Source organism: Rhipicephalus microplus, chromosome 6 (genome assembly GCF_043290135.1).
Source record: "Rhipicephalus microplus isolate Deutch F79 chromosome 6, USDA_Rmic, whole genome shotgun sequence".
Taxonomy (NCBI): domain Eukaryota; kingdom Metazoa; phylum Arthropoda; class Arachnida; order Ixodida; family Ixodidae; genus Rhipicephalus; species Rhipicephalus microplus.
Window position 1 is genome coordinate 15432187 of NC_134705.1, and position 144179 is coordinate 15576365.

Sequence of the window (144179 nt, forward strand, 5' to 3'; positions counted from 1 at the left end):
TTTGAGCAGCACACCGGTTTCTTCGCTAGGCCCCTCACACGGAGTGAGTAGGGCTGTCTCATGGAATGCCGTTTTTCAAAGACAGCAAGGCTTGACAAGACATTAATTGTGGAATGTGATGGGTGATCCTTGTCTGCGTTTACATTAAAATAATATTTAAATACGTAACATCCCTTTAGGTGGAGCGACCATTCGTTCGATTCCACGTACAGGCTCTCTATGGGGCTAGTGCGAAAAGCACCCGTAGAGAGGCTGATGCCCAGATGCTGAACAGGGTCAAGCATTTTAAGGGCCCCAGATGTCGCAGACTGATATACTCTTGCCGCATAGTCTTTGCGGGTACGTATGAGGCTTTTATATAAATTCAATAAACACGTCTTGTCGCTTCCCAATGTAGTGCGTGACAATTCTTTTAAGACAGTTATGGCTTTTAAACACTTGTTTTTAAAATACTTGATGTGTGGTATGAAGCTTAGTGTCTAATATTAGACCAAGAATCTATGTTCATTATTAAAAGCAAGACGTTGCCCATGCAGTTGAAGATCAGGTTCGGTCTTAAGGCCTCTCTTCCTGGAAAACAAGACACACGTGCTTTTCTGTGCATTCAACCGGAACCCGTTTTCTTCAGCCCACTTGGGGACTTTGTTCAATTCAAGCATAATCTGGCGCTCACACAAGGCCAGATTGCAAGATCTAAAACAAAGCTGGACGTCATCGACATATGTAGAATAAAACATATTGCCAGGGATGGACAAGCGCAAAGAATTCAATTTGATGAGAAAAAGTGTGCAACGAAGTACACCATCTTGCGGCACACCTGTTTCTTGGACAAATGTTTGGGAAATATTGCTGCCTACTCGAACTCGGAATGTCCGATTTCACAAGTAACTTTTGATTATATCAATCATTCTTCCGCACACACCAAGATAGGCAGGTCTCTTATTATTCCAAAGCGCCATGTTGTATCATAAGCCTTTTCAATATCGAGGAACACAGAAAGAACGTATTGCTTATGAACAAAAGCGTTTCTGATCTGTGCGTCGATACGAGCAAGGTGGTCGTTGATGGATCTACCTTCTCGAAACCCGCACTGAAATGGGTCGAGCAAATTGTTTGTTTTAAGGAAATGTCTAAGTCGGCAGTTTATCTTTTTTACGAACAGTTTGCACAGGCAGCTTCTAAGCGCAATTGGCCTATCACTCCACACTGAAGAAGGGTCCTTGCCCTATTTCGTAATGAGAATACCAATAGTTTTTTTTTCAAAGAAGTAGGAGTAGCACAAGAAAACCAGATAGCAATATACAAGCAAAGGAAGGTTTTTTGTGTTTACAATGGTAGGTTTAATACATTTTGTAAACCACACTGTCAGAACCTGGAGCGGAGTCACTGCAAGATTTCAGTGATGTGTGGAGATCAGGTAAGCTGAAAGCTTGGCTGTACGCCTCGTATCTTCTACATTTGTGTTTGAGTTTTTGCTTTTCTATCTTTGCTCTGTAATTTTGGAAAGTGTTGGTATAGTGCGATGAGCTGCACACCCGATCGAAGTGTGCATGGAGGAAGTTCACCTGATCTTCCAAGGTGTCAACCTGTGTGTTTACGAGTGGGAGTGTGTGTACTTGTCTTCCAGCTACCCTACCAACCATGTTCCAAACTTTAGCCTCCTGTTATAAGAATTGATCTTTGATAAAAACGTTTGCCAGCTTTCTCTTCTGGCCTGCTGACGCGTTCGCCTAGCCTCAGACTTCATTTTCTTAAGAATTTGTACACTTGCAGTTGTACACTTGTGTTTACACTTTGTAGTTTTACACCAGTGTTTACACGTAGTTTGTAGACTTGTGTTCTAGTTTCTGCTTTTCTATCCTTGCTTTATTTATTTGAAAAGCTTCAGTATAGTGTGATGAGCTTGACACCTGCTCGTAATGGGCACTGAGGAAGTTCGCCTGATCTTCCAGGCTGTCACCCTGCGTGTTAACGAGTGGGAGTGAATGCACTTGTCTTCCAGCTACCCTACAAACCATGTTCCAGACTTTAGCCTCTTGTGTATATGAATTGATCCCTAATAAGAACTTGTGCCAGCTTCTTCTCTTCTGGCCTGCCTGAGTGTCCTCCTGCCTTGAGCATGTATTGTTTGAAAGCTGTCAACATTTTCGACAAACGGTGATTTCCGAAGCAACCTCCATGCTTTGTTCTGCTCCTTTCGCGCATTACGACACTCGGTGTTCCACCATAAGATGCGTCGCTTGCCAGACATTCCATATGTTTAAGGGATGCACTTGGCTGCTGCGTCAATAAGGAAAGCTGTGAAGTACTCCACAGCTTCTTCCATGCTCATCCCACACATGTCTGTCGAACTAAATGAGTAGTGTTATAAAACTGTTCCTAGTCGGCTTTGTATGTCAGTCATTCTGGAACTCGTAAAGGACATTCGTATGATGTTGGTGTACTCAAAATGACAGAAAAGGGGTCACTTTCAAAAAAAAATAAGTATAATTTTCATTGGAGTAGTGGTAGAAGTGAAGGAAATGTAATACTGAGATCTATAGAGGAGTAAGTTTTTTTTCAAGGTTATATGCTGCCTCTTTCCTGTTCAACAGACAAGCACCTGATGAAAAGATAAACTGTTTGATAAGACGACCTCGTGCATCACATCAACAGTCACCCCACAAATAGCTGTGCGCATTCAGGTCCCCTAGAACCAGATACGGTTCTGGTAACTCATCTACTAAAGACTGGAATTCATGTTTTCCAGGCGTAGTTGCGGCGGCATGTATAGAGAGCAGGTGGTGACGAGCTTATTCAACAGAACTGCTCGAACAGCCACTGCCTCTAGGGATGTTAGTTGTGTTACATGAGTGCATGCTACTCCTCGATTACAATAATGGCTACACCACCAGATGACGCCACAGCATCATCTCTGTCCCTTCGGAAGACAACATATTCACGCAAAAAGTTTGTATTCTTGGATTTTAGGTGTGTTTCCTGCACACACAGCACTTTTGGAGAATGATTGTGTAGAAGTTCTTGAATATCGTCGAGGTTTCCAAGTAGTCCTCTGAAGTTCCATTGTATCATTTGTGTCTCCAATATGGGAGTCAAGAAGTGCTGTGTGTACGAAATGAGTGTGGCTGGTGTCTAAAGAGAAAAGTGACTTATCATACAGAGTCTTTCGAAGGCCCTGTAATTACCGTTTTGTCTTATTTAGAGTGGTCGAGGGAACCTCGTCGTTCCTTTGGCGCAGTTTGCGCCTGTCAAGTGGATTTGTTCATCGCCTCAGGAGAGACGACAGACAATGTTGTTTTCGTTGTAGGCTTCATCGTGACAGATGGAGGCTTCGACACAACTGGGCTGGATGTCGAGAGGACCTCTTTAGTTTGTGTGGTGCCCTGGCTGCTGCAAGGGTTCACGGAGCCCTCAGTGGGGCTGTATTAAAGGAGTGTGGGGCACCCGAGGCAGCTCCCCCTGTGGGGGCTTGGGGCGTTTGCCTCGGTAAGCTAGGCGTGGTCCAAGGCATTGCCGAAACCCGAAGTGGTTCTGACCCCCCTCGCACCACTACGGCATACGAGATGTTTCCAGCAAAATGCGCGGAATGGCGGCGCCGCGCTTCACGGAAGCTAATGTTCGATTTAAACTTTGTGGTTTTTCATTGCTTTTTCTCTTTTGCTGGCCACGCATGACCTGGAATATGCGGGATGGTCAACCTCACAGTTTGCACAGTGGACCTGTAACTTACAGCCATCGTCAGCGGTATGGCCTCTGGTGCCACATTTCGCGCAGGTAAGCTGTCCTCGGCAGCTCTGGGAGCTGTGTCTGAACCTCTAATATTTAAAACACGCCGCGGGATGGGTATGTATGCTCTGACTGCCAATTTAAGATATCTTGTTGCTATTTCAGTGAGGAGAGTGCTAGATGCGAAAGTGAGTATATTGTGTTTCGTTGGCGATTCTTTCTTTTCTCTTTTTATTTTGATTTGCTGCACCCAGATGACAATTTAGTCTTTCCAGCCTGTGAGAAGTTCCTCATCAGAGAGGTCCGTCAGGTCTCCATCTGATACAACACCGTTCACGTTGTTCATGGTTTGATGCGGTGTGATTGTGATAGGCTGTTCACCAAATAATGTAAGGTGATGTAGTCTCTGGCATTGTGCCTAGTCTTTTATTTCGAGTAGCAGGACTCCACTGGCAGTCTTTGTGGCTTTGTAGGCCGCCCCTAGCGTTTCAATAAGGCATTTTGACACAAGAAAAGATGAAAAGGTTCTAGCTTTCTTTTCAGTACTTTCACAGTGGATCATGTGGTATTTTGGGAAGTAATTTTATTTGTTTGGTAAAAATTCAAAAACTGCATCGGTGCGCCATTTCTTGGAGGGGTGATTTGTTGTGAGAGGGCTAGGAGTTCCCATGTATTAGGTAGCTTACTCAGCGGCCATGCCAGCCACCCACCACGGAGACCAAAAAGGGGACACTGCGAGACGCAAAGGAGACGCAAGCGCCAGCCGGACATGGCCGCTATAACCTAATATATCTACCCAAGGTTGGATATCTATACCAGGTTCACCATTGCCACCGAAACTTGTGGAAGTAAATAGAAGTAAGGAGAAGACAAGAAAGATCAAAAGTGATAGAAAAGGCGAAGATTAAGAGGCAGAGAAAAAGACAGGAAGAGACGACTGCCAATTTCTCATGGGTGGGTCAGTCCAGGGGCGCCGTCTACGTGAAGCCGGGGCAAAAGGGGTGTGTTACCTCTGCCGGGGGGCCTTAAACGTCGAGTCACCCGGCGTCGGCTCAACCCACAGAATCCCCTTTTCCCCGGATACGACAAAACTACGCATGGCTAGGCGTGGGAGAGAGTCCAACCCCCCCTCCCGCCCCGGTTATCTCGGGTCCGTGGCGTCGCTACACACCAAACGCCTGCTTACTCAGACGCCCCTGCGGGGCTACAGGAGCCAATAAACTGTGTTCCAGTGACACACCAGTTTTCTCCGCTAGACTTGTGCAGCGAACTTAGTAGGGTGGCCTCATCGAAGGCCTGTTTTATAACAGTATGGAGCTCAACAAATCATTATAGGTGGAATATGAAGGGTGCTTCTTACCTGCTTTCACCTTAAGAAAACATACAAAGAACATGCAAGTTCTCTGCAAGTGAAGTGACCACTCATTTGAATCAACGTAAAAGCTTTCTACGGGGCTGGTGCAAAAAGCACTCGAAGAAAGGCGGATGCCCAAATGGTGCTTAGGGTCCAGCATCTTCAAAGCACTTTGAGTCGCAGACTGATAAATAACGGCCCCATATTCTAAGCGGGTGCGAATGACGCTTCCATACAGACTCCGGCGACATTGCCTGTCACTACCCCACGTAGTACGTGACAACACTTTTGAAACATTCATGGCTTTTAACCTATTTGTTTTTAAATACTTGATGTGTCGTATGAATATTAGCTTGTGCTTTAAGATTAGGTCTAAAAGTTTATGCTCGGCATTAACAGACAGACGTTGTTCATTCAATTGAATATCAGGTTCTGAGTGCATGCCTCTCTTTCGGGAGAACAAGATACATGTGCTTTTTTGTGGGATCAGTCGGAATCCGTTTTTGTCTACCCATTTAGAGACCTTGTTTAAACCTAACTGAACCTGCTGCTCACACATTGCCAGGTTGCATAACTTACTGCCAAGCTGGACGTAATCGACATATGTTCAATAGAACATATTGCGTGAGATGGAGAGGTGCAAGGAATTCATTTTGATAATAAAAAGTGTACAACTAAGTACACCAACTCGCGGTACTCCCGTTTTTCGGACAACTGATTGGGAGAGAACACTGCCCACACGGACACAGAATGTCCGATTGGACAAGTAATCCTCGATTATGAAAAACATTCTACCGCACACACCCAGTTGAGACAAGTCTCCTAATATGCCAAAATGTCATGTTGTCTCGTATGCCTTCTCATTATCGAGAAACACAGAGAGGAATAATTGTTTGTGGACGAAAACATCTCGAATATCTGCCTCACTGCGCACCAGATGGTCGGTGGTGGATCTACCCTCTCTAAGCCCAAACTATAATTCGTAGACCAGAAGGTATGTTGGCTGCCAAACCTATTCAACAGACACGCACGCGAAGAAAAGAAGAACTGTTTGATTAGGCGACCTCGTGCATCGCCGCCCCACCACGGTGGTCTAGTGGCTAAGGTACTCGGCTGCTGGCCCGCAGGTCGCGGGTTCGAATCCCGGCTGCGGCGGCTGCATTTCCGATGAAGGCGGTAATGTTGTAGGCCCGTGTGCTCAGATTTGGGTGCACGTTAAAGAACCCCAGGTGGTCGAAATTTCCGGAGCCCTCCACTATGGCGTCTTTCATAATCATATGGTGGTTTTGGGACGTTCAACCCCACAAATACACTCTTACACTATCGCCCCATAGTCTAGACGCGTGCGGATAAGGATTTTGTAGAGGCTCATAAGACATTTTTTTCGCTGCCCGAACTTGTGCGGGACCGCACCTTTAGGATGTTCATTGTTTTCATGCATTTCTCCTTAAGGTACTTATTGTGTGTTAAAAACGTGAGCTTCGTGTCTAGAATTTTCGCCTAAAAATTTTTGTTCACTCCTGACAGCTACGCGCTAATACTGCAACTCTATATGGGGATCAGGGTAGAGGCCTCTCTTCCTAGAAAACAGAACATGGGAGCTCTTTAGTGGATTCAGACTGAAACCGTTCTCATCTGCCCATTTACAGACCTTGTTAACACTGAGCTGAACCTTTCGCTCGCAAGCCGAGAGATTAGAGGATATAAAACCTATCTGTCCATCATCAACGATGCCGAATAAAAGAAGTGACGCGGGATGCACAATCGCAGGAAATTTATTTTGACTACAAAGAGAGTACTACTGAAAACACCGCCCTGGTGTACTCCCGTTTCTTGCACGAATGGACGTGACAACGCATTGCCCATTCAAACACGAAATGTACGACTGGACAGATAACTTTGTAATGCATTTAGGATATTTCCTCGTATACCTAAATGTGTGGGTCTCTCAATATTCCAAAATGCCACGTTGTATCGTATGCCTTGTCCATGTCAAGGAAGAGAGGTAGAAAAATCTGCTTATGAATGAAAGCTTCGCGTATTTGCGCCTGTATGCGGATGAGATGGTCTGTGGTGGACTGACCCTCTCTAAATCCGCACTGATATTGGTCGAGGAGTTTGTTTGATTCCAAAAACTGTAATAATCCGCACTTTTTCATCTTTTCGAATAGTTTGCAGATGCAACTAGTCAGAGCATCAGGTCTGTAACTCGATAAGGAAGATGGATCCTTGCCCTTCTTAAGAATAGGTAATACTATGCCCTCTTTCCACGCAGAGGGAATCTCGCCAGAAGCCCATATGGAGTTATACAGACAGAGGAGAGCTTCATGTGTTTCATGAGGTAAGTATTTAAGCACCTGGTATATAACACGGTCCGAGCTTGGGGCTGATTTTTTGCAGCAGTTTAGCGTTGCCTGCAACTCAGCCAAGCGGAAAGGTCTGTTGTATGGCTCAATTGTTTCCCATTTGCGTTCACGTTTTTGCCTTTCCACTCTCCCTTTGTATCCTTTGAATGTATCGGAATAATGCGATGAGCTGGACACGTGTTCAAAGTATATCCCAGGGAGTCTGCTTCATCCTCAAGGCTATTACTCTCTGTGTCTACTAGAGGGAGTGAGTGTGCCTAACAGCCTCTTATCCTATTCACTCTGCTCCAGACCTGAACTTCAGTAGTATAGGAATTATTGCCTGACAAAAACTTCTGCAAGCTTTCTCTCCTAGCCTGTCGGCGCGTCGTTTGCCCTTAAGAATTTACTTGTTTGAAGTTGATCAGATTCTCTGCCATTGGGTAGTCACGCAAGAGACCCCACACTTTGTTCTGCTTTTTGTGAGCAATCTTGCAGTCATCGTTCCACCACGGGACACGACGTCTGCAGGTACCACAACTTGTCTGGCGATGCACTTTGAAGCAGCGTCAATAAGAAAAGCAGTGAAATACATAGCGGCAGAGTCGATTCCTAGAGAGGAAATCTCGGCCCACAATACAGTACTAGGACTGGTAGTTCTCCCAATCTGCTCTGTCTACCTTCCAAGATGGAGCCTGAGGTAGAAATTCATTTTTGGCGTCTTCCGTAATATGGGAAACTGATCACTCCCATAGGGGTTTTTATTAACCTACCAAATAAAATCAGGTAAAAGTGTAGGAGAACCAATGCTAAGATCAATGCACGAATATGTTTTGTTTGCCAGGCTAAAAACTGTTGGCTCTTTCTTATTAAAAATGTATGCATCTGAGGAAAGAATAAAGTTCTCAATCTAGCAGCCTCGCGCATCACTCCTCGACAACTCCACAAAAGGCTGTGGGCATCAAAATGCCAAGGACCATATATGCTTCAGGTAGTTGATCCATAAAAGACTTAAATTCTTGTTTCTGCAGCTGATAATGAGAAGAAAGGTACCCTGAGCAATTGGTACCAAGTTTCCCTAAGACAACTGTACGAATGGCCACTGCTTCGAGGGCCTTTTGTATCTGCAAATCTTGACACGCTATGCATTTGTTTAATATAAAGGCAAAGCCACCTGGTGATGCGATTGCATCATCTCGATCTTTGCGGAACATGATGTGGTCCCTAAGGAAATTCGTATGTTTTGGTTTCAAGTGTGTTTCTTGTACACACACCACTTTTGGTGAGTGTTTGTGTAAAATTTCTTAGACACCGTCAAGGTTTCTAAGCAGTCCTCTGACGTTCCATTGTATAATTTGTGTTTTCATATTGGGTGTAAAGTAGTGCTCTGCATACGGATTGGGAGAAATTGGTGTGTTTTTTTGGAGCGGTCAAGGGGCTCTCGCCACTCCTTCGGCGCAGTCTGCACCAGTGGGTCAGTGGTGTCCATCGCCTCTGGAGAGGCACCAGGCAGTCGTGTACGTGGGGTAGGTTTTGTCTTGGCGGACAAAGCCTTCGCCCCCACCAAGGTCAAGGGGACCTCTTTAGTGTGTGTGTTGCCCTGGCTGCTGCCAGGGTTCACAGGGGCCTTTGGTAAGGCCGTGTTCGAAGAAGGCGGAGCAGCCAGGGCTGCTTCTCCAGTGGGGTCTGCTGGTGGTTGCCTCGGCACGCCAGGCATCTTCCGGGGCTTCCCTGAAAACCGTAGTGGTGCTGACACCCTTGCACCACTTCGGCGACTGACTTCTGCAGAATAGTGTGCGATGCGCGCTGTCGGGCTTCCCTGAAACAGACATTTTCATGGAATTTATTTGTGAGAATTTCTTTACTCTTTTCCAGGCTGGGCATGAGCGAGAATAAGCGCAATGGTCACGATCACAGTTCGCGCAATGGGCCTCAGCCTCAGACTTACAATCAGCAGAGTGCCCCGGGGTGGCGCAGCTTGCGCACATGAGCTGCCCTTGACAGCTCTGGGAAGCGTGGCCAAATCATTGGCACTTGAAGCAGCGTCTCGGGTTTGGCATATATGGTCGAACACGGAGCATGAGATAGCCTGTACCGTCTGTTTCTGTGAGTGTGTTTGCTCCAAACGTCAGTACATTGTGTTTTATGGGGCGTTCTGCAGTATTTTGCCTTTTTTAATGCGCTGCACATGTATGACATTCTCGTCTTTCGAGCCGTGCAAAAGTGCTTCGTCCGTAAGGCCTACAAGAGCTTCATCTGATACAACACCTTTCACTGTGCCCCGCCGCGGTGGTATAGTGGATAAGGTACTCGGCTGCTGACCCGCAGGTCGCGGGTTCAAATCCCGGCTGTGGCGGCTGCATTTCCGATGGAGGCGGAAATGTCGAGGCCCGTGTGCTCAGACTTGGGTGCACGTTAAAGAACCCCAGGTGGTCAAAATTTCCGGAGCCCTCCACTACGGCGTCTCTCAAAATCATATGATGGTTTTGGGAAGTTAAACCCTACAAATCAACCTTTCACTTTGTTCAATGTCCGGTGAGCGGTAACGGTGAGAGGTTTGGCCCCAAACGCAACAAGGTTACTGAGTTTCTCATACTACGAAACCTTTGGAGTGGGCACGGCGAAACGGCAGGGAACATGCCGATAACCAAGCAATTCTTCATCACTGTCCAGGCTTCCCTGCTAGTCATCAAAGCCAGCACGTGTCAAGCGTTTCCTGAGCACCACGCAAGATACGGCCCCGTATTCTGGCAGAATTGGTCACCAACGGTTCTACATCTCATTGGACCTCGTGACCTACTCTCGACCGGGACAACACCACTGCTGGCTGTAAAGAACGGCCCACAGCATTTCTTCTTCAGTGGGTACGGCGAAGAGGCAGGGAACATGCCGATAACCAAGCAATTCTTCTTCACTATCCAGGTTAGTTCAACCTATTCCAAAGTACGCAATGATCGTACACTCCTTGTTCTGCCATGCCTACGGACATGTGTTCTCATTGCGTACAGTTGTTTTCATGCCTGTAATCTCGCCGACTACGGTGACGTAGAAGAAAGTCCTGGCCCAACAGTCGAATAAATGTTTGAGCAACTATTGAAGGGTCAGTCATCAGTTATAACAGAGCTTTCTGATATTCGAAGTAGGCTGACACCGAAAAGGCTGTCACTTTGTTAAATAACCGTTGGACCGAACTGGATAAGGTATTACACAATGTACGTGAAAAATCTTCGCAATTTCAGACACTACAGGATAAAGTACTTTCCCTTGAGAATGTGATTGAGCAACAGATAAGCAAAATAACTGACCTTGAAGACTGCAGTCGACGGTGCAATCTTGTTGGTTATAGTATTGAGAACCAGGCTGATGAAAGTGATCAAGTATTGCGTGCGCAATTCATCAATAATATGCTCACAAAAATACTCAAACAACCCAGCACATTCGCTGCAAGAATTCACCGTCTCGGGAAACGAGATGTAAATAGACCAGTGACCATATATTTTCAAGATTTTCAAGTGCCAGCAAACTCAAAGGCACTAATATATTCATTCAAAACGATTTTAGTCAATCCACACTACGCAAGCGCAAACTGTTTTGACGATTCGCGAAAACAGACAAGGCAAACGGCAAAAGTGTCTCGCTTATCTATGATAAGCTGAAGATTGATGGCGTAATTTATACCTGGGATGACACTTGGCAACAATGCATCGCCTTGAGCACTCGTGTAACTCGTGTTAAACCCTTTCCGGGTTATGCGCATATGGGATCTACAAACATTCACACCTGCCGAGCCTTGACGGGAAGCTTGCGGAGCACCAAAAGAGCTAAGGATCCTAAATGTGAATGCCCGAAACATAGCAAATAAAGCTGCCGAGTTAGAAAGTTTCTTGTACAAATGTGATCGCCATCTGATGGTCATAAGTGAAATATGGTTGCATGGTGGTGTCAGCGATGACTGTATTGTACCTGACTCGCACCAAATATTCCGTCGCGACTGCCCTTCTCTGGGTGGAGGAGTTGCTGTCATATTAAAAAAATTGTTTTCAGTCACTCTGCTTCCACAGATTCGTTCTCATGAAAGCCTCTTTTTGAAGGTAACTTTCTGGGGTCATGTGTTTAGAGTTAGCACGGTATACAGGCCACCGTCTTCCGTACCCGAGTTTCTAACGATGCTTTTGTATTATATTACAGCAACAAATCTGGGCAAGAATAATATGGCAGGTGATTTTAACATGCCATCTACCAACTGGACAACTGACCATCTTTCTCAAACAGAGAATAACCCACTTCTTGACATAATGATGACATGTGACTTGGACCAAGTGATAAAAGGAGGTCACCCGTCTGTCGGGTGATGGTGGCACAATTTTGGATCTCGTTTTTATCAGCAAAGCTACGTTACAGCATAATGTTTGCATATGAGAGGGTCTATCGAACCATAAGCTTGTTTTTTTAGTTGTTACGCTGAAAACTGTGATAAAAACGCCAAGTCCAAGGCAAAAGTTATTTGTAACTTTGCCCTTGCTGACAACTAGGCAATCATAGACCAGCTTTGGGGGTTTTTTGACAGCGTATCAAATGAAAATCCCCCTTACTATGGCTTGAATTTAACAGGATGGTCCTCGATTGTATTCGTGCCTATGTCCCTCGTAAAAAAATCAAAACAAACCGAGCCAGTTTCTGGGTAGATAGGACTATCGTTCATTTAAAGCGCAAACTGAAACAGGCCAAGAAAACAAACTAACTTGAGCCAACTCATTCAGAGTCTTAAAACACAGATTTCCGCAAGTTTATCTAGAGCCGGAAACATTTTTGACCACGTTGCCAAATTTTATAAAAACACAACCACAAAAGCTCTGGCACTATCTGGGCGGCAGTAAAAAGCACTTTGAACAAATTGGACAAACCAACGTCCTTATAACTCTACCGAAGACCATTGCTAATACAATGAACGAGTATTTCCATTCAGTCTTCCCTCCCCAGACTGAAATGAAGAGGCTGTTCACGAATGTGACAGAGAGCGCCCCGCCGCGGTGGTCTAGTGGCTAAGGTACTCGGCTGCTGACCCGCAGGTCGCGGGTTCAAATCCCGGCTGCGGCGGCTGCATTTCCGATGGAGGCGGAAATGTCGAGGCCCGTGTGCTCAGATTTGGGTGCACGTTAAAGAACCCCAGGTGGTCGAAATTTCCGGAGCCCTCCACTACGGCGTCTCTCATAATCATATGGTGGTTTTGGGACGTTAAACCCCAGAAATCAATCAATCAATCAATCAACGAATGTGACAGATATTGATCGTGAATTTATATTTTGCGAAGGCGTTCTGTCACTTCTACTGGTAATAAATGAGAAGTCGTCAGAAGGGCCAGACCTAATTCTAAATGCTTTTTGCGCCGTTATGCCGAGCCGATATCGCACATTTTGACCGCCATCTTTCGTTTATGCTTGCGCCACTCAGCCTTGCATAATGATTGGCGCCTAGCTCGCGTTGTGGCTGTCCTTAAAAAAGGAACTAGCTTGAAAACGGAAAATTATCGACCCATCTCTCTACTGCTGCAAAATTTTGGAACACATAATCGGCTCCCTTATTAACGAAATTCTGGAAACAAACTGCATCCTTTCCGAGTTTCAACATGGGTTCCGCAAAGGCCTTTCTACCACTACTCAACTTGTTACAACCACTCATGAAATTGCACAAGCTTTAGATTCATCCAGCCAAATGGATTTAGTCTTTCTGGACTTCAATAAAGCCTTTGATCGCGTACCTCAAGATAAACTACTCACTAAGCTTTCTGCTTTGGGCCTTACCGCGTTTAAAATTAGCTGAATCAAATCATATTTAACAAACAGAACACTGTTTGTGGATGACGAAGGGTGCGCATTTGAAAGACTGGGTGTAACATCGGCGTTCCACAGGGCAGTGTTTTGGGACCGTTTTTTTAATTTACATCAATGACATAACATCTGCTATTTACCCGAGAGTTTCCATAAAATTATTTGCAGACGAATGTCTTGTTTTCAAGAAAATCACGGGCACCGATGACCAAGTCTTGTTAAATAACAGTTTGACGGGAATCGGTCAGTAGTGCACTACTTTGGGTTTGAGCTTGAACGCTGACAAAATACTTCTACTTCGTGTAACAAAGAAAAAACAACCCTTTAAAATTTCTTATTCAATAAATGGTGCACCAATGCTAGAAAAAATCCAGTACGAATACCTCGGGATAACGTTCACCAATACTCTGTCGTGGTCGAAGCACCTAGAACTCTGCGCATCTGCCACACGCAAGTTAGGCTTTTTACGGCTTAAACTCAAAGTGTCACCAACTGTTGTCAAATTACTGGCCTTCAAAATGATAATACTTCCTAAACTGCAATAAGCTTCGGTCGTATGGGTTCTCTGCCTTGAAAAAGATAAATACCGGCTTGAAATGGTAAAAAGACGCGCTACACGCTTCATTTTCAACAAACATAGGACCACTGACTCACCAACTTCTCTAATGCTGGTGAATAGCATTTCAACTCTGGAAGGAAGACGAAAAATTGATAGGCTGAATCTGCTGTTTGCTCTTTATACTGGTTCCACAAAGGGAAATACATCGGTATACATTCAGTCATTTCAATCGCGCCCCACGAAACATCGGCCCACGCACAATTTGCTTTCGTATTGAGCCTACACAAGCATGTTCAAGAATTCGTTTTTTCTATGTACAGTATCGGAATGGAATTCACTGCCTGAAGTGGTCTCCACATCTCATTCTATTTGCCATGTTGAGCGTGCCTTATTGTCTGTACTGTAGTCTGTACTCGATTTTCTTTACCGGTTATCGCAATTTTCAATGTATAATAGGGAGATAGACACATCTCCGTTGTTCTGAAGGTCGTATTATTCTGTGTTTAAGCTCATCTATATATCTCTGTAAAATGTACATATCTTCTTGCATTTCGTGCACATCATTCAGCTATCACGCTTACATGTGTTTTCCACTTAATTTTTGTGCTTCTGTTGCTTGGTCTTTTCAAGACCGCAGTATGTTGTAAATAAATAAATGACTGGATTTTGTCTTTGACTTCTATTAGCAGCTCGCTACTGGCGATCTTGGTGGCTTTGTAGCCAGTTCCGATGGAATCAGTGAGGCATCTGGAAACTAGAAACGGTGATATGTTTGTTGCGTTTTTTTTCTGTGGTTTCTCAATGTATGACATGATATTTTGGGAACAAATCTTGATTCTTCAATACGCACTGTGATGATGATGATGAGCGGTGTCTTGAAGCGCAAGGACCAAATGAAATGTGGGGATGCCTCGGTGCGCCCCCTTTTCTGGGGGCGATAACTTAGGAAGGGGTTTGGTGATCCCATGAAAGAAAGTGTTTGTTCGGCAACGGCGCCTACCACCCACCACGGAGACCTACTAGGAACGTGGCAGAGCATGTGAACACGTCTGCGCAACGCCAGCAGTACGCCATCACTATAACCTATTATCGTTTATCCTAGGTTGGATAAGCCCACAAGGTTACCCCTTGCTGCGTGGAAATTTGGACGTACATGGAAGAGAGAAGATGACAGGACCGATCAAAAAGTGGGAGACAGAAACGAAGACGTAGGAAGAGAGAGATAGGAAAGGCGACTGCCGATTTCTCATCGGTGGGTCACCCCAGGAGTGCTGTCTACGTGAAGCTGGGGCCAAAGGGGTGTCTTAACTCTGCCGGGGGGCCTTAAGGCTCCAATCACCCAGCGTCAGCTCAACCTCAGGATTCCCTTTTCCTCAGTCACGGCAAAGCCACGCACGGCTGGCCGTAGGAGAAAGTCGACCCCCCCCGCCCGTGAGCTCGGGTCTATGGTGCCGCTACACACCAAACACCTGCTTGCGCAGACACCCCTGCGGGGAGCGTTTTCTGTTTTTTTATATTGTGCAGAGCTGTTACCACACTGAGGGAGTCCGTATAAATGGCTGTATTTGTATTTGTAATTGTTTGATGTGTTTAGCTGCCACAATTATTGCGTAAGCTTCCACTGTGAAAATAATTGTGCATGAATGCAGAGCGCCAGCATCCGAAAAGGATGGGCCAACAGCAGCGTAGGGCACAGAGGAGTTAGACTTAGAGGCATCTGTGGAGAACACAAGACGTGTGTATTTGTGTTGAAGTTTGAGGAAGTATGTTCAGATATGGGCAATGGGCGCATGTTTTCTAACTTATAGGAAAGACACATCCCCGTTTATAGTCTGCCACTGCCACAGTGGCGGGTATGCTACAGGAACCAATAAACTGTGTTCAAGGGACACTTCAGTTTCTTCAGCTAGACCCTATACGCGAACTGAGAAAGACTGCCTCATCGAAGGCCTGTATTGAAACAGAATGGAGCTCAACAAATCGTTATAGGTAGAGTACGAGGGGTGCTTCTCATCTGCTTTTACCTTAAGGAAATATACAAAGGACATGTAAGTTCTTCGCAGATGAAGCGACCACTCATTTGACTCAACGTAAAGCTTTATACACGGCTGGTGCGAAAAGCACCCGTAGAAAGGCGGATGCCCAAACGGTGCACGGGATCCAGCATCTTCAAAGGGCTTTGAGTCGCAGTCTGATAAACACTTGCCCCATAATCTAGTGGTGTGCGAATGAGGCTTCTATACAAATTTATGAGACATTGCCTGTCGCTACCCTACGTAGTATGTGACAACACTTTCAGAACACTCTTGACTAGAAACTCCGCAACTAGAAACTCCGCAACTAGAAACTCCACAACTAGAGACTCCATAACAAGATACTCCACAACTAGAAACTCCTCAACTACAGACTCCACTACTACAGACTCAACAACTAGAGTCTCCACAACTAGAAAACTTCGCAGCTAGAAACTCCACGACTAGATACTCCACAACTACAAACTCCACAACTAGAAACTCCACAACTAGAAACTCCGCTACTAGAAACCCGAAACCTAGAAACTCCACAACTAGAAACTTCACACCTATAAATTCCACAACTTGAAACTTCACAACTGGAAGCTCCACAACTAGAAACTCCACAACTAGAAACTCCGCAACTAGAAACTTCACAGCTAGAAAGTCCGCAACTAGAAACTCTGCAACTAGAAACTCTGCAACTAGAAACTCCACAGCTAGAAACTCCAGAACTAGAAACTCCACAACTAGAAACTCCACAACTACAGACTCCGCAACTAGAAAACTCCGCAACTAGAAACTCCACAACTAGGAACTCCACAACTAGACACTCCGCAACTAGGAACTCTACAACTTCAAAATCCACAACGAGAAACTTCAAAACTTGAAAATCCACAACTAGATACTCCACAACTATAAACTCCACAACTAGAAACTTCACAAGTAGAAACTCCACACTTTAAAACTCCGCAACTAGAAACTCCGCAACTAGAAACTCCGCAACTAGAAAACTCCGCAACTAGGAACTCCGCAACTAGAAACTCCGCAACTAGAAACTCCACAGCTAGAAACTCCACCACTAGAAACTCCTAAACTAGAGACTCCACAACTAGAAACTCCACAACTTGAGACTTTGCAACTAGAAACTCGCCAACTAGAAACCCAACAACTAGAAACTCCACAACTAGAAACTCCAAAACTAGAAACTCCACAACTAGAAACTCCACAACTAGAAACTCCACAACTTGGAACACCACAACTAGGTACTCCACAACTACAAATTACACAACTTGAAACTCCACAGCTAGAAACTCTGCCACTAGAAACTCCACAACTAGAAACTCCACAACTAGAAACTCCACAACCAGAAACTCCGCAACTAGAAACAACAAGCCTAGAAACTCCGCAACTAAAAACTCTGCAACCAGAAACTCCACAACTAGAACCTCTACAGCTAGAAAGTCTGCAGCTACATAATCCACAACTACTCATTCCACAACTAGAAACTCCACAACTAGAAACTCTGCAACTAGAAACTCCACACCTAGAGACTCCATAACTAGAAACTCCACAACTAGAAGCTCCAGAACTACAGACTCCACAACTACAGACTCCACAACTTGAAACTCCACAACTAGAAACTCCACAACCAGAAACTCCGCAACTAGAAACTCCACAACTAGAAACTCCGCAACTAAAAACTCCACAACTAGAAACTCCACAACTTGAAACTCCACCACTTGAAATTCTGCAACTCTGCCCCACTGCGGTGGTCTAGTGGCTAAGGTACTCGGCTGCTGACCCGCTGGGCGCGGGTTTGAATTCCGGCTGCGGCGGCTGCATTTCCGATGGAGGCGGTAATGTTGTAGGCCCGTGTACTCAGATTTGGGTGCACGTTAAAGAACCCCAGGTGGTCTAAATTTCCAAGGCCCTTCACTACGGCGTCTCTCATAATCATATAGTGATTTTGGGACATTAAACCCCACATATCAATCAATCAAACTCTGCAACTCGAAATTCTGCAACTAGAAACTCCACAACTAAAAACTCAAGTAGAAACTCCCCAACTAGAAACTACAAAACTAGAAACTCTGCAACTAGAAACTCCCCAACTTGAAAATCCGCAACTAGAAACTCCACAATAAGAAACTCCACAACTAGAAGCTCCACAACTAGAGACTGCACAGCTGGAGACTGCAAAACTGGAGACTTCACATTTAGAAACTCCTCAGATAGAAACTCCACAACTAGAAACTCCACGACTAGAGTGTCCATAAGTAGAAACTCCACAGCTAGAATTTCAACAACTAGAAACCTCACAACTAAAAACTCGGCAACTAGGAACTCCGCAACTAGAAAATCTACAACTAGAAACTCAAAAACTAAAAACTCCAACTAGAAACTCCAACTAAAAACTCCACAACTAGAAACTCCACAACTAGACACTTCGCAACTAGAAATTCCACAACTAGAGTCTCCACAACTAGAAAACTTCGCAACTAGAAACTCCACAACTATAAACTCAAGTACAAACTCTCCAACTAGAAACTACACAACTAGAAAATCCTCAACTATAAACTCCGCAACTAGAAAATCCACAACTAGAAACTTCCCAACCAGAGACTCCGCCACTAGAAACTCATCAATAAGAAACTCCACAACTAGAAACTCCACAACTAGAAACTCCACTACTAGAAACTCCACAACTAGAGACTGCACAACTGGAGACTTCGCAGTTAAAAACTCTTCAGATAGAAACTACACAACTAGAAACTCCGCAACTAGGAACTCCGCAACTAGAAACTCGAAAACTAAAAACTCCAACTAGAAACTCCACAACTAGAAACTCCACAACTAGAAACTCCACAACAAGAGACTGCACAACTGGAGACTTCACATTTCGAAACTCCTCAGATAGAAACAACACAACTATAAACTCCACGACTAGAGAGTCCATAAGTAGAAACTCCACAGCTAGAATTTCTACAACTAGAAACTGCACAACTAGAAACTCCGCAACTAGAAACAACAAGCCTAGAAACTCCGCAACTAAAAACTCTGCAACCAGAAACTCCACAACTAGAACCTCTACAGCTAGAAAGTCCGCAGCTACATAATCCACAACTACTCATTCCACAACTAGAAACTCCACAACTAGAAACTCTGCAACTAGAAACTCCACACCTAGAGACTCCATAACTAGAAACTCCACAACTAGAAGCTCCAGAACTACAGACTCCACAACTACAGACTCCACAACTTGAAACTCCACAACTAGAAACTCCACAACCAGAAACTCCGCAACTAGAATCTCCACAACTAGAAACTCCGCAACTAAAAACTCCACAACTAGAAACTCCACAACTTGAAACTCCACCACTTGAAATTCTGCAACTCTGCCCCACTGCGGTGGTCTAGTGGCTAAGGTACTCGGCTGCTGACCCGCTGGGCGCGGGTTTGAATTCCGGCTGCGGCGGCTGCATTTCCGATGGAGGCGGTAATGTTGTAGGCCCGTGTACTCAGATTTGGGTGCACGTTAAAGAACCCCAGGTGGTCTAAATTTCCGAGGCCCTTCACTACGGCGTCTCTCATAATCATATAGTGATTTTGGGACATTAAACCCCACATATCAATCAATCAAACTCTGCAACTCGAAATTCTGCAACTAGAAACTCCACAACTAAAAACTCAAGTAGAAACTCCCCAACTAGAAACTACAAAACTAGAAACTCTGCAACTAGAAACTCCGCAACTTGAAAATCCGCAACTAGAAACTCCACAATAAGAAACTCCACAACTAGAAGCTCCACAACTAGAGACTGCACAGCTGGAGACTGCAAAACTGGAGACTTCACATTTAGAAACTCCTCAGATAGAAACTCCACAACTAGAAACTCCACGACTAGAGTGTCCATAAGTAGAAACTCCACAGCTAGAATTTCAACAACTAGAAACCTCACAACTAAAAACTCGGCAACTAGGAACTCCGCAACTAGAAAATCTACAACTAGAAACTCAAAAACTAAAAACTCCAACTAGAAACTCCAACTAAAAACTCCACAACTAGAAACTCCACAACTAGACACTTCGCAACTAGAAATTCCACAACTAGAGTCTCCACAACTAGAAAACTTCGCAACTAGAAACTCCACAACTATAAACTCAAGTACAAACTCTCCAACTAGAAACTACACAACTAGAAAATCCTCAACTATAAACTCCGCAACTAGAAAATCCACAACTAGAAACTTCCCAACCAGAGACTCCGCCACTAGAAACTCATCACTAAGAAACTCCACAACTAGAAACTCCACTACTAGAAACTCCACAACTAGAGACTGCACAACTGGAGACTTCGCAGTTAAAAACTCTTCAGATAGAAACTACACAACTAGAAACTCCGCAACTAGGAACTCCGCAACTAGAAACTCGAAAACTAAAAACTCCAACTAGAAACTCCACAACTAGAAACTCCACAACTAGAAACTCCACAACAAGAGACTGCACAACTGGAGACTTCACATTTCGAAACTCCTCAGATAGAAACAACACAACTATAAACTCCACGACTAGAGAGTCCATAAGTAGAAACTCCACAGCTAGAATTTCTACAACTAGAAACTGCACAACTAGAAACTCCGCAACTAGAAACTCCGCAACTAGAAAACTCCGCAACTAGAAACTCCGCAACTAGAAACTCCGCAACTAGAAACTCCACAGCTAGAAACTCTACAACTAGAAACTCCACGACTAGAGACTCCACAACTAGAAACTCCTTGACGAGAAACTCCACAAATAAAAACTCCACAACAACAAACTCCACTACTTGAGACTTTGCAACTAGAGACTCCATAACTAGAAACTCCACAACTAGAAACTCCCCAACTACAGACTCCACAACTACAGACTCTACAACTAGAAACTCCACAACTTGAAACACCACAACTAGATACTCCACAACTACAAATTCCACAACTAGAAGCTCCACAACTAGAAACTCTGCAACTGGAAACTCCGCAACTAGAAACTTCGCAACTAGAATCTTCACAGCTAGAAACTCCACAACTTGAGACTTCGCAATTAGAAACTCGGCAACTAGGAACTCAACAACTGGAAACTCCACAGCTAGAAACTCCACAACTAGAAACTCCACAACTTGAGACTTCCCAACTAGATACTCGGCAACTAGAAACTCAAGAACTGGAAACTCCATAGCTAGAAACTCCACAACTTGAAACTCCACAACTTGAAACACCACAACTAGATACTCAACACCTACCAATTCCACAATTAGAAACTCTACAACTAGAAACTCCGCAACTACAGACTTCACAACTAGAAACTCCACAACTAGAAACTCCACAACCAGAAACTCCGCAACTAGAAACTCCGCTACTAGAAACTTCGCAACTAGAAACTGCGCAACTAAAAACTCCGCAACTAGAAATTCCACAGCTAGAGACTCCACAACTAGAGAGTCCACAACTAAAAACGCCAGAACTAGAAGCTCCACAACTAGAAACTCCACAACTAGAAACTCCGCAACTAGAAACCCGACAACTAGAAACTCCACAACTAGAAACTCCACACCTATAAATTCCACAACTTGAAAATTCACAACTGGAAGCTCCACAACTAGAAACCTCGCAACTAGAAACTCCACAGCTAGGAAGTCCGCAACTACAAACTCTGCAACTAGAAACTCTGCAACTAGAAACTCCACAGCTAGAAACTCCACAACTAGAAACTCCACAACTAAAAACTCCACAACTACAGACTCCGCAACTAGAAACTCCGCAACTAGAAACTCCACAACTAGGAGCTCCACATTTAGACACTCCGCAACTAGGAACTCTACAACTTCAAAATCCACAACGAAAAACTTCACAACTTGAAACTTCACAAGTAGATACTCCACAACTATAAACTCCACAACTAGAAACTCTGCAACTAGAAACTCCGCAACTAGAAACTTCGCAACTAGAAACTTCACAGCTAGAAACTCCACAACTTGAGACTTCGCAACTAGAAACTCTGCAACTAGAAACTCAAGAACTGGAAACTCCACAGCTAGAAACTCCACAACTAGAAACTCCACAACTAGAAACTCTACAGCTAGAAATTCCGCAACTAGATACTCCACAACGACAAATTCCGCAACTAGAAACTCCACAACTAGAAACTCTGCAACTAGAAACTCCGCAAATAGAGACTCCAAAACTAGAGACTCCATAACTAGAAACTCCACAACTAGAAACTCCACAACTACAGACTCCACAACTACAGATTCCACAACTAGAAACTCCACAACTAGAAACTCCACAACCAGAAACTCCGCAACTAGAAACTCCGTAACTAGAATTTCCGCAACTAAAAACTCCACAACTAGAAACTCCACAACATGAAACACCACAACTAGATACCCCATAACTACAAATTCAACAACTAGAAACTCCACAACTAGAAACTCTGACTAGAAACTCCGCAACTTGAAAATCCACGACTAGAAACTCCATAACTAGAAACTCCACAACAAGAAACTCCACAACTAGAAACTCCACAACTAGAAACTCCACAACTAGAGACTGCACAACTGGAGACTTCACATTTCGAAACTCCTCAGATAGAAACAACCCAACTATAAACTCCACGACTAGAGAGTCCATAAGTAGAAACTCCACAGCTAGAATTTCAACAACTACAAACCGCACAACTAGAAACTCCGCAACTAGAAACTCCGCAACTAGAAAACTCCGCATTTAGAAACTCCGCAACTAGAAACTCTGCAACTAGAAACTCCACAGTTAGAAACTCTACAACTAGAAACTCCACAACTAGAGACTCCACAACTAGAAACTCCTTGACGAGAAACTCCACAAATAAAAACTCCACAACGAGAAACTCCACAACTTGAGACTTTGCAACTAGAACTTGACAACTAGCAACTCAACAACTAGAAACTCCACAACTAGAAACTCCACAACTAGAAACTCCACAACTACAGACTCCACAACTACAGACTCTACAACTAGAAACTCCACAACTTGAAACACCACAACTAGATACTCCACAACTACAAATTCCACAACTAGAAACTCCACAACTAGAAACTCTGCAACTAGAAACTCCGCAACTAGAAACTCCACAACTAGAGACTCCATAACTAGAAACTCCACAACTAGAAACTCCACAACTACAGACTCCGAACTACAGACTCCACAACTAGAAACTCCACAACTAGAAACTCCACAACCAGAAACTCTGCAACTAGAAACTCCACAACTAGAAACTCCGCAACTAAAAATTCTTAACAAGAAACTCCACAACTTGAAACACCACAACTAGATACTCCACAACTACAAATTCCACAACTGGAAACTCCACAACTAGAAACTCTGCCACTAGAAACTTCGCAACTAGAAACTAACAGCTAGAAACTCCACAACTACAGACTCCACAACTAGAAACTCCACAACTAGAAACTCCACAACCAGAAACTCCGCAACTAGAAACTCCGTAACTAGAATTTCCGCAACTAAAAACTCCACAACTAGAAACTCCACAACATGAAACACCACAACTAGATACCCCATAACTACAAATTTAACAACTAGAAACTCCACAACTAGAAACTCTGACTAGAAACTCCGCAACTTGAAAATCCACGACTAGAAACTCCATAACTAGAAACTCCACAACAAGAAACTCCACAACTAGAAACTCCACAACTAGAAACTCCACAACTAGAGACTGCACAACTGGAGACTTCACATTTCGAAACTCCTCAGATAGAAACAACACAACTATAAACTCCACGACTAGAGAGTCCATAAGTAGAAACTCCACAGCTAGAATTTCAACAACTACAAACCGCACAACTAGAAACTCCGCAACTAGAAACTCCGCAACTAGAAAACTCCGCATTTAGAAACTCCGCAACTAGAAACTCTGCAACTAGAAACTCCACAGTTAGAAACTCTACAACTAGAAACTCCACAACTAGAGACTCCACAACTAGAAACTCCTTGACGAGAAACTCCACAAATAAAAACTCCACAACGAGAAACTCCACAACTTGAGACTTTGCAACTAGAACTTGACAACTAGCAACTCAACAACTAGAAACTCCACAACTAGAAACTCCACAACTAGAAACTCCACAACTACAGACTCCACAACTACAGACTCTACAACTAGAAACTCCACAACTTGAAACACCACAACTAGATACTCCACAACTACAAATTCCACAACTAGAAACTCCACAACTAGAAACTCTGCAACTAGAAACTCCGCAACTAGGAACTCCACAACTAGAGACTCCATAACTAGAAACTCCACAACTAGAAACTCCACAACTACAGACTCCGAACTACAGACTCCACAACTAGAAACTCCACAACTAGAAACTCCACAACCAGAAACTCTGCAACTAGAAACTCCACAACTAGAAACTCCGCAACTAAAAATTCTTAACAAGAAACTCCACAACTTGAAACACCACAACTAGATACTCCACAACTACAAATTCCACAACTGGAAACTCCACAACTAGAAACTCTGCCACTAGAAACTTCGCAACTAGAAACTTCACAGCTAGAAACTCCACAACTTGAGACTTCGCAACTAGAAACTCTGCAACTAGAAACTCAAGAACTGGAAACTCCACAGCTAGAAACTCCACAACTAGAAACTCCACAACTAGAAACTCTACAGCTAGAAATTCCGCAACTAGATACTCCACAACGACAAATTCCGCAACTAGAAACTCCACAACTAGAAACTCTGCAACTAGAAACTCCGCAAATAGAGACTCCAAAACTAGAGACTCCATAACTAGAAACTCCACAACTAGAAACTCCACAACTACACACTCCACAACTACAGACTCCACAACTAGAAACTCCACAACTAGAAACTCCACAACCAGAAACTCCGCAACTAGAAACTCCGTAACTAGAATTTCCGCAACTAAAAACTCCACAACTAGAAACTCCACAACATGAAACACCACAACTAGATACCCCATAACTACAAATTCAACAACTAGAAACTCCACAACTAGAAACTCTGACTAGAAACTCCGCAACTTGAAAATCCACGACTAGAAACTCCATAACTAGAAACTCCACAACAAGAAACTCCACAACTAGAAACTCCACAACTAGAAACTCCACAACTAGAGACTGCACAACTGGAGACTTCACATTTCGAAACTCCTCAGATAGAAACAACACAACTATAAACTCCACGACTAGAGAGTCCATAAGTAGAAACTCCACAGCTAGAATTTCAACAACTACAAACCGCACAACTAGAAACTCTGCAACTAGAAACTCCCCAACTTGAAAATCCGCAACTAGAAACTCCACAATAAGAAACTCCACAACTAGAAGCTCCACAACTAGAGACTGCACAGCTGGAGACTGCAAAACTGGAGACTTCACATTTAGAAACTCCTCAGATAGAAACTCCACAACTAGAAACTCCACGACTAGAGTGTCCATAAGTAGAAACTCCACAGCTAGAATTTCAACAACTAGAAACCTCACAACTAAAAACTCGGCAACTAGGAACTCCGCAACTAGAAAATCTACAACTAGAAACTCAAAAACTAAAAACTCCAACTAGAAACTCCAACTAAAAACTCCACAACTAGAAACTCCACAACTAGACACTTCGCAACTAGAAATTCCACAACTAGTGTCTCCACAACTAGAAAACTTCGCAACTAGAAACTCCACAACTATAAACTCAAGTACAAACTCTCCAACTAGAAACTACACAACTAGAAAATCCTCAACTATAAACTCCGCAACTAGAAAATCCACAACTAGAAACTTCCCAACCAGAGACTCCGCCACTAGAAACTCATCAATAAGAAACTCCACAACTAGAAACTCCACAACTAGAAACTCCACTACTAGAAACTCCACAACTAGAGACTGCACAACTGGAGACTTCGCAGTTAAAAACTCTTCAGATAGAAACTACACAACTAGAAACTCCGCAACTAGGAACTCCGCAACTAGAAACTCGAAAACTAAAAACTCCAACTAGAAACTCCACAACTAGAAACTCCACAACTAGAAACTCCACAACAAGAGACTGCACAACTGGAGACTTCACATTTCGAAACTCCTCAGATAGAAACAACACAACTATAAACTCCACGACTAGAGAGTCCATAAGTAGAAACTCCACAGCTAGAATTTCTACAACTAGAAACTGCACAACTAGAAACTCCGCAACTAGAAACAACAAGCCTAGAAACTCCGCAACTAAAAACTCTGCAACCAGAAACTCCACAACTAGAACCTCTACAGCTAGAAAGTCCGCAGCTACATAATCCACAACTACTCATTCCACAACTAGAAACTCCACAACTAGAAACTCTGCAACTAGAAACTCCACACCTAGAGACTCCATAACTAGAAACTCCACAACTAGAAGCTCCAGAACTACAGACTCCACAACTACAGACTCCACAACTTGAAACTCCACAACTAGAAACTCCACAACCAGAAACTCCGCAACTAGAAACTCCACAACTAGAAACTCCGCAACTAAAAACTCCACAACTAGAAACTCCACAACTTGAAACTCCACCACTTGAAATTCTGCAACTCTGCCCCACTGCGGTGGTCTAGTGGCTAAGGTACTCGGCTGCTGACCCGCTGGGCGCGGGTTTGAATTCCGGCTGCGGCGGCTGCATTTCCGATGGAGGCGGTAATGTTGTAGGCCCGTGTACTCAGATTTGGGTGCACGTTAAAGAACCCCAGGTGGTCTAAATTTCCAAGGCCCTTCACTACGGCGTCTCTCATAATCATATAGTGATTTTGGGACATTAAACCCCACATATCAATCAATCAAACTCTGCAACTCGAAATTCTGCAACTAGAAACTCCACAACTAAAAACTCAAGTAGAAACTCCCCAACTAGAAACTACAAAACTAGAAACTCTGCAACTAGAAACTCCGCAACTTGAAAATCCGCAACTAGAAACTCCACAATAAGAAACTCCACAACTAGAAGCTCCACAACTAGAGACTGCACAGCTGGAGACTGCAAAACTGGAGACTTCACATTTAGAAACTCCTCAGATAGAAACTCCACAACTAGAAACTCCACGACTAGAGTGTCCATAAGTAGAAACTCCACAGCTAGAATTTCAACAACTAGAAACCTCACAACTAAAAACTCGGCAACTAGGAACTCCGCAACTAGAAAATCTACAACTAGAAACTCAAAAACTAAAAACTCCAACTAGAAACTCCAACTAAAAACTCCACAACTTGAAACTCCACAACTAGACACTTCGCAACTAGAAATTCCACAACTAGAGTCTCCACAACTAGAAAACTTCGCAACTAGAAACTCCACAACTATAAACTCAAGTACAAACTCTCCAACTAGAAACTACACAACTAGAAAATCCTCAACTATAAACTCCGCAACTAGAAAATCCACAACTAGAAACTTCCCAACCAGAGACTCCGCCACTAGAAACTCATCAATAAGAAACTCCACAACTAGAAACTCCACAACTAGAAACTCCACTACTAGAAACTCCACAACTAGAGACTGCACAACTGGAGACTTCGCAGTTAAAAACTCTTCAGATAGAAACTACACAACTAGAAACTCCGCAACTAGGAACTCCGCAACTAGAAACTCGAAAACTAAAAACTCCAACTAGAAACTCCACAACTAGAAACTCCACAACTAGAAACTCCACAACAAGAGACTGCACAACTGGAGACTTCACATTTCGAAACTCCTCAGATAGAAACAACACAACTATAAACTCCACGACTAGAGAGTCCATAAGTAGAAACTCCACAGCTAGAATTTCTACAACTAGAAACTGCACAACTAGAAACTCCGCAACTAGAAACTCCGCAACTAGAAAACTCCGCATTTAGAAACTCCGCAACTAGAAACTCTGCAACTAGAAACTCCACAGTTAGAAACTCTACAACTAGAAACTCCACAACTAGAGACTCCACAACTAGAAACTCCTTGACGAGAAACTCCACAAATAAAAACTCCACAACGAGAAACTCCACAACTTGAGACTTTGCAACTAGAACTTGACAACTAGCAACTCAACAACTAGAAACTCCACAACTAGAAACTCCACAACTAGAAACTCCACAACTACAGACTCCACAACTACAGACTCTACAACTAGAAACTCCACAACTTGAAACACCACAACTAGATACTCCACAACTACAAATTCCACAACTAGAAACTCTGCAACTAGAAACTCCGCAACTAGAAACTCCACAACTAGAGACTCCATAACTAGAAACTCCACAACTAGAAACTCCACAACTACAGACTCCGAACTACAGACTCCACAACTAGAAACTCCACAACTAGAAACTCCACAACCAGAAACTCTGCAACTAGAAACTCCACAACTAGAAACTCCGCAACTAAAAATTCTTAACAAGAAACTCCACAACTTGAAACACCACAACTAGATACTCCACAACTACAAATTCCACAACTGGAAACTCCACAACTAGAAACTCTGCCACTAGAAACTTCGCAACTAGAAACTAACAGCTAGAAACTCCACAACTACAGACTCCACAACTAGAAACTCCACAACTAGAAACTCCACAACCAGAAACTCCGCAACTAGAAACTCCGTAACTAGAATTTCCGCAACTAAAAACTCCACAACTAGAAACTCCACAACATGAAACACCACAACTAGATACCCCATAACTACAAATTCAACAACTAGAAACTCCACAACTAGAAACTCTGACTAGAAACTCCGCAACTTGAAAATCCACGACTAGAAACTCCATAACTAGAAACTCCACAACAAGAAACTCCACAACTAGAAACTCCACAACTAGAAACTCCACAACTAGAGACTGCACAACTGGAGACTTCACATTTCGAAACTCCTCAGATAGAAACAACACAACTATAAACTCCACGACTAGAGAGTCCATAAGTAGAAACTCCACAGCTAGAATTTCAACAACTACAAACCGCACAACTAGAAACTCCGCAACTAGAAACTCCGCAACTAGAAAACTCCGCATTTAGAAACTCCGCAACTAGAAACTCTGCAACTAGAAACTCCACAGTTAGAAACTCTACAACTAGAAACTCCACAACTAGAGACTCCACAACTAGAAACTCCTTGACGAGAAACTCCACAAATAAAAACTCCACAACGAGAAACTCCACAACTTGAGACTTTGCAACTAGAACTTGACAACTAGCAACTCAACAACTAGAAACTCCACAACTAGAAACTCCACAACTAGAAACTCCACAACTACAGACTCCACAACTACAGACTCTACAACTAGAAACTCCACAACTTGAAACACCACAACTAGATACTCCACAACTACAAATTCCACAACTAGAAACTCCACAACTAGAAACTCTGCAACTAGAAACTCCGCAACTAGGAACTCCACAACTAGAGACTCCATAACTAGAAACTCCACAACTAGAAACTCCACAACTACAGACTCCGAACTACAGACTCCACAACTAGAAACTCCACAACTAGAAACTCCACAACCAGAAACTCTGCAACTAGAAACTCCACAACTAGAAACTCCGCAACTAAAAATTCTTAACAAGAAACTCCACAACTTGAAACACCACAACTAGATACTCCACAACTACAAATTCCACAACTGGAAACTCCACAACTAGAAACTCTGCCACTAGAAACTTCGCAACTAGAAACTTCACAGCTAGAAACTCCACAACTTGAGACTTCGCAACTAGAAACTCTGCAACTAGAAACTCAAGAACTGGAAACTCCACAGCTAGAAACTCCACAACTAGAAACTCCACAACTAGAAACTCTACAGCTAGAAATTCCGCAACTAGATACTCCACAACGACAAATTCCGCAACTAGAAACTCCACAACTAGAAACTCTGCAACTAGAAACTCCGCAAATAGAGACTCCAAAACTAGAGACTCCATAACTAGAAACTCCACAACTAGAAACTCCACAACTACACACTCCACAACTACAGACTCCACAACTAGAAACTCCACAACTAGAAACTCCACAACCAGAAACTCCGCAACTAGAAACTCCGTAACTAGAATTTCCGCAACTAAAAACTCCACAACTAGAAACTCCACAACATGAAACACCACAACTAGATACCCCATAACTACAAATTCAACAACTAGAAACTCCACAACTAGAAACTCTGACTAGAAACTCCGCAACTTGAAAATCCACGACTAGAAACTCCATAACTAGAAACTCCACAACAAGAAACTCCACAACTAGAAACTCCACAACTAGAAACTCCACAACTAGAGACTGCACAACTGGAGACTTCACATTTCGAAACTCCTCAGATAGAAACAACACAACTATAAACTCCACGACTAGAGAGTCCATAAGTAGAAACTCCACAGCTAGAATTTCAACAACTACAAACCGCACAACTAGAAACTCTGCAACTAGAAACTCCCCAACTTGAAAATCCGCAACTAGAAACTCCACAATAAGAAACTCCACAACTAGAAGCTCCACAACTAGAGACTGCACAGCTGGAGACTGCAAAACTGGAGACTTCACATTTAGAAACTCCTCAGATAGAAACTCCACAACTAGAAACTCCACGACTAGAGTGTCCATAAGTAGAAACTCCACAGCTAGAATTTCAACAACTAGAAACCTCACAACTAAAAACTCGGCAACTAGGAACTCCGCAACTAGAAAATCTACAACTAGAAACTCAAAAACTAAAAACTCCAACTAGAAACTCCAACTAAAAACTCCACAACTAGAAACTCCACAACTAGACACTTCGCAACTAGAAATTCCACAACTAGTGTCTCCACAACTAGAAAACTTCGCAACTAGAAACTCCACAACTATAAACTCAAGTACAAACTCTCCAACTAGAAACTACACAACTAGAAAATCCTCAACTATAAACTCCGCAACTAGAAAATCCACAACTAGAAACTTCCCAACCAGAGACTCCGCCACTAGAAACTCATCAATAAGAAACTCCACAACTAGAAACTCCACAACTAGAAACTCCACTACTAGAAACTCCACAACTAGAGACTGCACAACTGGAGACTTCGCAGTTAAAAACTCTTCAGATAGAAACTACACAACTAGAAACTCCGCAACTAGGAACTCCGCAACTAGAAACTCGAAAACTAAAAACTCCAACTAGAAACTCCACAACTAGAAACTCCACAACTAGAAACTCCACAACAAGAGACTGCACAACTGGAGACTTCACATTTCGAAACTCCTCAGATAGAAACAACACAACTATAAACTCCACGACTAGAGAGTCCATAAGTAGAAACTCCACAGCTAGAATTTCTACAACTAGAAACTGCACAACTAGAAACTCCGCAACTAGAAACAACAAGCCTAGAAACTCCGCAACTAAAAACTCTGCAACCAGAAACTCCACAACTAGAACCTCTACAGCTAGAAAGTCCGCAGCTACATAATCCACAACTACTCATTCCACAACTAGAAACTCCACAACTAGAAACTCTGCAACTAGAAACTCCACACCTAGAGACTCCATAACTAGAAACTCCACAACTAGAAGCTCCAGAACTACAGACTCCACAACTACAGACTCCACAACTTGAAACTCCACAACTAGAAACTCCACAACCAGAAACTCCGCAACTAGAAACTCCACAACTAGAAACTCCGCAACTAAAAACTCCACAACTAGAAACTCCACAACTTGAAACTCCACCACTTGAAATTCTGCAACTCTGCCCCACTGCGGTGGTCTAGTGGCTAAGGTACTCGGCTGCTGACCCGCTGGGCGCGGGTTTGAATTCCGGCTGCGGCGGCTGCATTTCCGATGGAGGCGGTAATGTTGTAGGCCCGTGTACTCAGATTTGGGTGCACGTTAAAGAACCCCAGGTGGTCTAAATTTCCAAGGCCCTTCACTACGGCGTCTCTCATAATCATATAGTGATTTTGGGACATTAAACCCCACATATCAATCAATCAAACTCTGCAACTCGAAATTCTGCAACTAGAAACTCCACAACTAAAAACTCAAGTAGAAACTCCCCAACTAGAAACTACAAAACTAGAAACTCTGCAACTAGAAACTCCGCAACTTGAAAATCCGCAACTAGAAACTCCACAATAAGAAACTCCACAACTAGAAGCTCCACAACTAGAGACTGCACAGCTGGAGACTGCAAAACTGGAGACTTCACATTTAGAAACTCCTCAGATAGAAACTCCACAACTAGAAACTCCACGACTAGAGTGTCCATAAGTAGAAACTCCACAGCTAGAATTTCAACAACTAGAAACCTCACAACTAAAAACTCGGCAACTAGGAACTCCGCAACTAGAAAATCTACAACTAGAAACTCAAAAACTAAAAACTCCAACTAGAAACTCCAACTAAAAACTCCACAACTTGAAACTCCACAACTAGACACTTCGCAACTAGAAATTCCACAACTAGAGTCTCCACAACTAGAAAACTTCGCAACTAGAAACTCCACAACTATAAACTCAAGTACAAACTCTCCAACTAGAAACTACACAACTAGAAAATCCTCAACTATAAACTCCGCAACTAGAAAATCCACAACTAGAAACTTCCCAACCAGAGACTCCGCCACTAGAAACTCATCAATAAGAAACTCCACAACTAGAAACTCCACAACTAGAAACTCCACTACTAGAAACTCCACAACTAGAGACTGCACAACTGGAGACTTCGCAGTTAAAAACTCTTCAGATAGAAACTACACAACTAGAAACTCCGCAACTAGGAACTCCGCAACTAGAAACTCGAAAACTAAAAACTCCAACTAGAAACTCCACAACTAGAAACTCCACAACTAGAAACTCCACAACAAGAGACTGCACAACTGGAGACTTCACATTTCGAAACTCCTCAGATAGAAACAACACAACTATAAACTCCACGACTAGAGAGTCCATAAGTAGAAACTCCACAGCTAGAATTTCTACAACTAGAAACTGCACAACTAGAAACTCCGCAACTAGAAACAACAAGCCTAGAAACTCCGCAACTAAAAACTCTGCAACCAGAAACTCCACAACTAGAACCTCTACAGCTAGAAAGTCCGCAGCTACATAATCCACAACTACTCATTCCACAACTAGAAACTCCACAACTAGAAACTCTGCAACTAGAAACTCCACACCTAGAGACTCCATAACTAGAAACTCCACAACTAGAAGCTCCAGAACTACAGACTCCACAACTACAGACTCCACAACTTGAAACTCCACAACTAGAAACTCCACAACCAGAAACTCCGCAACTAGAATCTCCACAACTAGAAACTCCGCAACTAAAAACTCCACAACTAGAAACTCCACAACTTGAAACTCCACCACTTGAAATTCTGCAACTCTGCCCCACTGCGGTGGTCTAGTGGCTAAGGTACTCGGCTGCTGACCCGCTGGGCGCGGGTTTGAATTCCGGCTGCGGCGGCTGCATTTCCGATGGAGGCGGTAATGTTGTAGGCCCGTGTACTCAGATTTGGGTGCACGTTAAAGAACCCCAGGTGGTCTAAATTTCCGAGGCCCTTCACTACGGCGTCTCTCATAATCATATAGTGATTTTGGGACATTAAACCCCACATATCAATCAATCAAACTCTGCAACTCGAAATTCTGCAACTAGAAACTCCACAACTAAAAACTCAAGTAGAAACTCCCCAACTAGAAACTACAAAACTAGAAACTCTGCAACTAGAAACTCCGCAACTTGAAAATCCGCAACTAGAAACTCCACAATAAGAAACTCCACAACTAGAAGCTCCACAACTAGAGACTGCACAGCTGGAGACTGCAAAACTGGAGACTTCACATTTAGAAACTCCTCAGATAGAAACTCCACAACTAGAAACTCCACGACTAGAGTGTCCATAAGTAGAAACTCCACAGCTAGAATTTCAACAACTAGAAACCTCACAACTAAAAACTCGGCAACTAGGAACTCCGCAACTAGAAAATCTACAACTAGAAACTCAAAAACTAAAAACTCCAACTAGAAACTCCAACTAAAAACTCCACAACTAGAAACTCCACAACTAGACACTTCGCAACTAGAAATTCCACAACTAGAGTCTCCACAACTAGAAAACTTCGCAACTAGAAACTCCACAACTATAAACTCAAGTACAAACTCTCCAACTAGAAACTACACAACTAGAAAATCCTCAACTATAAACTCCGCAACTAGAAAATCCACAACTAGAAACTTCCCAACCAGAGACTCCGCCACTAGAAACTCATCACTAAGAAACTCCACAACTAGAAACTCCACAACTAGAAACTTCACTACTAGAAACTCCACAACTAGAGACTGCACAACTGGAGACTTCGCAGTTAAAAACTCTTCAGATAGAAACTACACAACTAGAAACTCCGCAACTAGGAACTCCGCAACTAGAAACTCGAAAACTAAAAACTCCAACTAGAAACTCCACAACTAGAAACTCCACAACTAGAAACTCCACAACAAGAGACTGCACAACTGGAGACTTCACATTTCGAAACTCCTCAGATAGAAACAACACAACTATAAACTCCACGACTAGAGAGTCCATAAGTAGAAACTCCACAGCTAGAATTTCTACAACTAGAAACTGCACAACTAGAAACTCCGCAACTAGAAACTCCGCAACTAGAAAACTCCGCAACTAGAAACTCCGCAACTAGAAACTCCGCAACTAGAAACTCCACAGCTAGAAACTCTACAACTAGAAACTCCACGACTAGAGACTCCACAACTAGAAACTCCTTGACGAGAAACTCCACAAATAAAAACTCCACAACAACAAACTCCACTACTTGAGACTTTGCAACTAGAGACTCCATAACTAGAAACTCCACAACTAGAAACTCCCCAACTACAGACTCCACAACTACAGACTCTACAACTAGAAACTCCACAACTTGAAACACCACAACTAGATACTCCACAACTACAAATTCCACAACTAGAAGCTCCACAACTAGAAACTCTGCAACTGGAAACTCCGCAACTAGAAACTTCGCAACTAGAATCTTCACAGCTAGAAACTCCACAACTTGAGACTTCGCAATTAGAAACTCGGCAACTAGGAACTCAACAACTGGAAACTCCACAGCTAGAAACTCCACAACTAGAAACTCCACAACTTGAGACTTCCCAACTAGATACTCGGCAACTAGAAACTCAAGAACTGGAAACTCCATAGCTAGAAACTCCACAACTTGAAACTCCACAACTTGAAACACCACAACTAGATACTCAACACCTACCAATTCCACAATTAGAAACTCTACAACTAGAAACTCCGCAACTACAGACTTCACAACTAGAAACTCCACAACTAGAAACTCCACAACCAGAAACTCCGCAACTAGAAACTCCGCTACTAGAAACTTCGCAACTAGAAACTGCGCAACTAAAAACTCCGCAACTAGAAATTCCACAGCTAGAGACTCCACAACTAGAGAGTCCACAACTAAAAACGCCAGAACTAGAAGCTCCACAACTAGAAACTCCACAACTAGAAACTCCGCAACTAGAAACCCGACAACTAGAAACTCCACAACTAGAAACTCCACACCTATAAATTCCACAACTTGAAAATTCACAACTGGAAGCTCCACAACTAGAAACCTCGCAACTAGAAACTCCACAGCTAGGAAGTCCGCAACTACAAACTCTGCAACTAGAAACTCTGCAACTAGAAACTCCACAGCTAGAAACTCCACAACTAGAAACTCCACAACTAAAAACTCCACAACTACAGACTCCGCAACTAGAAACTCCGCAACTAGAAACTCCACAACTAGGAGCTCCACATTTAGACACTCCGCAACTAGGAACTCTACAACTTCAAAATCCACAACGAAAAACTTCACAACTTGAAACTTCACAAGTAGATACTCCACAACTATAAACTCCACAACTAGAAACTCTGCAACTAGAAACTCCGCAACTAGAAACTTCGCAACTAGAAACTTCACAGCTAGAAACTCCACAACTTGAGACTTCGCAACTAGAAACTCTGCAACTAGAAACTCAAGAACTGGAAACTCCACAGCTAGAAACTCCACAACTAGAAACTCCACAACTAGAAACTCTACAGCTAGAAATTCCGCAACTAGATACTCCACAACGACAAATTCCGCAACTAGAAACTCCACAACTAGAAACTCTGCAACTAGAAACTCCGCAAATAGAGACTCCAAAACTAGAGACTCCATAACTAGAAACTCCACAACTAGAAACTCCACAACTACAGACTCCACAACTACAGATTCCACAACTAGAAACTCCACAACTAGAAACTCCACAACCAGAAACTCCGCAACTAGAAACTCCGTAACTAGAATTTCCGCAACTAAAAACTCCACAACTAGAAACTCCACAACATGAAACACCACAACTAGATACCCCATAACTACAAATTCAACAACTAGAAACTCCACAACTAGAAACTCTGACTAGAAACTCCGCAACTTGAAAATCCACGACTAGAAACTCCATAACTAGAAACTCCACAACAAGAAACTCCACAACTAGAAACTCCACAACTAGAAACTCCACAACTAGAGACTGCACAACTGGAGACTTCACATTTCGAAACTCCTCAGATAGAAACAACACAACTATAAACTCCACGACTAGAGAGTCCATAAGTAGAAACTCCACAGCTAGAATTTCAACAACTACAAACCGCACAACTAGAAACTCCGCAACTAGAAACTCCGCAACTAGAAAACTCCGCATTTAGAAACTCCGCAACTAGAAACTCTGCAACTAGAAACTCCACAGTTAGAAACTCTACAACTAGAAACTCCACAACTAGAGACTCCACAACTAGAAACTCCTTGACGAGAAACTCCACAAATAAAAACTCCACAACGAGAAACTCCACAACTTGAGACTTTGCAACTAGAACTTGACAACTAGCAACTCAACAACTAGAAACTCCACAACTAGAAACTCCACAACTAGAAACTCCACAACTACAGACTCCACAACTACAGACTCTACAACTAGAAACTCCACAACTTGAAACACCACAACTAGATACTCCACAACTACAAATTCCACAACTAGAAACTCCACAACTAGAAACTCTGCAACTAGAAACTCCGCAACTAGAAACTCCACAACTAGAGACTCCATAACTAGAAACTCCACAACTAGAAACTCCACAACTACAGACTCCGAACTACAGACTCCACAACTAGAAACTCCACAACTAGAAACTCCACAACCAGAAACTCTGCAACTAGAAACTCCACAACTAGAAACTCCGCAACTAAAAATTCTTAACAAGAAACTCCACAACTTGAAACACCACAACTAGATACTCCACAACTACAAATTCCACAACTGGAAACTCCACAACTAGAAACTCTGCCACTAGAAACTTCGCAACTAGAAACTAACAGCTAGAAACTCCACAACTACAGACTCCACAACTAGAAACTCCACAACTAGAAACTCCACAACCAGAAACTCCGCAACTAGAAACTCCGTAACTAGAATTTCCGCAACTAAAAACTCCACAACTAGAAACTCCACAACATGAAACACCACAACTAGATACCCCATAACTACAAATTCAACAACTAGAAACTCCACAACTAGAAACTCTGACTAGAAACTCCGCAACTTGAAAATCCACGACTAGAAACTCCATAACTAGAAACTCCACAACAAGAAACTCCACAACTAGAAACTCCACAACTAGAAACTCCACAACTAGAGACTGCACAACTGGAGACTTCACATTTCGAAACTCCTCAGATAGAAACAACACAACTATAAACTCCACGACTAGAGAGTCCATAAGTAGAAACTCCACAGCTAGAATTTCAACAACTACAAACCGCACAACTAGAAACTCCGCAACTAGAAACTCCGCAACTAGAAAACTCCGCATTTAGAAACTCCGCAACTAGAAACTCTGCAACTAGAAACTCCACAGTTAGAAACTCTACAACTAGAAACTCCACAACTAGAGACTCCACAACTAGAAACTCCTTGACGAGAAACTCCACAAATAAAAACTCCACAACGAGAAACTCCACAACTTGAGACTTTGCAACTAGAACTTGACAACTAGCAACTCAACAACTAGAAACTCCACAACTAGAAACTCCACAACTAGAAACTCCACAACTACAGACTCCACAACTACAGACTCTACAACTAGAAACTCCACAACTTGAAACACCACAACTAGATACTCCACAACTACAAATTCCACAACTAGAAACTCCACAACTAGAAACTCTGCAACTAGAAACTCCGCAACTAGGAACTCCACAACTAGAGACTCCATAACTAGAAACTCCACAACTAGAAACTCCACAACTACAGACTCCGAACTACAGACTCCACAACTAGAAACTCCACAACTAGAAACTCCACAACCAGAAACTCTGCAACTAGAAACTCCACAACTAGAAACTCCGCAACTAAAAATTCTTAACAAGAAACTCCACAACTTGAAACACCACAACTAGATACTCCACAACTACAAATTCCACAACTGGAAACTCCACAACTAGAAACTCTGCCACTAGAAACTTCGCAACTAGAAACTTCACAGCTAGAAACTCCACAACTTGAGACTTCGCAACTAGAAACTCTGCAACTAGAAACTCAAGAACTGGAAACTCCACAGCTAGAAACTCCACAACTAGAAACTCCACAACTAGAAACTCTACAGCTAGAAATTCCGCAACTAGATACTCCACAACGACAAATTCCGCAACTAGAAACTCCACAACTAGAAACTCTGCAACTAGAAACTCCGCAAATAGAGACTCCAAAACTAGAGACTCCATAACTAGAAACTCCACAACTAGAAACTCCACAACTACACACTCCACAACTACAGACTCCACAACTAGAAACTCCACAACTAGAAACTCCACAACCAGAAACTCCGCAACTAGAAACTCCGTAACTAGAATTTCCGCAACTAAAAACTCCACAACTAGAAACTCCACAACATGAAACACCACAACTAGATACCCCATAACTACAAATTCAACAACTAGAAACTCCACAACTAGAAACTCTGACTAGAAACTCCGCAACTTGAAAATCCACGACTAGAAACTCCATAACTAGAAACTCCACAACAAGAAACTCCACAACTAGAAACTCCACAACTAGAAACTCCACAACTAGAGACTGCACAACTGGAGACTTCACATTTCGAAACTCCTCAGATAGAAACAACACAACTATAAACTCCACGACTAGAGAGTCCATAAGTAGAAACTCCACAGCTAGAATTTCAACAACTACAAACCGCACAACTAGAAACTCCGCAACTAGAAACTCCGCAACTAGAAAACTCCGCATTTAGAAACTCCGCAACTAGAAACTCTGCAACTAGAAACTCCACAGTTAGAAACTCTACAACTAGAAACTCCACAACTAGAGACTCCACAACTAGAAACTCCTTGACGAGAAACTCCACAAATAAAAACTCCACAACGAGAAACTCCACAACTTGAGACTTTGCAACTAGAACTTGACAACTAGCAACTCAACAACTAGAAACTCCACAACTAGAAACTCCACAACTACAGACTCCACAACTACAGACTCTACAACTAGAAACTCCACAACTTGAAACACCACAACTAGATACTCCACAACTACAAATTCCACAACTAGAAACTCCACAACTAGAAACTCTGCAACTAGAAACTCCGCAACTAGAAACTCCACAACTAGAGACTCCATAACTAGAAACTCCACAACTAGAAACTCCACAACTACAGACTCCGAACTACAGACTCCACAACTAGAAACTCCACAACTAGAAACTCCACAACCAGAAACTCTGCAACTAGAAACTCCACAACTAGAAACTCCGCAACTAAAAATTCTTAACAAGAAACTCCACAACTTGAAACACCACAACTAGATACTCCACAACTACAAATTCCACAACTGGAAACTCCACAACTAGAAACTCTGCCACTAGAAACTTCGCAACTAGAAACTAACAGCTAGAAACTCAACAACTTGAGACTTCGCAAGTAGAAACTCGGCAACTAGAAACTCAAGAACTTGAAAGTCCACAGCTAGAAACTCCGCAACTAGAAACTCCACAACTAGAGACTCCGCAACTAGAAACTCCACAACTTGAAACTCTGCAACTCGAAACTCTGCAACTAGAAACTCCGCAACTAGAAAATCAACAACTAGAAACTTCACAACTAGAAACTCCGCAGCTAGAAACTCCACAATAAGAAATTCCACAACTAGAAACTCCACTACTAGAAACTCTACAACTAGAGACTGCACAAGTGGAGACTTCGCATTTAGAAACTCCTTAGATAAAAACTACGCAACTAAAAACTTCACGACTAGAGAGTCCATAAGTAGAAACTCCACAGCTAGAATTTCAACAACTAGAAACCCCACAACTAAAAACTCGGCAACTAGGAACTCCGCAACTAGAAAATCTACAACTAGAAACTCGAAAACTAAAAACTCCAACTAGATACTCCAACTAAAATCTCCACAACTAGAAACTCCACAACTAGACACTTCGCAACTAGAAATTCCACAACTAGAGTCTCCACAACTAAAAAACTTCGCAACTAGAAACTCCACAACTATAAACTCAAGTACAAACTCTCCGACTAGAAACTACACAACTAGAAAATCCGCAACTAGAAACTCCGCAACTAGACGATCCACAACTAGAAACTTCCCTAATAGAGACGCCGCAACTAGAAACTCCACAATAAGAAACTCCACAACTAGAAACTCCACAACTAGAAACTCCACTACTAGAAACTCCACAACTAGAGACTGCACAACTGGAGACTTCGCAGTTAAAAACTCTTCAGATAGAAACGACACAACTAGAAACTCCGCAACTAGGAACTCCGCAACTAGAAAATAACAACTAGAAACTCGAAAACTAAAAACTCCAACTAGAAACTCTACAACTAGAAACTCCACAACAAGAGACTGCACAACTGGAGACGTCACATTTCGAAACTCCTCAGATAGAAACAACACAACTATAAACTCCACGACTAGAGAGTCCATAAGTAGAAACTCCACAGCTGGAATTTCAACAACTAGAAACCACACAACTAGAAACTCCGCAACTAGAAACTCCGCAACTAGAAAACTCCGCAACTAGAAACTCCGCAACTAGAAACTCCGCAACTAGAAACTCCACAGCTAGAAACTCTACAACAAGAAACTCCACAACTAGAGACTCCACAACTAGAAACTCCTTGACGAGAAACTCCACAAATATAAACTCCACAAGAAGAAACTCCACATCTTGAGACTTTGCAACTAGAGACTCCATAACTAGAAACTCCACAACTAGAAACTCCACAACTACAGACTCCACAACTACAGACTCTACAACTAGAAACTCAACAACTTGAAACACCACAACTAGATACTCCACAACTACAAATTCCACAACTAGAAACTCCACAACTAGAAACTCTGCAACTAGAAACTCCGCAACTAGAAACTTCGCAACTAGAATATTCACAGCTAGAAACTCCACAACTTGAGACTTCGCAATTAGAAACTCGGCAACTAGGAACTCAACAACTGGAAACTCCACAGCTAGAAACTCCACAACTAGAATCTCCACAACTTGAGACTTCAGAACTAGATACTCGGCAACTAGAAACTCAAGAACTGGAAACTCCATAGCTAGAAACTCTACAACTAGAAACTCCACAACTTGAAACACCACAACTAGATACTCAACACCTACCAATTCCACAACTAGAAACTCCACAACTAGAAACTCCGCAACTACAGACTTCACAACTAGAAACTCCACAACTAGAAACTCCACAACCAGAAACTCCGCAACTAGAAACTCCGCTACTAGAAACTCCGCAACTAGAAACTCCGCAACTAAAAACTCCGTAACTAGAAATTCCACAGCTAGAGACTCCACAACTAGAGAGTCCACAACTAAAAACGCCAGAACTAGAAGCTCCACAACTAGAAACTCCACAACTAGAAACTCCGCAACTAGGAACTCCACATTTAGACACTCCGCAACTAAGAACTCTACAACTTCAAAATCCACAACGAAAAACTTCACAACTTGAAACTTCACAAGTAGATACTCCACAACTATAAGCTCCACAACTAGAAACTCTGCAACTAGAAACTCCGCAACTAGAAACTTCGCAACTAGAAACTTCACAGCTAGAAACTCCACAACTTGAGACTTCGCAACTAGAAACTCGGCAACTAGAAACTCAAGAACTGGAAACTCCACAGCTAGAAACTCCACAACTAGAAACTCCACAACTAGAAACTCTACAGCTAGAAACTCAACAACTTGAGACTTCGCAAGTAGAAACTCGGCAACTAGAAACTCAAGAACTTGAAAGTCCACAGCTAGAAACTCCGCAACTAGAAACTCCACAAGTAGAGACTCCGCAACTAGAAACTCCACAACTTGAAACTCTGCAACTCGAAACTCTGCAACTAGAAACTCCGCAACTAGAAAATCAACAACTAGAAACTTCACAACTAGAGACTCCGCAACTAGAAACTCCACAATAAGAAATTCCACAACTAGAAACTCCACTACTAGAAACTCTACAACTAGAGACTGCAGAAGTGGAGACTTCGCATTTAGAAACTCCTTAGATAAAAACTACGCAACTAAAAACTTCACGACTAGAGAGTCCATAAGTAGAAACTCCACAGCTAGAATTTCAACTAGAAACCCCACAACTAAAAACTCGGCAACTAGGAACTCCGCAACTAGAAAATCTACAACTAGAAACTCGAAAACTAAAAACTCCAACTAGATACTCCAACTAAAATCTCCACAACTAGAAACTCCACAACTAGACACTTCGCAACTAGAAATTCCACAACTAGAGTCTCCACAACTAGAAAACTTCGCAACTAGAAACTCCACAACTATAAACTCAAGTACAAACTCTCCGACTAGAAACTACACAACTAGAAAATCCGCAACTAGAAACTCCGCAACTAGAAAATCCACAACTAGAAACTTCCCAAATAGAGACGCCGCAACTAGAAACTCCACAATAAGAAACTCCACAACTAGAAACTCCACAACTAGAAACTCCACTACTAGAAACTCCACAACTAGAGACTGCACAACTGGAGACTTCGCAGTGTAAAACTCTTCAGATAGACACGACACAACTAGAAACTCCGCAACTACGAACTCCGCAACTAGAAAATAACAACTAGAAACTCGAAAACTAAAACCTCCAACTAGAAACTCCACAACTAGAAACTCCACAACTAGAAACTCCACAACAAGAGACTGCACAACTGGAGACCACATTTCGAAACTACTCAGATAGAAACAACACAACTATAAACTCCACGACTAGAGAGTCCATAAGTAGAAACTCCACAGCTAGAATTTCAACAACTAGAAACCACATAGCTAGAAACTCCACAACTAGAAACTCCACAACTAGAAACTCTACAGCTAGAAATTCCGCAACTAGATACTCCACAATGACAAATTCCGCAACTAGAAACTCCACAACTAGAAACACTGCAACTAGAAACTCCGCAAATAGAGACTCCACAACTAGAGACTTCATAACTAGAAACTCCACAACTAGAAACTCCACAACTACAGACTCCACAACTAGAAACTCCACAACTAGAAACTCCACAACCAGAAACTCCGCAACTAGAAACTCCGTAACTAGAATTTCCGCAACTAAAAACTCCACAACTAGAAACTCCACAACATGAAACACCACAACTAGATACCCCATAACTACAAATTCAACAACTAGAAACTCCACAACTAGAAACTCTGACTAGAAACTCCGCAACTTGAAAATCCACGACTAGAAACTTCACAACTAGAGATTCCGCAACTAGAAACTCCACAATAAGAAACTCCACAACTAGAAGCTCCACAACTAGAGACTGCACAACTGGAGACTTCACATTTAGAAACTCCTCAGATAGAAACTACACAACTAGAAACTCCACGACTAGAGTGTCCATAGGTAGAAACTCCACAGCTAGAATTTCAACAACTAGAAACCCCACAACTAAAAACTCGGCAACTAGGAACTCCGCAACTAGAAAATATACAACTAAAAACTCGAAAACTAAAAATTCCAACTATAAACTCCAACTAAACACTCCACAACTAGAAACTCCACAACTAGACACTTCGCAACTAGAAATTCCACAACTAGAGTCTCCACAACTAGAAAACTTCGCAACTAGAAACTCCACAACTATAAACTCAAGTACAAACTCTCCAACTAGAAACTACACAACTAGAAAATCCGCAACTAGAAGCTTCCCAACTAGAGACTCCGCAACTAGAAACTCCCCTACTAGAAACTCCACAACTAGAGACTGCACAACTGGAGACTTCGCCGTTAAAAACTCTTCAGATAGAAACTACACAACTAGAAACTCCGCAACTAGGAACTCCGCAACTAGAAAATCTACAACTAGAAACTCGAAAAATAAAAACTCCAACTAGAAACTCCATAACTAGAAACTCCACAACAAGAAACTCCACAACTAGAAACTCCACAACTAGAGACTGCACAACTGGAGACTTCACATTTCGAAACTCCTCAGATAGAAACAACACAACTATAAACTCCACGACTAGAGAGTCCATAAGTAGAAACTCCACAGCTAGAATTTCAACAACTAGAAACCGCACAACTAGAAACTCCGCAACTAGAAACTCCGCAACTAGAAAACTCCGCAACTAGAAACTCCGCAACTAGAAACTCCGCAACTAGAAACTCCACAGCTAGAAACTCTACAACTAGAAACTCCACAACTAGAGACTCCACAACTAGAAACTCCTTGACGAGAAACTCCACAAATAAAAACTCCACAACGAGAAACTCCACAACTTGAGACTTTGCAACTAGAACTCGACAACTAGCAACTCAACAACTAGAAACTCCACAACTAGAAACTCCACAACTAGAAACTCCACAACTAGCAACTCCACAACTTGGAACACCACAACTAGATACTCCACAACTACAAATTACACAACTAGAAACTCCACAACTAGAAACTCTACAACTAAAAACTCCACAACTAGAAACTCTACAGCTAGAAAGTCCGCAACTAGATACTCCACAACTACAAATTCCACAATTAGAAACTCCACAACTGGAAACTCCGCAACTAGAAACTCCGCAACTAGAAACTCCACAACTAGAGACTACATAACTAGAAACTCCACAACTAGAAACTCCACAACTACAGACTCCACAACTACAGACTCTACAACTAGAAACTCCACAACTTGAAACACCACAACTAGATACTCCACAACTACAAATTCCGCAACTAGAAACTCCACAACTAGAAACTCTGCAACTAGAAACTCCGCAACTAGAAACTTCGCCACTAGAATCTTCACAGCTAGAAACTCCACAACTTGAGACTTCGCAACTAGAAACTCAGCAACTAGGAACTCAAGAACTGGAAACTCCACAGCTAGAAACTCCACAACTAGAAACTCCACAACTTGAGACTTCACAACTAGATTCTCGGCAACTAGAAACTCAAGAACTGGAAACTCCATAGCTAGAAACTCCACAACTAGAAACTCCACAACTTGAAACACCACAACTAGATACTCAACATTTACCAATTCCACAACTAGAAACTCCACAACTAGAAACTCCGCAACTACAGACTTCACAACTAGAAACTCCACAACTAGAAACTCCACAACCAGAAACTCCGCAACTAGAAACTCCGCTACTAGAAACTCCGCAACTAGAAACTCCGCAACTAAAAACTCCGCAACTAAAAATTCCACAGCTAGAGACTCCACAACTAGAGAGTCCACAACTAAAAACGCCAGAACTAGAAGCTCCACAACTAGTAACTCCAAAACTAGAAACTCCGCAACTAGAAACCCGACAACTAGAAACTCTGCAACTAGAAACTCTGCAACTAGAAACTCTGCAACTGGAAACTCCACAGCTAGAAACTCCACAACTAGAAACTCCACAACTAGGAACTCTACAACTTCAAAATCCACAACGAAAAACTTCACAACTTGAAACTTCACAAGTAGATACTCCACAACTATAAACTCCACAACTAGAAACTCTGCAACTAGAAACTCCGCAACTAGAAACTTCGCAACTAGAAACTTCACAGCTAGAAATTCCACAACTTGAGACTTCGCAACTAGAAACTCGGCAACTAGAAACTCAAGAACTGGAAACTCTACAGCTAGAAACTCCACAACTAGAAACTCCACAACTAGAAACTCCGCAACTAGAAACTCCGCAAGTAGAAACTCCGCAACTAGGAACTCCACAACTAGATATTCCACAACTAGAAACTCCACAACTACAGACTTCACAACTTCAGACTCCACTAGAAAAACCACAACTAAAAACTCCACAACTAGAAACTCCACAACTAGAAACTCCGCAACTATAAACTCCACAACTATAAACTTAACAACTAGAAACTCTGAAACTAGAAACTTCACAACTAGAAACTCTACAGCTAGAAAGTCCACAACTAGATACTCCACAACTACAAATTCCACAACTAGAAACTCCACAACTAGAAACTCCGCAACTGGAAACTCCGCAACTAGAAACTCCACAACTAGAGACTCCACAACTAGAAACTCCACAACCAGAAACTCCGCAACTAGAAACTCCGCTACTAGAAACTCCGCAACTAGAAACTCCGCAACTAAAAACTCCGCAACTAGAAATTCCACAGCTAGAGACTCCACAACTAGAGAGTCCACAACTAAAAACGCCAGAACTAGAAGCTCCACAACTAGTAACTCCACAACTAGAAACTCCGCAACTAGAAACCCGACAACTAGAAACTCTGCAACTAGAAACTCTGCAACTGGAAACTCCACAGCTTGAAACTCCACAACTAGAAACTCCACAACTAGGAACTCTACAACTTCAAAATCCACAACGAAAAACTTCACAACTTGAAACTTCTCAAGTAGATACTCCACAACTATAAACTCCAAAACTAGAAACTCTGCAACTAGAAACTCCGCAACTAGAAACTTCGCAACTAGAAACTTCACAGCTAGAAATTCCACAACTTGAGACTTCGCAACTAGAAACTCGGCAACTAGAAACTCAAGAACTGGAAACTCTACAGCTAGAAACTCCACAACTAGAAACTCTACAACTAGAAACTCCACAACTAGAAACTCTACAGCTAGAAATTCCGCAACTAGATACTCCACAACCAGAAACTCCGCAACTAGAAACTCCGTAACTAGAATTTCCGCAACTAAAAACTCCACAACTAGAAACTCCACAACATGAAACAACACAACTACATAGCCCATAACTTCAAATTCAACAACTATAAACTTCACAACTAGAAACTCTGCAACTAGAAACTCCGCAACCAGAAACTTCGCAACTAGAAACTTCGCAACTAGAAACTCCACAACTTGAGACTTCGCAACTGGAAACTCGGCAACTAGAAACTGAAGAACTGGAAACTCCGCAGCTAGAAACTTGACAACTAGAAACTCCACAACTAGATACTCCACAACTACAAATTCCACAACTAGAAACTCCGCAACTAGAAACTCCGCAAGTAGAAACTCCGCAACTAGGAACTCCACAACTAGATATTCCACAACTAGAAACTCCACAACTACAGACTCCACAACTTCAGACTCCACTAGAAAAACCACAACTAAAAACTCCACAACTAGAAACTCCACAACTAGAAACTCCGCAACTATAAACTCCACAACTATAAACTTAACAACTAGAAACTCTGCAACTAGAAACTCCACAACTAGAAACTCTACAGCTAGAAAGTCCACAACTAGATACTCCACAACTACAAATTCCACAACTAGAAACTCCACAACTAGAAACTCCGCAACTGGAAACTCCGCAACTAGAAACTCCACAACTAGAGACTCCATAACTAGAAACTCCACAACTAGAAACTCCACAACTACAGACTCCACAACTACAGACTCCACAACTAGAAACTCCACAACTAGAAACTCCACAAATAGAAACTCTGATACTACAAACTTCGCAACTAGAAACTAACAGCTAGAAACTCAACAACTTGAGACTTCGCAACTAGAAACTCGGCAACTAGAAACTCAAGAACTTGAAAGTCCACAGCTAGAAACTCCGCAACTAGAAACTCCACAACTAGAGACTCCGCAACTAGAAACTCCACAACTTGAAACTCTGCAACTCGAAACTCTGCAACTAGAAACTCCGCAACTAGAAAATCAACAACTAGAAACTTCACAACTAGAGACTCCGCAACTAGAAACTCCACAATAAGAAATTCCACAACTAGAAACTCCACTACTAGAAACTCTACAACTAGAGACTGCACAAGTGGAGACTTCGCATTTAGAAACTCCTCAGATAAAAACTACGCAACTAAAAACTTCACGACTAGAGAGTCCATAAGTAGAAACTCCACAGCTAGAATTTCAACAACTAGAAACCCCACAACTAAAAACTCGGCAACTAGGAACTCCGCAACTAGAAAATCTACAACTAGAAACTCGAAAACTAAAAACTCCAACTAGATACTCCAACTAAAAACTCCACAACTAGAAAGTGCACAACTAGAAAACTTCGCAACTAGAAACTCCACAACTATAAACTCAAGTAACTCTCCGACTAGAAACTACACAACTAGAAAATCCGCAACTAAAAACTCCGCAACTAGAAAATCCACAACTAGAAACTTCCCAACTAGAGACGCCGCAACTAGAAACTCCACAATAAGAAACTCCACAACTAGAAACTCCACAACTAGAAACTCCACTACTAGAAACTCCACAACTAGAGACTGCACAACTGGAGACTTCGCAGTTAGAAACTCTTCAGATAGAAACTACACAACTAGAAACTCCGCAACTAGGAACTCCGCAACTAGAAAATCTACAACTAGAAACTCGAAAACTAAAAACTCCAACTAGAAACTCTACAACTAGAAACTCCACAACAAGAGACTGCACAACTGGAGACGTCACATTTCGAAACTCCTCAGATAGAAACAACACAACTATAAACTCCACGACTAGAGAGTCCATAAGTAGAAACTCCACAGCTGGAATTTCAACAACTAGAAACCACACAACTAGAAACTCCGCAACTAGAAAACTCCGCAACTAGAAACTCCGCAACTAGAAACTCCGCAACTAGAAACTCCACAGCTAGAAACTCTACAACAAGAAACTCCACAACTAGAGACTCCACAACTAGAAACTCCTTGACGAGAAACTCCACAAATATAAACTCCACAACAAGAAACTCCACATCTTGAGACTTTGCAACTAGAGACTCCATAACTAGAAACTCCACAACTAGAAACTCCACAACTACAGACTCCACAACTACAGACTCTACAACTAGAAACTCCACAACTTGAAACACCACAACTAGATACTCCACAACTACAAATTCCACAACTAGAAACTCCACAACTAGAAACTCTGCAACTAGAAACTCCGCAACTAGAAACTTCGCAACTAGAATCTTCACAGCTAGAAACTCCACAACTTGAGACTTCGCAATTAGAAACTCGGCAACTAGGAACTCAACAACTGGAAACTCCACAGCTAGAAACTCCACAACTAGAATCTCCACAACTTGAGACTTCAGAACTAGATACTCGGCAACTAGAAACTCAAGAACTGGAAACTCCATAGCTAGAAACTCCACAACTAGAAACTCCACAACTTGAAACACCACAACTAGATACTCAACACCTACCAATTCCACAACTAGAAACTCCACAACTAGAAACTCCGCAACTACAGACTTCACAACTAGAAACTCCACAACTAGAAACTCCACAACCAGAAACTCCGCAACTAGAAACTCCGCTACTAGAAACTCCGCAACTAGAAACTCCGCAACTAAAAACTCCGTAACTAGAAATTCCACAGCTAGAGGTTCCACAACTAGAGAGTCCACAACTAAAAACGCCAGAACTAGAAGCTCCACAACTAGAAACTCCACAACTAGAAACTCCGCAACTAGGAACTCCACATTTAGACACTCCGCAACTAAGAACTCTACAACTTCAAAATCCACAACGAAAAACTTCACAACTTGAAACTTCACAAGTAGATACTCCACAACTATAAACTCCACAACTAGAAACTCTGCAACTAGAAACTCCGCAACTAGAAACTTCGCAACTAGAAACTTCACAGCTAGAAACTCCACAACTTGAGACTTCGCAACTAGAAACTCGGCAACTAGAAACTCAAGAACTGGAAACTCCACAGCTAGAAACTCCACAACTAGAAACTCCACAACTAGAAACTCTACAGCTAGAAACTCAACAACTTGAGACTTCGCAAGTAGAAACTCGGCAACTAGAAACTCAAGAACTTGAAAGTCCACAGCTAGAAACTCCGCAACTAGAAACTCCACAAGTAGAGACTCCGCAACTAGAAACTCCACAACTTGAAACTCTGCAACTCGAAACTCTGCAACTAGAAACTCCGCAACTAGAAAATCAACAACTAGAAACTTCACAACTAGAGACTCCGCAACTAGAAACTCCACAATAAGAAATTCCACAACTAGAAACTCCACTACTAGAAACTCTACAACTAGAGACTGCAGAAGTGGAGACTTCGCATTTAGAAACTCCTTAGATAAAAACTACGCAACTAAAAACTTCACGACTAGAGAGTCCATAAGTAGAAACTCCACAGCTAGAATTTCAACAACTAGAAACCCCACAACTAAAAACTCGGCAACTAGGAACTCCGCAACTAGAAAATCTACAACTAGAAACTCGAAAACTAAAAACTCCAACTAGATACTCCAACTAAAATCTCCACAACTAGAAACTCCACAACTAGACACTTCGCAACTAGAAATTCCACAACTAGAGTCTCCACAACTAGAAAACTTCGCAACTAGAAACTCCACAACTATAAACTCAAGTACAAACTCTCTGACTAGAAACTACACAACTAGAAAATCCGCAACTAGAAACTCCGCAACTAGAAAATCCACAACTAGAAACTTCCCAAATAGAGACGCCGCAACTAGAAACTCCACAATAAGAAACTCCACAACTAGAAACTCCACAACTAGAAACTCCACTACTAGAAACTCCACAACTAGAGACTGCACAACTGGAGACTTCGCAGTGTAAAACTCTTCAGATAGACACGACACAACTAGAAACTCCGCAACTACGAACTCCGCAACTAGAAAATAACAACTAGAAACTCGAAAACTAAAACCTCCAACTAGAAACTCCACAACTAGAAACTCCACAACTAGAAACTCCACAACAAGAGACTGCACAACTGGAGACCACATTTCGAAACTGCTCAGATAGAAACAACACAACTATAAACTCCACGACTAGAGAGTCCATAAGTAGAAACTCCACAGCTAGAATTTCAACAACTAGAAACCACATAGCTAGAAACTCCACAACTAGAAACTCCACAACTAGAAACTCTACAGCTAGAAATTCCGCAACTAGATACTCCACAACGACAAATTCCGCAACTAGAAACTCCACAACTAGAAACACTGCAACTAGAAACTCCGCAAATAGAGACTCCACAACTAGAGACTTCATAACTAGAAACTCCACAACTAGAAACTCCACAACTACAGACTCCACAACTAGAAACTCCACAACTAGAAACTCCACAACCAGAAACTCCGCAACTAGAAACTCCGTAACTAGAATTTCCGCAACTAAAAACTCCACAACTAGAAACTCCACAACATGAAACACCACAACTAGATACCCCATAACTACAAATTCAACAACTAGAAACTCCACAACTAGAAACTCTGACTAGAAACTCCACAACTTGAAAATCCACGACTAGAAACTTCACAACTAGAGATTCCGCAACTAGAAACTCCACAATAAGAAACTCCACAACTAGAAGCTCCACAACTAGAGACTGCACAACTGGAGACTTCACATTTAGAAACTCCTCAGATAGAAACTACACAACTAGAAACTCCACGACTAGAGTGTCCATAGGTAGAAACTCCACAGCTAGAATTTCAACAACTAGAAACCCCACAACTAAAAACTCGGCAACTAGGAACTCCGCAACTAGAAAATATACAACTAAAAACTCGAAAACTAAAAATTCCAACTATAAACTCCAACTAAACACTCCACAACTAGAAACTCCACAGCTAGACACTTCGCAACTAGAAATTCCACAACTAGATTCTCCACAACTAGAAAACTTCGCAACTAGAAACTCCACAACTATAAACTCAAGTACAAACTCTCCAACTAGAAACTACACAACTAGAAAATCCGCAACTAGAAACTTCCCAACTAGAGACTCCGCAACTAGAAACTCCCCTACTAGAAACTCCACAACTAGAGACTGCACAACTGGAGACTTCGCCGTTAAAAACTCTTCAGATAGAAACTACACAACTAGAAACTCCGCAACTAGGAACTCCGCAACTAGAAAATCTACAACTAGAAACTCGAAAAATAAAAACTCCAACTAGAAACTCCATAACTAGAAACTCCACAACAAGAAACTCCACAACTAGAAACTCCACTACTAGAAACTCCACAACTAGAGACTGCACAACTGGAGACTTCACATTTCGAAACTCCTCAGATAGAAACAACACAACTATAAACTCCACGACTAGAGAGTCCATAAGTAGAAACTCCACAGCTAGAATTTCAACAACTAGAAACCGCACAACTAGAAACTCCGCAACTAGAAACTCCTTGACGAGAAACTCCACAAATAAAAACTCCACAACGAGAAACTCCACAACTTGAGACTTTGCAACTAGAACTCGACAACTAGCAACTCAACAACTAGAAACTCCACAACTAGAAACTCCACAACTAGAAACTCCACAACTAGCAACTCCACAACTTGGAACACCACAACTAGATACTCCACAACTACAAATTACACAACTAGAAACTCCACAACTAGAAACTCTACAACTAAAAACTCCACAACTAGAAACTCTACAGCTAGAAAGTCCGCAACTAGATACTCCACAACTACAAATTCCACAATTAGAAACTCCACAACTGGAAACTCCGCAACTAGAAACTCCGCAACTAGAAACTCCACAACTAGAGACTCCATAACTAGAAACTCCACAACTAGAATCTCCACAACTACAGACTCCACAACTACAGACTCTACAACTAGAAACTCCACAACTTGAAACACCACAACTAGATACTCCACAACTACAAATTCCGCAACTAGAAACTCCACAACTAGAAACTCTGCAACTAGAAACTCCGCAACTAGAAACTTCGCCACTAGAATCTTCACAGCTAGAAACTCCACAACTTGAGACTTCGCAACTAGAAACTCAGCAACTAGGAACTCAAGAACTGGAAACTCCACAGCTAGAAACTCCACAACTAGAAACTCCACAACTTGAGACTTCACAACTAGATTCTCGGCAACTAGAAACTCAAGAACTGGAAACTCCATAGCTAGAAACTCCACAACTAGAAACTCCACAACTTGAAACACCACAACTAGATACTCAACACCTACCAATTCCACAACTAGAAACTCCACAACTAGAAACTCCGCAACTACAGACTTCACAACTAGAAACTCCACAACTAAAAACTCCACAACCAGAAACTCCGCAACTAGAAACTCCGCTACTAGAAACTCCGCAACTAGAAACTCCGCAACTAAAAACTCCGCAACTAAAAATTCCACAGCTAGAGACTCCACAACTAGAGAGTCCACAACTAAAAACGCCAGAACTAGAAGTTCCACAACTAGTAACTCCAAAACTAGAAACTCCGCAACTAGAAACCCGACAACTAGAAACTCTGCAACTAGAAACTCTGCAACTGGAAACTCCACAGCTAGAAACTCCACAACTAGAAACTCCACAACTAGGAACTCTACAACTTCAAAATCCACAACGAAAAACTGCACAACTTGAAACTTCACAAGTAGATACTCCACAACTATAAACTCCACAACTAGGAACTCTGCAACTAGAAACTCCGCAACTAGAAACTTCGCAACTAGAAACTTCACAGCTAGAAATTCCACAACTTGAGACTTCGCAACTAGAAACTCGGCAACTAGAAACTCAAGAACTGGAAACTCTACAGCTAGAAACTCCACAACTAGAAACTCCACAACTAGAAACTCCGCAACTAGAAACTCCGCAAGTAGAAACTCCGCAACTAGGAACTCCACAACTAGATATTCCACAACTAGAAACTCCACAACTACAGACTTCACAACTTCAGACTCCACTAGAAAAACCACAACTAAAAACTCCACAACTAGAAACTCCACAACTAGAAACTCCGCAACTATAAACTCCACAACTATAAACTTACCAACTAGAAACTCTGAAACTAGAAACTCCACAACTAGAAACTCTACAGCTAGAAAGTCCACAACTAGATACTCCACAACTACAAATTCCACAACTAGAAACTCCACAACTAGAAACTTCGCAACTGGAAACTCCGCAACTAGAAACTCCACAACTAGAGACTCCATAACTAGAAACTCCACAACTAGAAACTCCACAACTACAGACTCCACAACTACAGACTCCACAACTAGAAACTCCACAACTAGAAACTCCACAACCAGAAACTCTGCAACTAGAAACTCCACAACTAGAAACTCCGCAACTAAAAATTCTTAACAAGAAACTCCACAACTTGAAACACCACAACTAGATACTCCACAACTACAAATTCCACAACTGGAAACTCCACAACTAGAAACTCTGCAACTAGAAACTTCGCAACTAGAAACTTCGCAACTAGAAACTCGGCAACTAGAAACTCAAGAACTTGAAAGTCCACAGCTAGAAACTCCACAACTAGAAACTCCACAACTAGAGACTCCGCAACTAGAAACTCCACAACTTGAAACTCCACAACTAGAAACTCCACAACTAGAAACTCCGTAACTATAAACTCCACAACTATAAACTTAACAACTAGAAACTCTGCAACCAGAAACTCCACAACTAGAAACTCTACAGCTAGAAAGTCCACAACTAGATACTCCACAACTACAAATTCCACAACTAGAAACTCCACATCTAGAAATTTCGCAACTGGAAACTCCGCAACTAGAAACTCCACAACTAGAGACTCCATAACTAGAAACTCCACAACTAGAAACTCCACAACTACAGACTCCAAACTACAGACTCCACAACTAGAAACTCCACAACTAGAAACTCCACAACCAGAAACTCTGCAACTAGAAACTCCACAACTAGAAACTCCGCAACTAAAAATTCTTAACAAGAAACTCCACAACTTGAAACACCACAACTAGATACTCCACAACTACAAATTCCACAACTGGAAACTCCACAACTAGAAACTCTGCAACTAGAAACTTCGCAACTAGAAACTAACAGCTAGAAACTCAACAACTTGAGACTTCGCAAGTAGAAACTCGGCAACTAGAAACTCGAGAACTTGAAAGTCCACAGCTAGAAACTCCGCAACTAGAAACTCCACAACTAGAGACTCCGCAACTAGAAACTCCACAACTTGAAACTCTGCAACTCGAAACTGTGCAACTAGAAACTCCGCAACTAGAAAATCAACAACTAGAAACTTCACAACTAGAGACTCTGCAGCTAGAAACTCCACAATAAGAAATTCCACAACTAGAAACTCCACTTCTAGAAACTCTACAACTAGAGACTGCACAAGTGGAGACTTCGCATTTAGAAACTCCTTAGATAAAAACTACGCAACTAAAAACTTCACTACTAGAGAGTCCATAAGTAGAAACTCCACAGCTAGAATTTCAACAACTAGAAACCCCACAACTAAATACTCGGCAACTAGGAACTCCGCAACTAGAAAATCTACAACTAGAAACTCGAAAACTAAAAACTCCAACTAAAATCTCCACAACTAGAAACTCCACAACTAGACACTTCGCAACTAGAAATTCCACAACTAGAGTCTCCACAACTAGAAAACTTCGCAACTAGAAACTCCACAACTATAAACTCAAGTACAAACTCTCCGACTAGAAACTACACAACTAGAAAATCCGCAACTAGAAACTCCGCAACTAGAAGATCCACAACTAGAAACTTCCCTAATAGAGACGCCGCAACTAGAAACTCCACAATAAGAAACTCCACAACTAGAAACTCCACAACTAGAAACTCCACTACTAGAAACTCCACAACTAGAGACTGCACAACTGGAGACATCGCAGTTAAAAACTCTTCAGATAGAAACGACACAACTAGAAACTCCGCAACTAGGAACTCCGCAACTAGAAAATAACAACTAGAAACTCGAAAACTAAAAACTCCACAACTAGAAACTCCACAACTAGAAACTCCACAACAAGAGACTGCACAACTGGAGACTTCACATTTCGAAACTCCTCAGATAGAAACAACACAACTATAAACTCCACGACTAGAGAGTCCATAAGTAGAAACTCCACAGCTAGAATTTCAATAACTAGAAACCACATAGCTAGAAACTCCACAACTAGAAACTCCACAACTAGAAACTCTACAGCTAGAAATTCCGCAACTAGATACTCCACAACGACAAATTCCGCAACTAGAAACTCCACAACTAGAAACACTGCAACTAGAAACTCCGCAAATAGAGACTCCACAACTAGAGACTCCATAACTAGAAACTCCACAACTAGAAACTCCACAACTACAGACTCCACAACTACAGACTCCACAACCAGAAACTCCGCAACTAGAAACTCCGTAACTAGAATTTCCGCAACTAAAAACTCCACAACTAGAAACTCCACAACATGAAACACCACAACTAGATACCCCATAACTACAAATTCAACAACTAGAAACTCCACAACTAGAAACTCTGACTAGAAATTCCGCAACTTGAAAATCCACGACTAGAAACTTCACAACTAGAGATTCCGCAACTAGAAACTCCACAATAAGAAACTCCACAACTAGAAGCTCCACAACTAGAGACTGCACAACTGGAGACTTCACATTTAGAAACTCCTCAGATAGAAACTACACAACTAGAAACTCCACGACTAGAGTGTCCATAGGTAGAAACTCCACAGCTAGAATTTCAACAACTAGAAACCCCACAACTAAAAACTCGGCAACTAGGAACTCCGCAACTAGAAAATATACAACTAAAAACTTGAAAACTAAAAATTCCAACTATAAACTCCAACTAAACACTCCACAACTAGAAACTCCACAACTAGACACTTCGCAACTAGAAATTCCACAACTAGAGTCTCCACAACTAGAAAACTTCGCAACTAGAAAGTCCACAACTATAAACTCAAGTACAAACTCTCCAACTAGAAACTACACAACTAGAAAATCCGCAACTAGAAACTTCCCAACTAGAGACTCCGCAACTAGAAACTCCACAATAAGAAACTCCACAACTAGAAACTCCACAACTAGAAACTCCCCTACTAGAAACTCCACAACAAGAGACTGCACAACTGGAGACTTCGCAGTTAAAAACTCTTCAGATAGAAACTACACAACTAGAAACTCCGCAACTAGGAACTCCGCAACTAGAAAATCTACAACTAGAAACTCGAAAAATAAAAACTCCAACTAGAAACTCCATAACTAGAAACTCCACAACCAGAAACTCCACAACTAGAAACTCCACAACTAGAAACTCCACAACTAGAGACTGCACAACTGGAGACTTCACATTTCGAAACTCCTCAGATAGAAACAACACAACTATAAACTCCACGACTAGAGAGTCCATAAGTAGAAACTCCACAGCTAGAATTTCAACAACTAGAAACCGCACAACTAGAAACTCCGCAACTAGAAACTCCGCAACTAGAAAACTCCGCAACTAGAAACTCCGCAACTAGAAACTCCGCAACTAGAAACTCCACAGCTAGAAACTCTACAACTAGAAACTCCACAACTAGAGACTCCACAACTAGAAACTCCTTGACGAGAAACTCCACAAATAAAAACTCCACAACGAGAAACTCCACAATTTGAGACTTTGCAACTAGAACTCGACAACTAGCAACTCAACAACTAGAAACTCCACAACTAGAAACTCCACAACTAGAAACTCCACAACTAGCAACTCCACAACTTGGAACACCACAACTAGATACTCCACAACTACAAATTACACAACTAGAAACTCCACAACTAGAAACTCTGCAACTAAAAACTCCACAACTAGAAACTCTACAGCTAGAAAGTCCGCAACTAGATACTCCACAACTACAAATTCCACAATTAGAAACTCCACAACTGGAAACTCCGCAACTAGAAACTCCGCAACTAGAAACTCCACAACTAGAGACTCCATAACTAGAAACTCCACAACTAGAAACTCCACAACTACAGACTCCACAACTACAGACTCTACAACTAGAAACTCCACAACTAGAAACTCCACAACCAGAAACTCCGCAACTAGAAACTCCGTAACTAGAATTTCCGCAACTAAAAACTCCACAAGTAGAAACTACACAACTAGAAACTCTGCAACTAGAAACTCCGCAACTAGAAACTTCGCCACTAGAATCTTCACAACTAGAAACTCCACAACTTGAGACTTCGCAACTAGAAACTCGGCAACTAGGAACTCAAGCACTGGAAACTCCACAGCTAGAAACTCCACAACTAGAAACTCCACAACTTGAGTCTTCACAACTAGATTCTCGGCAACTAGAAACTCCACAACTAGAAACTCCGCAACTAGGAACTCAAGCACTGGAAACTCCACAGCTAGAAACTCCACAACTAGAAACTCCACAACTTGAGTCTTCACAACTAGATTCTCGGCAACTAGAAACTCCACAACTAGAAACTCCGCAACTACAGACTTCACAACTAGAAACTCCACAACTAGAAACTCCACAACCAGAAACTCCGCAACTAGAAACTCCGCTACTAGAAACTCCGCAACTAGAAACTCCGCAACTAAAAACTCCGCAACTAGAAATTCCACAGCTAGAGACTCCACAACTAGAGAGTCCACAACTAAAAACGCCAGAACTAGAAGCTCCACAACTAGTAACTCCACAACTAGAAACTCCGCAACTAGAAACCCGACAACTAGAAACTCTGCAACTGGAAACTCCGCAACTAGAAACTCCACAACTAGAAACTCCACAACTACGAACTCTACAACTTCAAAATCTACAACGAAAAACTTAACAACTTGAAACTTCTCAAGTAGATACTCCACAACTATAAACTCCACAACTAGAAACTCTGCAACTAGAAACTCCGCAACCAGAAACTTCGCAACTAGAAACATCGCAACTAGAAACTCCACAACTTGAGACTTCGCAACTAGAAACTCGGCAACTAGAAACTGAAGAACTGGAAACTCCACAGCTAGAAACTTGACAACTAGAAACTCCACAACTTGAAACACCACAACTAGATACTCCACAACTACAAATTCCACAACTAGAAACTCCGCAACTAGAAACTCCGCAAGTAGAAACTCCGCAACTAGGAACTCCACAACTAGATATTCCACAACTAGAAACTCCACAACTACAGACTCCACAACTTCAGACTCCACTAGAAAAACCACAACTAAAAACTCCACAACTAGAAACTCCACAACTAGAAACTCCGCAACTATAAACTCCACAACTATAAACTTAACAACTAGAAACTCTGCAACTAGAAACTCCACAACTAGAAACTCTACAGCTAGAAAGTCCACAACTAGATACTCCACAACTACAAATTCCACAACTAGAAACTCCACAACTAGAAACTCCGCAACTGGAAACTCCGCAACTAGAAACGCCACAACTAGAGACTCCATAACTAGAAACTCCACAACTAGAAACTCCACAACTACAGACTCCACAACTACAGACTCCACGACCAGAAACTCTGCAACTAGAAACTCCACAACTAGAAAATCCGCAACTAAAAATTCTTAACAAGAAACTCCACAACTTGAAACACCACAACTAGATACTCCACAACTACAAATTCCACAACTGGAAACTCCACAACTAGAAACTCTGCAACTAGAAACTTCGCAACTAGAAACTAACAGCTAGAAACTCAACAACTTGAGATTTCGCAACTAGAAACTCGGCAACTAGAAACTCAAGAACTTGAAAGTCCACAGCTAGAAACTCCGCAACTAGAAACTCCACAACTAGAGACTCCGCAACTAGAAACTCCACAACTTGAAACTCTGCAACTCGAAACTCTGCAACTAGAAACTCCGCAACTAGAAAATCAACAACTAGAAACTTCACAACTAGAGACTCCGCAACTAGAAACTCCACAATAAGAAATTCCACAACTAGAAACTCCACTACTAGAAACTCTACAACTAGAGACTGCACAAGTGGAGACTTCGCATTTAGAAACTCCTCAGATAAAAACTACGCAACTAAAAACTTCACGACTAGAGAGTCCATAAGTAGAAACTCCACAGCTAGAATTTCAACAACTAGAAACCCCACAACTAAAAACTCAGCAACTAGGAACTCCGCAACTAGAAAATCTGCAACTAGAAACTCGAAAACTAAAAACTCCAACTAGATACTCCAACTAAAAACTCCACAACTAGAAACTGCACAACTAGACACTTCGCAACTAGAAATTCCACAACTAGAGTCTCCACAACTAGAAAACTTCGCAACTAGAAACTCCACAACTATAAACTCAAGTACAAACTCTCCGACTAGAAACTACACAACTAGAAAATCCGCAACTAGAAACTCCGCAACTAGAAAATCCACAACTAGAAACTTCCCAACTAGAGACGCCGCAACTAGAAACTCCACAATAAGAAACTCCACAACTAGAAACTCCACAACTAGAAACTCCACTACTAGAAACTCCACAACTAGAGACTGCACAACTGGAGACTTCGCAACTAGAAACTCCACAACTTGAGACTTCGCAACTAGAAACTCGGCAACTAGAAACTGAAGAACTGGAAACTCCACAGCTAGAAACTTGACAACTAGAAACTCCACAACTTGAAACACCACAACTAGATACTCCACAACTACAAATTCCACAACTAGAAACTCCGCAACTAGAAACTCCGCAAGTAGAAACTCCGCAACTAGGAACTCCACAACTAGATATTCCACAACTAGAAACTCCACAACTACAGACTCCACAACTTCAGACTCCACTAGAAAAACCACAACTAAAAACTCCACAACTAGAAACTCCACAACTAGAAACTCCGCAACTATAAACTCCACAACTATAAACTTAACAACTAGAAACTCTGCAACTAGAAACTACACAACTAGAAACTCTACAGCTAGAAAGTCCACAACTAGATACTCCACAACTACAAATTCCACAACTAGAAACTCCACAACTAGAAACTCCGCAACTGGAAACTCCGCAACTAGAAACTCCACAACTAGAGACTCCATAACTAGAAACTCCACAACTAGAAACTCCACAACTACAGACTCCACAACTACAGACTCCACGACCAGAAACTCTGCAACTAGAAACTCCACAACTAGAAAATCCGCAACTAAAAATTCTTAACAAGAAACTCCACAACTTGAAACACCACAACTAGATACTCCACAACTACAAATTCCACAACTGGAAACTCCACAACTAGAAACTCTGCAACTAGAAACTTCGCAACTAGAAACTAACAGCTAGAAACTCAACAACTTGAGACTTCGCAACTAGAAACTCGGCAACTAGAAACTCAAGAACTTGAAAGTCCACAGCTAGAAACTCCGCAACTAGAAACTCCACAACTAGAAACTCCGCAACTAGAAACTCCACAACTTGAAACTCTGCAACTCGAAACTCTGCAACTAGAAACTCCGCAACTAGAAAATCAACAACTAGAAACTTCACAACTAGAGACTCCGCAACTAGAAACTCCACAATAAGAAATTCCACAACTAGAAACTCCACTACTAGAAACTCTACAACTAGAGACTGCACAAGTGGAGACTTCGCATTTAGAAACTCCTCAGATAAAAACTACGCAACTAAAAACTTCACGACTAGAGAGTCCATAAGTAGAAACTCCACAGCTAGAATTTCAACAACTAGAAACCCCACAACTAAAAACTCGGCAACTAGGAACTCCGCAACTAGAAAATCTACAACTAGAAACTCGAAAACTAAAAACTCCAACTAGATACTCCAACTAAAAACTCCACAACTAGAAACTGCACAACTAGACACTTCGCAACTAGAAATTCCACAACTAGAGTCTCCACAACTAGAAAACTTCGCAACTAGAAACTCCACAACTATAAACTCAAGTACAAACTCTCCGACTAGAAACTACACAACTAGAAAATCCGCAACTAGAAACTCCGCAACTAGAAAATCCACAACTAGAAACTTCCCAACTAGAGACGCCGCAACTAGAAACTCCACAATAAGAAACTCCACAACTAGAAACTCCACAACTAGAAACTCCACTACTAGAAACTCCACAACTAGAGACTGCACAACTGGAGACTTCGCAGTTAAAAACTCTTCAGATAGAAACTACACAACTAGAAACTCCGCAACTAGGAACTCCGCAACTAGAAAATAACAACTAGAAACTCGAAAACTAAAAACTCCAACTAGAAACTCCACAACTAGAAACTCCACAACTAGAAACTCCACAACAAGAGACTGCACAACTGGAGACTTCACATTTCGAAACTCCTCAGATAGAAACAACACAACTATAAACTCCATGACTAGAGAGTCCATAAGTAGAAACTCCACAGCTAGAATTTCAACAACTAGAAACCACACAACTAGAAACTCCGCAACTAGAAACTCCGCAACTAGAAAACTCCGCAACTAGAAACTCCGCAACTAGAAACTCCTTGACGAGAAACTCCACAAATATAAACTCCACAACAAGAAACTCCACATCTTGAGACTTTGCAACTAGAGACACCATAACTAGAAACTCCACAACTAGAAACTCCACAACTACCGACTCCACAACTACAGACTCTACAACTAGAAACTCCACAACTTGAAACACCACAACTAGATACTCCACAACTACAAATTCCACAACTAGAAACTCCACAACTAGAAACTCTGCAACTAGAAACTCCGCAACTAGAAACTTCGCAACTAGAATCTTCACAGCTAGAAACTCCACAACTTGAGACTTCGCAATTAGAAACTCGGCAACTAGGAACTCAACAACTGGAAACTCCACAGCTGGAAACTCCACAACTAGAATCTCCACAACTTGAGACTTCAGAACTAGATACTCGGCAACTAGAAACTCAAGAACTGGAAACTCCATAGCTAGAAACTCCACAACTAGAAACTCCACAACTTGAAACACCACAACTAGATACTCAACACCTACCAATTCCACAACTAGAAACTCCACAACTAGAAACTCCGAAACTACAGACTTCACAACTAGAAACTCCACAACTAGAAAATCCACAACCAGAAACTCCGCAACTAGAAACTCCGCTACTAGAAATTCCGCAACTAGAAACTCCGCAACTAAAAACTCCGTAACTAGAAATTCCACAGCTAGAGACTCCACAACTAGAGAGTCCACAACTAAAAATGCCAGAACTAGAAGCTCCACAACTAGAAACTCCACAACTAGAAACTCCGCAACTAGGAACTCCACATTTAAACACTCCGCAACTAGGAACTCTACAACTTCAAAATCCACAACGAAAAACTTCACAACTTAGAACTTCACAAGTAGATACTCCGCCACTATAAACTCCACAACTAGAAACTCTGCAACTAGAAACTCCGCAACTAGAAACTTCGCAACTAGAAACTTCACAGCTAGATACTCAACACCTACCAATTCCACAACTAGAAACTCCACAACTAGAAACTCCGCAACTACAGACTTCACAACTAGAAACTCCACAACTAGAAACTCCACAACCAGAAACTCTGCAACTAGAAACTCCGCTACTAGAAACTCCGCAACTAGAAACTCCGCAACTAAAAACTCCGCAACTAGAAATTCCACAGCTAGAGACTCCACACCTAGAGAGTCCACAACTAAAAACGCCAGAACTAGAAGCTCCACAACTAGTAACTCCACAACTAGAAACTCCGCAACTAGAAACCCGACAACTAGAAACTCTGCAACTAGAAATTCTGCAACTGGAAACTCCACAGCTAGAAACTCCACAACTAGAAACTCCACAACTAGGAACTCTACAACTTCAAAATCCACAACGAAAAACTTCACAATTTGAAACTTCTCAAGTAGATACTCCACAACAATAAACTCCACAACTAGAAACTCTGCAACTAGAAACTCCGCAACTAGAAACTTCGCAACTAGAAACTTCACAGCTAGAAATTCCACAACTTGAGACTTCGCAACTAGAAATTCGGCAACTAGAAACTCAAGAACTGGAAACTCCATAGCTAGAAACTCCACAACTAGAAACTCCACAACTTGAAACACCACAACTAGATACTCAACACCTACCAATTCCACAACTAGAAACTCCACAACTAGAAACTCCGCAACTACAGACTTCACAACTAGAAACTCCACAACTAGAAAATCCACAACCAGAAACTCCGCAACTAGAAACTCCGCTACTAGAAACTCCGCAACTAGAAACTCCCCAACTAAAAACTCCGTAACTAGAAATTCCACAGCTAGAGACTCCACAACTAGAGAGTCCACAACTAAAAATGCCAGAACTAGAAGCTCCACAACTAGAAACTCCACAACTAGAAACTCCGCAACTAGGAACTCCACATTTAAACACTCCGCAACTAGGAACTCTACAACTTCAAAATCCACAACGAAAAACTTCACAACTTGAAACTTCACAAGTAGATACTCCGCAACTATAAACTCCACAACTAGAAACTCTGCAACTAGAAACTCCGCAACTAGAAACTTCGCAACTAGAAACTTCACAGCTAGATACTCAACACCTACCAATTCCACAACTAGAAACTCCACAACTAGAAACTCCGCAACTACAGACTTCACAACTAGAAACTCCACAACTAGAAACTCCACAACCAGAAACTCCGCAACTAGAAACTCCGCTACTAGAAACTCCGCAACTAGAAACTCCGCAACTAAAAACTCCGCAACTAGAAATTCCACAGCTAGAGACTCCACAACTAGAGAGTCCACAACTAAAACCGCCAGAACTAGAAGCTCCACAACTAGTAACTCCACAACTAGAAACTCCGCAACTAGAAACCCGACAACTAGAAACTCTGCAACTAGAAATTCTGCAACTGGAAACTCCACAGCTAGAAACTCCACAACTAGAAACTCCACAACTAGGAACTCTACAACTTCAAAATCCACAACGAAAAACTTCACAATTTGAAACTTCTCAAGTAGATACTCCACAACAATAACGCCAACTAAAAACGCCAGAACTAGAAGCTCCACAACTAGTAACTCCACAACTAGAAACTCCGCAACTAGAAACCCGACAACTAGAAACTCTGCAACTAGAAATTCTGCAACTGGAAACTCCACAGCTAGAAACTCCACAACTAGAAACTCCACAACTAGGAACTCTACAACTTCAAAATCCACAACGAACGAATCCTATCTGAAACAGTTGCATCGTTTGAAAATCGTCTAATGAATGTTGAGGCAATGGCGGCGTCTGTGTCAAACATCACAACGCCACCGGACCCCTACAGTGGGTCCGGTGGCGGCATGGCGAACTGCCGTTTCAAGCACGTCTGTTTCATCTTGCAGATTGCCGTTATCGCCGGCTGTCCGGATGTTCTGATGCATGGCCCTTCAAGCGACACACTGCGCAGGCTCCTACCACGATTCAGCGGCGATCGTACTGACGGCCATGTGCAATCTTCGACGGGGCGGGAATCTGCTGCTGCTGATCGTGTGCAGGATTTTCCGCCTGTTGACGTGATTTCGATCAACCATCTGTACTGTTCACGGCATGGTACAGTGGCGGCGCTGGCAGCGAGGATGCCCAAGGATATAAGAGCGGCAATGTGGAACCATCACTTCAGTGGGTCCGGTGGCGGCATGGCGAACTGCCGTTTCAAGCACGTCTGTTTCATCTTGCAGATTGCCGTTATCGCCGGCTGTCCGGATGTTCTGATGCATGGCCCTTCAAGCGACACACTGCGCAGGCTCCTACCACGATTCAGCGGCGATCGTACTGACGGCCATGTGCAATCTTCGACGGGGCGGGAATCTGCTGCTGCTGATCGTGTGCAGGATTTTCCGCCTGTTGACGTGATTTCGATCAACCATCTGTACTGTTCACGGCATGGTACAGTGGCGGCGCTGGCAGCGAGGATGCCCAAGGATATAAGAGCGGCAATGTGGAACCATCACTTCAGTGGGTCCGGTGGCGGCATGGCGAACTGCCGTTTCAAGCACGTCTGTTTCATCTTGCAGGTAACATACAATTACAAATGCTGCAGAAGTGATAACCGCTGTTTGCTGCTGCTACCGGACCCTCTGAACTTTACTGCCGTTGTGACACATCTGGTGCATTGCTTAAGAGTATCATTACTGTTACTTTGTGGCGACATAGAGACCAATCCCGGTCCCAAAGTTGATGAAATGTTGTCGCAACTACTGTCTGGACAAGCCCGTATCAGCCAGGAATTAGCTAGCCTATCTGAAACAGTTGCATCGTTTGAAAATCGTCTAATGAATGTTGAGGCAATGGCGGCGTCTGTGTCAAACATCATACCACGTGTAAGTGAACTGGAGCAGACCGTTGGTACGCTTCAAAAACTAGTTGGTAAGCTTGACCGTCAGAACGATGAGCTAGAAAACAGACTCCGTAAAAACAACCTGATAATTCATGGTTTGCATGAGACACCATCCGAGACGACTAACCATTTGCTTGAGTCTGTATTGGATCTGCTATCAGTTAAACTCGGTGTAAATTGTGACGACATAGAGCGTTGCCACAGGCTTGGAGCAGTAAGAAGAGATAAACCTCGGCCGGTAATCATTAAACTGATGGACTTCAGGTCAAAGATTGCCATCATGAGCAACGTCCGAAAACTTAAAGGAACTAAAGTTTATATAAATGAGGACTACTCTGCTCGGGTTCGACTGGCACGTAAAATGCTGTGGCAGAATTCGCAAAATATGCGCAAGAATGCTAGGAAAGTGAAGCTTAAACACGACACCCTCACAATTGACGGTGTTCGTTACACGTGGGACACTGATAAAAAAGCCATTATCAAGGTTTCTACGCACTCGCTTTCAGCGGGGTCCGACTCTGCGAAATCGGCTTCTGCGCAAGCGCTTGGTATAAACTCAGCTTCATCCGCTTCTGTTTTCGCGAAGGCTGATTGACGTTGTGATCGGAATATAATTGTCCTCAACTTAAATGCGAGGAGTATACTAAACAAAATTGAAGCTCTGAACTGTTTAGTGGAATGCCACAGCCCATCAATTGTCTGCCTTACTGAGACCTGGCTAAATGATACTGTTATTGACAGCGAAATTTCGCCTGCTGGTTATGCGCTTCTTCGGAAAGACAGGCGTGCCGGACGTGGAGGCGGTGTGGCAGTTTTAATTAAATCTAATCTTGAATTTTCTTTATTACCTGACCTTCCGGGTACAGAAACCATTTGGTGCAAAATATACATTAAAGGTATCGTAATAGTTATTGGTGTCCTCTACCGTCCTCCTAACTCCGATGATATTGTCCCTGCTATTAATGATTACCTTGTCAGTAACAAGTTATACGATTGTAGGTTACTTTTGGCTGGAGATTTCAATCTCCCGCACGTTAACTGGAACTTACTTATCCCAACAGGGCGTGACAGGACACTTTGCGCTTCCCTGATCGATCTGGCGGTTTCTTTTGGGTTAACTCAAGTTGTAGATACCGAAACACGCAAGGACGCAATATTGGACCTTGTATTTGTAAACCAGCAACTCTTATCGCACGGTGTAAAAGGCGAAGTCATCGATGGGTTATCTGACCATAAAGCTGTCGAAGTTGCCTTGAACTTAGTGTGTCCACCTCAAAGACCTGAGATAAAAACTGTTTTGAACTTTTCTAACGCTGATGATACTTCCGTATTGGACACTTTAGCTTCATCTTATGATGAATTTGTATATTGCAGTGAATTTTGCAATGTAGATACGCTACTCCTTAAGTTTTGTGACATTGTGCGTGAATGCCAATCAAAGTACGTGCCTCGAAAGTATATTAAACGGAACCCAAGACACCCATGGTATAATAGAGAAATCATTCAACTCACTCGTCGCGTAAAGCGTTTACGTAAAAATCGTCATTCCAGGTGTAACGACAATGTTTCTTCATTTAATACATTGAAAAGTAAATTAGGCACTAAAATGAAAGAGGCTAAAAACTACTACTTCAGCAATACTTTGGCTAGATTTATGAAAAAAAATCCATCCAGGTTCTGGAGATCGATTAGTCCTGCATCGTCTATACCTTCATCATTTATTGTTAATGACCAATCCTGCTCAAATCCCGAAGCTATAGCAAATGCCTTTAATAATTATTTCAAATCTGTTTTTTCCACTGATAACGGCATCAAGCCTTCGTTTTCTGCATGCAGCAATCTGTCTGCTCTTCCTGATCTTGAAGTAAGCTCCTCTGGAGTACATAACCTTATATTAAATCTTGATGTAACTAAAAGCTCTGGCCCAGACGGTATTCACAATGTCTTTCTAAAAAGATATTCAGAGTGGTGTGCTAATTATCTTACTGTAATATTTAAAAAATCAATAATCTCTGCAACAGTTCCCCAGCTGTGGAAATTAGCAAACGTCGTGCCTGTATTTAAGTCTGGAAACAAGCAATTAATACCAAATTACAGGCCAATATCTTTACTTTCTACCAGCTCTAAACTTTTGGAGCATATCATTCATAAATATATTGTAGAATACCTAAATGCACACAATATACTTTCCCGATCACAGCACGGTTTTCGTGCTTGCTATTCTACTGTTACACAGTTGCTTGAATTTACGCACGACGTCGCTTCTTCTCTTAACGACCGAGGACAGATTGACGCCATATTTATTGATTATTCAAAGGCCTTTGACTTGGTTTGCCATGCTAAACTTTTAGTTAAACTTCGCACATTTTTTGGTGACAATAAGCTAGTTGACTGGATAGCAGATTACTTGCGGTCACGCACACAATTTGTTACGTTTAACCATGTGAAATCGTCTGAAGTACAAATCACTTCAGGGGTGCCCCAAGGTTCGGTGCTTGGGCCGCTCTTGTTTATTATCTACATAAATGACGTAGCAGAAATTATCGGTGACACACAAATTAAACTAAGAATGTATGCAGATGACTGCGTTATCTATAACACCATCTCTAGTGTTGAAGATCAGGAAGCCCTGAACAGTGTTTTTTCATTGTTTTGTAATTGGAGTGAAAACTGGCAAATGTCAATTAATTTCAAAAAAACTGTAGCCATGACCTTTTCAAATAAGAAACAGCCTCTTAGTTTTGCATACACTAATAATGGTGTCAGTCTAGCTCGTGTCACGGAGTTTAAATACCTAGGTGTAACTCTGACAACAAACTTAAAATGGCGCACGCACGTCGAAACAATCTGCAACAAGGCTCTTCGAAAACTTTGGTATCTCCGACGCACTTTAAACAACTCGACAAAAGAATGCAAATTGACAGCGTACAAGACCTTGGTCAGGCCCATACTTGAATATGCGTCGGTTGTTTGGTCGCCTCACCATAAACATGACATAGCTATGTTAGAATCTGTTCAGAAGAAAGCAATAAGGTTTATTTTTCGTCGCTATGACCAGCGGTTCTCGCCTACTTCGCATGCGCATGTTTTATCACTGCAGTCTCTAGAACATCGGCGCACTTGCGATCGTATCATCCTCCTGCATAAGACTGTTCACACAGGCTTGGGTGTTCTAGCGCCCATTTCTTTTGTTGCAGCTTCTGCGCGCCGTACCCGACGATTTGATCCCTTAAACATTACGCCCTTTAGAGCTAGTCTCGACTGCTTTAGGTTTTCCTTTTTTCCGTGGACCGTGGATCTATGGAATGAGCTTGATGGGTCTCTGCGCAGACTCGATGCTCTGCAATTCGAAAAAGAGTTGCGTAGTCATGTATTCTGTTAATTTGTTTTACTGTTTGAACATTTGTATTCCACTCCTGCAATGTCTCAAAAACTGAGACAGCAGTATTTGTAAATAAAATAAACTCCACAACTAGAAACTCTGCAACTAGAAACTCCGCAACTAGAAACTTCGCAACTAGAAACTTCACAGCTAGAAATTCCACAACTTGAGACTTCGCAACTAGAAATTCGGCAACTAGAAACTCAAGAACTGGAAACTCTACAGCTAGAAACTCCACAACTAGAAACTCCACAACTAGAAACTCCACAACTAGAAACTCTACAGCTAGAAATTCCGCAACTAGATACTCCACAACCAGAAACTCCGCAACTAGAAACTCCGTAACTAGAATTTCCGCAACTAAAAACTCCACAACTAGAAACTCCACAACATGAAACAACACAACTACATACCCCATAACTACAAATTCAACAACTATAAACTTCACAACTAGAAACTCTGCAACTAGAAACTCCTCAACCAGAAACTTCGCAACTAGAAACTTCGCAACTAGAAACTCCACAACTTGAGACTTCGCAACTAGAAACTCGGCAACTAGAAACTGAAGAACTGGAAACTCCACAGCTAGAAACTTGACAACTAGAAACTCCACAACTTGAAACACCACAACTAGATACTCCACAACTACAAATTCCACAACTAGAAACTCCGCAACTAGAAACTCCGCAAGTAGAAACTCCGCAACTAGGAACTCCACAACTAGATATTCCACAACTAGAAACTCCACAACTACAGACTCCACAACTTCAGACTCCACTAGAAAAACCACAACTAAAAACTCCACAACTAGAAACTCCACAACTAGAAACTCCGCAACTATAAACTCCACAACTATAAACTTAACAACTAGAAACTCTGCAACTAGAAACTCCACAACTAGAAACTCTACAGCTAGAAAGTCCACAACTAGATACTCCACAACTACAAATTCCACAACTAGAAACTCCACAACTAGAAACTCCGCAACTGGAAACTCCGCAACTAGAAACTCCACAACTAGAGACTCCATAACTAGAAACTCCACAACTAGAAACTCCACAACTACAGACTCCAAAACTACAGACTCCACAACTAGAAACTCCACAACTAGAAACTCCACAACCAGAAACTCTGCAACTAGAAACTCGACAACTAGAAAATCCGCAAATAAAAATTCTTAACAAGAAACTCCACAACTTGAAACACCACAACTAGATACTCCACAACTACAAATTCCACAACTGGAAACTCCACAACTAGAAACTCTGCAACTAGAAACTTCGCAACTAGAAACTAACAGCTAGAAACTCAACAACTTGAGACTTTGCAACTAGAAACTCGGCAACTAGAAACTCAAGAACTTGAAAGTCCACAGCTAGAAACTCCGCAACTAGAAACTCCACAACTTGAGACTCCGCAACTAGAAACTCCACAACTTGAAACTCTGCAACTCGAAACTCTGCAACTAGAAACTCCGCAACTAGAAAATCAACAACTAGAAACTTCACAACTAGAGATTCCGCAACTAGAAACTCCACAATAAAAAATTCCACAACAAGAAACTCCACTACTAGAAACTCTACAACTAGAGACTGCACAAGTGGAGACTTCGCATTTAGAAACTCCTCAGATAAAAACTACGCAACTAAAAACTTCACGACTAGAGAGTCCATAAGTAGAAACTCCACAGCTAGAATTTCAACAACTAGAAACCCCACAACTAAAAACTCGGCAACTAGGAACTCCGCAACTAGAAAATCTACAACTAGAAACTCGAAAACTAAAAACTCCAACTAGATACTCCAACTAAAAACTCCACAACTAGAAACTGCACAACTAGACACTTCGCAACTAGAAATTCCACAACTAGAGTCTCCACAACTAGAAAACTTCGCAACTAGAAACTCCACAACTATAAACTCAAGTACAAACTCTCCGACTAGAAACTACACAACTACAAAATCCGCAACTAGAAGCTCCGCAACTAGAAAATCCACAACTAGAAACTTCCCAACTAGAGACGCCGCAACTAGAAACTCCACAATAAGAAACTCCACAACTAGAAACTCCACTACTAGAAACTCCACAACTAGAGACTGCACAACTGGAGACTTCGCAGTTAAAAACTCTTCAGATAGAAACTACACAACTAGAAACTCCGCAACTAGGAACTCCGCAACTAGAAAATAACAACTAGAAACTCGAAAACTAAAAACTCCAACTAGAAACTCCACAACTAGAAACTCCACAACTAGAAACTCCACAACTTGAGACTTCACAACTAGATTCTCGGCAACTAGAAACTCAAGAACTGGAAACTCCATAGCTAGAAACTCCACAACTAGAAACTCCACAACTTGAAACACCACAACTAGATACTCAACACCTACCAATTCCACAACTAGAAACTCCACAACTAGAAACTCCGCAACTACAGACTTCACAACTAGAAACTCCACAACTAGAAACTCCACAACCAGAAACTCCGCAACTAGAAACTCCGCTACTAGAAACTCCGCAACTAAAAATTCTTAACAAGAAACTCCACAACTTGAAACACCACAACTAGATACTCCACAACTACAAATTCCACAACTGGAAACTCCCAACTAGAAACTCTGCAACTAGAAACTTCGCAACTAGAAACTAACAGCTAGAAACTCAACAACTTGAGACTTCGCAAGTAGAAACTCGGCAACTAGAAACTCAAGAACTTTAAAGTCCACAGCTAGAAACTCCGCAACTAGAAACTCCACAACTAGAGACTCCGCAACTAGAAACTCCACAACTTGAAACTCTGCAACTCGAAACTGTGCAACTAGAAACTCCGCAACTAGAAAATCAACAACTAGAAACTTCACAACTAGAGACTCTGCTGCTAGAAACTCCACAATAAGAAATTTCACAACTAGAAACTCTACTACTAGAAACTCTACAACTAGAGACTGCACAAGTGGAGACTTCGCATTTAGAAACTCCTTAGATAAAAACTAAGCAACTAAAAACTTCACGACTAGAGAGTCCATAAGTAGAAACTCCACAGCTAGAATTTCAACAACTAGAAACCCCACAACTAAAAACTCGGCAACTAGGAACTCCGCAACTAGAAAATCTACAACTAGAAACTCGAAAACTAAAAACTCCAACTAAAATCTCCACAACTAGAAACTCCACAACTAGACACTTCGCAACTAGAAATTCCACAACTAGAGTCTCCACAACTAGAAAACTTCGCAACTAGAAACTCCACAACTATAAACTCAAGTACAAACTCTCCGACTAGAAACTACACAACTAGAAAATCCGCAACTAGAAACTCCGCAACTAGAAGATCCACAACTAGAAACTTCCCTAATAGAGACGCCGCAACTAGAAACTCCACAATAAGAAACTCCACAACTAGAAACTCCACAACTAGAAACTCCACTACTACAAACTCCACAACTAGAGACTGCACAACTGGAGACATCGCAGTTAAAAACTCTTCAGATAGAAACGACACAACTAGAAACTCCGCAACTAGGAACTCCGCAACTAGAAAATAACAACTAGAAACTCGAAAACTAAAAACTCCAACTAGAAACTCCACAACTAGAAACTCCACAACTAGAAACTCCACAACAAGAGACTGCACAACTGGAGACTTCACATTTCGAAACTCCTCAGATAGAAACAACACAACTATAAACTCCACGACTAGAGAGTCCATAAGTAGAAACTCCACAGCTAGAATTTCAATAACTAGAAACCACATAGCTAGAAACTCCACAACTAGAAACTCCACAACTAGAAACTCTACAGCTAGAAATTCCGCAACTAGATACTCCACAACGACAAATTCCGCAACTAGAAGCTCCACAACTAGAAACACTGCAACTAGAAACTCCGCAAATAGAGACTCCACAACTAGAGACTCCATAACTAGAAACTCCACAACTAGAAACTCCACAACTACAGACTCCACAACTACAGACTCCACAACTAGAAACTCCACAACTAGAAACTCCACAACCAGAAACTCCGCAACTAGAAACTCCGTAACTAGAATTTCCGCAACTAGAATTTCCGCAACTAAAAACTCCACAACTAGAAACTCCACAACATGAAACACCACAACTAGATACCCCATAACTACAAATTCAACAACTAAAAACTCCACAACTAGAAACTCTGACTAGAAACTCCGCAACTTGAAAATCCACGACTAGAAACTTCACAACTAGAGATTCCGCAACTAGAAACTCCACAATAAGAAACTCCACAACTAGAAGCTCCACAACTAGAGACTGCACAACTGGAGACTTCACATTTAGAAACTCCTCAGATAGAAACTACACAACTAGAAACTCCACGACTAGAGTGTCCATAGGTAGAAACTCCACAGCTAGAATTTCAACAACTAGAAACCCCACAACTAAAAACTCGGCAACTAGGAACTCCGCAACTAGAAAATATACAACTAAAAACTTGAAAACTAAAAATTCCAACTATAAACTCCAACTAAACACTCCACAACTAGAAACTCCACAACTAGACACTTCGCAACTAGAAATTCCACAACTAGAGTCTCCACAACTAGAAAACTTCGCAACTAGAAAGTCCACAACTATAAACTCAAGTACAAACTCTCCAACTAGAAACTACACAACTATAAAATCCGCAACTAGAAACTTCCCAACTAGAGACTCCGCAACTAGAAACTCCACAATAAGAAACTCCACAACTAGAAACTCCACAACTAGAAACTCCCCTACTAGAAACTCCACAACTAGAGACTGCACAACTGGAGACTTCGCAGTTAAAAACTCTTCAGATAGAAACTACACAACTAGAAACTCCTCAACTAGGAACTCCGCAACTAGAAAATCTACAACTAGAAACTCGAAAAATAAAAACTCCAACTAGAAACTCCATAACTAGAAACTCCACAACAAGAAACTCCACAACTAGAAACTCCACAACTAGAAACTCCACAACTAGAGACTGCACAACTGGAGACTTCACATTTCGAAACTCCTCAGATAGAAACAACACAACTATAAACTCCACGACTAGAGAGTCCATAAGTAGAAACTCCACAGCTAGAATTTCAACAACTAGAAACCGCACAACTAGAAACTCCGCAACTAGAAACTCCGCAACTAGAAAACTCCGCAACTAGAAACTCCGCAACTAGAAACTCCGCAACTAGAAACTCCACAGCTAGAAACTCTACAACTAGAAACTCCACAACTAGAGACTCCACAACTAGAAACTCCTTGACGAGAAACTCCACAAATAAAAACTCCACAACGAGAAACTCCACAATTTGAGACTTTGCAACTAGAACTCGACAACTAGCAACTCAACAACTAGAAACTCCACAACTAGAAACTCCACAACTAGAAACTCCACAACTAGCAACTCCACAACTTGGAACACCAAATCTAGATACTCCACAACTACAAATTACACAACTAGAAACTCCACAACTAGAAACTCTGCAACTAAAAACTCCACAACTAGAAACTCTACAGCTAGAAAGTCCGCAACTAGATACTCCACAACTACAAATTCCACAATTAGAAACTCCACAACTGGAAACTCCGCAACTAGAAACTCCGCAACTAGAAACTCCACAACTAGAGACTCCATAACTAGAAACTCCACAACTAGAAACTCCACAACTACAGACTCCACAACTACAGACTCTACAACTAGAAACTCCACAACTAGAAACTCCACAACCAGAAACTCCGCAACTAGAAACTCCGTAACTAGAATTTCCGCAACTAAAAACTCCACAACTAGAAACTCCACAACTAGAAACTCTGCAACTAGAAACTCCGCAACTAGAAACTTCGCCACTAGAATCTTCACAGCTAGAAACTCCACAACTTGAGACTTCGCAACTAGAAACTCGGCAACTAGGAACTCAAGCACTGGAAACTCCACAGCTAGAAACTCCACAACTAGAAACTCCGCAACTACAGACTTCACAACTAGAAACTCCACAACTAGAAACTCCACAACCAGAAACTCCGCAACTAGAAACTCCGCTACTAGAAACTCCGCAACTAGAAACTCCGCAACTAGAAACTCCGCAACTAGAAATTCCACAGCTAGAGACTCCACAACTAGAGAGTCCACAACTAAAAACGCCAGAACTAGAAGCTCCACAACTAGTAACTCCACAACTAGAAACTCCGCAACTAGAAACCCGACAACTAGAAACTCTGCAACTAGAAACTCTGCAACTGGAAACTCCACAGCTAGAAACTCCACAACTAGAAACTCCACAACTAGGAACTCTACAACTTCAAAATCTACAACGAAAAACTTCACAACTTGAAACTTCTCAAGTAGATACTCCACAACTATAAACTCCACAACTAGAAACTCTGCAACTAGAAACTCCGCAACTAGAAACTTCGCAACTAGAAACTTCAGAGCTAGAAATTCCACAACTTGAGACTTCGCAACTAGAAACTCGGCAACTAGAAACTCAAGAACTGGAAACTCTACAGCTAGAAACTCCACAACTAGAAACTCCACAACTAGAAACTCCACAACTAGAAACTCCACAACTACAAATTCCACAACTAGAAACTCCGCAACTAGAAACTCCGCAAGTAGAAACTCCGCAACTAGGAACTCCACAACTAGATATTCCACAACTAGAAACTCCACAACTACAGACTCCACAACTTCAGACTCCACTAGAAAAACCACAACTAAAAACTCCACAACTAGAAACTCCACAACTAGAAACTCCGCAACTATAAACTCCACAACTATAAACTTAACAACTAGAAACTCTGCAACTAGAAACTCCACAACTAGAAACTCTACAGCTAGAAAGTCCACAACTAGATACTCCACAACTACAAATTCCACAACTAGAAACTCCACAACTAGAAACTCCGCAACTGGAAACTCCGCAACTAGAAACTCCACAACTAGAGACTCCATAACTAGAAACTCCACAACTAGAAACTCCACAACTACAGACTCCACAACTACAGACTCCACGACCAGAAACTCTGCAACTAGAAACTCCACAACTAGAAAATCCGCAACTAAAAATTCTTAACAAGAAACTCCACAACTTGAAACACCACAACTAGATACTCCACAACTACAAATTCCACAACTGGAAACTCCACAACTAGAAACTCTGCAACTAGAAACTTCGCAACTAGAAACTAACAGCTAGAAACTCAACAACTTGAGACTTCGCAACTAGAAACTCGGCAACTAGAAACTCAAGAACTTGAAAGTCCACAGCTAGAAACTCCGCAACTAGAAACTCCACAACTAGAGACTCCGCAACTAGAAACTCCACAACTTGAAACTCTGCAACTCGAAACTCTGCAACTAGAAACTCCGCAACTAGAAAATCAACAACTAGAAACTTCACAACTAGAGACTCCGCAACTAGAAACTCCACAATAAGAAATTCCACAACTAGAAACTCCACTACTAGAAACTCTACAACTAGAGACTGCACAAGTGGAGACTTCGCATTTAGAAACTCCTCAGATAAAAACTACGCAACTAAAAACTTCACGACTAGAGAGTCCATAAGTAGAAACTCCACAGCTAGAATTTCAACAACTAGAAACCCCACAACTAAAAACTCGGCAACTAGGAACTCCGCAACTAGAAAATCTACAACTAGAAACTCGAAAACTAAAAACTCCAATGAAATCTCCACAACTAGAAACTCCACAACTAGACACTTCGCAACTAGAAATTCCACAACTAGAGTCTCCACAACTAGAAAACTTCGCAACTAGAAACTCCACAACTATAAACTCAAGTACAAACTCTCCGACTAGAAACTACACAACTAGAAAATCCGCAACTAGAAACTCCGCAACTAGAAGATCCACAACTAGAAACTTCCCTAATAGAGACGCCGCAACTAGAAACTCCACAATAAGAAACTCCACAACTAGAAACTCCACAACTAGAAACTCCACTACTAGAAACTCCACAACTAGAGACTGCACAACTGGAGACATCGCAGTTAAAAACTCTTCAGATAGAAACGACACAACTAGAAACTCCGCAACTAGGAACTCCGCAACTAGAAAATAACAACTAGAAACTCGAAAACTAAAAACTCCAACTAGAAACTCCACAACTAGAAACTGCACAACTAGAAACTCCACAACAAGAGACTGCACAACTGGAGACTTCACATTTCGAAACTCCTCAGATAGAAACAACACAACTATAAACTCCACGACTAGAGAGTCCATAAGTAGAAACTCCACAGCTAGAATTTCAATAACTAGAAACCACATAGCTAGAAACTCCACAACTAGAAACTCCACAACTAGAAACTCTACAGCTAGAAATTCCGCAACTAGATACTCCACAACGACAAATTCCGCAACTAGAAGCTCCACAACTAGAAACACTGCAACTAGAAACTCCGCAAATAGAGACTCCACAACTAGAGACTCCATAACTAGAAACTCCACAACTAGAAACTCCACAACTACAGACTCCACAACTACAGACTCCACAACTAGAAACTCCACAACTAGAAACTCCACAACCAGAAACTCCGCAACTAGAAACTCCGTAACTAGAATTTCCGCAACTAGAATTTCCGCAACTAAAAACTCCACAACTAGAAACTCCACAACATGAAACACCACAACTAGATACCCCATAACTACAAATTCAACAACTAGAAACTCCACAACTAGAAACTCTGACTAGAAACTCCGCAACTTGAAAATCCACGACTAGAAACTTCACAACTAGAGATTCCGCAACTAGAAACTCCACAATAAGAAACTCCACAACTAGAAGCTCCACAACTAGAGACTGCACAACTGGAGACTTCACATTTAGAAACTCCTCAGATAGAAACTACACAACTAGAAACTCCACGACTAGAGTGTCCATAGGTAGAAACTCCACAGCTAGAATTTCAACAACTAGAAACCCCACAACTAAAAACTCGGCAACTAGGAACTCCGCAACTAGAAAATATACAACTAAAAACTTGAAAACTAAAAATTCCAACTATAAACTCCAACTAAACACTCCACAACTAGAAACTCCACAACTAGACACTTCGCAACTAGAAATTCCACAACTAGAGTCTCCACAACTAGAAAACTTCGCAACTAGAAAGTCCACAACTATAAACTCAAGTACAAACTCTCCAACTAGAAACTACACAACTAGAAAATCCGCAACTAGAAACTTCCCAACTAGAGACTCCGCAACTAGAAACTCCACAATAAGAAACTCCACAACTAGAAACTCCACAACTAGAAACTCCCCTACTAGAAACTCCACAACTAGAGACTGCACAACTGGAGACTTCGCAGTTAAAAACTCTTCAGATAGAAACTACACAACTAGAAACTCCTCAACTAGGAACTCCGCAACTAGAAAATCTACAACTAGAAACTCGAAAAATAAAAACTCCAACTAGAAACTCCATAACTAGAAACTCCACAACAAGAAACTCCACAACTAGAAACTCCACAACTAGAAACTCCACAACTAGAGACTGCACAACTGGAGACTTCACATTTCGAAACTCCTCAGATAGAAACAACACAACTATAAACTCCACGACTAGAGAGTCCATAAGTAGAAACTCCACAGCTAGAATTTCAACAACTAGAAACCGCACAACTAGAAACTCCGCAACTAGAAACTCCGCAACTAGAAAACTCCGCAACTAGAAACTCCGCAACTAGAAACTCCGCAACTAGAAACTCCACAGCTAGAAACTCTACAACTAGAAACTCCACAACTAGAGACTCCACAACTAGAAACTCCTTGACGAGAAACTCCACAAATAAAAACTCCACAACGAGAAACTCCACAATTTGAGACTTTGCAACTAGAACTCGACAACTAGCAACTCAACAACTAGAAACTCCACAACTAGAAACTCCACAACTAGAAACTCCACAACTAGCAACTCCACAACTTGGAACACCAAATCTAGATACTCCACAACTACAAATTACACAACTAGAAACTCCACAACTAGAAACTCTGCAACTAAAAACTCCACAACTAGAAACTCTACAGCTAGAAAGTCCGCAACTAGATACTCCACAACTACAAATTCCACAATTAGAAACTCCACAACTGGAAACTCCGCAACTAGAAACTCCGCAACTAGAAACTCCACAACTAGAGACTCCATAACTAGAAACTCCACAACTAGAAACTCCACAACTACAGACTCCACAACTACAGACTCTACAACTAGAAACTCCACAACTAGAAACTCCACAACCAGAAACTCCGCAACTAGAAACTCCGTAACTAGAATTTCCGCAACTAAAAACTCCACAACTAGAAACTCCACAACTAGAAACTCTGCAACTAGAAACTCCGCAACTAGAAACTTCGCCACTAGAATCTTCACAGCTAGAAACTCCACAACTTGAGACTTCGCAACTAGAAACTCGGCAACTAGGAACTCAAGCACTGGAAACTCCACAGCTAGAAACTCCACAACTAGAAACTCCACAACTTGAGACTTCACAACTAGATTCTCGGCAACTAGAAACTCCACAACTAGAAACTCCGCAACTACAGACTTCACAACTAGAAACTCCACAACTAGAAACTCCACAACCAGAAACTCCGCAACTAGAAACTCCGCTACTAGAAACTCCGCAACTAGAAACTCCGCAACTAGAAACTCCGCAACTAGAAATTCCACAGCTAGAGACTCCACAACTAGAGAGTCCACAACTAAAAACGCCAGAACTAGAAGCTCCACAACTAGTAACTCCACAACTAGAAACTCCGCAACTAGAAACCCGACAACTAGAAACTCTGCAACTAGAAACTCTGCAACTGGAAACTCCACAGCTAGAAACTCCACAACTAGAAACTCCACAACTAGGAACTCTACAACTTCAAAATCTACAACGAAAAACTTCACAACTTGAAACTTCTCAAGTAGATACTCCACAACTATAAACTCTACAACTAGAAACTCTGCAACTAGAAACTCCGCAACTAGAAACTTCGCAACTAGAAACTTCAGAGCTAGAAATTCCACAACTTGAGACTTCGCAACTAGAAACTCGGCAACTAGAAACTCAAGAACTGGAAACTCTACAGCTAGAAACTCCACAACTAGAAACTCCACAACTAGAAACTCCACAACTAGAAACTCTACAGCTAGAAATTCCGCAACTAGATACTCCACACCCAGAAACTCCGCAACTAGAAACTCCGTAACTAGAATTTCCGCAACTAAAAACTCCACAACTAGAAACTCCACAACATGAAACAACACAACTACATACCCCATACCTAAAATTCAACAACTATAAACTTCACAACTAGAAACTCTGCAACTAGAAACTCCGCAACCAGAAACTTCGCAACTAGAAACTTCGCAACTAGAAACTCCACAACTTGAGACTTCGCAACTAGAAACTCGGCAACTAGAAACTGAAGAACTGGAAACTCCACAGCTAGAAACTTGACAACTAGAAACTCCACAACTTGAAACACCACAACTAGATACTCCACAACTACAAATTCCACAACTAGAAACTCCGCAACTAGAAACTCCGCAAGTAGAAACTCCGCAACTAGGAACTCCACAACTAGATATTCCACAACTAGAAACTCCACAACTACAGACTCCACAACTTCAGACTCCACTAGAAAAACCACAACTAAAAACTCCACAACTAGAAACTCCACAACTAGAAACTCCGCAACTATAAACTCCACAACTATAAACTTAACAACTAGAAACTCTGCAACTAGAAACTCCACAACTAGAAACTCTACAGCTAGAAAGTCCACAACTAGATACTCCACAACTACAAATTCCACAACTAGAAACTCCACAACTAGAAACTCCGCAACTGGAAACTCCGCAACTAGAAACTCCACAACTAGAGACTCCATAACTAGAAACTCCACAACTAGAAACTCCACAACTACAGACTCCACAACTACAGACTCCACGACCAGAAACTCTGCAACTAGAAACTCCACAACTAGAAAATCCGCAACTAAAAATTCTTAACAAGAAACTCCACAACTTGAAACACCACAACTAGATACTCCACAACTACAAATTCCACAACTGGAAACTCCACAACTAGAAACTCTGCAACTAGAAACTTCGCAACTAGAAACTAACAGCTAGAAACTCAACAACTTGAGACTTCGCAACTAGAAACTCGGCAACTAGAAACTCAAGAACTTGAAAGTCCACAGCTAGAAACTCCGCAACTAGAAACTCCACAACTAGAGACTCCGCAACTAGAAACTCCACAACTTGAAACTCTGCAACTCGAAACTCTGCAACTAGAAACTCCGCAACTAGAAAATCAACAACTAGAAACTTCACAACTAGAGACTCCGCAACTAGAAACTCCACAATAAGAAATTCCACAACTAGAAACTCCACTACTAGAAACTCTACAACTAGAGACTGCACAAGTGGAGACTTCGCATTTAGAAACTCCTCAGATAAAAACTACGCAACTAAAAACTTCACGACTAGAGAGTCCATAAGTAGAAACTCCACAGCTAGAATTTCAACAACTAGAAACCCCACAACTAAAAACTCGGCAACTAGGAACTCCGCAACTAGAAAATCTACAACTAGAAACTCGAAAACTAAAAACTCCAACTAGATACTCCAAATAAAAACTCCACAACTAGAAACTGCACAACTAGACACTTCGCAACTAGAAATTCCACAACTAGAGTCTCCACAACTAGAAAACTTCGCAACTAGAAACTCCACAACTATAAACTCAAGTACAAACTCTCCGACTAGAAACTACACAACTAGAAAATCCGCAACTAGAAACTCCGCAACTAGAAAATCCACAACTAGAAACTTCCCAACTAGAGACGCCGCAGCTAGAAACTCCACAATAAGAAACTCCACAACTAGAAACTCCACAACTAGAAACTCCACTACTAGAAACTCCACAACTAGAGACTGCACAACTGGAGACTTCGCAGTTAAAAACTCTTCAGATAGAAACTACACAACTAGAAACTCCGCAACTAGGAACTCCGCAACTAGAAAATAACAACTAGAAACTCGAAAACTAAAAACTCCAACTAGAAACTCCACAACTAGAAACTCCACAACTAGAAACTCCACAACTAGAAACTCCACAACAAGAGACTGCACAACTGGAGACTTCACATTTCGAAACTCCTCAGATAGAAACAACACAACTATAAACTCCACGACTAGAGAGTCCATAAGTAGAAACTCCACAGCTAGAATTTCAACAACTAGAAACCACACAACTAGAAACTCCGCAACTAAAAACTCCGCAACTAGAAAACTCCGCAACTAGAAACTCCGCAACTAGAAACTCCGCAACTAGAAACTCCACAGCTAGAAACTCTACAACAAGAAACTCCACAACTAGAGACTCCACAACTAGAAACTCGTTGACGAGAAACTCCACAAATATAAACTCCACAACAAGAAACTCCACATCTTGAGACTTTGCAACTAGAGACTCCATAACTAGAAACTCCACAACTAGAAACTCCACAACTACAGACTCCACAACTACAGACTCTACAACTAGAAACTCCACAACTTGAAACACCACAACTAGATACTCCACAACTACAAATTCCACAACTAGAAACTCCACAACTAGAAACTCTGCAACTAGAAACTCCGCAACTAGTAACTTCGCAACTAGAATCTTCACAGCTAGAAACTCCACAACTTGAGACTTCGCAATTAGAAACTCGGCAACTAGGAACTCAACAACTGGAAACTCCACAGCTAGAAACTCCACAACTAGAATCTCCACAACTTGAGACTTCAGAACTAGATACTCGGCAACTAGAAACTCAAGAACTGGAAACTCCATAGCTAGAAACTCCACAACTAGAAACTCCACAACTTGAAACACCACAACTAGATACTCAACACCTACCAATTCCACAACTAGAAACTCCGCAACTACAGACTTCACAACTAGAAACTCCACAACTAGAAACTCCACAACCAGAAACTCCGCAACTAGAAACTCCGCTACTAGAAACTGCGCAACTAGAAACTCCGCAACTAAAAACTCCGTAACTAGAAATTCCACAGCTAGAGACTCCACAACTAGAGAGTCCACAACTAAAAACGCCAGAACTAGAAGCTCCACAACTAGAAATTCCACAACTAGAAACTCCGCAACTAGGAACTCCACATTTAGACACTCCGCAACTAGGAACTCTACAACTTCAAAATCCACAACGAAAAACTTCACAACTTGAAACTTTACAAGTAGATACTCCACAACTATAAACTCCACAACTAGAAACTCTGCAACTAGAAACTCCGCAACTAGAAACTTCGCAACTAGAAACTTCACAGCTAGAAACTCCACAACTTGAGACTTCGCAACTAGAAACTCGGCAACTAGAAACTCAAGAACTGGAAACTCCACAGCTAGAAACTCCACAACTAGAAACTCCACAACTAGAAACTCTACAGCTAGAAACTCAACAACTTGAGACTTCGCAAGTAGAAACTCGGCAACTAGAAACTCAAGAACTTGAAAGTCCACAGCTAGAAACTCCGCAACTAGAAACTCCCCAACTAGAGACTCCGCAACTAGAAACTCCACAACTTGAAACTCTGCAACTCGAAACTCTGCAACTAGAAACTACGCAACTAGAAAATCAACAACTAGAAACTTCACAACTAGAGACTCCGCAACTAGAAACTCCACAATAAGAAATTCCACAACTAGAAACTCCACTACTAGAAACTCTACAACTAGAGACTGCAGAAGTGGAGACATCGCATTTAGAAACTCCTTAGATAAAAACTACGCAACTAAAAACTTCACGACTAGAGAGTCCATAAGTAGAAACTCCACAGCTAGAATTTCAACAACTAGAAACCCCACAACTAAAAACTCGGCAACTAGGAACTCCGCAACTAGAAAATCTACAACTAGAAACTCGAAAACTAAAAACTCCAACTAGATACTCCAACTAAAATCTCCACAACTAGAAACTCCACAACCAGAAACTCCGCAACTAGAAACTCCGTAACTAGAATTTCCGCAACTAAAAACTCCACAACTAGAAACTCCACAACTAGAAACTCTGCAACTAGAAACTCCGCAACTAGAAACTTCGCCACTAGAATCTTCACAGCTAGAAACTCCACAACTTGAGACTTCGCAACTAGAAACTCGGCAACTAGGAACTCAAGCACTGGAAACTCCACAGCTAGAAACTCCACAACTAGAAACTCCACAACTTGAGACTTCACAACTAGATTCTCGGCAACTAGAAACTCCACAACTAGAAACTCCGCAACTACAGACTTCACAACTAGAAACTCCACAACTAGAAACTCCACAACCAGAAACTCCGCAACTAGAAACTCCGCTACTAGAAACTCCGCAACTAGAAACTCCGCAACTAGAAACTCCGCAACTAGAAATTCCACAGCTAGAGACTCCACAACTAGAGAGTCCACAACTAAAAACGCCAGAACTAGAAGCTCCACAACTAGTAACTCCACAACTAGAAACTCCGCAACTAGAAACCCGACAACTAGAAACTCTGCAACTAGAAACTCTGCAACTGGAAACTCCACAGCTAGAAACTCCACAACTAGAAACTCCACAACTAGGAACTCTACAACTTCAAAATCTACAACGAAAAACTTGACAACTTGAAACTTCTCAAGTAGATACTCCACAACTATAAACTCCACAACTAGAAACTCTGCAACTAGAAACTCCGCAACTAGAAACTTCGCAACTAGAAACTTCAGAGCTAGAAATTCCACAACTTGAGACTTCGCAACTAGAAACTCGGCAACTAGAAACTCAAGAACTGGAAACTCTACAGCTAGAAACTCCACAACTAGAAACTCCACAACTAGAAACTCCACAACTAGAAACTCTACAGCTAGAAATTCCGCAACTAGATACTCCACACCCAGAAACTCCGCAACTAGAAACTCCGTAACTAGAATTTCCGCAACTAAAAACTCCACAACTAGAAACTCCACAACATGAAACAACACAACTACATACCCCATACCTAAAATTCAACAACTATAAACTTCACAACTAGAAACTCTGCAACTAGAAACTCCGCAACCAGAAACTTCGCAACTAGAAACTTCGCAACTAGAAACTCCACAACTTGAGACTTCGCAACTAGAAACTCGGCAACTAGAAACTGAAGAACTGGAAACTCCACAGCTAGAAACTTGACAACTAGAAACTCCACAACTTGAAACACCACAACTAGATACTCCACAACTACAAATTCCACAACTAGAAACTCCGCAACTAGAAACTCCGCAAGTAGAAACTCCGCAACTAGGAACTCCACAACTAGATATTCCACAACTAGAAACTCCACAACTACAGACTCCACAACTTCAGACTCCACTAGAAAAACCACAACTAAAAACTCCACAACTAGAAACTCCACAACTAGAAACTCCGCAACTATAAACTCCACAACTATAAACTTAACAACTAGAAACTCTGCAACTAGAAACTCCACAACTAGAAACTCTACAGCTAGAAAGTCCACAACTAGATACTCCACAACTACAAATTCCACAACTAGAAACTCCACAACTAGAAACTCCGCAACTGGAAACTCCGCAACTAGAAACTCCACAACTAGAGACTCCATAACTAGAAACTCCACAACTAGAAACTCCACAACTACAGACTCCACAACTACAGACTCCACGACCAGAAACTCTGCAACTAGAAACTCCACAACTAGAAAATCCGCAACTAAAAATTCTTAACAAGAAACTCCACAACTTGAAACACCACAACTAGATACTCCACAACTACAAATTCCACAACTGGAAACTCCACAACTAGAAACTCTGCAACTAGAAACTTCGCAACTAGAAACTAACAGCTAGAAACTCAACAACTTGAGACTTCGCAACTAGAAACTCGGCAACTAGAAACTCAAGAACTTGAAAGTCCACAGCTAGAAACTCCGCAACTAGAAACTCCACAACTAGAGACTCCGCAACTAGAAACTCCACAACTTGAAACTCTGCAACTCGAAACTCTGCAACTAGAAACTCCGCAACTAGAAAATCAACAACTAGAAACTTCACAACTAGAGACTCCGCAACTAGAAACTCCACAATAAGAAATTCCACAACTAGAAACTCCACTACTAGAAACTCTACAACTAGAGACTGCACAAGTGGAGACTTCGCATTTAGAAACTCCTCAGATAAAAACTACGCAACTAAAAACTTCACGACTAGAGAGTCCACAAGTAGAAACTCCACAGCTAGAATTTCAACAACTAGAAACCCCACAACTAAAAACTCGGCAACTAGGAACTCCGCAACTAGAAAATCTACAACTAGAAACTCGAAAACTAAAAACTCCAACTAGATACTCCAACTAAAAACTCCACAACTAGAAACTGCACAACTAGACACTTCGCAACTAGAAATTCCACAACTAGAGTCTCCACAACTAGAAAACTTCGCAACTAGAAACTCCACAACTATAAACTCAAGTACAAACTCTCCGACTAGAAACTACACAACTAGAAAATCCGCAACTAGAAACTCCGCAACTAGAAAATCCACAACTAGAAACTTCCCAACTAGAGACGCCGCAACTAGAAACTCCACAATAAGAAACTCCACAACTAGAAACTCCACAACTAGAAACTCCACTACTAGAAACTCCACAACTAGAGACTGCACAACTGGAGACTTCGCAGTTAAAAACTCTTCAGATAGAAACTACACAACTAGAAACTCCGCAACTAGGAACTCCGCAACTAGAAAATAACAACTAGAAACTCGAAAACTAAAAACTCCAACTAGAAACTCCACAACTAGAAACTCCACAACTAGAAACTCCACAACTAGAAACTCCACAACAAGAGACTGCACAACTGGAGACTTCACATTTCGAAACTCCTCAGATAGAAACAACACAACTATAAACTCCACGACTAGAGAGTCCATAAGTAGAAACTCCACAGCTAGAATTTCAACAACTAGAAACCACACAACTAGAAACTCCGCAACTAGAAACTCCGCAACTAGAAAACTCCGCAACTAGAAACTCCGCAACTAGAAACTCCGCAACTAGAAACTCCACAGCTAGAAACTCTACAACAAGAAACTCCACAACTAGAGACTCCACAACTAGAAACTCGTTGACGAGAAACTCCACAAATATAAACTCCACAACAAGAAACTCCACATCTTGAGACTTTGCAACTAGAGACTCCATAACTAGAAACTCCACAACTAGAAACTCCACAACTACAGACTCCACAACTACAGACTCTACAACTAGAAACTCCACAACTTGAAACACCACAACTAGATACTCCACAACTACAAATTCCACAACTAGAAACTCCACAACTAGAAACTCTGCAACTAGAAACTCCGCAACTAGTAACTTCGCAACTAGAATCTTCACAGCTAGAAACTCCACAACTTGAGACTTCGCAATTAGAAACTCGGCAACTAGGAACTCAACAACTGGAAACTCCACAGCTAGAAACTCCACAACTAGAATCTCCACAACTTGAGACTTCAGAACTAGATACTCGGCAACTAGAAACTCAAGAACTGGAAACTCCATAGCTAGAAACTCCACAACTAGAAACTCCACAACTTGAAACACCACAACTAGATACTCAACACCTACCAATTCCACAACTAGAAACTCCGCAACTACAGACTTCACAACTAGAAACTCCACAACTAGAAACTCCACAACCAGAAACTCCGCAACTAGAAACTCCGCTACTAGAAACTGCGCAACTAGAAACTCCGCAACTAAAAACTCCGTAACTAGAAATTCCACAGCTAGAGACTCCACAACTAGAGAGTCCACAACTAAAAACGCCAGAACTAGAAGCTCCACAACTAGAAATTCCACAACTAGAAACTCCGCAACTAGGAACTCCACATTTAGACACTCCGCAACTAGGAACTCTACAACTTCAAAATCCACAACGAAAAACTTCACAACTTGAAACTTTACAAGTAGATACTCCACAACTATAAACTCCACAACTAGAAACTCTGCAACTAGAAACTCCGCAACTAGAAACTTCGCAACTAGAAACTTCACAGCTAGAAACTCCACAACTTGAGACTTCGCAACTAGAAACTCGGCAACTAGAAACTCAAGAACTGGAAACTCCACAGCTAGAAACTCCACAACTAGAAACTCCACAACTAGAAACTCTACAGCTAGAAACTCAACAACTTGAGACTTCGCAAGTAGAAACTCGGCAACTAGAAACTCAAGAACTTGAAAGTCCACAGCTAGAAACTCCGCAACTAGAAACTCCCCAACTAGAGACTCCGCAACTAGAAACTCCACAACTTGAAACTCTGCAACTCGAAACTCTGCAACTAGAAACTACGCAACTAGAAAATCAACAACTAGAAACTTCACAACTAGAGACTCCGCAACTAGAAACTCCACAATAAGAAATTCCACAACTAGAAACTCCACTACTAGAAACTCTACAACTAGAGACTGCAGAAGTGGAGACATCGCATTTAGAAACTCCTTAGATAAAAACTACGCAACTAAAAATTCACGACTAGAGAGTCCATAAGTAGAAACTCCACAGCTAGAATTTCAACAACTAGAAACCCCACAACTAAAAACTCGGCAACTAGGAACTCCGCAACTAGAAAATCTACAACTAGAAACTCGAAAACTAAAAACTCCAACTAGATACTCCAACTAAAATCTCCACAACTAGAAACTCCACAACCAGAAACTCCGCAACTAGAAACTCCGTAACTAGAATTTCCGCAACTAAAAACTCCACAACTAGAAACTCCACAACTAGAAACTCTGCAACTAGAAACTCCGCAACTAGAAACTTCGCCACTAGAATCTTCACAGCTAGAAACTCCACAACTTGAGACTTCGCAACTAGAAACTCGGCAACTAGGAACTCAAGCACTGGAAACTCCACAGCTAGAAACTCCACAACTAGAAACTCCACAACTTGAGACTTCACAACTAGATTCTCGGCAACTAGAAACTCCACAACTAGAAACTCCGCAACTACAGACTTCACAACTAGAAACTCCACAACTAGAAACTCCACAACCAGAAACTCCGCAACTAGAAACTCCGCTACTAGAAACTCCGCAACTAGAAACTCCGCAACTAGAAACTCCGCAACTAGGAACTCCGCAACTAGAAAATAACAACTAGAAACTCGAAAACTAAAAACTCCAACTAGAAACTCCACAACTAGAAACTCCACAACTAGAAACTCCACAACTAGAAACTCCACAACAAGAGACTGCACAACTGGAGACTTCACATTTCGAAACTCCTCAGATAGAAACAACACAACTATAAACTCCACGACTAGAGAGTCCATAAGTAGAAACTCCACAGCTAGAATTTCAACAACTAGAAACCACACAACTAGAAACTCCGCAACTAGAAACTCCGCAACTAGAAAACTCCGCAACTAGAAACTCCGCAACTAGAAACTCCGCAACTAGAAACTCCACAGCTAGAAACTCTACAACAAGAAACTCCACAACTAGAGACTCCACAACTAGAAACTCGTTGACGAGAAACTCCACAAATATAAACTCCACAACAAGAAACTCCACATCTTGAGACTTTGCAACTAGAGACTCCATAACTAGAAACTCCACAACTAGAAACTCCACAACTACAGACTCCACAACTACAGACTCTACAACTAGAAACTCCACAACTTGAAACACCACAACTAGATACTCCACAACTACAAATTCCACAACTAGAAACTCCACAACTAGAAACTCTGCAACTAGAAACTCCGCAACTAGTAACTTCGCAACTAGAATCTTCACAGCTAGAAACTCCACAACTTGAGACTTCGCAATTAGAAACTCGGCAACTAGGAACTCAACAACTGGAAACTCCACAGCTAGAAACTCCACAACTAGAATCTCCACAACTTGAGACTTCAGAACTAGATACTCGGCAACTAGAAACTCAAGAACTGGAAACTCCATAGCTAGAAACTCCACAACTAGAAACTCCACAACTTGAAACACCACAACTAGATACTCAACACCTACCAATTCCACAACTAGAAACTCCACAACTAGAAACTCCGCAACTACAGACTTCACAACTAGAAACTCCACAACTAGAAACTCCACAACCAGAAACTCCGCAACTAGAAACTCCGCTACTAGAAACTGCGCAACTAGAAACTCCGCAACTAAAAACTCCGTAACTAGAAATTCCACAGCTAGAGACTCCACAACTAGAGAGTCCACAACTAAAAACGCCAGAACTAGAAGCTCCACAACTAGAAATTCCACAACTAGAAACTCCGCAACTAGGAACTCCACATTTAGACACTCCGCAACTAGGAACTCTACAACTTCAAAATCCACAACGAAAAACTTCACAACTTGAAACTTCACAAGTAGATACTCCACAACTATAAACTCCACAACTAGAAACTCTGCAACTAGAAACTCCGCAACTAGAAACTTCGCAACTAGAAACTTCACAGCTAGAAACTCCACAACTTGAGACTTCGCAACTAGAAACTCGGCAACTAGAAACTCAAGAACTGGAAACTCCACAGCTAGAAACTCCACAACTAGAAACTCCACAACTAGAAACTCTACAGCTAGAAACTCAACAACTTGAGACTTCGCAAGTAGAACCTCGGCAACTAGAAACTCAAGAACTTGAAAGTCCACAGCTAGAAACTCCGCAACTAGAAACTCCACAACTAGAGACTCCGCAACTAGAAACTCCACAACTTGAAACTCTGCAACTCGAAACTCTGCAACTAGAAACTACGCAACTAGAAAATCAACAACTAGAAACTTCACAACTAGAGACTCCGCAACTAGAAACTCCACAATAAGAAATTCCACAACTAGAAACTCCACTACTAGAAACTCTACAACTAGAGACTGCAGAAGTGGAGACATCGCATTTAGAAACTCCTTAGATAAAAACTACGCAACTAAAAACTTCACGACTAGAGAGTCCATAAGTAGAAACTCCACAGCTAGAATTTCAACAACTAGAAACCCCACAACTAAAAACTCGGCAACTAGGAACTCCGCAACTAGAAAATCTACAACTAGAAACTCGAAAACTAAAAACTCCAACTAGATACTCCAACTAAAATCTCCACAACTAGAAACTCCACAACTAGACACTTCGCAACTAGAAATTCCACAACTAGAGTCTCCACAACTAGAAAACTTCGCAACTACAAACTCCACAACTATAAACTCAAGTACAAACTCTCCGACTAGAAACTCCACAACTAGAAACTCCACTTCTAGAAACTCCACAACTAGAGACTGCACAACTGGAGACTTCGCAGTTAAAAACTCTTCAGATCGAAACGACACAACTAGAAACTCCGCAACTAGGAACTTCGCAACTAGAAAATAACAACTAGAAACTCGAAAACTAAAACCTCCAACTAGAAACTCCACAACTAGAAACTCCACAACAAGAGACTGCACAACTGGAGACTTCGCATTTCGAAACTCCTCAGATAGAAACAACACAACTATAAACTCCCCGACTTGAGAGTCCATAAGTAGAAACTCCACAGCTAGAATTTCAACAACTAGAAACCACATAGCTAGAAACTCCACAACTAGAAACTCCACAACTAGAAACTCTACAGCTAGAAATTCCGCAACTAGATACTCCACAACGACAAATTCCGCAACTAGAAACTCCACAACTAGAAACACTGCAACTAGAAACTCCGCAAATAGAGACTCCACAACTAGAGACTTCATAACTAGAAACTCCACAACTAGAAACTCCACAACTGCAGACTCCACAACTACAGACTCCACAACTAGAAACTCCACAACTAGAAACTCCACAACCAGAAACTCCGCAACTAGAAACTCCGTAACTAGAATTTCCGCAACTAAAAACTCCACAACTAGAAACTCCACAACATGAAACACCACAACTAGATACCCCATAACTACAAATTCAACAACTAGAAACTCCACAACTAGAAACTCTGACTAGAAACTCCGCAACTTGAAAATCCACGACTAGAAACTTCACAACTAGAGATTCCGCAACTAGAAACTCCACAATAAGAAACTTCACAACTAGAAGCTCCACAACTAGAGACTGCACTACTGGAGACTTCACATTTCGAAACTCCTCAGATAGAAACAACACAACTATAAACTCCACGACTAGAGAGTCCATAAGTAGAAACTCCACAGCTAGAATTTCAACAACTAGAAACCGCACAACTAGAAACTCCGCAACTAGAAACTCCGCAACTAGAAAACTCCGCAACTAGAAACTCCGCAACTAGAAACTCCGCAACTAGAAACTCCACAGCTAGAAACTCTACAACTAGAAACTCCACAACTAGAGACTCCACAACTAGAAACTCCTTGACGAGAAACTCCACAAATAAAAACTCCACAACGAGAAACTCCACAACTTGAGACTTTGCAACTAGAACTCGACAACTAGCAACTCAACAACTAGAAACTCCACAACTAGAAACTCCACAACTAGAAACTCCACAACTAGCAACTCCACAACTTGGAACACCACAACTAGATACTCCACAACTACAAATTACACAACTAGAAACTCCACAACTAGAAACTCTGCAACTAAAAACTCCACAACTAGAAACTCTACAGCTAGAAAGTCCGCAACTAGATACTCCACAACTACAAATTCCACAATTAGAAACTCCACAACTGGAAACTCCGCAACTAAAAACTCCGCAACTAGAAACTCCACAACTAGAGACTCCATAACTAGAAACTCCACAACTAGAAACTCCAGAACTACAGACTCCACAACTACAGACTCTACAACTAGAAACTCCACAACTTGAAACACCACAACTAGATACTCCACAACTACAAATTCCGCAACTAGAAACTCCACAACTAGAAACTCTGCAACTAGAAACTCCGCAACTAGAAACTTCGCCACTAGAATCTTCACAGCTAGAAACTCCACAACTTGAGACTTCGCAACTAGAAACTCGGCAACTAGGAACTCAAGAACTGGAAACTCCACAGCTAGAAACTCCACAACTAGAAACTCCACAACTTGAGACTTCACAACTAGATTCTCGGCAACTAGAAACTCAAGAACTTGAAACTCCATAGCTAGAAACTCCTCAACTAGAAACTCCACAACTTGAAACACCACAACTAGATACTCAACACCTACCAATTCCACAACTAGAAACTCCACAACTAGAAACTCCGCAACTACAGACTTCACAACTAGAAACTCCACAACTAGAAACTCCACAACCAGAAACTCCGCAACTAGAAACTCCGCTACTAGAAACTCCGCAACTAGAAACTCCGCAACTAAAAACTCCGCAACTAAAAATTCCACAGCTAGAGACTCCACAACTAGAGAGTCCACAACTAAAAACGCCAGAACTAGAAGCTCCACAACTAGTAACTCCAAGACTAGAAACTCCGCAACTAGAAACCCGACAACTAGAAACTCTGCAACTAGAAACTCTGCAACTGGAAACACCACAGCTAGAAACTCCACAACTAGAAACTCCACAACTAGGAACTCTACAACTTCAAAATCCACAACGAAAAACTTCACAACTTGAAACTTCACAAGTAGATACTCCACAACTATAAACTCCACAACTAGAAACTCTGCAACTAGAAACTCCGCAACTAGAAACTTCGCAACTAGAAACTTCACAGCTAGAAATTTCACAACTTGAGACTTCGCAACTAGAAACTCGGCAACTAGAAACTCAAGAACTGGAAACTCTACAGCTAGAAACTCCACAACTAGAAACTCCACAACTAGAAACTCCGCAACTAGAAACTCCGCAAGTAGAAACTCCGCAACTAGGAACTCCACAACTAGATATTCCACAACTAGAAACTCCACAACTACAGACTCCACAACTTCAGACTCCACTAGAAAAACCACAACTAAAAACTCCACAACTAGAAATTCCACAACTAGAAACTCCACAACTATAAACTCCACAACTATAAACTTAACAACTAGAAACTCTGCAACTAGAAACTCCACAACTAGAAACTCTACAGCTAGAAAGTCCACAACTAGATACTCCACAACTACAAATTCCACAACTAGAAACTCCACAACTAGAAACTCCGCAACTGGAAACTCCGCAACTAGAAACTCCACAACTAGAGACTCCATAACTAGAAACTCCACAACTAGAAACTCCACAACTACAGACTCCACAACTACAGACTCCACAACTAGAAACTCCACAACTAGAAACTCCACAACCAGAAACTCTGCAACTAGAAACTCCACAACTAGAAACTCCGCAACTAAAAATTCTTAACAAGAAACTCCACAACTTGAAACACCACAACTAGATACTCCACAACTACAAATTCCACAACTGGAAACTCCACAACTAGAAACTCTGCAACTAGAAACTTCGCAACTAGAAACTTCGCAACTAGAAACTAACAGCTAGAAACTCAACAACTTGAGACTTCGCAACTAGAAACTCGGCAACTAGAAACTCAAGAACTTGAAAGTCCACAGCTAGAAACTCCGCAACTAGAAACTCCACAACTAGAGACTCCGCAACTAGAAACTCCACAACTTGAAACTCTGCAACTCGAAACTCTGCAACTAGAAACTCCGCAACTAGAAAATCAACAACTAGAAACTTCACAACTAGAGACTCCGCAACTAGAAACTCCACAATAAGAAATTCCACAACTAGAAACTCCACTACTAGAAACTCTACAACTAGAGACTGCACAAGTGGAGACTTCGCATTTAGAAACTCCTCAGATAAAAACTACGCAACTAAAAACTTCACGACTAGAGAGTCCATAAGTAGAAACTCCACAGCTAGAATTTCAACAACTAGAAACCCCACAACTAAAAACTCGGACACTAGGAACTCCGCAACTAGAAAATCTACAACTAGAAACTCGAAAACTAAAAACTCCAACTAGATACTCCAACTAAAAACTCCACAACTAGAAACTGCACAACTAGACACTTCGCAACTAGAAATTCCACAACTAGAGTCTCCACAACTAGAAAACTTCGCAACTAGAAACTCCACAACTATAAACTCAAGTACAAACTCTCCGACTAGAAACTACACAACTAGAAAATCCGCAACTAGAAACTCCGCAACTAGAAAATCCACAACTAGAAACTTCCCAACTAGAGACACCGCAACTAGAAACTCCACAATAAGAAACTCCACAACTAGAAACTCCACAACTAGAAACTCCACTACTAGAAACTCCACAACTAGAGACTGCACAACTAGAGACTTCGCAGTTAAAAACTCTTCAGATAGAAACTACACAACTAGAAACTCCGCAACTAGGAACTCCGCAACTAGAAAATAACAACTAGAAACTCGAAAACTAAAAACTCCAACTAGAAACTCCACAACTAGAAACTCCACAACTAGAAACTCCACAACAAGAGACTGCACAACTGGAGACTTCACATTTCGAAACTCCTCAGATAGAAACAACACAACTATAAACTCCACGACTAGAGAGTTCATAAGTAGAAACTCCACAGCTAGAATTTCAACAACTAGAAACCACACAACTAGAAACTCCGCAACTAGAAAACTCCGCAACTAGAAACTCCGCAACTAGAAACTCCGCAACTAGAAACTCCACAGCTAGAAACTCTACAACAAGAAACTCCACAACTAGAGACTCCACAACTAGAAACTCCTTGACGAGAAACTCCACAAATAAAAACTCCACAACGAGAAACTCCACAACTTGAGACTTTGCAACTAGAACTCGACAACTAGCAACTCAACAATTAGAAACTCCACAACTAGAAACTCCACAACTAGAAACTCCACAACTAGCAACTCCACAACTTGGAACACCACAACTAGATACTCCACAACTACAAATTCCGCAACTAGAAACTCCACAACTAGAAACTCTGCAACTAGAAACTCCGCAACTAGAAACTTCGCCACTAGAATCTTCACAGCTAGAAACTCCACAACTTGAGACTTCGCAACTAGAAACTCGGCAACTAGGAACTCAAGAACTGGAAACTCCACAGCTAGAAACTCCACAACTAGAAACTCCACAACCTGAGACTTCACAACTAGATTCTCGGCAACTAGAAACTCAAGAACTGGAAACTCCATAGCTAGAAACTCCTCAACTAGAAACTCCACAACTTGAAACACCACAACTAGATACTCAACACCTACCAATTCCACAACTAGAAACTCCACAACTAGAAACTCCGCAACTACAGACTTCACAACTAGAAACTCCACAACTAGAAACTCCACAACCAGAAACTCCGCAACTAGAAACTCCGCTACTAGAAACTCCGCAACTAGAAACTCCGCAACTAAAAACTCCGCAACTAAAAATTCCACAGCTAGAGACTCCACAACTAGAGAGTCCACAACTGAAAACGCGAGAACTAGAAGCTCCACAACCAGTAACTCCAAAACTAGAAATTCCGCAACTAGAAACCCGACAACTAGAAACTCTGCAACTAGAAACTCTGCAACTGGAAACTCCACAGCTAGAAACTCCACAACTAGAAACTCCACAACTAGGAACTCTACAACTTCAAAATCCACAACGAAAAACTTCACAACTTGAAACTTCACAAGTAGATACTCCACAACTATAAACTCCAGAACTAGAAACTCTGCAACTAGAAACTCCGCAACTAGAAACTTCGCAACTAGAAACTTCACAGCTAGAAATTTCACAACTTGAGACTTCGCAACTAGAAACTCGGCAACTAGAAACTCAAGAACTGGAAACTCTACAGCTAGAAACTCCACAACTAGAAACTCCACAACTAGAAACTCCGCAACTAGAAACTCCGCAAGTAGAAACTCCGCAACTAGGAACTCCACAACTAGATATTCCACAACTAGAAACTCCACAACTACAGACTCCACAACTTCAGACTCCACTAGAAAAACCACAACTAAAAACTCCACAACTAGAAATTCCACAACTAGAAACTCCACAACTATAAACTCCACAACTATAAACTTAACAACTAGAAACTCTGCAACTAGAAACTCCACAACTAGAAACTCTACAGCTAGAAAGTCCACAACTAGATACTCCACAACTACAAATTCCACAACTAGAAACTCCACAACTAGAAACTCCGCAACTGGAAACTCCGCAACTAGAAACTCCACAACTAGAGACTCCATAACTAGAAACTCCACAACTAGAAACTCCACAACTACAGACTCCACAACTACAGACTCCACAACTAGAAACTCCACAACTAGAAACTCCACAACCAGAAACTCTGCAACTAGAAACTCCACAACTAGAAACTCCGCAACTAAAAATTCTTAACAAGAAACTCCACAACTTGAAACACCACAACTAGATACTCCACAACTACAAATTCCACAACTGGAAACTCCACAACTAGAAACTCTGCAACTAGAAACTTCGCAACTAGAAACTTCGCAACTAGAAACTAACAGCTAGAAACTCAACAACTTGAGACTTCGCAACTAGAAACTCGGCAACTAGAAACTCAAGAACTTGAAAGTCCACAGCTAGAAACTCCGCAACTAGAAACTCCACAACTAGAGACTCCGCAACTAGAAACTCCACAACTTGAAACTCTGCAACTCGAAACTCTGCAACTAGAAACTCCGCAACTAGAAAATCAACAACTAGAAACTTCACAACTAGAGACTCCGCAACTAGAAACTCCACAATAAGAAATTCCACAACTAGAAACTCCACTACTAGAAACTCTACAACTAGAGACTGCACAAGTGGAGACTTCGCATTTAGAAACTCCTCAGATAAAAACTACGCAACAAAAAACTTCACGACTAGAGAGTCCATAAGTAGAAACTCCACAGCTAGAATTTCAACAACTAGAAACCCCACAACTAAAAACTCGGCAACTAGGAACTCCGCAACTAGAAAATCTACAACTAGAAACTCGAAAACTAAAAACTCCAACTAGATACTCCAACTAAAAACTCCACAACTAGAAACTGCACAACTAGACACTTCGCAACTAGAAATTCCACAACTAGAGTCTCCACAACTAGAAAACTTCGCAACTAGAAACTCCACAACTATAAACTCAAGTACAAACTCTCCGACTAGAAACTACACAACTAGAAAATCCGCAACTAGAAACTCCGCAACTAGAAAATCCAGAACTAGAAACTTCCCAACTAGAGACGCCGCAACTAGAAACTCCACAATAAGAAACTCCACAACTAGAAACTCCACAACTAGAAACTCCACTACTAGAAACTCCACAACTAGAGACTGCACAACTAGAGACTTCACAGTTAAAAACTCTTCAGATAGAAACTACACAACTAGAAACTCCGCAACTAGGAACTCCGCAACTAGAAAATAACAACTAGAAACACGAAAACTAAAAACTCCAACTAGAAACTCCACAACTAGAAACTCCACAACTAGAAACACCACAACAAGAGACTGCACAACTGGAGACTTCACATTTCGAAACTCCTCAGATAGAAACAACACAACTATAAACTCCACGACTAGAGAGTTCATAAGTAGAAACTCCACAGCTAGAATTTCAACAACTAGAAACCACACAACTAGAAACTCCGCAATTAGAAACTCCGCAACTAGAAAACTCCGCAACTAGAAACTCCGCAACTAGAAACTCCGCAACTAGAAACTCCACAGCTAGAAACTCTACAAGAAACTCCACAACTAGAGACTCCACAACTAGAAACTCCTTGACGAGAAACTCCACAAATATAAACTCCACAACAAGAAACTCCACATCTTGAGACTTTGCAACTAGAGACTCCATAACTAGAAACTCCACAACTAGAAACTCCACAACTACAGACTCCACAACTACAGACTCTGCAACTAGAAACTCCACAACTTGAAACACCACAACTAGATACTCCACAACTACAAATTCCACAACTAGAAACTCCACAACTAGAAACTCTGCAACTAGAAACTCCGCAACTAGAAACTTCGCAACTAGAATCTTCACAGCTAGAAACTCCACAACTTAAGACTTCGCAATTAGAAACTCGGCAACTAGGAACTCAACAACTGGAAACTCCACAGCTAGAAACTCCACAACTAGAAACTCCACAACTTGAGACTTCAGAACTAGATACTCGGCAACTAGAAACTCAAGAACTGGAAACTCCATAGCTAGAAACTCCACAACTAGAACCTCCACAACTTGAAACACCACAACTAGATACTCAACACCTACCAATTCCACAACTAGAAACTCCACAACTAGAAACTCCGCAACTACAGACTTCACAACTAGAAACTCCACAACTAGAAACTCCACAACCAGAAACTCCGCAACTAGAAACTCCGCTACTAGAAACTCCGCAACTAGAAACTCCGCAACTAAAAACTCCGTAACTAGAAATTCCACAGCTAGAGACTCCACAACTAGAGAGTCCACAACTAAAAACGCCAGAACTAGAAGCTCACCAACTAGAAACTCCACAACTAGAAACTCCGCAACTAGAAACCCGACAACTAGAAACTCCACAACTAGAAACTCCACACCTATAAATTCCACAACTTGAAAATTCACAACTGGAAGCTCCACAACTAGAAACTCCGCCACTAGAAACTCCACAGCTAGAAAGTCCGCAACTAGAAGCTCTGCAACTAGAAACTCTGCAACTAGAAACTCGACAGCTAGAAACTCCACAACTAGAGACTGCACAACTGGAGACTTCGCAGTTAAAAACTCTTCAGATAGAAACTACACAACTAGAAACTCCGCAACTAGGAACTCCGCAACTAGAAAATCTACAACTAGAAACTCGAAAAATAAAAACTCCAACTAGAAACTCCATAACTAGAAACTCCACAACAAGAAACTCCACAACTAGAAACTCCACAACTAGAAACTCCACAACTAGAGACTGCACAACTGGAGACTTCACATTTCAAAACTCCTCAGATAGAAACAACACAACTATAAACTCCACGACTAGAGAGTCCATAAGTAGAAACTCCACATCTAGAATTTCAACAACTAGAAACCGCACAACTAGAAACTCCGCAACTAGAAACTCCGCAACTAGAAAACTCCGCAACTAGAAACTCCGCAACTAGAAACTCCGCAACTATAAACTCCACAGCTAGAAACTCTACAACTAGAAACTCCACAACTAGAGACTCCACAACTAGAAACTCCTTGACGAGAAACTCCACAAATAAAAACTCCACAACGAGAAACTCCACAACTTGAGACTTTGCAACTAGAACTCGACAACTAGCAACTCAACAATTAGAAACTCCACAACTAGAAACTCCACAACTAGAAACTCCACAACTAGCAACTCCACAACTTGGAACACCACAACTAGATACTCCACAACTACAAATTACACAACTAGATACTCCACAACTAGAAACTCTGCAACTAAAAACTCCACAACTAGAAACTCTACAGCTAGAAAGTCCGCAACTAGATACTCCACAACTACAAATTCCACAATTAGAAACTCCACAACTGGAAACTCCGCAACTAGAAACTCCGCAACTAGAAACTCCACAACTAGAGACTCCATAACTAGAAACTCCACAACTGGAAACTCCACAACTACAGACTCCACAACTACAGACTCTACAACTAGAAACTCCACAACTTGAAACACCACAACTAGATACTCCACAACTACAAATTCCGCAACTACAAACTCCACAACTAGAAACTCTGCAACTAGAAACTCCGCAACTAGAAACTTCGCCACTAGAATCTTCACAGCTAGAAACTCCACAACTTGAGACTTCGCAACTAGAAACTCGGCAACTAGGAACTCAAGAACTGGAAACTCCACAGCTAGAAACTCCACAACTAGAAACTCCACAACTTGAGACTTCACAACTAGATTCTCGGCAACTAGAAACTCAAGAACTGGAAACTCCATAGCTAGAAACTCCACAACTAGAAACTCCACAACTTGAAACACCACAACTAGATACTCAACACCTACCAATTCCACAACTAGAAACTCCACAACTAGAAACTCCGCAACTACAGACTTCACAACTAGAAACTCCACAACTAGAAACTCCACAACCAGAAACTCCGCAACTAGAAACTCCGCTACTAGAAACTCCGCAACTAGAAACTCCGCAACTAAAAACTCCGCAACTAAAAATTCCACAGCTAGAGACTTCACAACTAGAGAGTCCACAACTAAAAACGCCAGAACTAGAAGCTCCACAACTAGTAACTCCAAAACTAGAAACTCCGCAACTAGAAACCCGACAACTAGAAACTCTGCAACTAGAAACTCTGCAACTGGAAACTCCACAGCTAGAAACTCCACAACTAGAAACTCCACAACTAGGAACTCTACAACTTCAAAATCCACAACGAAAAACTTCACAACTTGAAACTTCACAAGTAGATACTCCACAACTATAAACTCCACAACTAGAAACTCTGCAACTAGAAACTCCGCAACTAGAAACTTCGCAACTAGAAACTTCACAGCTAGAAATTCCACAACTTGAGACTTCGCAACTAGAAACTCGGCAACTAGAAACTCAAGAACTGGAAACTCTACAGCTAGAAACTCCACAACTAGAAACTCCACAACTAGAAACTCCGCAACTAGAAACTCCGCAAGTAGAAACTCCGCAACTAGGAACTCCACAACTAGTTATTCCACAACTAGAAACTCCACAACTACAGACTCCACAACTTCAGACTCCACTAGAAAAATCACAACTAAAAACTCCACAACTAGAAACTCCGCAACTATAAACTCCACAACTATAAACTTAACAACTAGAAACTCTGCAACTAGAAACTCCACAACTAGAAACTCTACAGCTAGAAAGTCCACAACTAGATACTCCACAACTACAAATTCCACAACTAGAAACTCCACAAGTAGAAACTCCGCAACTGGAAACTCCGCAACTAGAAACTCCACAACTAGAGACTCCATAACTAGAAACTCCAAACTAGAAACTCCACAACCAGATACTCCACAACTACAGACTCCACAACTAGAAACTCCACAACTAGAAACTCCACAACCAGAAACTCTGCAACTAGAAACTCCACAACTAGAAACTCCGCAACTAAAAATTCTTAACAAGAAACTCCACAACTTGAAACACCACTACTAGATACTCCACAATTACAAATTCCACAACTGGAAACTCCACAACTAGAAACTCTGCAACTAGAAACTTCGCAACTAGAAACTTTGCAACTAGAAACTAACAGCTAGAAACTCAACAACTTGAGACTTCGCAACTAGAAACTCGGCAACTAGAAACTCAAGAACTTGAAAGTCCACAGCTAGAAACTCCGCAACTAGAAACTCCACAACTAGAGACTCCGCAACTAGAAACTCCACAACTTGAAACTCTGCAACTCGAAACTCTGCAACTAGAAACTCCGCAACTAGAAAATCAACAACTAGAAACTTCACAACTAGAGACTCCGCAACTAGAAACTCCACAATAAGAAATTCCACAACTAGAAACTCCACTACTAGAAACTCTACAACTAGAGACTGCACAAGTGGAGACTTCGCATTTAGAAACTCCTCAAATAAAAACTACGCAACTAAAAACTTCACGACTAGAGAGTCCATAAGTAGAAACTCCACAGCTAGAATTTCAACAACTAGAAACCCCACAACTAAAAACTCGGCAACTAGGAACTCCGCAACTAGAAAATCTACAACTAGAAACTCGAAAACTAAAAACTCCAACTAGATACTCCAACTAAAAACTCCACAACTAGAAACTGCACAACTAGACACTTCGCAACTAGAAATTCCACAAATAGAGTCTCCACAACTAGAAAACTTCGCAACTAGAAACTCCACAACTATAAACTCAAGTACAAACTCTCCGACTAGAAACTACACAACTAGAAAATCCGCAACTAGAAACTCCGCAACTAGAAAAATCCACAACTAGAAACTTCCCAACTAGAGACGCCGCAACTAGAAACTCCACAATAAGAAACTCCACAACTAGAAACTCCACAACTAGAAACTCCACTACTAGAAACTCCACAACTAGAGACTGCACAACTAGAGACTTCGCAGTTAAAAACTCTTCAGATAGAAACTACATAACTAGAAACTCCGCAACTGGGAACTCCGCAACTAGAAAATAACAACTAGAAACTCGAAAACTAAAAACTCCAACTAGAAACTCCACAACTAGAAACTCCACAACAAGAGACTGCACAACTGGAGACTTCACATTTCGAAACTCCTCAGATAGAAACAACACAACTATAAACTCCACGACTAGAGAGTCCATAAGTAGAAACTCCACAGCTAAAATTTCAACAACTAGAAACCACACAACTAGAAACTCCGCAACTAGAAACTCCGCAAATAGAAAACTCCGCAACTAGAAACTCCGCAACTAGAAACTCCACAGCTAGAAACTCTACAACAAGAAACTCCACAACTAGAGACTCCACAACTAGAAACTCCTTGACGAGAAACTCCACAAATATAAACTCCACAGCAAGAAACTCCACATCTTGAGACTTTGCAACTAGAGACTCCATAACTAGAAACTCCACAACTAGAAACTCCACAACTACAGACTCCACAACTACAGACTCTGCAGCTAGAAACTCCACAACTTGAAACACCACAACTAGATACTCCACAACTACAAATTCCACAACTAGAAACTCCACAACTAGAAACTCTGCAACTAGAAACTCCGCAACTAGAAACTTCGCAACTAGAATCTTCACAGCTAGAAACTCCACAACTTGAGACTTCGCAATTAGAAACTCGGCAACTAGGAACTCAACAACTGGAAACTCCACAGCTAGAAACTCCACAACTAGAAACTCCACAACTTGAGACTTCAGAACTTGATACTCGGCAACTAGAAACTCAAGAACTGGAAACTCCATAGCTAGAAACTCCACAACTAGAAACTCCACAACTTGAAACACCACAACTAGATACTCAACACCTACCAATTCCACAACTAGAAACTCCACAACTAGAAACTCCGCAACTACAGACTTCACAACTAGAAACTCCACAACTAGAAACTCCACAACCAGAAACTCCGCAACTAGAAACTCCGCTACTAGAAACTCCGCAACTAGAAACTCCGCAACTAAAAACTCCGTAACTAGAAATTCCACAGCTAGAGACTCCACAACTAGAGAGTCCACAACTAAAAACGCCAGAACTAGAAGCTCACCAACTAGAAACTCCACAACTAGAAACTCCGCAACTAGAAACCCGACAACTAGAAACTCCACAACTAGAAACTCCACACCTATAAATTCCACAACTTGAAAATTCACAACTAGAAGCTCCACAACTAGAAACTCCGCCACTAGAAACTCCACAGCTAGAAAGTCCGCAACTAGAAGCTCTGCAACTAGAAACTCTGCAACTAGAAACTCGACAGCTAGAAACTCCACAACTAGAAACTCCACAACTAAAAACTCCACAACTACAGACTCCGCAACTAGAAAACTCCGCAACTAGAAACTCCACAACTAGGAACTCCACATTTAGACACTCCGCAACTAGGAACTCTACAACTTCAAAATCCACAACGAAAAACTTCACAACTTGAAACTTCACAAGTAGATACTCCACAACTATAAACTCCACAACTAGAAACTCTGCAACTAGAAACTCCGCAACTAGAAACTTCGCAACTAGAAACTTCACAGCTAGAAACTCCACAACTTGAGACTTCGCAACTAGAAGCTCGGCAACTAGAAACTCAAGAACTGGAAACTCCACAGCTAGAAATTCCGCAACTAGATACTCCACAACGACAAATTCCACAACTAGAAACTCCACAACTAGAAACTCTGCAACTAGAAACTCCGCAAATAGAGACTCCACACCTAGAGACTCCATAACTAGAAACTCCACAACTAGAAACTCCACAACTACAGACTCCACAACTACAGACTCCACATCTAGAAACTCCACAACTAGAAACTCCACAACCAGAAACTCCGCAACTAGAAACTCCGTAACTAGAATTTCCGCAACTAAAAACTCCACAACTAGAAACAACACAACATGAAACACCACAACTAGATACCCCATAACTACAAATTCAACAACTACAAACTCCACAGCTAGAAACTCTGACTAGAAACTCCGCAACTTGAAAATCCACGACTAGAAACTTCACAACTAGAGACTCCGCAACTAGAAACTCCACAATAAGAAACTCCACAACTAGAAGCTCCACAACTAGAGACTGCACAACTGGAGACTTCACATTTAGAAACTCCTCAGATAGAAACTACACAACTAGAAACTCCACGACTAGAGTGTCCATAGGTAGAAACTCCACAGCTAGAATTTCAACAACTAGAAACCCCACAACTAAAAACTCGGCAACTAGGAACTCCGCAACTAGAAAATATACAACTAAAAACTCGAAAACTAAAAATTCCATCTATAAACTCCAACTAAGCACTCCAGCACTAGAAACTCCACAACTAGACACTTCGCAACTAGAAATTCCATAACTAGAGTCTCCACAACTAGAAAACTTCGCAACTAGAAACTCCACAACTATAAACTCAAGTACAAACTCTCCAACTAGAAACTACACAACTAGAAAATCCGCAACTAGAATTTTCCCAACTAGAGACTCCGCAACTAGAAACTCCACAATAAGAAACTCCACAACTAGAAACTCCACAACTAGAAACTCCCCTACTAGAAACTCCACAACTAGAGACTGCACAACTGGAGACTTCGCAGTTAAAAACTCTTCAGATAGAAACTACACAACTAGAAACTCCGCAACTAGGAACTCCGCAACTAGAAAATCTACAACTAGAAACTCGAAAAATAAAAACTCCAACTAGAAACTCCATAACTAGAAACTCCACAACAAGAAACTCCACAACTAGAAACTCCACAACTAGAGACTGCACAACTGGAGACTTCACATTTCGAAACTCCTCAGATAGAAACAACACAACTATAAACTCCACGACTAGAGAGTCCATAAGTAGAAACTCCACAGCTAGAATTTCAACAACTAGAAACCGCACAACTAGAAACTCCGCAACTAGAAACTCCGCAACTAGAAAACTCCGCAACTAGAAACTCCGCAACTAGAAACTCCGCAACTAGAAACTCCACAGCTTGAAACTCTACAACTAGAAACTCCACAACTAGAGACTCCACAACTAGAGACTCCACAACTAGAAACTCCTTGACGAGAAACTCCACAAATAAAAACTCCACAACGAGAATTCCACAACTTGAGACTTTGCAACTAGAAACTCCACAACTAGAAACTCCACAACTAGAAACTCCACAACTAGCAACTCCACAACTTGGAACACCACAACTAGATACTCCACAACTACAAATTACACAACTAGAAACTCCACAACTAGAAACTCTGCAACTAGAAACTCCACAACTAGAAACTCTACAGCTAGAAAGTCCGCAACTAGATACTCCACAACTACAAATTCCACAATTAGAAACTCCACAACTGGAAACTCCGGAACTAGAAACTCCGCAACTAGAAACTCCACAACTAGAGACTCCATAACTAGAAACTCCACAACTAGAAACTCCACAACTACAGACTCCACAACTGCAGACTCTACAACTAGAAAGTCCGCAACTAGATACTCCACAACTACAAATTCCACAATTAGAAACTCCACAACTGGAATCTCCGGAACTAGAAACTCCGCAACTAGAAACTCCACAACTAGAGATTCCATAAATAGAAACTCCGCAACTGGAAACTCCGCAACTAGAAACTCCACAACTAGAGACTCCATAACTAGAAACTCCACAACTAGAAACTCCACAACTACAGACTCCACAACTACAGACTCTACAACTAGAAACTCCAAAACTTGAAACACCACAACTAGATACTCCACAACTACAAATTCCACAACTAGAAACTCCACAACTAGAAACTCTGCAACTAGAAACTCCGCAACTAGAAACTTCTCCACTAGAATCTTCACAGCTAGAAACTCCACAACTTGAGACTTCACAACTAGAAACTCGGCAACTAGGAACTCAAGAACTGGAAACTCCACAGCTAGAAACACCACAACTAGAAACTCCACAACTTGAGACTTCACAACTAGATTCTCGGCAACTAGAAACTCAACAACTGGAAACTCCATAGCTAGAAACTCCACAACTAGAAACTCCACAACTTGAAACACCACAACTAGATACTCAACACCTACCAATTCCACAACTAGAAACTCCACAACTAGAAACTCCGCAACTACAGACTTCACAACTAGAAACTCCACAACTAGAAACTCCACAACCAGAAACTCCGCAACTAGAAACTCCGCTACTAGAAACTCCGCAACTAGAAACTCCGAAACTAGAAACTCCGCAACTAGAAATTCCACAGCTAGAGACTCCACAACTAGAGAGTCCACAACTAAAAACGCCAGAACTAGAAGCTCCACAACTAGTAACTCCACAACTAGAAACTCCGCAACTAGAAACCCGACAACTAGAAACTCTGCAACTAGAAACTCCGCAACTAGAAACTTCGCAACTAGAAACTTCACAGCTAGAAATTCCACAACTTGAGACTTCGGAACTAGAAACTCGGCAACTAGAAACTCATGAACTGGAAACTCTACAGCTAGAAACTCCACAACTAGAAACTCCACAACTAGAAACTCCACAACTAGAAACTCTACAGCTAGAAATTCCGCAACTAGATACTCCACAACCAGAAACTCCGCAACTAGAAACTCCGTAACTAGAATTTCCGCAACTAAAAACTCCACAACTAGAAAGTCCACAACATGAAACAACACAACTAGATACCCCATAACTACAAATTCAACAACTATAAACTTCACAACTAGAAACTCTGCAACTAGAAACTCCGCAACCAGAAACTTCGCAACTAGAAACTTCGCAACTAGAAACTCCACAACTTGAGACTTCGCAACTAGAAACTCGGCAACTAGAAACTGAAGAACTGGAAACTCCACAGCTAGAAACTTGACAACTAGAAACTCCACAACTTGAAACACCACAACTAGATACTCAGCAACTACAAATTCCACAACTAGAAACTCCGCAACTAGAAACTCCGCAAGTAGAAACTCCGCAACTAGGAACTCCACAACTAGATATTCCACAACTAGAAACTCCACAACTACAGACTCCACAACTTCAGACTCCACTAGAAAAACCACAACTAAAAACTCCACAACTAGAAACTCCACAACTAGAAACTCCGCAACTATAAACTCCACAACTATAAACTTAACAACTAGAAACTCTGCAACTAGAAACTCCACAACTAGAAACTCTACAGCTAGAACGTCCACAACTAGATACTCCACAACTACAAATTCCACAACTAGAAACTCCACAACTAGAAACTCCGCAACTGGAAACTCCGCAACTAGAAACTCCACAACTAGAGACTCCATAACTAGAAACTCCACAACTAGAAACTCCACAACTACAGACTCCACAACTACAGACTCCACAACTAGAAACTCCACAACTAGAAACTCCGCAACTAGAAACTCCGCAACTAAAAACTCCGCAACTAAAAATTCCACAGCTAGAGACTTCACAACTAGAGAGTCCACAACTAAAAACGCCAGAACTAGAAGCTCCACAACTAGTAACTCCAAAACTAGAAACTCCGCAACTAGAAACCCGACAACTAGAAACTCTGCAACTAGAAACTCTGCAACTGGAAACTCCACAGCTAGAAACTCCACAACTAGAAACTCCACAACTAGGAACTCTACAACTTCAAAATCCACAACGAAAAACTTCACAACTTGAAACTTCACAAGTAGATACTCCACAACTATAAACTCCACAACTAGAAACTCTGCAACTAGAAACTCCGCAACTAGAAACTTCGCAACTAGAAACTTCACAGCTAGAAATTCCACAACTTGAGACTTCGCAACTAGAAACTCGGCAACTAGAAACTCAAGAACTGGAAACTCTACAGCTAGAAACTCCACAACTAGAAACTCCACAACTAGAAACTCCGCAACTAGAAACTCCGCAAGTAGAAACTCCGCAACTAGGAACTCCACAACTAGTTATTCCACAACTAGAAACTCCACAACTACAGACTCCACAACTTCAGACTCCACTAGAAAAATCACAACTAAAAACTCCACAACTAGAAACTCCGCAACTATAAACTCCACAACTATAAACTTAACAACTAGAAACTCTGCAACTAGAAACTCCACAACTAGAAACTCTACAGCTAGAAAGTCCACAACTAGATACTCCACAACTACAAATTCCACAACTAGAAACTCCACAAGTAGAAACTCCGCAACTGGAAACTCCGCAACTAGAAACTCCACAACTAGAGACTCCATAACTAGAAACTCCAAACTAGAAACTCCACAACCAGATACTCCACAACTACAGACTCCACAACTAGAAACTCCACAACTAGAAACTCCACAACCAGAAACTCTGCAACTAGAAACTCCACAACTAGAAACTCCGCAACTAAAAATTCTTAACAAGAAACTCCACAACTTGAAACACCACTACTAGATACTCCACAATTACAAATTCCACAACTGGAAACTCCACAACTAGAAACTCTGCAACTAGAAACTTCGCAACTAGAAACTTTGCAACTAGAAACTAACAGCTAGAAACTCAACAACTTGAGACTTCGCAACTAGAAACTCGGCAACTAGAAACTCAAGAACTTGAAAGTCCACAGCTAGAAACTCCGCAACTAGAAACTCCACAACTAGAGACTCCGCAACTAGAAACTCCACAACTTGAAACTCTGCAACTCGAAACTCTGCAACTAGAAACTCCGCAACTAGAAAATCAACAACTAGAAACTTCACAACTAGAGACTCCGCAACTAGAAACTCCACAATAAGAAATTCCACAACTAGAAACTCCACTACTAGAAACTCTACAACTAGAGACTGCACAAGTGGAGACTTCGCATTTAGAAACTCCTCAAATAAAAACTACGCAACTAAAAACTTCACGACTAGAGAGTCCATAAGTAGAAACTCCACAGCTAGAATTTCAACAACTAGAAACCCCACAACTAAAAACTCGGCAACTAGGAACTCCGCAACTAGAAAATCTACAACTAGAAACTCGAAAACTAAAAACTCCAACTAGATACTCCAACTAAAAACTCCACAACTAGAAACTGCACAACTAGACACTTCGCAACTAGAAATTCCACAAATAGAGTCTCCACAACTAGAAAACTTCGCAACTAGAAACTCCACAACTATAAACTCAAGTACAAACTCTCCGACTAGAAACTACACAACTAGAAAATCCGCAACTAGAAACTCCGCAACTAGAAAAATCCACAACTAGAAACTTCCCAACTAGAGACGCCGCAACTAGAAACTCCACAATAAGAAACTCCACAACTAGAAACTCCACAACTAGAAACTCCACTACTAGAAACTCCACAACTAGAGACTGCACAACTAGAGACTTCGCAGTTAAAAACTCTTCAGATAGAAACTACATAACTAGAAACTCCGCAACTGGGAACTCCGCAACTAGAAAATAACAACTAGAAACTCGAAAACTAAAAACTCCAACTAGAAACTCCACAACTAGAAACTCCACAACAAGAGACTGCACAACTGGAGACTTCACATTTCGAAACTCCTCAGATAGAAACAACACAACTATAAACTCCACGACTAGAGAGTCCATAAGTAGAAACTCCACAGCTAAAATTTCAACAACTAGAAACCACACAACTAGAAACTCCGCAACTAGAAACTCCGCAAATAGAAAACTCCGCAACTAGAAACTCCGCAACTAGAAACTCCACAGCTAGAAACTCTACAACAAGAAACTCCACAACTAGAGACTCCACAACTAGAAACTCCTTGACGAGAAACTCCACAAATATAAACTCCACAGCAAGAAACTCCACATCTTGAGACTTTGCAACTAGAGACTCCATAACTAGAAACTCCACAACTAGAAACTCCACAACTACAGACTCCACAACTACAGACTCTGCAGCTAGAAACTCCACAACTTGAAACACCACAACTAGATACTCCACAACTACAAATTCCACAACTAGAAACTCCACAACTAGAAACTCTGCAACTAGAAACTCCGCAACTAGAAACTTCGCAACTAGAATCTTCACAGCTAGAAACTCCACAACTTGAGACTTCGCAATTAGAAACTCGGCAACTAGGAACTCAACAACTGGAAACTCCACAGCTAGAAACTCCACAACTAGAAACTCCACAACTTGAGACTTCAGAACTTGATACTCGGCAACTAGAAACTCAAGAACTGGAAACTCCATAGCTAGAAACTCCACAACTAGAAACTCCACAACTTGAAACACCACAACTAGATACTCAACACCTACCAATTCCACAACTAGAAACTCCACAACTAGAAACTCCGCAACTACAGACTTCACAACTAGAAACTCCACAACTAGAAACTCCACAACCAGAAACTCCGCAACTAGAAACTCCGCTACTAGAAACTCCGCAACTAGAAACTCCGCAACTAAAAACTCCGTAACTAGAAATTCCACAGCTAGAGACTCCACAACTAGAGAGTCCACAACTAAAAACGCCAGAACTAGAAGCTCACCAACTAGAAACTCCACAACTAGAAACTCCGCAACTAGAAACCCGACAACTAGAAACTCCACAACTAGAAACTCCACACCTATAAATTCCACAACTTGAAAATTCACAACTAGAAGCTCCACAACTAGAAACTCCGCCACTAGAAACTCCACAGCTAGAAAGTCCGCAACTAGAAGCTCTGCAACTAGAAACTCTGCAACTAGAAACTCGACAGCTAGAAACTCCACAACTAGAAACTCCACAACTAAAAACTCCACAACTACAGACTCCGCAACTAGAAAACTCCGCAACTAGAAACTCCACAACTAGGAACTCCACATTTAGACACTCCGCAACTAGGAACTCTACAACTTCAAAATCCACAACGAAAAACTTCACAACTTGAAACTTCACAAGTAGATACTCCACAACTATAAACTCCACAACTAGAAACTCTGCAACTAGAAACTCCGCAACTAGAAACTTCGCAACTAGAAACTTCACAGCTAGAAACTCCACAACTTGAGACTTCGCAACTAGAAGCTCGGCAACTAGAAACTCAAGAACTGGAAACTCCACAGCTAGAAATTCCGCAACTAGATACTCCACAACGACAAATTCCACAACTAGAAACTCCACAACTAGAAACTCTGCAACTAGAAACTCCGCAAATAGAGACTCCACACCTAGAGACTCCATAACTAGAAACTCCACAACTAGAAACTCCACAACTACAGACTCCACAACTACAGACTCCACATCTAGAAACTCCACAACTAGAAACTCCACAACCAGAAACTCCGCAACTAGAAACTCCGTAACTAGAATTTCCGCAACTAAAAACTCCACAACTAGAAACAACACAACATGAAACACCACAACTAGATACCCCATAACTACAAATTCAACAACTACAAACTCCACAGCTAGAAACTCTGACTAGAAACTCCGCAACTTGAAAATCCACGACTAGAAACTTCACAACTAGAGACTCCGCAACTAGAAACTCCACAATAAGAAACTCCACAACTAGAAGCTCCACAACTAGAGACTGCACAACTGGAGACTTCACATTTAGAAACTCCTCAGATAGAAACTACACAACTAGAAACTCCACGACTAGAGTGTCCATAGGTAGAAACTCCACAGCTAGAATTTCAACAACTAGAAACCCCACAACTAAAAACTCGGCAACTAGGAACTCCGCAACTAGAAAATATACAACTAAAAACTCGAAAACTAAAAATTCCATCTATAAACTCCAACTAAGCACTCCAGCACTAGAAACTCCACAACTAGACACTTCGCAACTAGAAATTCCATAACTAGAGTCTCCACAACTAGAAAACTTCGCAACTAGAAACTCCACAACTATAAACTCAAGTACAAACTCTCCAACTAGAAACTACACAACTAGAAAATCCGCAACTAGAATTTTCCCAACTAGAGACTCCGCAACTAGAAACTCCACAATAAGAAACTCCACAACTAGAAACTCCACAACTAGAAACTCCCCTACTAGAAACTCCACAACTAGAGACTGCACAACTGGAGACTTCGCAGTTAAAAACTCTTCAGATAGAAACTACACAACTAGAAACTCCGCAACTAGGAACTCCGCAACTAGAAAATCTACAACTAGAAACTCGAAAAATAAAAACTCCAACTAGAAACTCCATAACTAGAAACTCCACAACAAGAAACTCCACAACTAGAAACTCCACAACTAGAGACTGCACAACTGGAGACTTCACATTTCGAAACTCCTCAGATAGAAACAACACAACTATAAACTCCACGACTAGAGAGTCCATAAGTAGAAACTCCACAGCTAGAATTTCAACAACTAGAAACCGCACAACTAGAAACTCCGCAACTAGAAACTCCGCAACTAGAAAACTCCGCAACTAGAAACTCCGCAACTAGAAACTCCGCAACTAGAAACTCCACAGCTTGAAACTCTACAACTAGAAACTCCACAACTAGAGACTCCACAACTAGAGACTCCACAACTAGAAACTCCTTGACGAGAAACTCCACAAATAAAAACTCCACAACGAGAATTCCACAACTTGAGACTTTGCAACTAGAAACTCCACAACTAGAAACTCCACAACTAGAAACTCCACAACTAGCAACTCCACAACTTGGAACACCACAACTAGATACTCCACAACTACAAATTACACAACTAGAAACTCCACAACTAGAAACTCTGCAACTAGAAACTCCACAACTAGAAACTCTACAGCTAGAAAGTCCGCAACTAGATACTCCACAACTACAAATTCCACAATTAGAAACTCCACAACTGGAAACTCCGGAACTAGAAACTCCGCAACTAGAAACTCCACAACTAGAGACTCCATAACTAGAAACTCCACAACTAGAAACTCCACAACTACAGACTCCACAACTGCAGACTCTACAACTAGAAAGTCCGCAACTAGATACTCCACAACTACAAATTCCACAATTAGAAACTCCACAACTGGAATCTCCGGAACTAGAAACTCCGCAACTAGAAACTCCACAACTAGAGATTCCATAAATAGAAACTCCGCAACTGGAAACTCCGCAACTAGAAACTCCACAACTAGAGACTCCATAACTAGAAACTCCACAACTAGAAACTCCACAACTACAGACTCCACAACTACAGACTCTACAACTAGAAACTCCAAAACTTGAAACACCACAACTAGATACTCCACAACTACAAATTCCACAACTAGAAACTCCACAACTAGAAACTCTGCAACTAGAAACTCCGCAACTAGAAACTTCTCCACTAGAATCTTCACAGCTAGAAACTCCACAACTTGAGACTTCACAACTAGAAACTCGGCAACTAGGAACTCAAGAACTGGAAACTCCACAGCTAGAAACACCACAACTAGAAACTCCACAACTTGAGACTTCACAACTAGATTCTCGGCAACTAGAAACTCAACAACAGGAAACTCCATAGCTAGAAACTCCACAACTAGAAACTCCACAACTTGAAACACCACAACTAGATACTCAACACCTACCAATTCCACAACTAGAAACTCCACAACTAGAAACTCCGCAACTACAGACTTCACAACTAGAAACTCCACAACTAGAAACTCCACAACCAGAAACTCCGCAACTAGAAACTCCGCTACTAGAAACTCCGCAACTAGAAACTCCGAAACTAGAAACTCCGCAACTAGAAATTCCACAGCTAGAGACTCCACAACTAGAGAGTCCACAACTAAAAACGCCAGAACTAGAAGCTCCACAACTAGTAACTCCACAACTAGAAACTCCGCAACTAGAAACCCGACAACTAGAAACTCTGCAACTAGAAACTCCGCAACTAGAAACTTCGCAACTAGAAACTTCACAGCTAGAAATTCCACAACTTGAGACTTCGGAACTAGAAACTCGGCAACTAGAAACTCATGAACTGGAAACTCTACAGCTAGAAACTCCACAACTAGAAACTCCACAACTAGAAACTCCACAACTAGAAACTCTACAGCTAGAAATTCCGCAACTAGATACTCCACAACCAGAAACTCCGCAACTAGAAACTCCGTAACTAGAATTTCCGCAACTAAAAACTCCACAACTAGAAAGTCCACAACATGAAACAACACAACTAGATACCCCATAACTACAAATTCAACAACTATAAACTTCACAACTAGAAACTCTGCAACTAGAAACTCCGCAACCAGAAACTTCGCAACTAGAAACTTCGCAACTAGAAACTCCACAACTTGAGACTTCGCAACTAGAAACTCGGCAACTAGAAACTGAAGAACTGGAAACTCCACAGCTAGAAACTTGACAACTAGAAACTCCACAACTTGAAACACCACAACTAGATACTCAGCAACTACAAATTCCACAACTAGAAACTCCGCAACTAGAAACTCCGCAAGTAGAAACTCCGCAACTAGGAACTCCACAACTAGATATTCCACAACTAGAAACTCCACAACTACAGACTCCACAACTTCAGACTCCACTAGAAAAACCACAACTAAAAACTCCACAACTAGAAACTCCACAACTAGAAACTCCGCAACTATAAACTCCACAACTATAAACTTAACAACTAGAAACTCTGCAACTAGAAACTCCACAACTAGAAACTCTACAGCTAGAACGTCCACAACTAGATACTCCACAACTACAAATTCCACAACTAGAAACTCCACAACTAGAAACTCCGCAACTGGAAACTCCGCAACTAGAAACTCCACAACTAGAGACTCCATAACTAGAAACTCCACAACTAGAAACTCCACAACTACAGACTCCACAACTACAGACTCCACAACTAGAAACTCCACAACTAGAAACTCCACAACCAGAAACTCTGCAACTAGAAACTCCACAATTAGAAACTCCGCAACTAAAAACTCTTAACAAGAAACTCCACAACTTGAAACACCACAACTAGATACTCCACAACTACAAATTCCACAACTGGAAACTCCACAACTAGAAACTCTGCAACTAGAAACTTCGCAACTAGAAACTTCGCAACTAGAAACTAACAGCTAGAAACTCAACAACTTGAGACTTCGCAACTAGAAACTCAAGAACTTGAAAGTCCACAGCTAGAAACTCCGCAACTAGAAACTCCTCAACTAGAGACTCCGCAACTAGAAACTCCACAACTTGAAACTCTGCAACTCGAAACTCTGCAACTAGAAACTCCGCAACTAGAAAATCAACAACTAGAAACTTCACAACTAGAGACTCCGCAACTAGAAACTCCACAATAAGAAATTCCACAACTAGAAACTCCACTACTAGAAACTCTACAAGTAGAGACTGCACAAGTGGAGACTTCGCATTTAGAAACTCCTCAGATAAAAACTACGCAACTAAAAACTTCACGACTAGAGAGTCCATAAGTAGAAACTCCACAGCTAGAATTTCAACAACTAGAAACCCCACAACTAAAAACTCGGCAACTAGGAACTCTGCAACTAGAAAATCTACAACTAGAAACTCGAAAACTAAAAACTCCAACTAGATACTCCAACTAAAAACTCCACAACTAGAAACTGCACAACTAGACACTTCGCAACTAGAAATTCCACAACTAGAGTCTCCACAACTAGAAAACTTCGCAACTAGAAACTCCACAACTATAAACTCAAGTACAAACTCTCCGACTAGAAACTACACAACTAGAAAATCCGCAACTAGAAATTCCGCAACTAGAAAATCCACAACTAGAAACTTCCCAACTAGAGACGCCGCAACTAGAAACTATACAATAAGAAACTCCACAACTAGAAACTCCACAACTAGAAACTCCACTACTAGAAACTCCACAACTAGAGACTGCACAACTGGAGACTTCGCAGTTAAAAACTCTTCAGATAGAAACTACTAAACTAGAAACTCCGCAACTAGGAACTCCGCAACTAGAAAATAACAACTAGAAACTCGAAAACTAAAATCTCCAACTAGAAACTCCACAACTAGAAACTCCACAACTAGAAACTCCACAACAAGAGACTGCACAACTGGAGACTTCACATTTCGAAACTCCTCAGATAGAAACAACACAACTATAAACTATACGACTAGAGAGTCCATAAGTAGAAACTCCACAGCTAGAATTTCAACAACTAGAAACCACACAACTAGAAACTCCGCAACTAGAAACTCCGCAACTAGAAAACTCCGCAACTAGAAACTCCGCAACTAGAAACTCCGCAACTAGAAACTCCACAGCTAGAAACTCTACAACAAAAAACTCCACAACTAGAGACTCCACAACTAGAAACTCCTTGACGAGAAACTCCACAAATATAAACTCCACAACAAGAAACTCCACAACTTGAGACTTTGCAACTAGAGACTCCATAACTAGAAACTCCACAACTAGAAACTCCACAACTACAGACTCCACAACTACAGACTCTACAACTAGAAACTCCACAACTTGAAACACCACAACTAGATACTCCACAACTACAAATTCCACAACTAGAAACTCCACAACTAGAAACTCTGCAACTAGAAACTCCGCAACTAGAAACTTCGCAACTAGAATCTTCACAGCTAGAAACTCCACAACTTGAGACTTCGCAATTAGAAACTCGGCAACTAGGAACTCAACAACTGGAAACTCCACAGCTAGAAACTCCACAACTAGAAACTCCACAACTTGAGACTTCAGAACTAGATACTCGGCAACTAGAAACTCAAGAACTGGAAACTCCATAGCTAGAAACTCCACAACTAGAAACTCCACAACTTGAAACACCACAACTAGATACTCAACACCTACCAATTCCACAACTAGAAACTCCACGACTAGAAACTCCGCAACTACAGACTTCACAACTAGAAACTCCACAACTAGAAACTCCACAACCAGAAACTCCGCAACTAGAAACTCCGCTACTAGAAACTCCGCAACTAGAAACTCCGCAACTAAAAACTCCGTAACTAGAAATTCCACAGCTAGAGACTCCACAACTAGAGAGTCCACAACTAAAAACGCCAGAACTAGAAGCTCCACAACTAGAAACTCCACAACTGGAAACTCCGCAACTAGAAACCCGACAACTAGAAACTCCACAACTAGAAACTCCACACCTATAAATTCCACAACTTGAAAATTCATAACTGGAAGCTCCACAACTAGAAACTCCGCAACTAGAAACTCCACAGCTAGAAAGTCCGCAACTAGAAGCTCTGCAACTAGAAACTCTGCAACTAGAAACTCGACAGCTAGAAACTCCACAACTAGAAACTCCACAACTAAAAACTCCACAACTACAGACTCCGCAACTAGAAAACTCCGCAACTAGAAACTCCACAACTAGGAACTCCACATTTAGACACTCCGCAACTAGGAACTCTACAACTTCAAAATCCACAACGAAAAACTTCACAACTTGAAACTTCACAAGTAGATACTCCACAACTATAAACTCCACAACTAGAAACTCTGCAACTAGAAACTCCGCAACTAGAAACTTCGCAACTAGAAACTTCACAGCTAGAAACTCCACAACTTGAGACTTCGCAACTAGAAACTCGGCAACTAGAAACTCAAGAACTGGAGACTCCACAGCTAGAAACTCCACAACTAGAAACTGCACAACTAGAAACTCTACAGCTAGAAATTCCGCAACTAGATACTCCACAACGACAAATTCCGCAACTAGAAACTCCATAACTAGAAACTCTGCAACTAGAAACTCCGCAAATATAGACTCCACAACTAGAGACTCCATAACTAGAAACTCCACAACTAGAAACTCCGCAACTACAGGCTCCACAACTACAGACTCCACATCTAGAAACTCCACAACTAGAAACTCCACAACCAGAAACTCCGCAACTAGAAACTCCGTAACTAGAATTTCCGCAACTAAAAACTCCACAACTAGAAACTCCACAACATGAAACACCACAACTAGATACCCCATAACTACAAATTCAACAACTACAAACTCCACAACTAGAAACTCTGATTAGAAACTCCGCAACTTGAAAATCCACGACTAGAAACTTCACAACTAGAGACTCCGCAACTAGAAACTCCACAATAAGAAACTCCACAACTAGAAGCTCCACAACTAGAGACTGCACAACTGGAGACTTCACATTTAGAAACTCCTCAGATAGAAACTACACAACTAGAAACTCCACGACTAGAGTGTCCATAGGTAGAAACTCCACAGCTAGAATTTCAACAACTAAACCCCCCAACTAAAAACTCGGCAACTAGGAACTCCGCAACTAGAAAATATACAACTAAAAACTCGAAAACTGAAAATTCCAACTATAAACTCCAACTAAACACTCCACAACTAGAAACTCCACAACTAGACACTTCGCAACTGGAAATTTCACAACTAGAGTCTCCACAACTAGAAAACTTCGCAACTAGAAACTGCACAACTATAAACTCAAGTACAAACTCTCCAACTAGAAACTACACAACTAGAAAATCCGCAACTAGAAACTTCCCAACTAGAGACTCCGCAACTAGAAACTCCACAATAAGAAACTCCACAACTAGAAACTCCACAACTAGAAACTCCCCTACTAGAAACTCCACAACTAGAGACTGCACAACTGGAGACTTCGCAGTTAAAAACTCTTCAGATAGAAACTACACAACTAGAAACTCCGCAACTAGGAACTCCGCAACTAGAAAATCTACAACTAGAAACTCGAAAAATAAAAACTCCAACTAGAAACTCCATAACTAGAAACTCCACAACAAGAAACTCCACAATTAGAAACTCCACAACTAGAAACTCCACAACTAGAGACTGCACAACTGGAGACTTCACATTTTGAAACTCCTCAGATAGAAACAACACAACTATAAACTCCACGACTAGAGAGTCCATAAGTAGAAACTCCACAGCTAGAATTTCAACAACTAGAAACCGCACAACTAGAAACTCCGCAACTAGAAACTCCGCATCTAGAAAACTCCGCAACTAGAAACTCCGCAACTAGAAACTCCGCAACTAGAAACTCCACAACTTGAAACACCACAACTAGATACTCCACAACTACAAATTCCACAACTAGAAACTCCACAACTAGAAACTCTGCAACTAGAAACTCCGCAACTAGAAACTTCGCAACTAGAATCTTCACAGCTAGAAACTCCACAACTTGAGACTTCGCAATTAGAAACTCGGCAACTAGGAACTTAACAACTGGAAACTCCACAGCTAGAAACTCCACAACTAGAAACTCCACAACTTGAGACTTCAGAACTAGATACTCGGCAACTAGAAACTCAAGAACTGGAAACTCCATAGCAAGAAACTCCACAACTAGAAACTCCACAACTTGAAACACCACAACTAGATACTCAACACCTGCCAATTCCACAACTAGAAACTCCACCACTAGAAACTCCGCAACTACAGACTTCACAACTAGAAACTCCACAACTAGAAACTCCACAACCAGAAACTCCGCAACTAGAAACTCCGCTACTAGAAACTCCGCAACTAGAAACTCCGCAACTAAAAACTCCGTAACTAGAAATTCCACAGCTAGAGACTCCACAACTAGAGAGTCCACAACTAAAAACGCCAGAACTAGAAGCTCCACAACTAGAAACTACACAACTGGAAACTCCGCAACTAGAAACCCGACAACTAGAAACTCCACAACTAGAAACTCCACACCTATAAATTCCACAACTTGAAAATTCACAACTGGAAGCTCCACAACTAGAAACTCCGCAACTAGAAACTCCACAGCTAGAAAGTCCGCAACTAGAAGCTCTGCAACTAGAAACTCTGCAACTAGAAACTCGACAGCTAGAAACTTCACAACTAGAAACTCCACAACTAAAAACTCCACAACTACAGACTCCGCAACTAGAAAACTCCGCAACTAGAAACTCCGCAACTAGGAACTCCACATTTAGACACTCCGCAACTAGGAACTCTACAACTTCAAAATCCACAACGAAAAACTTCACAATTTGAAACTTCACAAGTAGATACTCCACAACTATAAACTCCACAACTAGAAACTCTGCAACTAGAAACTCCGCAACTAGAAACTTCGCAACTAGAAACTTCACAGCTAGAAACTCCACAACTTGAGACTTCGCAACTAGAAACTCGGCAACTAGAAACTCAAGAACTGGAGACTCCACAGCTAGAAACTCCACAACTAGAAACTCCACAACTAGAAACTCTACAGCTAGAAATTCCGCAACTAGATACTCCACAACTACAAATTCCGCAACTAGAAACTCCATAACTAGAAACTCTGCAACTAGAAACTCCGCAAATAGAGACTCCACAACTAGAGACTCCATAACTAGAAACTCCACAACTAGAAACTCCACAACTACAGGCTCCACAACTACAGACTCCACATCTAGAAACTCCACAACTAGAAACTCCACAACCAGAAACTCCGCAACCAGAAACTCCGTAACTAGAATTTCCGCAACTAAAAACTCCACAACTAGAAACTCCACAACATGAAACACCACAACTAGATACCCCATAACTTTAAATTCAACAACTACAAACTCCACAACTAGAAACTCTGATTAGAAACTCCGCAACTTGAAAATCCACGACTAGAAACTTTACAACTAGAGACTCCGCAACTAGAAACTCCACAATAAGAAACTCCACAACTAGAAGCTCCACAACTAGAGACTGCACAACTGGAGACTTCACATTTAGAAACTCCTCAGATAGAAACTACACAACTAGAAACTCCACGACTAGAGTGTCCATAGGTAGAAACTCCACAGCTAGAATTTCAACAACTAAACCCCCCAACTAAAAACTCGGCAACTAGGAACTCCGCAACTAGAAAATGTACAACTAAAAACTCGAAAACTGAAAATTCCAACTATAAACTCCAACTAAACACTCCACAACTAGAAACTCCACAACTAGACACTTCGCAACTGGAAATTTCACAACTAGAGTCTCCACAACTAGAAAACTTCGCAACTAGAAACTGCACAACTATAAACTCAAGTACAAACTCTCCAACTAGAAACTACACAACTAGAAAATCCGCAACTAGAAACTTCCCAACTAGAGACTCCGCAACTAGAAACTCCACAATAAGAAACTCCACAACTAGAAACTCCACAACTAGAAACTCCCCTACTAGAAACTCCACAACTAGAGACTGCACAACTGGAGACTTCGCAGTTAAAAACTCTTCAGATAGAAACTACACAACTAGAAACTCCGCAACTAGGAACTCCGCAACTAGAAAATCTACAACTAGAAACTCGAAAAATAAAAACTCCAACTAGAAACTCCATAACTAGAAACTCCACAACAAGAAACTCCACAATTAGAAACTCCACAACTAGAAACTCCACAACTAGAGACTGCACAACTAGAGACTTCACATTTCGAAACTCCTCAGATAGAAACAACACAACTATAAACTCCACGACTAGAGAGTCCATAAGTAGAAACTCCACAGCTAGAATTTCAACAACTAGAAACCGCACAACTAGAAACTCCGCAACTAGAAACTCCGCATCTAGAAAACTCCGCAACTAGAAACTCCGCAACTAGAAACTCCGCAACTAGAAACTCCACAGCTAGAAACTCTACAACTAGAAACTCCACAACTAGAGACTCCACAACTAGAAACTCCTTGACGAGAAACTCCACAAATAAAAACTCCACAACGAGAAACTCCACAACTTGAGACTTTGCAACTAGAACTCGACAACTAGCAACTCAACAACTAGAAACTCCACAACTAGAAACTCCACAACTAGAAACTCCACAACTAGTAACTCCACAACTTGGAACACCACAACTAGATACTCCACAACTACAAATTACACAACTAGAAACTCCACAACTAGAAACTCTGCAACTAGAAACTCCACAACTAGAAACTCTACAGCTAGAAAGTCCGCAACTAGATACTCCACAACTACAAATTCCACAATTAGAAACTCCACAACTGGAAACTCCGCAACTAGAAACTCCGCAACTAGAAACTCCACAACTAAAGACTCCATAACTAGAAACTCCACAACTAGAAACTCCACAACTACAGACTCTACAACTAGAAACTCCACAACTTGAAACACCACAACTAGATACTCCACAACTACAAATTCCACAACTAGAAACTCCACAACTAGAAACTCTGCAACTAGAAACTCCGCAAATAGAAACTTCGCCACTAGAATCTTCACAGCTAGAAACTCCACAACTTGAGACTTCGCAACTAGAAACTCGGCAACTAGGAACTCAAGAACTGGAAACTCCACAGCTAGAAACTCCACAACTAGAAACTCCACAACTTGAGACTTCACAACTAGATTCTCGGCAACTAAAAACTCAAGAACTGGAAACTCCATAGCTAGAAACTCCACAACTACAAACTCCACAACTTGAAACACCACAACTAGATACTTAACGCCTACCAATTCCACAACTAGAAACTCCACAACTAGAAACTACGCAACTACAGACTTCACAACTAGAAACTCCACAACTAGAAACTCCACAACCAGAAACTCCGCAACTAGAAACTCCGCTACTAGAAACTCCGCAACTAGAAACTCCGCAACTAGAAACTCCGCAACTAGAAATTCTACAGCTAGAGACTCCACAACTAGAGAGTCCACAACTAAAAACGCCAGAACTAGAAGCTCCACAACTAGTAACTCCACAACTAGAAACTCCGCAACTAGAAACCCGACAACTAGAAACTCTGCAACTAGAAACTCTGCAACTGGAAACTCCACAGCTAGAAACTGCACAACTAGACACTTCGCAACTAGAAATTCCACAACTAGAGTCTCCACAACTAGAAAACTTCGCAACTAGAAACTCCACAACTATAAACTCAAGTACAAACTCTCCGACTAGAAACTACACAACTAGAAAATCCGCAACTAGAAGCTCCGCAACTAGAAAATCCACAACTAGAAACTTCCCAACTAGAGACGCCGCAACTAGAAACTCCACAATAAGAAACTCCACAACTAGAAACTCCACAACTAGAAACTCCACTACTAGAAACTCCACAACTAGAGACTGCACAACTAGAGACTTCGCAGTTAAAAACTCTTCAGATAGAAACTACACAACTAGAAACTCCGCAACTAGGAACTCCGCAACTAGAAAATAACTACTAGAAACTCGAAAACTAAAAGCTCCAACTAGAAACTCCACAACTAGAAACTCCACAACAAGAGACTGCACAACTGGAGACTTCACATTTCGAAACTCCTCAGATAGAAACAACACAACTATAAACTCCACGACTAGAGAGTTCATAAGTAGAAACTCCACAGCTAGAATTTCAACAACTAGAAACCACACAACTAGAAACTCCGCAACTAGAAACTCCGCAACTAGAAAACTCCGCAACTAGAAACTCCGCAACTAGAAACTCCACAGCTAGAAACTCTACAACAAGAAACTCCACAACTAGAGACTCCACAACTAGAAACTCCTTGACGAGAAACTCCACAAATATAAACTCCACAACAAGAAACTCCACATCTTGAGACTTTGCAACTAGAGACTCCATAACTAGAAACTCCACAACTAGAAACTCCACAACTACAGACTCCACAACTACAGACTCTGCAACTAGAAACTCCACAACTTGAAACACCACAACTAGATACTCCACAACTACAAATTCCACAACTAGAAACTCCACAACTAGAAACTCTGCAACTAGAAACTCCGCAACTAGAAACTTCGCAACTAGAATCTTCACAGCTAGAAACTCCACAACTTAAGACTTCTCAATTAGAAACTCGGCAACTAGGAACTCAACAACTGGAAACTCCACAGCTAGAAACTCTACAACTAGAAAATCCACAACTTGAGACTTCAGAACTAGATACTCGGCAACTAGAAACTCAAGAACTGGAAACTCCATAGCTAGAAACTCCACAACTAGAAACTCCACAATTAGAACTGAAACAGAAACATACAGCCATCCAACTGATATCGCCAATGCGTTCAGTGAGTATTTTAGCAGTACCTGTGAATCTCTGAGAAATCCCCCATTACCAACATTACCTCGCCAGCCTTATTCTTTCTTCTTGCGACCAACGAGTGCAGAGGAAGTTCTTCGTGTTATAACTTCGCTCAGGTCCACGGGACCTGGTCTTGACTCTGTTCATCCATCCCACATCAAGTTAGTCTCTAGTGAGCTATCTCCTGTCATTGCAGATTTTGTTAACAAGATGTTTAAAGCAGGCATATTTCCCGATTCCCTAAAAGTTGGTAGAATAACACCTGTTCACAAAAAAGGTGATCGCGAACTTCTGAGTAATTATAGGCCCATTTGTATTCTTCCATTTTTCAGCAAAATAATCGAGCGTCTTATGCATACAAGACTAATATCCTACCTGACAAAGTTTAATCTGTTGACATCTAAACAGTACGGCTTTCGGCCTGGCTATTCCACTGAGCTTGCGCTTCTAACCCTCACCGATAAAATAAAAGGGGCAATCGACCAAGGCTTCGTAGTTGGTGGCGTATTCATAGATTTAACGAAAGCTTTTGACACAATTAATCACAAAATTCTTATACATAAACTTGAATCGTATGGCATAACTGGCCCTGCACTTCAATTTATATCTAGTTATCTCTGCAATCGCACTCAAGTTGTTCAGATTGACGGTAAAGTTTCAGCAGCTAAGAAAGTAAATCAAGGTGTTCCTCAGGGCTCGATCCTTGGCCCGCTGCTCTTTTTGCTATTTATTAATGATCTACCTAATGTTTTGACCGCTACAGATTGTATCTTATATGCAGATGATACGACCATTTTTACTTATGCTAACAATGTCGATGAGCTACAACGAAACATTAACGTGGATCTACATAATATAAGTTCCTGGTGTCGAATGAACATGTTAAGAATTAATCCATCAAAAACCGTTTTTATAGTTTTTCATTCTTCCCCGACTGTACTTTCAAAATCTATATCTGTGCGTCTGGACGATAATTTAATTCCCATGTCCGACAGTACAACGTTTCTCGGTGTAGTTCTTGACCGGCATATGAAATTCAATCTTCATGCGCAATCACTCATTCGCAAGATAACCTTTGGAATACGCGCCATAATCAAAACTCGTTCATATTTTCAGCCACACATAATCCACTCCCTTTATCACGCACATATTCACAGCCATTTATCTTATTGCATATCAGCCTGGGGTAACACATATTTGACCCACCTCAACCAACTACAACGCCTACAGAATCAAGCACTTCGACTCATGACTTTCAGCCATTTCTTAACCAATGCAACGCCACTTTATCAGAATTTAAATATACATCCTCTTTATCACCTCTTTCAGCTGAAATTATCAGTTGTGATGTATAGGCTTTTTCGCGGTAATGTGCATATAGATGGCATTGTCTTGGAAGGCCTTGTAAATAATAATATTACTAGGTTTTCTGAGCTTGATAACCGCCTTCTGCCTAAAGTTCGCACAAACTACGGCAAGTTCACTACCACATTTACGGGAATCAAGCTGTGGAATTCCCTTCCTTACGTAATAAAATCATCAACCACAGAACATGCATTCAAAAACCAAGTAAAGAAATATTTTTTGCAACAGTTGTCTTCATCTTAGCAACTGCTTTTTAATGTAGCGATAACAATTGCTACATGTTATATTGTCCTTACGTTTTGTATTATAACTTGCGCTTGTTTGTTCTTCAGAGTTTTCTTTTTTGCCTTGCTAAACATATATGTATTTTCTACTTTCGTTTTTTCGCACTGTGCTTTTTTTTCTTACTGAAGATACCGTAACAACTGAATGTTGTATTTTTTGTTTCTTCTCCCGTTAACATCAAGTATGGGAGCCCCCCTGACAGTTTCCAACTTTGGGGCTCCTTGTGTGTATTACCAATCCTGTACGCACTTTTCTGTAAACTGACATCGTTGTTGAATAAACTTGAAACTTGAATAAACTTGAAACAACTTGAAACACCACAACTAGATACTCAACACCTACCAATTCCACAACTAGAAACTCCACAACTAGAAACTCCGCAACTACAGACTTCACAACTAGAAACTCCACAACTAGAAACTCCACAACCAGAAACTCCGCAACTAGAAACTCCGCTACTAGAAACTCCGCAACTAGAAACTCCGCAACTAAAAACTCCGTAACTAGAAATTCCACAGCTAGAGACTCCACAACTAGAGAGTCCACAACTAAAAACGCCAGAACTAGAAGCTCACCAACTAGAAACTCCACAACTAGAAACTCCGCAACTAGAAACCCGACAACTAGAAACTCCACAGCTAGAAACTCTACAACTAGAAACTCCACAACTAGAGACTCCTTGACGAGAAACTCCACAAATAAAAACTCCACAACGAGAAACTCCACAACTTGAGACTTTGCAACTAGAACTCGACAACTAGCAACTCAACAACTAGAAACTCCACAACTAGAAACTCCACAACTAGAAACTCCACAACTAGCAACTCCACAACTTGGAACACCACAACTAGATACTCCACAACTACAAATTACACAACTAGAAACTCCACAACTAGAAACTCTGCAACTAAAAACTCCACAACTAGAAACTCTACAGCTAGAAAGTCCGCAACTAGATACTCCACAACTACAAATTCCACAATTAGAAACTCCACAACTGGAAACTCCGCAACTAGAAACTCCGCAACTAGAAACTCCACAACTAGAGACTCCATAACTAGAAACTCCACAACTAGAAACTCCACAACTACAGACTCCACAACTACAGACTCTACAACTTGAAACTCCACAACTTGAAACACCACAACTAGATACTCCACAACTACAAATTCCGCAACTAGAAACTCCACAACTAGAAACTCTGCAACTAGAAACTCCGCAACTAGAAACTTCGCCACTAGAATCTTCACAGCTAGAAACTCCACAACTTGAGACTTCGCAACTAGAAACTCGGCAACTAGGAACTCAAGATCTGGAAACTCCACAGCTAGAAACTCCACAACTAGAAACTCCACAACTTGAGACTTCACAACTAGATTCTCGGCAACTAGAAACTCAAGAACTGGAAACTCCGTAGCTAGAAACTCCACAACTAGAAACTCCACAACTTGAAACACCACAACTAGATACTCAACACCTACCAATTCCACAACTAGAAACTCCACAACTAGAAACTCCGCAACTACAGACTTCACAACTAGAAACTCCACAACTAGAAACTCCACAACCAGAAACTCCGCAACTAGAAACTCCGCTACTAGAAACTACGCAACTAGAAACTCCGCAACTAAAAACTCCGCAACTAAAAATTCCACAGCTAGAGACTTCACAACTAGAGAGTCCACAACTAAAAACGCCAGAACTAGAAGCTCCACAACTAGTAACTCCAAAACTAGAAACTCCGCAACTAGAAACCCGACAACTAGAAACTCTGCAACTAGAAACTCTGCAACTGGAAACTCCACAGCTAGAAACTCCACAACTAGAAACTCCACAACTAGGAACTCTACAACTTCAAAATTTACAACGAAAAACTTCACAACTTGAAACTTCACAAGTAGATACTCCACAACTATAAACTCCACAACTAGAAACTCTGCAACTAGAAACTCCGCAACTAGAAACTTCGCAACTAGAAACTTCACAGCTAGAAATTCCACAACTTGAGACTTCGCAACTAGAAACTCGGCAACTAGAAACTCAAGAACTGGAAACTCTACAGCTAGAAACTCCACAACTAGAAACTCCACAACTAGAAACTCCGCAACTAGAAACTCCGCAAGTAGAAACTCCGCAACTAGGAACTCCACAACTAGTTATTCCACAACTAGAAACTCCACAACTACAGACTCCACAACTTCAGACTCCACTAGAAAAACCACAACTAAAAACTCCACAACTAGAAACTCCACAACTAGAAACTCCGCAACTATAAACTCCACAACTATAAACTTAACAACTAGAAACTCTGCAACTAGAAACTCCACAACTAGAAACTCTACAGCTAGAAAGTCCACAACTAGATACTCCACAACTACAAATTCCACAACTAGAAACTCCACAACTAGAAACTCCGCAACTGGAAACTCCGCAACTAGAAACTCCACAACTAGAGACTCCATAACTAGAAACTCCACAACTAGAAACTCCACAACTACAGACTCCACAACTACAGACTCCACAACTAGAAACTCCACAACTAGAAACTCCACAACCAGAAACTCTGCAACTAGAAACTCCACAACTAGAAACTCCGCAACTAAAAATTCTTAACAAAAACTCCACAACTTGAAACACCACAACTAGATACTCCACAACTACAAATTCCACAACTGGAAACTCCACAACTAGAAACTCTGCAACTAGAAACTTCGCAACTAGAAACTTCGCAACTAGAAACTAACAGCTAGAAACTCAACAACTTGAGACTTCGCAACTTGAAACTCGGCAACTAGAAACTCAAGAACTTGAAAGTCCACAGCTAGAAACTCCGCAACTAGAAACTCCACAACTAGAGACTCCGCAACTAGAAACTCCGCAACTAGAAAATCAACAACTAGAAACTTCACAACTAGAGACTCCGCAACTAGAAACTCCACAATAAGAAATTCCACAACTAGAAACTCCACTACTAGAAACTCTACAACTAGAGACTGCACAAGTGGAGACTTCGCATTTAGAAACTCCTCAAATAAAAACTACGCAACTAAAAACTTCACGACTAGAGAGTCCATAAGTAGAAACTCCACAGCTAGAATTTCAACAACTAGAAACCCCACAACTAAAAACTCGGCAACTAGGAACTCCGCAACTAGAAAATCTACAACTAGAAACTCGAAAACTAAAAACTCCAACTAGATACTCCAACTAAAAACTCCACAACTAGAAACTGCACAACTAGACACTTCGCAACTAGAAATTCCACAACTAGAGTCTCCACAACTAGAAAACTTCGCAACTAGAAACTCCACAACTATAAACTCAAGTACAAACTCTCCGACTAGAAACTACAAAACTAGAAAATCCGCAACTAGAAACTCCGCAACTAGAAAATCCACAACCAGAAACTTCCCAACTAGAGACGCCGCAACTAGAAACTCCACAATAAGAAACTCCACAACTAGAAACTCCACAACTAGAAACTCCACTACTAGAAACTCCACAACTAGAGACTGCACAACTAGAGACTTCGCAGTTAAAAACTCTTCAGACAGAAACTACACAACTAGAAACTCCGCAACTGGGAACTCCGCAACTAGAAAATAACAACTAGAAACTCGAAAACTAAAAACTCCAACTAGAAACTCCACAACTAGAAACTCCACAACAAGAGACTGCACAACTGGAGACTTCACATTTCGAAACTCCTCAGATAGAAACAACACAACTATAAACTCCACGGCTAGAGAGTCCATAAGTAGAAACTCCACAGCTAGAATTTCAACAACTAGAAACCACACAACTAGAAACTCCGCAACTAGAAACTCCGCAACTAGAAAACTCCGCAACTAGAAACTCCGCAACTAGAAACTCCGCAACTAGAAACTCCACAGCTAGAAACTCTACAACAAGAAACTCCACAACTAGAGACTCCACAACTAGAAACTCCTTGACGAGAAACTCCACAAATATAAACTCCACAACAAGAAACTCCACATCTTGAGACTTTGCAACTAGAGACTCCATAACTAGAAACTCCACAACTAGAAACTCCACAACTACAGACTCCACAACTACAGACTCTGCAACTAGAAACTCCACAACTTGAAACACCACAACTAGATACTCCACAACTACAAATTCCACAACTAGAAACTCCACAACTAGAAACTCTGCAACTAGAAACTCCGCAACTAGAAACTTCGCAACTAGAATCTTCACAGCTAGAAACTCCACAACTTGAGACTTCGCAATTAGAAACTCGGCAACTAGGAACTCAACAACTGGAAACTCCACAGCTAGAAACTCCACAACTAGAAACTCCACAACTTGAGACTTCAGAACTAGATACTCGGCAACTAGAAACTCAAGAACTGGAAACTCCATAGCTAGAAACTCCACAACTAGAAACTCCACAACTTGAAACACCACAACTAGATACTCAACACCTACCAATTCCACAACTAGAAACTCCACAACTAGAAACTCCGCAACTACAGACTTCACAACTAGAAACTCCACAACTAGAAACTCCACAACCAGAAACTCCGCAACTAGAAACTCCGCTACTAGAAACTCCGCAACTAGAAACTCCGCAACTAAAAACTCCGTAACTAGAAATTCCACAGCTAGAGACTCCACAACTAGAGAGTCCACAACTAAAAACGCCAGAACTAGAAGCTCACCAACTAGAAACTCCACAACTAGAAACTCCGCAACTAGAAACCCGACAACTAGAAACTCCACAACTAGAAACTCCACACCTATAAATTCCGCAACTTGAAAATTCACAACTGGAAGCTCCACAACTAGAAACTCCGCCACTAGAAACTCCACAGCTAGAAAGTCCACAACTAGAAGCTCTGCAACTAGAAACTCTGCAACTAGAAACTCGACAGCTAGAAACTCCACAACTAGAAACTCCGCAACTAAAAACTCCACAACTACAGACTCCGCAACTAGAAAACTCCGCAACTAGAAACTCCACAACTAGGAACTCCACATTTAGACACTCCGCAACTAGGAACTCTACAACTTCAAAATCCACAACGAAAAACTTCACAACTTGAAACTTCACAAGTAGATACTCCACAACTATAAACTCCACAACTAGAAACTCTGCAACTAGAAATTCCGCAACTAGAAACTTCGCAACTAGAAACTTCACAGCTAGAAACTCCAAAACTTGAGACTTCGCAACTAGAAACTCGGCAACTAGAAACTCAAGAACTGGAAACTCCACAGCTAGAAACTCCACAACTAGAAACTCCACAACTAGAAACTCTACAGCTAGAAATTCCGCAACTAGATACTCCACAACGACAAATTCCGCAACTAGAAACTCCACAACTAGAAACTCTGCAACTAGAAACTCCGCAAATAGAGACTCCACACCTAGAGACTCCATAACTAGAAACTCCACAACTAGAAACTGCACAACTACAGACTCCACAACTACAGACTCCACATCTAGAAACTCCACAACTAGAAACTCCACAACCAGAAACTCCGCAACTAGAAACTCCGTAACTAGAATTTCCGCAACTAAAAACTCCACAACTAGAAACTCCACAACATGAAACACCACAACTAGATACCCCATAACTACAAATTCAACAACTACAAACTCCACAGCTAGAAACTCTGACTAGAAACTCCGCAACTTGAAAATCCACGACTAGAAACTTCACAACTAGAGACTACGCAACTAGAAACTCCACAATAAGAAACTCCACAACTAGAAGCTCCACAACTAGAGACTGCACAACTGGAGACTTCACATTTAGAAACTCCTCAGATAGAAACTACACAACTAGAAACTCCACGACTAGAGTGTCCATAGGTAGAAACTCCACAGCTAGAATTTCAACAACTAGAAACCCCACAACTAAAAACTCGGCAACTAGGAACTCCGCAACTAGAAAATATACAACTAAAAACTCGAAAACTAAAAATTCCATCTATAAACTCCAACTAAGCACTCCACAACTAGAAACTCCACAACTAGACACTTCGCAACTAGAAATTCCACAACTAGAGTCTCCACAACTAGAAAACTTCGCAACTAGAAACTCCACAACTATAAACTCAAGTACAAACTCTCCAACTAGAAACTACACAACTAGAAAATCCGCAACTAGAAACTTCCCAACTAGAGACTCCGCAACTAGAAACTCCACAATAAGAAACTCCACAACTAGAAACTCCACAACTAGAAACTCCCCTACTAGAAACTCCACAACTAGAGACTGCACAACTGGAGACTTCGCAGTTAAAAACTCTTCAGATAGAAACTACACAACTAGAAACTCCGCAACTAGGAACTCCGCAACTAGAAAATCTACAACTAGAAACTCGAAAAATAAAAACTCCAACTAGAAACTCCATAACTAGAAACTCCACAACAAGAAACTCCACAACTAGAAACTCCACAACTAGAGACTGCAGAACTGGAGACTTCACATTTCGAAACTCCTCAGATAGAAACAACACAACTATAAACTCCACGACTAGAGAGTCCATAAGTAGAAACTCCACAGCTAGAATTTCAACAACTAGAAACCGCACAACTAGAAACTCCGCAACTAGAAACTCCGCAACTAGAAAACTCCGCATCTAGAAACTCCGCAACTAGAAACTCCGCAACTAGAAACTCCACAGCTAGAAACTCTACAACTAGAAACTCCACAACTAGAGACTCCACAACTAGAAACTCCTTGACGAGAAACTCCACAAATAAAAACTCCACAACGAGAATTCCACAACTTGAGACTTTGCAACTAGAACTCGACAACTAGCAACTCAACAACTAGAAATTCCACAACTAGAAACTCCACAACTAGAAACTCCACAACTAGCAACTCCACAACTTGGAACACCACAACTAGATACTCCACAACTACAAATTACACAACTAGAAACTCCACAACTAGAAACTCTGCAACTAGAAACTCCACAACTAGAAACTCTACAGCTAGAAAGTCCGCAACTAGATACTCCACAACTACAAATTCCACAATTAGAAACTCCACAACTGGAAACTCCGGAACTAGAAACTCCGCAACTAGAAACTCCACAACTAGAGACTCCATAACTAGAAACTCCACAACTAGAAACTCCACAACTACAGACTCCACAACTACAGACTCTACAACTAGAAAGTCCGCAACTAGATACTCCACAACTACAAATTCCACAATTAGAAACTCCACAACTGGAAACTCCGGAACTAGAAACTCCGCAACTAGAAACTCCACAACTAGAGACTCCATAACTAGAAACTCCACAACTAGAAACTCCACAACTACAGACTCCACAACTACAGACTCTACAACTAGAAACTCCACAGCTTGAAACACCACAACTAGATACTCCACAACTACAAATTCCACAACTAGAAACTCCACAACTAGAAACTCTGCAACTAGAAACTCCGCAACTAGAAACTTCGCCACTAGAATCTTCACAGCTAGAAACTCCACAACTTGAGACTTCACAACTAGAAACTCGGCAACTAGGAACTCAAGAACTGGAAACTCCACAGCTAGAAACACCACAACTAGAAACTCCACAACTTGAGACTTCACAACTAGATTCTCGGCAACTAGAAACTCAAGAACTGGAAACTCCATAGCTAGAAACTCCACAACTAGAAACTCCACAACTTGAAACACCACAACTAGATACTCAACACCTACCAATTCCACAACTAGAAACTCCACAACTAGAAACTCCGCAACTACAGACTTCACAACTAGAAACTCCACAACTAGAAACTCCACAACCAGAAACTCCGCAACTAGAAACTCCGCTACTAGAAACTCCGCAACTAGAAACTCCGCAACTAGAAACTCCGCAACTAGAAATTCCACAGCTAGAGACTCCACAACTAGAGAGTCCACAACTAAAAACGCCAGAACTAGAAGCTCCACAACTAGTAACTCCACAACTAGAAACTCCGCAACTAGAAACCCGACAACTAGAAACTCTGCAACTAGAAACTCTGCAACTGGAAACTCCACAGCTAGAAACTCCACAACTAGAAACTCCACAACTAGGAACTCTACAACTTCAAAATCCACAACGAAAAACTTCACAACTTGAAACTTCACAAGTAGATACTCCACAACTATAAACTCCACAACTAGAAACTCTGCAACTAGAAACTCCGCAACTAGAAACTTCGCAACTAGAAACTTCACAGCTAGAAATTCCACAACTTGGGACTTCGGAACTAGAAACTCGGCAACTAGAAACTCAAGAACTGGAAACTCTACAGCTAGAAACTCCACAACTAGAAACTCCACAACTAGAAACTCCACAACTAGAAACTCTACAGCTAGAAATTCCGCAACTAGATACTCCACAACCAGAAACTCCGCAACTAGAAACTCCGTAACTAGAATTTCCGCAACTAAAAACTCCACAACTAGAAAGTCCACAACATGAAACAACACAACTAGATACCCCATAACTACAAATTCAACAACTATAAACTTCACAACTAGAAACTCTGCAACTAGAAACTCCGCAACCAGAAACTTCGCAACTAGAAACTCCACAACTTGAGACTTCGCAACTAGAAACTCGGCAACTAGAAACTGAAGAACTGGAAACTCCCCAGCTAGAAACTTGACAACTAGAAACTCCACAACTTGAAACACCACAACTAGATACTCAGCAACTACAAATTCCACAACTAGAAACTCCGCAACTAGAAACTCCGCAAGTAGAAACTCCGCAACTAGGAACTCCACAACTAGATATTCCACAACTAGAAGCTCCACAACTAGTAACTCCACAACTAGAAACTCCGCAACTAGAAACCCGACAACTAGAAACTCTGCAACTAGAAACTCCGCAACTAGAAACTTCGCAACTAGAAACTTCACAGCTAGAAATTCCACAACTTGAGACTTCGGAACTAGAAACTCGGCAACTAGAAACTCATGAACTGGAAACTCTACAGCTAGAAACTCCACAACTAGAAACTCCACAACTAGAAACTCCACAACTAGAAACTCTACAGCTAGAAATTCCGCAACTAGATACTCCACAACCAGAAACTCCGCAACTAGAAACTCCGTAACTAGAATTTCCGCAACTAAAAACTCCACAACTAGAAAGTCCACAACATGAAACAACACAACTAGATACCCCATAACTACAAATTCAACAACTATAAACTTCACAACTAGAAACTCTGCAACTAGAAACTCCGCAACCAGAAACTTCGCAACTAGAAACTTCGCAACTAGAAACTCCACAACTTGAGACTTCGCAACTAGAAACTCGGCAACTAGAAACTGAAGAACTGGAAACTCCACAGCTAGAAACTTGACAACTAGAAACTCCACAACTTGAAACACCACAACTAGATACTCAGCAACTACAAATTCCACAACTAGAAACTCCGCAACTAGAAACTCCGCAAGTAGAAACTCCGCAACTAGGAACTCCACAACTAGATATTCCACAACTAGAAACTCCACAACTACAGACTCCACAACTTCAGACTCCACTAGAAAAACCACAACTAAAAACTCCACAACTAGAAACTCCACAACTAGAAACTCCGCAACTATAAACTCCACAACTATAAACTTAACAACTAGAAACTCTGCAACTAGAAACTCCACAACTAGAAACTCTACAGCTAGAACGTCCACAACTAGATACTCCACAACTACAAATTCCACAACTAGAAACTCCACAACTAGAAACTCCGCAACTGGAAACTCCGCAACTAGAAACTCCACAACTAGAGACTCCATAACTAGAAACTCCACAACTAGAAACTCCACAACTACAGACTCCACAACTACAGACTCCACAACTAGAAACTCCACAACTAGAAACTCCACAACCAGAAACTCTGCAACTAGAAACTCCACAATTAGAAACTCCGCAACTAAAAACTCTTAACAAGAAACTCCACAACTTGAAACACCACAACTAGATACTCCACAACTACAAATTCCACAACTGGAAACTCCACAACTAGAAACTCTGCAACTAGAAACTTCGCAACTAGAAACTTCGCAACTAGAAACTAACAGCTAGAAACTCAACAACTTGAGACTTCGCAACTAGAAACTCAAGAACTTGAAAGTCCACAGCTAGAAACTCCGCAACTAGAAACTCCTCAACTAGAGACTCCGCAACTAGAAACTCCACAACTTGAAACTCTGCAACTCGAAACTCTGCAACTAGAAACTCCGCAACTAGAAAATCAACAACTAGAAACTTCACAACTAGAGACTCCGCAACTAGAAACTCCACAATAAGAAATTCCACAACTAGAAACTCCACTACTAGAAACTCTACAAGTAGAGACTGCACAAGTGGAGACTTCGCATTTAGAAACTCCTCAGATAAAAACTACGCAACTAAAAACTTCACGACTAGAGAGTCCATAAGTAGAAACTCCACAGCTAGAATTTCAACAACTAGAAACCCCACAACTAAAAACTCGGCAACTAGGAACTCTGCAACTAGAAAATCTACAACTAGAAACTCGAAAACTAAAAACTCCAACTAGATACTCCAACTAAAAACTCCACAACTAGAAACTGCACAACTAGACACTTCGCAACTAGAAATTCCACAACTAGAGTCTCCACAACTAGAAAACTTCGCAACTAGAAACTCCACAACTATAAACTCAAGTACAAACTCTCCGACTAGAAACTACACAACTAGAAAATCCGCAACTAGAAATTCCGCAACTAGAAAATCCACAACTAGAAACTTCCCAACTAGAGACGCCGCAACTAGAAACTATACAATAAGAAACTCCACAACTAGAAACTCCACAACTAGAAACTCCACTACTAGAAACTCCACAACTAGAGACTGCACAACTGGAGACTTCGCAGTTAAAAACTCTTCAGATAGAAACTACTAAACTAGAAACTCCGCAACTAGGAACTCCGCAACTAGAAAATAACAACTAGAAACTCGAAAACTAAAATCTCCAACTAGAAACTCCACAACTAGAAACTCCACAACTAGAAACTCCACAACAAGAGACTGCACAACTGGAGACTTCACATTTCGAAACTCCTCAGATAGAAACAACACAACTATAAACTATACGACTAGAGAGTCCATAAGTAGAAACTCCACAGCTAGAATTTCAACAACTAGAAACCACACAACTAGAAACTCCGCAACTAGAAACTCCGCAACTAGAAAACTCCGCAACTAGAAACTCCGCAACTAGAAACTCCGCAACTAGAAACTCCACAGCTAGAAACTCTACAACAAAAAACTCCACAACTAGAGACTCCACAACTAGAAACTCCTTGACGAGAAACTCCACAAATATAAACTCCACAACAAGAAACTCCACAACTTGAGACTTTGCAACTAGAGACTCCATAACTAGAAACTCCACAACTAGAAACTCCACAACTACAGACTCCACAACTACAGACTCTACAACTAGAAACTCCACAACTTGAAACACCACAACTAGATACTCCACAACTACAAATTCCACAACTAGAAACTCCACAACTAGAAACTCTGCAACTAGAAACTCCGCAACTAGAAACTTCGCAACTAGAATCTTCACAGCTAGAAACTCCACAACTTGAGACTTCGCAATTAGAAACTCGGCAACTAGGAACTCAACAACTGGAAACTCCACAGCTAGAAACTCCACAACTAGAAACTCCACAACTTGAGACTTCAGAACTAGATACTCGGCAACTAGAAACTCAAGAACTGGAAACTCCATAGCTAGAAACTCCACAACTAGAAACTCCACAACTTGAAACACCACAACTAGATACTCAACACCTACCAATTCCACAACTAGAAACTCCACGACTAGAAACTCCGCAACTACAGACTTCACAACTAGAAACTCCACAACTAGAAACTCCACAACCAGAAACTCCGCAACTAGAAACTCCGCTACTAGAAACTCCGCAACTAGAAACTCCGCAACTAAAAACTCCGTAACTAGAAATTCCACAGCTAGAGACTCCACAACTAGAGAGTCCACAACTAAAAACGCCAGAACTAGAAGCTCCACAACTAGAAACTCCACAACTGGAAACTCCGCAACTAGAAACCCGACAACTAGAAACTCCACAACTAGAAACTCCACACCTATAAATTCCACAACTTGAAAATTCATAACTGGAAGCTCCACAACTAGAAACTCCGCAACTAGAAACTCCACAGCTAGAAAGTCCGCAACTAGAAGCTCTGCAACTAGAAACTCTGCAACTAGAAACTCGACAGCTAGAAACTCCACAACTAGAAACTCCACAACTAAAAACTCCACAACTACAGACTCCGCAACTAGAAAACTCCGCAACTAGAAACTCCACAACTAGGAACTCCACATTTAGACACTCCGCAACTAGGAACTCTACAACTTCAAAATCCACAACGAAAAACTTCACAACTTGAAACTTCACAAGTAGATACTCCACAACTATAAACTCCACAACTAGAAACTCTGCAACTAGAAACTCCGCAACTAGAAACTTCGCAACTAGAAACTTCACAGCTAGAAACTCCACAACTTGAGACTTCGCAACTAGAAACTCGGCAACTAGAAACTCAAGAACTGGAGACTCCACAGCTAGAAACTCCACAACTAGAAACTGCACAACTAGAAACTCTACAGCTAGAAATTCCGCAACTAGATACTCCACAACGACAAATTCCGCAACTAGAAACTCCATAACTAGAAACTCTGCAACTAGAAACTCCGCAAATATAGACTCCACAACTAGAGACTCCATAACTAGAAACTCCACAACTAGAAACTCCACAACTACAGGCTCCACAACTACAGACTCCACATCTAGAAACTCCACAACTAGAAACTCCACAACCAGAAACTCCGCAACTAGAAACTCCGTAACTAGAATTTCCGCAACTAAAAACTCCACAACTAGAAACTCCACAACATGAAACACCACAACTAGATACCCCATAACTTTAAATTCAACAACTACAAACTCCACAACTAGAAACTCTGATTAGAAACTCCGCAACTTGAAAATCCACGACTAGAAACTTTACAACTAGAGACTCCGCAACTAGAAACTCCACAATAAGAAACTCCACAACTAGAAGCTCCACAACTAGAGACTGCACAACTGGAGACTTCACATTTAGAAACTCCTCAGATAGAAACTACACAACTAGAAACTCCACGACTAGAGTGTCCATAGGTAGAAACTCCACAGCTAGAATTTCAACAACTAAACCCCCCAACTAAAAACTCGGCAACTAGGAACTCCGCAACTAGAAAATGTACAACTAAAAACTCGAAAACTGAAAATTCCAACTATAAACTCCAACTAAACACTCCACAACTAGAAACTCCACAACTAGACACTTCGCAACTGGAAATTTCACAACTAGAGTCTCCACAACTAGAAAACTTCGCAACTAGAAACTGCACAACTATAAACTCAAGTACAAACTCTCCAACTAGAAACTACACAACTAGAAAATCCGCAACTAGAAACTTCCCAACTAGAGACTCCGCAACTAGAAACTCCACAATAAGAAACTCCACAACTAGAAACTCCACAACTAGAAACTCCCCTACTAGAAACTCCACAACTAGAGACTGCACAACTGGAGACTTCGCAGTTAAAAACTCTTCAGATAGAAACTACACAACTAGAAACTCCGCAACTAGGAACTCCGCAACTAGAAAATCTACAACTAGAAACTCGAAAAATAAAAACTCCAACTAGAAACTCCATAACTAGAAACTCCACAACAAGAAACTCCACAATTAGAAACTCCACAACTAGAAACTCCACAACTAGAGACTGCACAACTAGAGACTTCACATTTCGAAACTCCTCAGATAGAAACAACACAACTATAAACTCCACGACTAGAGAGTCCATAAGTAGAAACTCCACAGCTAGAATTTCAACAACTAGAAACCGCACAACTAGAAACTCCGCAACTAGAAACTCCGCATCTAGAAAACTCCGCAACTAGAAACTCCGCAACTAGAAACTCCGCAACTAGAAACTCCACAGCTAGAAACTCTACAACTAGAAACTCCACAACTAGAGACTCCACAACTAGAAACTCCTTGACGAGAAACTCCACAAATAAAAACTCCACAACGAGAAACTCCACAACTTGAGACTTTGCAACTAGAACTCGACAACTAGCAACTCAACAACTAGAAACTCCACAACTAGAAACTCCACAACTAGAAACTCCACAACTAGTAACTCCACAACTTGGAACACCACAACTAGATACTCCACAACTACAAATTACACAACTAGAAACTCCACAACTAGAAACTCTGCAACTAGAAACTCCACAACTAGAAACTCTACAGCTAGAAAGTCCGCAACTAGATACTCCACAACTACAAATTCCACAATTAGAAACTCCACAACTGGAAACTCCGCAACTAGAAACTCCGCAACTAGAAACTCCACAACTAAAGACTCCATAACTAGAAACTCCACAACTAGAAACTCCACAACTACAGACTCTACAACTAGAAACTCCACAACTTGAAACACCACAACTAGATACTCCACAACTACAAATTCCACAACTAGAAACTCCACAACTAGAAACTCTGCAACTAGAAACTCCGCAAATAGAAACTTCGCCACTAGAATCTTCACAGCTAGAAACTCCACAACTTGAGACTTCGCAACTAGAAACTCGGCAACTAGGAACTCAAGAACTGGAAACTCCACAGCTAGAAACTCCACAACTAGAAACTCCACAACTTGAGACTTCACAACTAGATTCTCGGCAACTAAAAACTCAAGAACTGGAAACTCCATAGCTAGAAACTCCACAACTACAAACTCCACAACTTGAAACACCACAACTAGATACTTAACGCCTACCAATTCCACAACTAGAAACTCCACAACTAGAAACTACGCAACTACAGACTTCACAACTAGAAACTCCACAACTAGAAACTCCACAACCAGAAACTCCGCAACTAGAAACTCCGCTACTAGAAACTCCGCAACTAGAAACTCCGCAACTAGAAACTCCGCAACTAGAAATTCTACAGCTAGAGACTCCACAACTAGAGAGTCCACAACTAAAAACGCCAGAACTAGAAGCTCCACAACTAGTAACTCCACAACTAGAAACTCCGCAACTAGAAACCCGACAACTAGAAACTCTGCAACTAGAAACTCTGCAACTGGAAACTCCACAGCTAGAAACTGCACAACTAGACACTTCGCAACTAGAAATTCCACAACTAGAGTCTCCACAACTAGAAAACTTCGCAACTAGAAACTCCACAACTATAAACTCAAGTACAAACTCTCCGACTAGAAACTACACAACTAGAAAATCCGCAACTAGAAGCTCCGCAACTAGAAAATCCACAACTAGAAACTTCCCAACTAGAGACGCCGCAACTAGAAACTCCACAATAAGAAACTCCACAACTAGAAACTCCACAACTAGAAACTCCACTACTAGAAACTCCACAACTAGAGACTGCACAACTAGAGACTTCGCAGTTAAAAACTCTTCAGATAGAAACTACACAACTAGAAACTCCGCAACTAGGAACTCCGCAACTAGAAAATAACTACTAGAAACTCGAAAACTAAAAGCTCCAACTAGAAACTCCACAACTAGAAACTCCACAACAAGAGACTGCACAACTGGAGACTTCACATTTCGAAACTCCTCAGATAGAAACAACACAACTATAAACTCCACGACTAGAGAGTTCATAAGTAGAAACTCCACAGCTAGAATTTCAACAACTAGAAACCACACAACTAGAAACTCCGCAACTAGAAACTCCGCAACTAGAAAACTCCGCAACTAGAAACTCCGCAACTAGAAACTCCACAGCTAGAAACTCTACAACAAGAAACTCCACAACTAGAGACTCCACAACTAGAAACTCCTTGACGAGAAACTCCACAAATATAAACTCCACAACAAGAAACTCCACATCTTGAGACTTTGCAACTAGAGACTCCATAACTAGAAACTCCACAACTAGAAACTCCACAACTACAGACTCCACAACTACAGACTCTGCAACTAGAAACTCCACAACTTGAAACACCACAACTAGATACTCCACAACTACAAATTCCACAACTAGAAACTCCACAACTAGAAACTCTGCAACTAGAAACTCCGCAACTAGAAACTTCGCAACTAGAATCTTCACAGCTAGAAACTCCACAACTTAAGACTTCTCAATTAGAAACTCGGCAACTAGGAACTCAACAACTGGAAACTCCACAGCTAGAAACTCTACAACTAGAAAATCCACAACTTGAGACTTCAGAACTAGATACTCGGCAACTAGAAACTCAAGAACTGAAAACTCCATAGCTAGAAACTCCACAACTAGAAACTCCACAATTAGAACTGAAACAGAAACATACAGCCATCCAACTGATATCGCCA